Genomic DNA, 144,179 nt, shown 5'->3' with positions numbered 1-144,179 from the left:
ATCATAAAGTCCCTTGAATTACAGCATGAGAAAGTTAGTCCCTTAACCCTGGCTGACTGGGAGTTTTGGGGTGGGGGAGGGAGGGGGGAGGAAGGGCAGGGAGTGTATTGAACAGAGTAGAGCTTTAGGAAGATAGAAGTGGTTGTGATGTGTAAACTGGGGTAGAATGAGGGGAGACGAAGTCGGTGATGGAAGGTAGTGGTCTTCAAAGTTATTCACTGTGTACTTCCTAAAATAGTTTCAAAAACACTGTTTCATGCATTTTTGTTTATAGTTATTTTTTAAAACAAAACTTATAAATGTAACTGTTACAAAGTTTAAAAAAATCTACATAGCATTGCACTTTGATGACTTTTGTCATCCATTTTCAAGTATAAACTTTTAAGTTGGGAATGTTAGCCTGTTCTTTTTATCTTGATATCTTTCCATTTCCTACACAATTTTACTGAATAGGTATCTCAACAGAATGGATGGGGCTTTTTTAAAAGATTTTTTTTTTAAGTTTTTTTTGTTTTTGTTTTTGAGAGAGAGCACGAGCATGGGGAGGGACAGAGGGAGAGCTAGAGGGAGAAGCAGACTCTCTTGCTCAGTGGGGAGCCTGAAGCATGAGCCAAAGTCACTTAACCAACTGGGCCATCCAGGTCCCCTGCATAGGGCTTTTTAAAAAGTGATGTATGGGTTGCCTGGGTGGCTCAGATGTTAAGCGTCTGCCTTAGGCTCAGGTCATGATCTTAGGGTTCTGGGATGCAGTTCTGCATCAGGCTCCCTGCTTGGTGGGAAGCCTGCCTCTCCCTCTCCCACTCCCCCTCCTTGTGTTCCCTCTCTTGCTGTCTCTTTCCCTCTCTCTGTCAAATAAATAAAATCGTAAAAAATAAAAATAAGAAGTGATGTGTGTATTCATGATGAATATAGTTTGCCAGAATGAGACAATATTTAGCATCCATTTCTACCTTTTAAGACCTGTGTGCACTGAGAAATTTTGTTGATACAAGTAAGTTGATGGAAATGGTTTTGTTAGCAGCACTAATTTCCTTGAATTTCTTCGAGCTTATATGCTAAAATTTTTAAAAACATGTTTTTAATGAGCTATCAGCCTTTCCAATTTTTTGAAAGCAAAGAATTGAAACATATCTGACTTGTAAATGTCTTTGTTACAGTCTTTAGAGAGTTGATCTCTTAACAATTCCAGTAGTATCTCCGTGGGTCTGTTTGTTTGACAGTGGAGGTTTTTCCAGCCTTGGGGCAGTGTAACATGGTGGTCTTGGAGCTGAGAGAGATGTCTTTACTTGTCCTGTGGAGGCCGGAGATTGTAAAAGGGAAAGCCTTAGGATCCAAAGCCCTAGACACATTTTTGCAATGAGTACTGGAAGTTGGGGGTCTAAGATATCCCTTCAAGTCATCCATCTGATTTATTCCCAGGAAAATCTTTGTGTCCCTCGTGGGGTTCGGGTGCCCTGGTTTGCTCTCAGCAAAAGACATCAGAGCCTCTGAATGAGGGTGTTGGGAACTGAGAGGTGGGAATACAGAATATTTTTTTTTATTTTTTTTTTAAAGATTTTACTTATTTATTTGACAGACAGAGATCACAAGTAGGCAGAGAGGCAGGCGGGGAGGGGGGGGGAAGCAGGCTCCCTGCTGAGCAGAGAGCCCGATGCGGGGCTCGATCCCAGGACCCTGGGATCATGACCTGAGCCTAAGGCAGAGGCTTTAACCCAGTGAGCCACCCAGGCGCCCCTCAGAATATTTTATAATAAAAGTAGAATTTATAGTTCTTGGCAACTGATTAAATGATGGGGGCCAGAAAGGTATATTAAAAAGGAAACTGTATGGGCCCTTGGGTGGCTCAGTGGGTTAAAGCCTCTGCCTTCAGCTCAGGTCATGATCCCAGGGTCCTGGGATGGAGCCCCGCATCGGGCTCTCTGCTCAGCACGGAGCCTGCTTCCCCCTCTCTCTCTGCCTGCCTCTCTGTCTACTTGTGATCTCTGTCAAATAAATAAAATCTTAAAGTCTACAGTTACTTTTTCTTTTTTTTTTTAATGTTTGAGAACTCAAGATGACAAGAGAAAGCCCTTGAAGAAGAGCTGATTTTTATAAGATCGTTTGGACAGTTTAATTTTTAGAACAAATGTGACATTGAGGTGGAGATTGTATGATGTACCTGCAAATATGGATCTGGCATCAGGGCAGGAGAATTTTGGAGGTTATTTGCATTATAGGTGATAATAGAAGCCACACATTTTCAAGATGGGAGAGGAGGGTGTGTGTGTGTGTGTGTGTGTGTGTAAAATATGAGAACAAAAGTAGAAGGAAACTATCTACATAAAACGATGAGAAAAAAAATAAGACTAGTCCAGGAAGGTAGAAAAATACTCAGGATAGTGTACTTCCAGAGAACCCAAGAAAAGAGAATTTAAGAGGAGGGCATTGGGATAGTGAAAGTCAGCTTTGTCGAGTGCTGTAGAGAAGTAGCATAATTGATCTAAGAAGGGCTCTCTAGTTTTGGCAAATTACTGCTGATCCTTAAGATGAGAATCCCAAGAGTGAAGGAGAGATAGGCCAGATTGCTTGTCTTGAGGAGGAGGTGAAGGCTGCGCAGGGAACTACCTCTTCAAGAAATTTGATGAAAAATCATTTTAGAGAATAGCAAGCAAGTTCTGGATTGTGTGTGTCAGGAAAAAAACCCATGTACTCAGAATTGACCTTAATTACCTTTATATTGCTCATAGAGTATAGTGTAGAGGCCTTATCTTCCCTCCACCATTGTAATGTTACTGTTTCGTAATTGAGTCTTAGATGAGGTAGTTGGTGTTTAAAGGCAGTGTTGTTGGAAAAAAATATCTTTCAACAGCAGTAGCATGAGAAGCACTTGTGTATCTTCTCGTGCTTTTAAGTGTTATCTGTGGTCGAGAGTAGAACGGTGGCCAGGAGTGCTACTTGGACTGTTCTTCCTTGCTTTTGTTCTGGCTGCCGGCACTCTTTGCCCCTGACTTAGTGCTGCAGAGTTCATCAGATACCTTTATGACGGTAAAGTAGGAACGGGGTTGATTTTTTTGAGGGTAGTTCTGGGAACTGAGGGATTTGGCACACCTTCTGAGAATTTAAGGTTTAAGAATAGTAGATTCAAAAAAAAAATAGTAGATTCAAAATTCTTACTGAAAGAGCATGAAATTAGCATGAATTTTTAGTATGTCTGAGCATTGTTAACAAGGAATAGAAAAGAGACTTATGGTGATACAGGTAGAACCAGGATTGTCTCCACTGAATTAGAATGTTGTACTCTTAAAGGGGACTAGGGCTCCTATATATTTCTTTTCCTCCTCTTCTGCTGCAGTGTGTCAGATAATCAGGTGTCAGATAATCAGGAGAGGAGTAATGTGATACCTGGGGTTCTCTTAGAATGCTGTGTAAAGGCAAAAGGTCTTTGGCTTGGAAAAGAAGGCTTCTTGCTTAACTTCTAAAAAAAAATGTGGTTTTAATTAATAATTGAGAATTTTAATAAAGTGTTAGTGTAGCACAGTTGAATAAGTGTATATTCTGCCCAGAATTGTCACTCAAAAGAGGTAACAACTGTTGAATTTAACTGAGTTGTTGCTTAGCATCCCTGTGCCATTCCTAATTACAGGGTGGCAGTGTGACTTCTCTAGCCAGGTAAGAGGATATTACAAAACGTAATAATGTTACTTTTTAAAAATTAGAAGGCTAGGTTGATTTTGGTTGGCCACATTCTCCTACTCTTCCTGTCCCCCTTCTTTAGGAACCCTGTGTCCCACCTTGTGCTACAGTCCTTGGGCAGTTTGCCAGACATGGCATGGTTTGCCTTTACTCCCTCTCCATTCTTAGATCTCTCTGCTGGGAATGCCCTCTTCCTGCCCTCTGTCCTGCTTGGCAACTCCAGTGTATCTTCCAAGAACTGTCTGATTTTTTGAAGTCTTGCACTCACCAGGGCAAATTTAGACATACGACAACTAAAAGCATATAATAGTTAACAATATACTGTGTATATTCTTATACTGTCTATCTTTTCTTAGTATGTATGTGTACACATATCTGGACATACATACTTACACGCATGTACTTTCTGTCTAGTGTTTATATCTGTGTTCCTTATTGAGTGCTTGGCACTCCTGTATATGGGCTGCCCTACTTACTGGTTGAAACGGATGAAAACATTTAAAAATAAATGGAAACCACATTGAAATTCTCTGTATCTAGAAACAGACCTAAATGCACAGGGAAGGAAACATTTACTCATTTTCCTGACTCCATGTTAGAGACTTTATAGACATTATCCTAGAATGCGTGTCTTAAAAGCCTTTCCCTTTATTTTGTAGATAAGGAAGCAGGCCCAAATTAATTAGGTATTTGTGTTAAGTTCATACAGTTCATGAGTAGCAAAACATGAGATTTGAACCCAGATCTGTCTTACTTTGAAGAGCCTCTATCCTTTTCACACCACTGTTCGCTGTCACTATGTAGAGGTTAAATTAATCATCTTCAGACTTCCACATGGGTCCAACTTTAAACTTTTACATTTTCCTTAAATTTAAAATAGCTAAAAATTGGACCATTGCTTTCTGGTCCTTTGGATTTCCTTTGGTGCTGGTACAAGGAGCTGAGAGTAGCTAGAGGATACTTCCTGAACTGTAAGGATATTTTCTCTCTTCCACTATATGACCTCTTAGCTTTATACAAAGGGAAGTATTCTGTTTTTTAAGTTAACAAAGAGAAATGTCACTTTTCTGTTGTTAAACGTTCTCATCATTTTTTTCTTGATCTCTTAGTGTGTATTGTAACACATTTGGTTCTTATAATTTGGGACTAGAAGGATCTATTGAGTCTAATTTATGTTTTGGGTCTTTGTCATATGATGCCTTAAATATAAGGCTTCAGTTTGTCCTCTGGGCTTCTATTCTTATTAGGAATTCTCTTCTATTAGGGTTCTGTTAGAATTCACTAAAACCCACAAGTTTTCATTGAAAGATTGAAGAGTGCACTTACGATGATGAGCACTAAGTAATGTATAGAATTATTGAATCAATTATATTGTGCACCTGAAATTAATATAACACTGTATGTTAACTCTACTGGAATTAAAGTAAATACTTAAATAAGTAAAAAAAAATTTTTTAAAGATATCATATAGCTTTTTCATTGAAGCATTTATTTTATAATTAAATGTGGGGTTTTGAAAAAGTGAAGATTGCCTACTTAAGTGTTTATTGGAATCCTGTCTCTCATGCAGAGCTTGCATGTCCTCTTCCTTTTTCCACTCCATCCTGGTTGCCCTTCAGCTAAGACAGTAAGTTTCCTGGGGAAGAGGAAGTATAGGAATTTGGGGAGGTCAGGTAATTTGAAAAAGCATTTTAGAGTGATCATTGTCTTTAATATGCTTTTTGGTCAGTTTGAAATTTCAAATAACATGAAAAGATGACCTGATTTTTCTTACTTCATCAGTGGAGGAGCCTAGGTTTTTAAGGCTATGAAGCCCTAAGGGCCGTTGCTGCCATAGTGTCAAAGCCTCTGTAAACTTAAATTAGTTCACCAGAAAGAAGTTGCTCAGGTGGGGTATGGAGGCATGAAACATCTCTCTTCATCTGCAGTAATGGTCCTTGTCTTTGTCTTTTGCGTAATACTAATATCACCACTTTGGCTTTCTTAGGCTTACTGTTTCACGTTTTATCTTTGGTGTAAAAAAAAAAAAAATTCTTTTCAACCTGTTGGTTGAAATTTTGGCTTTAAAACTATGTCTCTGGTGGATAGGCTATAGTTGGGTTTTACTTTTTTATTAATTGGTGATCTCTGCTTTTTAAGTGTATAGTCCGCTTATATGTAATGTAATTACTGGTCTGGTTGGATTAGGTCTGTTTTTTTCTATTTTCTCTCTCTCTCTTTTTTTTTTTTTTTTAAAGATTTTATTCATTTATTTGACAGACAGATCACAAGTAGGCAGAGAGGCAGGCAGAGAGAGAGGAGGAAGCAGGCTCCCTGCTGAGCAGAGAGCCCGATGCGGGGCTCGATCCCAGGACCCTGGGATCATGACCTGAGCCGAAGGCAGAGGCTTTAACCCACTGAGCCACCCAGGCGCCCCTCTCTCTCTTTTTTTTATCCTCTGTTGATTTTTTTTCCTCACTTTCTTTTGGGTTAACAATATTTAGTATTGCATTTTAATTCCCCTATTGGCTTTCTAGCTATTCTTTTTTGTGTATGTTAGAGAGTACTCACAAGGATTGTAACCCTTTAATTTATCACCGTCTAGTTATTGTTCTACTTTGCATAAACTGTACGATCCTTGTTAACAGTTCAGCTACATTTACTACCTCTGTGTTGTCTGTTTTATCGGAGATTATTATTTACTGTACCATCACTCAGTATATGCTGTAGGGTTTTTCATTAGTGGTAATAGTCTTTTTTATTGATTATGTTTCTCTTCTTGTAACCTGTGGCAGACATTTGCAAGATAACTGAGTAAGACTTAAGTGTGTAGTCTGTCGTATGGGAACCAAATCCTCATGGCCTCCATGAAGATGAGATCCAGAGATCCAGATCCAGTCCAATCAAAAACTGATGAAGAAATCTTGAGTACAGAAAGGAGGGTTCAGGCCAGGATGAATCCACAGATACTGGCAGGAGGCAACAGTTCTGGGAGATGGAAGTGAAGCTTTGTCACCATTGCCTGTGCCAGAGTGGAACATCTTTTGTAGAGATCTCATTCATTATCAACCGTGGTGGTTAGAGTGGTGTCCAAATGTGAAGCAAAATACAGTTTTGTTGCCCTCTAACAGTATGTTTCTTAAATATGATTGTTCCGCAATCTGCGTTTGAATTAGTAGGGATATTTATTAAAAGTGAGTGCCCTGGAGCTTACCCCAAACCTTCATAATCAGTATTTGACTGTGCCACCTGCTGTCTGCATTTCACGTTAAGTGCTCCAAGCTTGCCTTATACACGGTGATGTTGGACAGTCGCTACTCTAGGAGGCCTGGCTTTCTAAGGACCAGTATCATGATTTTAATGGTTATCTTTAAGATTAACAAGTATGAGACTGATGAAACAGTTTGGTCATAGTCATAGAATTCTAGAGCCTGCATAAAGGTGCCTTTGAGGTCATGCTAGCTCAACAATCCTGTACTAGAAGGAGAAAAACAGAGGCCAAATAAGAGTATCTGAGTGGTTTTTACAACTTTCTGATTCAAAATAAATACTGTGCTATGAGTTGTAGATCAGCATAAACTGTATAAAAGTTGTCTGCTCTATGTAAGTAATTATTTTAATGTTAGGTGTTATTTTTAATCCAGTTTGAAAATCTCTGCCTTTTAATTGGGGGTATTGATACTATTTGTGCTCAGCAAGGTTATTGCCATGGTTGAGTTTAAATCTCACAGCTTTCTGTGTGTCCTGTTTCCTCTTTTATCCTCTTTTTCTGCCTTTTGGATGGAATTTTTTTTTTTTAATGATTCCATTTTATGGCCTTTATTGGCTTACTAGCTATATATCTTTGGTGGGTTTGGGGTTTTTTTTTGATGTTTAATGGCTACTGTAGAGTTTCTGATTAGTGTACATCTTTAAACAGTCTGCCTTCAAGTAACATGTTATCTCCTCACAGTGTAAGAACAGTGTATTTTGCCCTTTTCCTGCCTTTGTGCTGTTATAGTCACACGTTTTAACTTCTATGTATGTTAGAAACCCGAAGTACATTTTTTTAAAGTTTTTATTTAAATTCCAGTTAGCATACAGTGTAATTAGTTTCAGATGTACAATACAGTGATTCAGCACGTCCATACAACACCTGGTGCTCATCACAAGTGCCCCCCCTTAATCCCCATCACCTATTTCACCGACCTCCCCTCTGTTCATTCTAGTTAAGAGTAGATTTTTTTATCTTTTTTTTTTGGCAGTACATATTTTTACTCTAAACAATTATCTTTCAAAGAGATTTTTAAATAAGAAAAGTCTTTTGTACAATTGGTATAATTTTCTTTTTGCTTGAAGGACTTTAATAATTCTTGTAGTGTGGGTTTGCTAGTGATGATGTCTGTCAGCTTTTGTGTGTTTGAAATCTGTGTGTTTGAAAGATACGAATTTCAGAGATACTTTAAGGATGTTTATTTACTGGCTACAGAGTTGTAGGTTGACTTTTTTTGGGGGGGGGGTTTCTTTTCGTACTTCAAGGAATGCTCTACTCTCTCCTGGCTTTTATTGTTTCTGATGAGAAGTCTGCTATAATTCTTACATTTGTTCTTTTGCTTAAAATGTGAGTTATTCTGACTGCATTGCAGAATTTACTTTACCAGTGTTTGACATTTTATTTAGAAGTTGTTAGTGTTCTGATTGAACATGTAAGTTCGCAGTGATCACACTGTGCTCAGTTTTCATAGCCTCTGTCCCCTCTGTTTCTAGAGACAACTAGACATACCTGTAGAAAAAGGAGAGGGAGCATCCTTGAGTCTTTCATGGCTTGAATGTAAGAGTTGATGTAAGAATCTCTTGTGATCCTTTATATCACTCCAGAAACATTAAAGATAATCTTACTTATGCTGCTTCAGACAGGCAAGGGGTACTTTTTAGTTTCAGAGTATTATAAGGAGTATTTCTGATGTCTCTGATAGTTGGTGTGGATGACTACAGCTCAGAGTCTGATGTGATTATTATACCTTCAGCCCTGGACTTTGTCTCACAAGATGAAATGTTGACACCACTGGGGAGACTGGACAAGTATGCTGCAAGTGAGAACGTGTTTAACAGGTATGTGCATATTCTTTTCCTTGTGGAAGTGGAAGGATTAATTATTACATTGATTTCAATAGGGAAAATCCAGTTTTTCAGTTTAAAGTAGTATTAACATGTGTAGTCTCAGCCAGCATATTTTGTTAATAATCACAAGCAAGGCCTCTTTTATAATTGTTTATTCCTTGATCCTAGTAAGCATGTGACACTCTTTGTCAGCATTTTGGCAAAAAAAAAAAACAAACCCAAAACAAATAAAAACACCATTACCTTTTTGGTGTTCAGCATAATTTTAATATTTGTGTAAAGTGATTACTGAGGGGAGTGTATTATTCTTTCAACAGATGATATTGTAAACCTACTATGTGCCAGGTGATGTTCAAAGGGATTGGGACGCTTCCTAATGCATTGTGTCTCCAACTGTGGACCCCAGAATACCTGTATCAGTTTTCTGGGAAATCTGAAAGTCTTAAATTTTTTGAGTATAGATGTATAAAACTCAGTAAAAATGTGTGAAGGTAATATTTTACATAATGAGGAATGTGTGTATTTTCCTATAATTTGATAGTTGAAGATAACTGAAATTATATAGAATTTTCAGTGACCTTAGAAATTTGTCACTTCAGTTAAAGATGAAAAATATTTTGGTAAATATTCAGTCTCCTCTTGTTAACAATAAAATCCATGCTGGCATTTGTCACTTAGGAGATTAGTGACTTTATGTTATAAAATGTCTTAAGAAAAAAATTCTTTAAAATCATGTAGAGTCTACCTTTTGGAATAAAGTGCTAAGCACTTTATCATTTTCTTTTTCTTTTAGACAAATGGTGGCCCGGAGTTTGCTGGACACGTTGAGGGAAGTCTGCGATGATGAAAGAGATTGCATTGCTGTTTTGGAAAGAATTAGCAGATTAGCTGACGATTCAGGTATACATTTATGCAGAGAATGGTTTCTTTAGCCAAATTTGAGGTTTTATGAACTAATGAAAAACTTAGTGTATTATGATACTTCTTTAAAAGATTTCCTAAGTAAAGTACCAAATACATCAGTAAGAAGAAGAAAAACACTTTCTAAGACCCACATTTTGTGTGGTTGGTTTATTTTAATTTTGGAAATTTCTCATCAGAAAAATCTACAGGTTGTTTTTGCATCATGTATGTTAATATTTTAGGATTGCTGAAAACTTAAAAATAATTTTGAATAAATTTTAAAAGGGATGGAGTGAGCTATAACCTTTTTTAGGCAAATATAAAATGCTTCTGTAAGTCATGATAAAACCAGAGCATTTTGTCTCCAGAGAGAAGATAGGAGATGGTCTGCTTAGGAAAGAGGTAAACCTGGGGCGCCTGGGTGGCTCAGTGGGTTAAAGTCTCTGCCTCCCGCTCAGGTCATGATCCCAGAGTTCTGGGATCAGCCCTGCGTCTGGCTCTCTGCTCAGCAGGGAGCCTGCTTCCCTTCCTCTCTCTTTGCCTGCCTCTCTGCCTACTTGTGATCTCTGTCAAATAAATAAAATTTTTTAAAAAATGTTTAAAAAAAAAAGAGGTAAACCTGACTTCAATATGGTTATATTAAGTTTCTTAAAAATATTTTTTCTTGAGGCAAAATATGCATAACATAAACCTTACCATTTTAACTTAATCTTAAGTCATATGCATATCTTTATTTTTTATTTTAGAAACAATTCAAAAATAATATTTTTTTCTTAAACCCATTATCTCTTTATTAAAATGTGTTATTTTTTACTTTCTAACTTACTGGCATGTAAGCACTCTGATTTTTAATTTTTAGATAGGCTCATCTTTTGGTGAGCAGTTTGTTTTATGGGACTATATTTTACTATTTACATAAGCCTTAAGTGTTTTTTTATTTTCCTATAGAGTAGAAAAAAATTTATAAGCTTACAAATAATCTGTCTAATGGTGACGTCTAATGATATATGTACTTGCTCATGTATGTATGCTTGTTCCAGAATGGTTTAGGAGAATCTCATCAATTATAATTTTCACTTATTTATTTTTTGCATTGTGGGGTTATTCCTTTCTTAGTTATTAGAATAGATATTCTTTAGGGAGAAATTTGTGTTTATTTTCTTTTACCTGTTTGTCACCCATAGTACTTGTTTTTATAAATATATTTATCTATATATAGTTGACCCTTGAAAATGGGTTTGAACTGTGCAGGTCCATTGATAGATTTTTGTCAATGAGTACAGTACTATAAATATATTTTCCTTATGGTTTTCTTAATAACATATTCTTTTCCCTAGCTTACTTTATTGTAAGAATACAGTATACAATACATAAAACATAAAAAGTACGTGTTAATCGACTTGTTATTGGTAAGGCTTTCAGTCAACAGTAGGCTAATAGTAGTCAGGTTTTGGGGGTGTCAAAAGTTTTATGTGGATTTTCTACACAGAGAGGGGTCAGTGCCCCAGCCCCTTAGTTCAAGGGTCAACTGTATATATATATTTTTTAAATATACTCTCAAGTTGTTGAGTTCATGGTAAATATCTCTATTGACTTTCACATTTTTTTGTTCATTTGGTAAGTGTAATACAGTGCACAGTCCTAGGCCAGATTCTAGAATAAATGCTAGAGCAGTTACTAAGGTGAATAAGAATTCCTGCCATTGGGGCACCTGGGTGGCTCAGTGGGTTAAAGCTGCTGCCTTTGGCTCAGGTCATGATCCCAGCGTCCTGGGATCGAGCCCCGCATAGGGCTCTCTGCTCAGTGGGGAGCCTGCTTCCTCCCTTCTCTCTCTGCCTGCCTCTCTGCCTACTTGTGATCTGTCAAATAAATAAATAAAATCTTTAAAAAAAAAAATTCCTGCCATCAAATTAACAGTTTAATGAATGCAAATAACTTACAAGTAATACTTTATAACAGGGAGAGTTGGTGCTGGTTTCAGAAAGTTAGCGACATTTAGTTAAATTTAGTAGAATGATGAGATACAGAGAAGGGAACAGCATACTCAGGAGAAGGAAAGACTGGTTTAGAGGATTAAGGAGTTCAAGATAGTGGCCCATTTCGTCAACAGGTAGTTTACTGAGTCTACGGCTTAAAATAATGAGGCTGTTCAATAAGGCAGTCGAGGGCTAGATTGTAGGGGTCCATACCGTGCCATGCTAGAGTGTGTTTTTACGATATAGAACAGTAATGTACCAGTACAGACACTTGGTGACATAGATGGGCAACAGGAACACTTGTTGGGGAGCTCTGTTACTTTAATATTGAATAAAACTCACTACAAAAAGTACATGGGCTGGGGTGCCTGGGTGGTTCAGTGGGTTAAAGCCTCTGCCTTTGGCTCAGGTCATGATCTCAGGGTCCTGGGATCGAGCCCCGCATCTGGCTTTCTGCCCAGCAGGGAGCCTGCTTCCCTTCCTCTCTGTCTGCCTGCCTCTCTACCTACTTGTCATCTCTCTCTGTCAAATAAATAAATAAAATCTTTCAAAAAACAAAAGTACATGGACTATAAATTTTCAACTCCATGAAGTAAAGTAAAATGAAGGCCCATGTAATTACTACTCAGATCAAGAGATAAAACTAGCATCCCAGAAACCATTTCAGGGCACCTTCTCATTTCTGTCCTGTTCTTCTTTCCCAAGGTAAATCCATGTTTTGACCCCTAAGTGTGTAGATTAATTTTCCCCTCTGAACTTTTATATGGAATCATACTGAAAATGTTCTTTTGTGTCTGGCTTCTTTATACTTATGCTTATCATGTTGGTGTGTAACTGTATGTATAGATTTTTAAAAATTGAAACAGAAAAGAGTTGGATGAAAAAGAAACTTACTAAATAGTAAATTTAAACAAGCATTTGCTATATAAGAATCCTAAAACTATGAGTAATAACTTTAGGGAAATAAAATCAAGATAAAAGTTGATAAGGATAAGGCAGATGAAAGATTTAAAGGTTCTAAGCTCCTTGTTTGCTTAAGAGAATGGAATATATGCATTAATTTTACAACTTTTTATTTTTCAGTAGTCATGATCAGCCCAGCCTATCAAGTTAGAGACCTTGGACTCAACTCCCTTTTCTTCATTCTTTTCAGCCATCATAGTAGCTCTGAAATCCCTCCCCAGCACTTCAGTTCCTCCCATATGACTCACAGTGTGTTCATTTCTTGACTCTTTTGTTCCATTGGTCTGTTTGCCTAACCAGGTCTTTGAAGAAAGAAAAGTTACTGATCACATTTTTTTTTTTTAAGATTTTATTTATTTATTTAAAAGAGGGACTGAGCAGTGGGGAGGGGCCAAGAAAGAGGGAGAAGCAGACTCTTGGCTGAACAAGGAGCCTGATGTGGGTGAGAGCATGACTTGAGCCAAAGGCAGACGCCCAACCGACTGAGCCACCCAGGCACCCCTACTGATTTCATGCTTAATCAGAACTGTAACTTGTATCCTTCTTTTGCTTCAAAAATATGTATAAGTATTAGGTCCATGTAAGCAAATACAGGGTCAGTGAGGAAAAGGAGAGGCCTATGTCTTTTTTTTTTTTTTAACAAATTATTTTTCAAAACAGAAGCAGTATTTTGTTCAGTTACTGTCTAACTTCAAATGGCAGAACCATGTAATAGAAATTCCAAATATTGGTTTGTTGATAAGATTCTTACTTTGATGCTAGTACATTTTCTCCTGATACTTTCATTAATTTCTGTTTCTTGAAATCTAAAGTTCCTCTGGACCCATGCATGCATATGTACCTTAAAGTAACTGTAATGATACAATCATTAATACCAAAGTTCTAATTAGGTCTGATGTAATGAATTGTATTGATAATCTGTCATGTCTGTATGTGTCTTGGTCATTTGCATTTCTTCTGAGAACTGCCTGTCCTTATCCTTACTTTCTTCCTTGTGTTCATTTGAACAATGGGTTCTTTGTATATTTAGTTACTAATACTTTGTTATATGTGTATTTTCTCCCAGGCTGGCTTGCCTTTTAACTGAGTATGGTACCCGTTGTCTATAATGGAGGCTTTATGAAGTGAAATTAGTTGGTCTCAAAGTTGGTTTGGGGGTTTTATTTCCCTTGGAAGGGCTTCTCACCTCAAGATTAAACACTTTTTTAATGTTGTCTTTTAGTGCTTTTGATCTTTAAAAAAAAAAGTTTGGAACTTTAATTACAATTCATGTATGATATGCAGGGTAGGAATCATCCTTTTTTCCTCACATAACTAATTCTCCTACCATTACTCTTAGGCAGTTCCTCCTTTTGAAACCCAGAATTTGAAATGCTGTATTTGTCATTCTTAAATTTGCTGTACGTACTTGGGTCTTTCAGATTTTTTGTTTCTTTAAGTTGATTGGTCTACTTTATTTTAGTCTTAGTTAATTTTAGCTGTAAATTCTGCATTCATTGATTAAATTTAGGTTAGGAACCGGTCCTTATGACTTGTCCTAGGAGACTCTTAAATAGTTCATAGATATTACATATTTTGTTGATGTGAATATTGGATATTTAACCCCTAGCATATGTGACACAATGTAGGTGATGGATAAATTTGGTCATAATAGGAAATGATTGCATGCTTAGTGCACAGTAGGAAGATAGAAGCCTGGGAATGGGAGTAGGATCTTCCTTTTACTCGAGGGGTTGATCTGCATATGATTGTGAAAAAGGATCCTAGAGTTAGAGAACACTGTGTAAGTCCCTTTTATGCTGAGGATGGAAGTCCAGAGCTTTCCTGAATAGTCTTAAGCGCAGGCAAAGATTTTGTTAATTTGGGATAATGTGTTTGTTCACGTTTCTGTTATTTCAATAGAACCGACGGTGAGAGCAGAGCTGATGGAACAGGTGCCTCATATTGCATTGTTTTGTCAAGAAAACCGGCCTTCAATCCCATATGCTTTTTCCAAATACTTACTACCTATTGTGGTTAGATATCTTGCAGATCAGAATAATCAGGTAAGAGTGCCATTTACATGTTCTTACATTTACCATGTTGTATGTAGAATGGCCTCCCCTAGCAGGTCTCATTTGAGTGCTTTTTCCTCTTTAGCTTCATTATTCTGTTTTTCAAAATGATTTTGTGTCTTAAACAAGATATGTTGAGAGTCTGGCAAATCTAGAAAGTCGCCTTAATGCCATGATAAGACAGTGCCCAGTAGCTGCATTCTTACATGGTACCCTCGTGGGTGCCCCTCAGAAAGTTTGCTAATTAGAGAGTCACCGTTCACAAGGGTGGCTTTCCTTTGGCACGTGTGATAGCATGTGAGCCGGGAGGAGGGGGAGAGGGAGAGAAGCCGACCTCCTGCCGAGCAGGATACCCAATGCAGGGCTCAGTCCCAGGGTCTGGGATCAAGAGTCGGGCACCCAACCGGCTGAGCCACCCGGGCACCCCACAAGGATGGCTTTCCTGTTCCAGTTCATTTGTTGTATCACAGTCTGGAAGTTCTGTCTTGGCAATAGCTGGAGAAAATAGCAACAAGTTTTTTATTTGCAAAGTTTTACCAGTTATGAATCCCTTTAAGGTGAGATGAAAAGTCTTCATTTTCATGAAAATCAAGTAATAGGGTCTTGTTACATCATGTATGTACTTTGTTTATTCTGCTGATTTTTTCCTAGGTAAGAAAAACAAGTCAGGCAGCTTTGCTGGCTCTGCTGGAGCAGGAGTTAATTGAGCGATTTGATGTGGAGACCAAAGTGTGCCCCGTCCTCATAGAGCTAACTGCCCCAGATAGCAACGATGATGTGAAAACAGAAGCTGTGGCTGTAAGTAGAAGACACTTTTTCTTTAAAAGGCAAAAGTTCATCACTGTTTTGACAAATAGGAGGTGCTCAAATATTGTATTATGTGTTATGGAGTGTATTAGGTATCAAAGTAGCCCCAGAGCATTAGAAAGGGCTAGAGAGGGACATAGGCATATAAAAGAGGTCTGTGTTCTGTGGGCCCTATGTTGTGCTTTGCACCTGTAAATTAGATGGGGTCTATCGCAGGGCTCTGAGAAAGCAAGATATGTAGCAAGAGAATAATAAGTAACTATAAATTCATTATTACGAAAAAAGAAGGTGGGAGAAACAATCAGTGCAGTTAAAACAAAAAACACAAAAATCTAGTATTGGGTGAAGAAACGTTGGTGAAACTCTAGTTGCTATTGAACACTTTTCTAGGCACTATGTAAGCATAGGAGAAAAAAATAACTCCTGCCCTTGACAGTGTGGTCTTTGAGGGAAGGATAGTCAGGCAAGTAATTTTATAATGATACATAATATGTGATAGAAATTGTGATGATAAGAAAAACACATGAATTAAATCATGAACATAACAAAGTCCGGTTTAACAAGTCCATCTAAAATTTCAGATCTACTTGGATAGTGTTTAAACCTAAAGTAGGGACATCTGGCTGGCTCAGTTGGTGGTGTGTGTGATTCTTCGTCTTGGGGTTATGGGTTCGAACCCCATGTTGGGTGTAGAGATTACCTAAAAATAAAATGAAAAATAAAACCCTAAAATAATAGCATCTTTGTAGATATGAAAAGAATTACACAAAAATTGGGTAATGTTTCTGGATCATTAGGATGAATTAAGTTATCTCTGTAGTCCCCTTTCACTTGGAAATGTCTTGATTCCATTATTTTATTTTTTAGATACTCCATACCAGTTAATAGTAAATTTAGATACTTTTCAGTAATATCACTTTAATTGAATTGAAATTCACATAATGAAAAACGATTTTAAAGTGTACAATTAAGTTAGCATTTAGTACATTCACCATGTTGTACAATCAGCACCTCTGTCACACTCCAAAGTGTAGAATTTTTTTTTTTTATTTCACAAGTTCCTCAATGAAGAAAATCAGTTTTTGCATAACTGAGGAGAGTTTAACTTGCTCTATTATTTTTATGGGACTTAACAATAGTGAAGCATTATAACTAATGGACTATATCCAGCACTAGAATGAAACCCAGGATTCTTTTACAGTCGGTTTATTTATTTTATCATGTTCTGCACATCCTAGCTTTCTAGTTCTCTATCTTGGAGATAATTCATTCTGATGAATTTAATTACGTTAGATCAGTGGTACAGGATGTAACTTCAGATCTTTAGGGCTTGAAAATGCTTAGAAACAGTATAGATAGAGTCAAAGAACAAAACTGGCTTTGGAATTTGGGAAATACAGATGTTACCCCCAGTTGTGAGAATGCTGGGATTTTGATAGGGATTGTGTTGAATCTATAAATCAGTTTGGAGTTAATCACCCACCTAACAATCCATGAGTACGGTCGATTTCCCCATTTATTTAGGTGTTTTATGTTTCTCCTCAGTGTTTTGTAGTTTTCAGTAGACAGCACATCTGTATTGTTGAACCATGTTTCTTAACATTGCTGTGAATGATACTGTTTTTAAATGTTTTCATTTCCTTGCTAATTTATAGAAATACATTTTATTTTTGGTTCTAGTATATGTCCTGCAAACTTCCTAAGCCGACTTATTTGTTCTAGTGGCTTTTCTGTAGAGTCCTTGGGATTTTTCTATGTAGAGAATCATGTCCTATATGAATAGTGTTTTCTTTCTTTGCAGTGTCTATCCCTCTTACTTCTCATCATGTTTGTATGGGCTAGGAGTAGGTATAGTAATAACAGACTATCAGATTTCTTTCTGTACTAACTGGAGGGTGGAGTGGGGTATTTATTTAAATAACACTGGGCCAATTTTCAAACATAGTTCATCCTCATTTGCCTGGGACTGCGTTACCTGAAACTGCGTGTTGGAACTGGGTCCTTGTCTTCATTAGAACCGAGGGACGCAGTTCTCTTTTGCACGAGTTTCTGTTAACATGGTACTTTGCAAGGTAAGGACCGCCTCTAGAGAGTCTTCTCCTAGCAGCACAAGTATACTGAGCCCAAATTCTTCTTGTGGATCATCTTTCCTTTGAATAGTGACCATTTATTTCCTTACTGTTAAAGTTATCAGGCAAAATAATATGATTGAAACTATATTCAGAAATGAAATTTTTCAGATTATCTCTGGGTTTACTATGCATTTGGTAATTATTAATAGTAGTAAATATCTATTTTTCTCCCTTGAACCTGGATAAATAAGATGAATGTTGTTTGTGATGTATGTGGGAAAATGATGCCACAACCTATTTTATATTTTCTAAAGTATATACTTTTGATAAGTTAGCAGGCTTAACTGGAAAAGTCTTAGTTTGAAGATGTTTTCAGTGTGCTTTTGTTCTTATCCATTTTAGATAATGTGCAAAATGGCTCCCATGGTTGGGAAGGACATTACAGAGCGTCTTATCCTCCCTAGGTTTTGTGAGATGTGCTGTGATTGCAGAATGTTTCATGTTCGAAAGGTATTTTTTAGGCATTTTGTTTGTTTAAGAACACATGGTTATAGTGGTTACTGTATTGATACGTGAAACTTAAAAGATTATTTTAAAAGCCCTGTGTTTGGGTGATTTTGAAATGTCAGTGATGCTTCTGTTGTCAGGTCTGTGCTGCCAATTTTGGAGATATCTGCAGTGTAGTTGGCCAGCAAGCTACTGAGGAGATGTTGGTGAGTAGTGCAGAGATAAAGGGGCAACAGAGGGGTAAGCAGTTCATTACAGAATAATGCATAAAGTTTAAAATGCATACATTTACTCCAACATTTTATTAACACAGTCTCATGAATGTGAACCAGAAAGATACTATGACTCTGAGTTTGGGAGTTTACATTTCTATAATCTAGGCACTTGAATTGTGTTTTGTTTATAGTTTGTTAAAAATGCAGATAATGTAATATCTAAGGACCATTGATTTATTTTTACCTCTCCCATTTCTACTAAACAAATCAATTGTACTTGAAGAAATCTGTAATTTTATTGCAACTGTCAAGTATTCTAGTAACAAATCTACAGCTTGTTATTTTTAAATGGTTAGTGCCTGGGATATACATGCTTCGTGTACCAGTTAACCTAAGAGTTTCTGAAACCATCCATTAGGCAAAACAGTTTAGGTACAAGCTTTTGCATGAAATTGAAGCTATGTTTGTTGTTTCTGCTTTTCCAGTCAGCAGGGCTATGAATGAGGTATGACTTATTTCAAATTGCTGAGTTTTAATACGAAACAGATCTTCTAAATTGTTACAGGAAAATCTAGTATTTTGAAACACTGTGAAAGCAGAAAATGAAATAAAATGAATCACTGAAACCCACGTTGTCTGCCTAACACACCACTGTGCTTGCGTAGCTGCCCAGGTTTTTCCAGCTTTGTTCTGATAACGTGTGGGGAGTCCGGAAGGCTTGTGCCGAATGCTTCATGGCCGTTTCCTGTGCGACATGTCAAGAAATCCGACGGACTAAACTGTCAGCACTGTTTATTAATTTGATCAGTGATCCTTCACGTTGGGTAGGGTTTTGTCTAATTCTCATTTTTGTAGAATAATACATTTTACACAAAACATGATTTTGATTTCATGATTTAAGAAATAATTAAAGTATGTTATTGGTAATCGTTTTAGGAGTAGACAGGCAAACTACTATATTAACTTTTTTTTAACTGGACAAAACTTCTGTACAAATAGAAATCACATTCATTCTAAGAATATGATGTGGTGTATTGATTTTCAGGCATTAAACCTTTGATAAGTCTCACTTGGCCATAGTGTAATAATTTTTGATATCTTGCTGGACTGTTTGCTACCATTTTGTTAGGGGTTTTTATATCCATATTATAAGAGATAATGGCCTATAGTTTCTTATGGTGGCTTTTGGGGCGGGGAGGGGCGGGGGTGTTTTGTTAACAGGGTAATAATGGCCTCATAAAACAAGTTGGGAAGGGCTCCCTCCTCTTTGTTTTGGGAGAACTTGTGAAGAATCAGTGTTCTCATTTAAATGTTGAGTAGAATGCAGCCATGATACCAGCTGAGTTTGGACTTTTCCTTTGTATGTAGTTTTGTTTGTTTTGTGTTTCCTAATATATTTACTTGTTATAGGGTTATTCAGATAATCTTCACTTGTTAGAGAGTTACTCAGATTATTTTTTCTTGAGTCAGTTTTAGTAGTTTGTCTAGGAATTTGTCTGTTTTATGTAAGTTATCTAATTTCCTGGTATATGATCTGTAGTATTTTCTTCATAATCTTGATATTTCTGTAACGTCAATTAGTAATGTCCCTTCTTTCTGGTTCTAGTGTCTTTGTCTCTTGGCCAGACTGCTGAAGGTTTGTCTGTTCTGTTCATCTTTTTAAAGCTTTAGTTTCATCAGTGTTCTCTTTATTTCTGTTCTTTATTTCATTAGCTTCCACTCTAATCTATATTATACCGGGTATAACTCTCTTCTGCTGCTCTTTATTTTTCCAGTGTCTTGAGGCGGAAGATTAAGTTAGTAGTTTGAGATCATCCTTCCTTCTTTGAGTTACCATCCAGGGTAACTGGCTTTTAACCCGAAGAGCTTCCTTTCGTGTTTATTGTCCTGTAAATGTGGTAGCAACAAATTCTGTTTCTGCTTATCTGAGTATGTCTGTATTTTGCTTTCATTTTTGAAAGATAGCTTTGTTGGGTATAGGGCTCTTGGTTAACAGGGTGTTTTTTTGTTTTGTTTTGTTTTGTTTTCAGTTTCTTCGAACACTTTGACTGTGTCTCCCCCCCCCCCCCTGCCCTCTGATCTCTCTTGTTTTTGCAGGAAGTTAGGTTTATTTTATTGGGGTTCTCTTGTAAGTGGTATGTCACTTTCCTTTTGCCACTTTCAATATCTTCTTGCTTTTGTCTTTTGGCATTTTTCTCTATGATGTGTTTGTGGATCTCTTTTTTAATTTATCCTACATGTTGAGCTGCTTTCGTGTGTAAATTACTGATTTTTAACAAATTTGGGAACATTTTGAGCCATCATTTCTTCAAATACTGTGTCTCTTCTCTCCTGGTATTCCCATTACACATATAATGGTGCACTTAATGGAGTCCCACATTTTCTGAGATTCTGTTCATTTTTCCTCATTTTCTTTTTTCTCTCTGTTCTTTGCCTAAACTTTATTAATATACCTTGAGTTCCCTCATTCTTTTTTTTCTACCAGTTCAGAACTACTTAAGTTTATGTGGTGAGTTTTTATTTCAATTATTATACCTTTCAACTCCAGAATTTCCATCTGGTTCTCTTCATGTCCTTATACCTTCCTTTAGTTCTTTACTCATGCTTTCCTTTCATTCTGTGAACAATTTATAATGGTCACTTCGAAGTTTTTTTCTAACATCTTAGTGTTCTCACATGTAGTTTCTGTTCCTTAATTTTTCCTCCAGTCTATGGATTATACTTCTTTGTTCCTTTGCATGTTTTATAATTTTTTTTAAACTGGTCATTTTAGATAATATAGCAAATTTGGGTACTTCTGTTCCTCTCTGGGGCTTTTTACTGTTACTTGTTTGTTTAGTGACTGGCTGGAATGTGTTAGTGGATTCTTATTCCCCCCTCCAGGAGGCACAGCTTTGGGAATGTCTACATGCCTACCTCCCATCCTGGGATGACCTCATTTTAATGAGAATGGGAGGGACAGCAGCCCCAGGTTCTCTTGGCTCATCTGTCCTGGCCTTACAAGCTGGGGCAGGGACTATATTCTGAGTATTCTCAGAGCCCAGGGTTCTAGCCACGTCCAAGGTAGAGCTTCCATTCTACCAATGGGCGTTGTGCAGAAGAAGGTATGCCCAACAGGTAGTGGGGGACAGGATGATAAACCTCCAAAGCCCTCTGGCTGGAGGCTGGAAGAGGGGGAGGCTATTGCTGCTAGCCGCAGCAGTCTGCACGAGAGGTTCCACCTCCCTGATTCAAATACCACGGACTGGCTTTACTGAATATTTATGGATATTCCCTCTTTTGTTGTCTGCCCTTAGGGCTATTTCCAGAGGTTTTACTTGGTGGGGTTTTGGGTGGGTTGTTTTTGGTTGGTTTCCCCCCCATTATCAACGATTTCACTGCAGAGTGGGTGAGTGGCTCTCCTTACGCTGTTATGCCTGAAATAGTTCTCAGGACCTTACCATATTCATTTTCCAGACAGACTCCACAAAGAGGAAAGATTGTTAAGCCTTAGCTCGACTTTAATGTTTAAAATGTATAAGATTATTAGGAAAAATTATGTGGCTTATTTGAAATTTTCATTTTGACTTTATCATTGTCTTGGCTTAGTGATAAACAGTATTTCCTGCTAATTTGGGAATATGTTAAAACGAAGGACTCCTGGGGGTGTCTGGGTGGCTCAGTTGGTTAAGCCTCTGCCTTTGGCTCAGGTCATGATCCCAGGGTCCTAGGATCGAGCCCCAAACCCCGCATCCGGCTCTCTGCTTAGCAGGGGGCCTGCTTCCTCTTCCCCCTCTGCCTGCTTCTCTGCCTACTTGTGATCTCTCTCTCTCTCTGTCAGATAAATAAAACTCTTAAAAAAAAAAATGGACTCCTGAAATCTGTCATTTGAAGTGTATATAAATCCAGTAAGGGTTTGAGACCAGTTCAGAGTTTTAACAGTATCCAGAGTAGACTAAACTCTTGAATATAATTTTGAAAGTTACCTTTTTTTGTTTTGATAGAAGTAACATTTTATTGACTGTAAAGGAGAAAAGGTCCTGTAAGTTCACACATACGCTTCTCTTTGCTATCTTGTATATAATTCTAGCCTTTTTTTAAAAATCAATTAATTCAAATTAAATTAAAAAATTGAATCATTTTTTATCTGCTTCCCCCAGAAGGTAAATACTAATAATAGGCAAACTTCACATGTATTTGCCTTTGCAGAATTTACACGTCATGTAATCCTCTTTTTTTTTTTTTTTTTAAAGATTTTATTTATTTATTTGACAGAGATCACAAGTAGGCAGAGAAGGCAGGCAGAGAGAGGGGGAAGCAGGCTCCTTGCTGAGCAGAGTGCCCGATGTGGGGCTCGATCCCAGGACCCTGGGATCATGACCTGAGCCAAAGGCAGAGTCTTAACCCACTGAACCATCCAGGCGCCCCTGTGATCTTCATTTTAAACCATGGAAAAGGTATTGTTATGCCTATAGGGCAAGGTCTTAGAGAAATTGGTTTGCGGTTTCTCCCATCATAGTTGCCTCTTTCAGATTGTGTCCTCCTTCTGCTTCCTTTCATAAAACCTCTCTCCCCCAGTTTTTTTTTTTTTAATCAAGATTACAAAAATAATACAGGAATATAATATGAAATAAAACTCTATAACCCTTCTTTCTGCTCTCCTACTTGAGACATTCGTGGATAACAGTAGTATGTGCATCCAGATTTTTGTGAAATGTATTTTAAGTCAGTATTCTGTTTCTGATAAGTGCGTCCATAGTTCTGACACATCTGTCTTGTTTCCTTGTAGAAAGCAGATTATAGTCTTGCCTAGCAGAAAACATGAAATGGATTTATCACATTTTGTCAACTTTATTGCTCTATATTTTCTGTTTGGCAGTCTTCATTTTCTTCATTCTGTTTTCCTGGAAAATGCTACAGGATGTCCTTTAGTTCCATGCAGGTGCTCTGTGGGATCTCATATTTATATTTTCATGGTATAAATATTCAAGCCAGATTTTAAATAATTGAAAGTAAAAAAATAGTTTATGAAGAATTCTGAATCCTAGCAGAAGAATGATATATAGTTCTGAATGTGGGAAGGCTTTGTAGAAAACACCTTATTACTATTTTAACCACACTTCAGTATATGGAAAGTAGACTGTTAATAATCCCTTAATTTTAAGTTTTATTACTGTCCTCTTTTTCTTTGTAGGTTCGCCAAGCGGCTTTCCAGTCTCTGGGACCTTTCATATCTACTTTTGCTAATCCATCTAGCTCAGGCCAGTATTTTAAAGAAGAAAGCAAAAGCTCAGAAGATACATCAGTAGAAGACAAAAATAGGTATGATTTCTTTAAACTTCACTTTTCAGCTTTATTGCTTGTGAACATATTTTTTGTTTCTTCTATAATAAATGTTCTTTTTGGAGACTTTGCTATTTCTCTTGATTGTAAAAATGGGTACTTTTAAAGAGCTATATTTTAAATACATTTGTTAAATGTCTCTTTGGTTAGTTACATCTTAAGTGAGAAGGTGAAGACACGTATAGCACACTGAGCTTGGTCCCGGCCATAGAGAAAAGTATAAATGACAGATGTGATGATAATTTTTGAATGTTTATTTAATAAATTAGTTACCTAGTAAACCATTTATTGACATTTGGAATAGATGAAGTAATTGTTCTACAGTTTAAAGTGTTTAGTGTTTTAAGGGGTAAAACCTAATTTAGGAATATGTTTTAGTATGTAGTCCATTTCTTACTATTTTTCCTTTCAGTCAATTAATTTAATTGTGGATCTTGAACTCTGGCTGCAGAATGAGGATTATAATCTCTCAGTCGAGGGGGAAAGTATTATGATCAGCACCAAATTAATGTACTGATTAACTAGAATATCAACTTTAAGTGTAATAGGGCAACTAATTTTAAAATAAAAAGGACAACTCTGATTTTTATTTTTAAAATTTTTTACATCAAAAAATTTTGAGTTTCAGTTTTTAAAATTTATTATACTATATACTCAAGGGAAAAAAGAAATCAAGCCTAACTTAGCGCATGGGAAATACGCACTTTTACAGGTGTGCACTTGAAATAATTTAGAATCTGTTTTTGAAACAGTCCCTACTATAATGCTTGAGTTACCATAGTGTCTTGTCCCTCCCTTGTCATGATGCTAATGGACATTTTCTTCTGTAGGTCTTGATACTGTGATATTTGCTTTCTTGGTGTTTTGATTTGGCAGTTCTTCCTTTCTTCTCTGCTGCCTTGTTTTACCTTTTTGCCCGTTCTCCTACTGTCCTGCTGAATAGCCAAACAAACCTGAGGTACTGTTTTTTGTAAAGGAAGAAAATCACTCTAAACCTGTCTTCCTAGCAAGCAAATTCTGTCAGTTCTTTTGAAAAACAGCTGCTGCAAGGAGTTTGACAAAAATGATGATGGGGGAAATGTTATGTTTTTCATTTTTAAAGTCAGTGTACCTTGTTCACTACCTAATTGTGCAAAGACTATTACTTTTATTTATTTTTAAATCTGGAGAGAGTCTAGTAAGTGAAAATATAAATTTACAGAGAATTTTGTAGGTCAGGGGTCAGCAAACTTTCTGTAAAAGGCCGAATAATAAATATTTCCAGTTTCTGCCACGACTGCTGACCTTTGTAGGATGAAAGCAGCCATAGACCGCATGTAAATGGATGGGCTTGGCTGTGTTTCAGTAAAACTTTACTGACAAAAATAGTTGGAGTGGCTACCGTGGCCAGTGGTTGTACTGACTGCCTGTGTCGGACATTACTGGAAGAGATATTTAAAGGTAGTTATCTTTTACCTACAAACCTTAATTCCTCTTCCATTGTAATGAGGTATGCCTTAATGTCAAGTCAGTACTTTTTGTAGCATTATATTTTCACTATATTGTTAGACTTTATTGAATCATGTTAATGATAGAAGGGAGGGAAGAGAGAATTTCTGGCTAAGGAAGGAGTTGTATTAAATACCGTAAAAGCTTTTGTGTAGTTTTACTTCCTAACTCCCAAAAAAGGAAAACCAGTCCTATGTATTATTAGTCTCAAAACCGTTAGTTTGTTTACCCTCTTAAATACTGCACTGGCTTTTGTTCTAAGCTGTCTTAAAACTTATTTCATTATTTAAGATTGATTGGTTGGTTGATTATACGGAAATTGAGCACCTACTATGAACCAGCTCCTATAGATAGAAATCAAGAACTTGGTTCCTGTTCTCAAGGTCCTCTCTGTTTTCCTAAAATTCAGATCTCTCAAACAAATATCTTACAAAGTAAGCAAGGTTTTGACAGTCTGTTTCCACTACTATTTATTATATAGTTTTCATCTGATCCTAGAAACATTTAATATCACTTAATACTCTCTGAAGGCTTTATTGATTTTAGATCTCTGACTTTGTATACCAGATTTATCTTTCACCCTAGATCGGGCTACTAATGCTTCTTGGAAGTGTTAATAAAGGCTACTTCCAGAAGCAGAGTGAAAAATTTGTATTTGCATTTTTTAATTATATAAAATAAGCATTCCCTTGTATTCTTAGTTGAGCAACTGTTACATTGTTCTCTGAATACACTTACATTCTTTTGGTTCTTTGGTTTCTGTTTGAGAAGCCGTTCTGTTCCATCCGTACCCATTTAACAAAGTGAACCGTCAGCGTGTTTGCTGGCTGTAGACTCACTACTTCCACGAATCTTTTCCTGAGGTTTTTTGGAAATTCAGAGCTTTTGCATCTTGGCTGTCAGCACTGGAGTGAGAGCACTGATTTCTGATCCGAATCTTTTCAATTGTGTATTCGCGTGTATCCTCCAGGAGACTGCGGGTCCGTCTGCTGTGGCAGTCGAGTTCTGAGTTTTTGCGTATAGAGCACCTTCACTGGGCCTGGCACAGAGTTGGCATATAATAAACCTTGAATGGAATCTTTAATCTCAGAAGCCTTAAGTAGGTATACTACTTCTGTCACTTTTTATCAGTCTGGCATAATGCCAGCTGTGTGACGGTAAAATTAATGGTTGCTGGTACAAATTTGGAAGTATTTCAGTGATGTGAAAACTTCATTCGGCTAATTCACGGTACAGGAAAGAGGTATGTTCTTTGCTTTTGTGTCAGGACACACTGCTACTTGACCAGCTGTGCCACTGGTCATTTTCTCCTGGAAATACGTGCACTGATTTTTCTAGGCCCACAGTCTCTAGTCCAGAACTCGGAGGGTATTAATAAAAAACTTATGTAGACACTACAGAAAAATTAAGGTTCTGGTAGATAAATTTCTGACTTACCCTGATACTCTCGTTACCTGTATCTCTTAGGAGATGGGGTAATTCCCTCATTTGGCAGAATCAGAGTTCTTCTCAGCTTTCGAAATGACTTTTACTTGTATAATAGCGTTTGGAAATCTGACAACTAAGAGTATCAGAATTTTAGTATTTAGCAGCTGGATCTTGCATTGACTAACTCCTAGCTCTGGGAAAAATTAGTATTCAGATAACTTATATTTTTGCCAATTCATCCATGTAGTAGTTCTTCCCAGAATTTAACAGTAGGGAAATTTTTTTTTTATCTCCTTAAAACCATGCCAGGAGTTTTAAGTTTGGACAGACTAGTAATTGTAACATTAGACAAATAGAATGACTTCGCCTTTCTTTTTTTTTTTTTCCCTCCTAAGAATATTAAAGTTTAATCGTAATGGCATGGTGAGAATAGTAATCAAGAAATTTTAGGCCCAAGGAATAGTTTTGCATACTGAATGGCCTTTGTTGTTGTTGTTTGAGAGAGGAAGGGAGAGGGGCAAAGGGAGAGAGAGAATCTTAAGCAGGCTCCGCTCCCGGTGCAGAGCCCAAGATGGTGCTCCATCTCACAACCCTGAGATCATGACCTGCTTAACCCACTGAGCCACCCAGGTACCCTCTGAATGGCCTTTTTAATTAGGTTCTTTTGTGTATTTTAAATGCAGGGTTTTTAAAAAATTTATCAGATAATAGATGAAGACTTACAAGTTTTAACCCATTTGGTCTCCACTCCCACCAAACAATATCTTGTTACTCTAATTTTTTACATTTAGTTTTCATATCAGAAAAACTGCAAAAATAGCACAAAGAATCCATATGCCCTTCAGATTCTTGAAATGTTAACCTTCTACCATATTTGCTTTATTGATCTTTTTTCTGAATACTTTGAGGTTTTAGACATGATATTCTTTTTTGCCTTTCTTCAGTATTTCACTGTGTATTTCCTCAAAATGCAGGCATTTATACATAACCATGGTTCAATTACCAAAATTAAGAAATTAACATAGATATGTCATCTAATCTGGAGACTTTATTCAAATTTCAGCAATTATCCCACTAAATTTTTTAAAACAGAAGATGTCTTTTAATAAGGACCATGTGATTGGCAAATATGTAATTCATGTAGAAGACATTTGTTTGGCCTAACAGCATTAGCTTCAAGAACTGTTCTGGAGAGGGAAGGAATATTAAATGTTGCTTAAGCCTGTGTCTCATCCTTACGACTAAGGAGTAAATGTGGAATCATGGGGGCCTTGAAAGGCTCACAGGTTTAGGGCAATGCAGTGCTGGCACTGGGACAAGGACCTGGGAACTCAGGGCCCAGCTCGCACGCAGGTGTAACGACCTGTTGTACACGCACACTGTCTATTTTGTAGTCCTAAGAATAGAAGGGAAACACCAGAAGTAAAATGCTGTCATTGTGCGGTACATTTTCAGATGACTTCTTACATATTTTTTCTATAATTTTTTCAAGTTTCATTAAAATAATCATGTGTTTTTAAAAATACATATTTTTGAAAATAATGTGAACGTTACCCTGAGATAAAGTGCAATCAGAGGGCAGTTGATAATTTCATGGGAATGTGTATGGTGGCTACTAACTAGGAGAGGACATGGTGTTTGTGTCACCTTCCGTTTGCTTGGTCCTGGTGAGCCTCCTCTTTAGTACCTTTCGCTGTGTGTATGTAAAGGCACACACTGTTTCCGGGAGCACCTTTCATTTTTTTCCCCACACTCTCAAATTTACCTACACATCCATCCTTACTTCCCTCTCACGTTTCTTATCAAAGAGGTGTGTCTTGGCCCCTTGAATCTGTGCACCTCTGTTCTTGAGCTCACGTTCTTCTTTCTTCTTAGAAGGACAGTGCTCTTATCAGGGATAGCGTCTCCTGTGCCTGCAGTTTCTACAACTCTTCTGGCCTCTTTCTCTATGGCACCCCGAGAAGAATGCCTTCGCTCTGATACTTATTGCGTCTTTCATGTTTCCATTCCTCTTTCTTGCCTCACGCCCATCTAAGCCTTGCACACAGCCTTCTGAACTGATGACCTCCAACTCGGTCCCTGGTGTCTGACCGGTTTCCCATGGATGTCCCCCTCCCCCAGAATGCAACCCAGGTACCTCACTCAGCCTGTCCAAACCAGAACCCATTAGCCTTCTCGTTACACTGTTCTTGTGTTTTCTACTTTCAGTTGGTGTTACCGCGATCTGTTCTGTCGCACTAGCCAGAAATTTGGCGGTCTTGCCAGATTCTTCCCGTTGTTTCCCGTCTCCAGCCTGCGATAAATCAGTAAACAGATCCTGTTGGTCCGGTCATCATTTGAATGCGTTTACTTCTTCATAGTCCCAGATGTACTGCCTTCATTCACCAAGTGCTCACTGGCTCTCACTGCCCTTCTGGAGTTCCCACCTCCTTCTTACCTCCGCCCCATTTTCCACCCTGCTTCCAGGATGTTTTCTCAAAAATTAACGCATCTAAAAATGCAATTCTCCTAATTCCTGCCTTATTCCATGTAGCCCATAGGATCCATTCCAGAGGTGTTGGGTATCCAGTACGGTGGCTCTGGCAAAGTTCTTCACCCTGGTCACCACTGTTTCCTTCTCGGAGCCATAAGAAACATGGCTGTTTTCAGAGTGTGTTACATATTTTAGGTCATGCTTGCCTTTGTATATGCTTTTCCTCCCTTGAATACATGCTCTTCCCCTTAGCCTTGTAAATGTTTACTGGTTCTTCTAAGCACTGCTCCTGTCATTTCTTCTAGGCCTTTTCATCTCACCTGCATCCCGCTTCCTGTGCTCAGTGTGCTTCTGTATTTTCCACTCTGTCTGGTGGTGGTACTTGCTTACGTGTTCGGTTCTCTTGTTTGCCTCTAATTTAATCTCATTGACCAGACCTGCATCTTTTTCACATGTGAATCCTCAATACTGGCTTCGTTCCGTGGCTCTTAGTAGGTGCTCAATACATGTCTGTTAAATTTAACAGAGTCAAATAAAAGATAGGAGATAAACATTAAAACTTACTGTAGTGCTTTAGTTTAGATAACGGATGGTGGTAAACAGTGGACTTTAATTGAGGAGCTTGTAACCATCTGCCCTTATCAACTAAGTCATGACTATTTTGGGAAAACCTTTTGGGAGTAGAGCTGGAGAGTGTGGAAGAAATTTTTTTAAAAACTTCATTTACACTAAAATGGATTTTAATACTTTGTGAGATAGCAAATAAGGATCTTTTCTAATACTGCACAGAGGTTTTTTCCCTTTTCTTTTTTATAAAAGCAAATGGGTTTTAATTCTCAGCTTTTCAGTACATCATTGGAGCAGTGGCAATACCATGATCCTAAGAATCAGATCATTTTTTAAGTGCATTGTAGGAATTTATCTTCCTACAATTTTTCTTTAGTTTATTATTGAAATTAGCCTGGTATTTAAGAATCCTGGGATTCTACAATGTTAGTTTTTCCAACTCATGTAATGCTTTAATATCTAGATTTATGCTTAACAGATGTTCACATCTCTGAGTACAGAACAGCTGATGGAAAAAGAAGCATTACCAATATATACACTACTTGATTTGTATGGATAATCTGTAAATTTAATATTGAACTTGTCTAAATACTTTATGTAGTGTCTCTCATTGAGTTTTTTTCAGTAATTATTTTTACACTTTCATTTTTTTTTCCCCCAAATGAAACAATAAAAGGATCAGAGATCAAGAAGTCCCAGAGGATGTACAGATCAGGCCAGAGGATGTTTCTTCAGATCCCAGTATTAGTAATTCCAGTGTCAAACTGGAAAACATGGTGGAAGATCATGCTGAAACATCTAGGAAATCTCCAGGTGAAATAAGTGTCCCAATGGACAGCTCTTTACTTTGTACTTTGTCCTCAGAATCTCATCAGGAAGCAGCTAGTAATGAGAATGATAAAAAGCCTGCTAACTACAAATCTGCATTACGGCCAGAGGGTGGCGCCAGTTCACCAGATTCAGCTCTCTTAGATCAGGAATTGTACAACTCTTTCCATTTCTGGAGGACTCCTCTTCCTGAAATAGATCTAGACATAGAGCTTGAGCAGGGCTGTGGGAATACTCTCAGCCCAGAGAGACCAGAAGAAACCTCTGAAGTCACCGCACCAGGTTCTTCAAATATCACTATGGCCACCAGAAAGGAACTTGAAGAAATGATAGAAAACCTAGAGCCGCACATTGATGATCCAGACGTTAAAGGTATGGAAGAGTCTATCAAGTTCTTTACTCTAAAGCAGATATAAAATACTATTTGCCAACTCTTTTCCCAAAAAAATTGCCTTTTAAAAATTTATTTTTGCCATCATCATCGTCTTGATAAATATGATTAATCTGGTACTTAGGAATTTTCGTTTAGATGAGCTCATCACTGTGTTGCTAACTGGAGCACACACACAGATTTGTTGATTTACAGATCACTCTCCCTGACATCGTCACAGTTGTTCAAACAGTGCTTTCCAGTTTTAGTCTGGAACCCTGCCTTAACTGTTTCGTTCTGGGTCTCATTAACTTTTTTTATAAACTAGCAGATACAGTGTATTTTAAGGAAGGACTGTGGTCTATTAACAGTGGACAGAGCTGTCTGTTTATGGAATATGTTTTAAGAGCTATGAACATTTATAACGGTCATTTGGATTTCGGTTTCTCAGTTTCGACTTTTTTCCATGGGGTTACTCATCTGTCACCCACATTCTTTCATGGTGGACAATGGCCTTAAAGGTTGTTCTGTGTTAAAATAAAAAGGGCCCTCTTACGAAGGGGAAATGTGTTCTAAGTCAGTCGGTGGGAAATGAGTCAACCTGAGGTATTGTTCTGCCTGCTGGAGCTTGGGACCTGGCTTAAGGTCCGTGGGGCCGGGGCCAGATGCAGGTGTTGTCTTTTCCTTTGAAGAGTAAAGCTCTGCTTGTGACTCTCTATAACCATCCAGTGAAATCTGAATTTCACAAAGCCGATTTTGGAAAATCTCCTGTAACTACAAATCTTCAGATCGTCTATCACTTTGTGGACTGACTGACTTTCCCTCTTTCTCTCCCTCTTTCTCTTTCTTTTCCTTTTCCTTTCCTTTTTTACCTTGTTAGTTTCAGAAGCTAAAATTTCTAAACTGTCAGTTTGCTCAGTGTTGGGAAATGCCCATTTTTAAAGCAGATAACATGATAGATAGCTTCAGTATTCTTATAAAACATACAAAATCTGTTGTTTAAACTTTGAAAATTGCATCTGTGGTGGTTAAATTCTCAGTTATCTTTATTGGCTTTAAGTTGTCATTTTTAAAGATTTCCTGTTATAATTTTAAACTTGGAGAAAAATGACTTGTGAAGGGTGAGTTCATGTCCTTGATTGTTGAACATTAATTTTAATTTAACTGGCAAATTGTCAGTTTCATTTTTTTAGTCTTTTATTTTTGGGGATATACTTTATATCAGTAGAAACGAGCTTTCTGAATGGACACTTGTGTGAGATTATACACACAGCCAGTTGTAACCACCCCACTGTCAAGATACAGAACCATTCCATCGCCCCAGAACATTCCTTCACACACCTTTAGTCAGTCCTTCCTTCCCTTCCCAGCCACTAGCAACCACCAACCCGCCTTCTGTCCCTGTGATTTTGCCTCTTCCAGAATACAGGATAAATAGAATCAAGTAATAAAAGCCTTTCTTGAGTCTGATTTCTGTCCCTTGAAATTTATTCTGGTCATTCTGTGTATCACTGTGTATCACTAGTTCATTCCCTTTTGTTTAATTATTTTTATCATTCCTGTTTAATATATTCTGCAGCAAGGGCAAGAACAGAGGATGGAATATTTCCAATAGACTATTGTATTTTTTAAATCTCTCATAGTGGATTATTTTTTCTGAAAACCTTACAGCCTTGCTTTCTTTGCTCATTCTTCAGCGTGGCTCCTGTCACTGATGTTTACCCTGTGACCCAATAGTCTGCGTTCTAGGACGGCTTGACGAGGTTAGAGGGTACTGCGGTTTCTGTTTCCTAGCACCTTCATCAGAATCTTACCTGGGTTATTTGTCTCCTCTGCCCCAGGTGGGGCGCATGGAGACCCAGAAAATTACACCTGAAACCCAGACTGTTCACAGCGGAGGGTACTCAATGCTCGATAAACATTTGTCTTTACAGCTTTTAGCTTTAAAAAAAGCTTTTAGCTTTAACAGCCCTGCTATTTGTCAGTTTATTCAGTTTGTCAGACTTCAGTAACACATATTTTGAATCAATCTTATGCTCCATTTTTATGAGAAAGAGATTACTAGCTGGGCTTGTTAGGGCTATCGTGGGAGTGCTCACTGCATTCCAGTACCCGCCAGATCTCTGACCCATCAGAGCACTTAACAGATGGTAATTGAAATATTTGAATGAGCTATGTTAAAAAAATCTTTAACAAATAAGCTAAAAATGAGAGCATGCCTTTTCAAAAAGACCTGTGTGCACATGCGAGTTAGAGGATCCGACTTTATGTTTCAGAAGGTGGCTAATCCTGTTTCACTTAAGATAGGACTGTGAACGTGTTGGCCGCAGGTGAGCGATTTCAGTACAAGTACTGAATGGCGGTTTAATCCAGTCTTCCTGGTTCGGCTCCTACACCCGCTGTAATCGACATCTGCTGCCCTGTTCTTGCTGTGCGTAGTGACCATCCTCTCAGGACATAAGCCTTGACTCATCGGTGCGCTCAGCGTTACTGAGCACCTACTGCTGTGCGAGCTCCTTTCCTCAGCCCTAAATACACAGCAGCAACAAAGAGACCAAAATCCTGGCTTCGTGGAGCCCAGGAGGTGGACCCCTCACGCATAAACCGCCGTGCATCTCGTGTGCTGCAGTAAAATGTAGACGGGCAGTGTTGGGCATTTTCTCCTTGGGCTACAGAATTTCTGAATTTTTTATTTCATTGCAATCTGAGGGCGTGTTTAACTTGTGTTAAAATTTCAGTAACTATGCCTTAATTTCCCCTAGTGTCGGAAGGTGTTTTGAAGGGCTGTACCTTAATTTTGGACGTGTCCTCATTTCTAATTCTGCCATTGTGGGCAGCCACAAGCTGTCAGGAAATGTCCACCTTTTGAACTAGTTCTGTTGCATGTGTAAGTTTTTCTTGTCCACTGGCCTGTGGAGTGGTAAAGCCGCACTGCCCAGAGAAGGTGTTTTAAGGCATGTGCTCAAGTCGAGTTTCGGCACTCCCAAGCCTCTGTGTCACTTGTCCCCTTCCCCTCGTTGCTAGCGGGTAGTGGGCATTGTTGGGAAGCCGTGACAGGGCTGGGGCCGCTGCTTATAAGGCAACTTTTGCTTCCCAGTCTTGCTCATTTAACTCTTCCCTTTGTCAAAACATTCATGGGGTTTTTTTCTTGGTGGATTTTTGGTCAGAAAAACTTAAGTGTTTCTAGCAACTAGAGAGATGCTCTTGTCAGAGAAAGAGAGCCCCTTCTCAGTCCTAGAACAGAAACAGCCTGTATGGAAGGCCAAAGGGGGAAGTAGGAAAACACGAAGAAGGTGTAAGTGATCTTCTTTTCTGAAATACCTACCTAGGGAATTTGAGGTTTTTCTGGCTTTGTCTAGGGCCCTTTCAAAATCTCTAGCATTTGGGATCACCAGGCTAATTCAGGGTTGAACTCTGAGTAGCATTACTGATGCCAGCTTGGCTTACTCTAGCTTGACTCATAGACTACAAAAGGAAAAAATGTCCAAGCTCACCAAATACAGATTTTTACCCAGTATAGACCCCGTAGAAGAATTGGGCCATGGTCGGAAAAATCCTCTTATTCCGTGATTGAAATCGATAAATTGTTAGGAATTTGTGACCAACCACCAGTATGTTGTATAAAAGTGAGAGATTGTTATAAAGTTTTAGCTTACCTGTACTAGCTTCTTCAGGGAAGGAATAAAATTCCAAGTTTCTAGGTTGTTTCTACTTCTGAGCATGACTCACTGGGAACTCTGTTTCTTCACGAGTCCATGATGAAACCAGCCTTGGTTCCTGGGATTTCAGTCTATATATATATTTTTTTAAAAATATTTTATTTATTTGACAGAGATCACAAGTAGGCAGAGAGGCAGGCAGAGAGAGTGGGGGTGGGTGAAGCAGGCTCCCTGCTGAGCAGAGAGCCCGATGCGGGGCTCGATCCCAGGACGTTGGGATCATGACCTGAGCCAAAGGCAGAGGCTTTAACCACTGAGCCACCCAGGTGCCCCTTCAGTCTGTATTTTAAGTAAAATGCAGATTTTGCTGAAGACCCATGCATTTGGTTTTTTAAAACTTGTTGTGGTGTATCCTGCTGCAATTTCAGCACTTAGCCTGGCATTGGATTCTACTTCATTCTCTGGGTGGAGAGTTGAAGCATCAGATTTCCTCAGGAGCCAGTGCTAGGCTGTCTTGATCTTTATGTATCAGTTTGTTGAGGAAGGTAACTTCACAGTGTAACTCATTTAAACTTTTATGAATGTACAAATCTTAAAGTAGACAAAGAGAAATATGTAGGCCATTTTGAGAGAAATGACTCATATATGGCATTTTCTGTGAAGGGCTTTTGATTAGTTACATCCTGGGAAACAAAAGGCAGTAGGGCTCTCACACCCCGTGCACTTTATGTGGGACAAAACATTCTAACCTTTATGTATTGTGCTGTCTCCTTTGGGACTGTTTTGATTTTGTTTTGGAAACTTCAAAAGATTCCAGAAGGGAGCCTAAACTGATTGAAAGGATTAGTACAAATTGCAGCTAGAATTCTCAAAAGAATGTGCATACTTTTCATGAGTAACTTTTTATGATTAAACACCTTCAGTTTACTTACTTGAGCAGCCAATGACCTCAATAGAATAGAAGCTCATCCCACATGTCTCCTGTGTCTCTGTTGCCAGGGGCCCGATGTGTTTGACCTTGAGTTTCCTGAATGCTACAGCCCCATAACAGGCGCTCAGTGAGAGCCCTCAGATTGCCTTTTTTTTTTTTTTTAAATAATCTTTAAGTGAAGTGGGGACACACTTTCTAATCTTTCTACTAATTAATTTCAAAGTTAAAATTGATGAGTTTTTATATTTTGAGCATCCCAGTGGATTGTTACTCAAACAAGCATTTTGGGGGGGCGGGGGGCTACATGTCTCAATTGTTTGGGAGAAGGAAGAATGCCTTTAGTTTGGATCACGTTTATAAAGAAGGTGTAACTCCAAACGTAGGTAGTGGTATTTGCCAGATTTAAGAATCACTTGTGGTAATTTGTTGCTTTGGTTTGCCGCAAGCAAGACAGTGCTCACGTGGGGGGTGTCTAAGCCACTAATTTCATTTTCAAAAGGAATTAGAGGAAAATAAAATAAACGGGAATAAGATATGAGATATTGAAATGTAACTGCACCAAAAATCTTTGTAATTACCGTTGTTTTATGTTGGCAGGGTTGTGTGACTGCTCTTCTGCTAAATAGCTTAGTAAGTAAGCCTTGTCAGTTCGATTCTTGCACTACCAAAACATAGTTAACTTACACTGAACTTGACTCCTTTTAATAAACTGGAGGTACCTCCAAAACTAGATAGCATTTCTCTTTCATACTAACGCAGAATAATGTACAGTAGTGGATAAACATTTTTAATCTCATGAAAGCATATTAGTTTTCTCCTTTTTCTCTCGAAGGACTAATGATTTACCGCAGTAGTTTTTTTTTTCAGCTTTTTGATGGCAGGGTCAAAAAAGTATACATTTCATTGATAACCTGTAGTGCAAATGGAGAAGACACTTTCCCGCACGCTGCCGTTTCTGCCGCTCACGGCCCTTTCCCTGTTCCACCCACAGCGCAAGTGGACGTGCTGTCCGCCGCGCTGCGCGCTTCCAGCCTGGACGCTCGGGAGGAGGCCAACGACGCAGAAAGGAGAAGCGATGCGCAGGACGGGCTGGGTGTGAACGAGCCGCCAAACTGTAAAATAAATCACGACGCCTCCGTGCCTTTAATCCGCGATGCTGTTGAGGTAATGCACTCAGTCACGCGTTTCTCCAGTGAGCTCCATTCCAATCCGGAGTCTTTTGTTGGGGAATAGTTGTAGCTGATCACTTTCTAATGAGGGCATTCTGTTTGTTGCCGATTTTCTCAGCTCTCTCTTTGGCATAAAGGGGAGGTAACTGTCACCACATCCTGTCTTTGTGACACTAGTGTCATGTTTGGTGCTTGGAAGTGTAAATCCCAATCCTGTCTACATGACCATTGGAGTAGCCTCAATGTGTTAACGTAGCTCACTGCAGTGAAATAGTCTTACTGGAAACAAAGCCCTTTGTCAAGAATCATTAACTCTTCCCTTTTCTTTTTGGAGAGGTGCTTTGTTTCTGATGGGACCATTTCACTGCAGCAAGCAACACAGCATTCTGAGCGGAAGATCGGGACTTGAGGCCATGTTGCGGAGGGCCAGTGGCATTATCTGGACTCTGGAGTGTGAGGGTGGGTACTGTTACGAGCATCATCTTCACTGTGTACTTGGAGCTGTTCTGTGTGATCCTACCCCGATCTCCTGCTGCACCCCCGCCCCCAGCCAGCTTCACGTGGGATCGGTATTTCTAACCCTTGTTGAGAGAAACACAGGGAAGGAATAACACCACTGGTTGCCAGGATTGGTCGGTCCCAGATCAGAGCAGCCTGAGCGATGGACTCAGGAAAGAGCGCCGGCATACACACCAGGAATGGAGAGGGCTCTTAGAGTGGCAGTGGGTTTCTGTTTTGCTTCTTTTTCGTGACAGCTGGTAGAATTAGAAATCTTAAAGGATACTTGTGCTTCAGAATGAAGCTCTGGCCACCTGTCATCACTGGAGATTTGAATGCTATGGTATCTGCATTTTAGAAGGTGTTTTGTTTGTTTTGGAGTTTTTTGGAGCTGGTGAAAAGTATATTTGTGAAATTAGAAATAGCCAACAGTAGAAGAACAACTACATAGGACATCCCATGACCTATAAAGCATTGACCAGAAGCACCCTCTACAATATAATAATACTATCTTACAAGTAAGCTAATTTTAGATATTGGAGCCATTTCAGAATTACTTCTCAATTTACATATTTTCATGAGTTTATTCTGGAATTCATTTGCATACATTTAGCAAAGTATTATGCAAGTTAGACTCAAGTTGGGGGGGCAGTTCTTACGAGGTCTCAGGTATGGTTATAAGCTTTTAAAAGCTTGAAGAATTTGTATGTATTTATATCTTCAGGTAGTCATGAAAGGTAAGTAACTTAGTAAGATGGTATAAGTGAAGGACACTTACAGAAGGGACAGTTCTTCACGTAAATATTTTTTTCCTAACAGAATATGGAGTCTACGCTTTGCTATATTCATAATGATTCGGACTTGAGCACCAACAGTAGTTTTAGCCCTGATGAGGAGAGGAGATCCAAAGTGCAAGTAAGTGACAGCATGTCTCTCTGTGGTGAGTGCCTTGTTCATTCCTCTTCGAAACCCATATCCCACCAAATCTGGTCCTCCTTACAGTGAGTTTTTTATTGTGTTTTTATTATTAATTAAATTAATGATTAATAAATTATAAATAATTTATTAATACTAGTATATAATACGGTAAGAAAACTCAAATAGAGTAGAATATAAGCAGAAATCATCTTCTCACAGCTGTGATCACATTTTTTTTTTTTTTTAGATTTTATTTATTTATTTGACAGACAGATCACAAGTAGGCAGAGAGAGAAAGGGAGGAAGCAGGTTCCCTGCTGAGCAGAGAGCCTGATGCGGGGCTCGATCCCAGGACCCTGGGATCATGACCTGAGCCGAAGGCAGAGGCTTTAACCCACTGAGCCACCCAGGCGCCCCATGTGATCACATTCTTCAGAGTAACCACGGATCACACCTTCCTCCCTTCCTTCCTTCTTTCCTTCCTTCCTTCCTTTCTGAGGGGGAGGGACAGAGGGGGAGAGACTTTTAAGCAGATTCCTCACCCAAAGCAGAGCCTCACCACGGGGCTCGATCTAATGACCCTGAGATCACAACCTGAGCCGAAATCAAGAATCGCACGCTTATCCAACTGAGCCGCCTAGGCGCCCCTATTTCTTCATAAACATTTTATGGATACAGAAACATGAATACGGACCCCTTTTTGTCTGTCAAAGACAGAATCATGCCATCATACCTAGGTATTTCGTGGTGCTTAATTTGCCAGGCATTACAAGATATAGCTCAATTTCAGAGATGAAAATACGAAAAATGTCCCGAAGCTATATAAAGCGCCATCAATGGCGAGTTACATGCCAGTTTCAGAAATTTTAAATGTGGGGAAAATATGCTTATGGAATATTTGGAATATGCTAGTTTGTACCTTGCCTGTGTGTGTGTGTGTACACGTGCACGCGCACTCGCCGCGCCCCCCAACCAGTGTTCTTTATTTTGTATGTTCTCCCAGAGCTGTTATGTGTACATTAACAAGATTGCGTGGACATCTTCTTTTCCTCACGTTTATATGAACAGTTAGATATTTATTCACTCTTAAGTTTTTGTAGGTAATTGCTCAATTTCCATTGAAAGGTGGGTGGTGGTTTTATAAAATCCAGGTTGGTAATAGTGCCCCTGTTCTGTCCCATTCACGAGATGACGTCAGACTTGACCAGCCTTGCCAGTGTTGAGAGGTGCTGGTCTTACTGTTGATGCAGCTTTTCAATACAGTAATCAGTTCTAATCATCCCCTGTGCTGTATTCTGTTTTAAGTTCTTCCTGTTTTTCTTCTAGAGTGGCTGCTTTTATTTACATGTATATTTTCCTTAGCATGTTTTTCCTACCTCTTCTCAGTAGATCCCTGAAACTTTGAGACTGGGTTTTTCTCTGCTCGTTGAGATGCTCTGTTATTCTTCATCTATTTAAAAATAAGTTTACTCAATTTACACCTGGCCTGCTAAAGTAAGTCCGGGCTGTGTGTCTCTCTCCATCAGGATGTTGTGCCTCAGGCTCTGTTAGATCAGTATTTATCTATGACGGACCCGTCTCGTGCACAGACAGTCGACACTGAGATCGCGAAGCACTGTGCGTACAGCCTTCCTGGCGTGGCCTTGACCCTGGGCAGGCAGAACTGGCACTGCCTAAGAGAGACCTACGAGACACTGGCGTCAGACATGCAGGTGAGTGTGCATGGATGTGCCCGCAGAGCCCAGTAGGGCTTCTGTTCATATTCCAGCAAATACTTGGTATTACAGGAAGTCACGTGCAGAAGAGCTTAAAAGTAATACCAGAGAACTTGCTTTTTGTGCGGTCCAAGTTCCACCATTTGGAAATTATTGCAGTTGACCTGCCTAAGTTCCTAACTTACAAATGTGTTACTGTCTGAAGTTTTGTGTAGATTGTTTCTACACACAGTGTTATACATTCTTCTTTTATTTTCTTAAAACCTTGATAGAACTGTAGTAGTTTTAGCACTGCTGAGCTCTGGGCCCTGGGTCAGTGAGTATTGCAGTAAAGGCCGGGGAAGCTGTGTGTGTGTGTGTGTTTGTGTGTGTGTGTACGCAAGCACACATGAGCATGCTCTCCTCGAGACCTACACATTACCAACACCGTCCCCTCCGAAAGAAACGAAAATGTGAAATATTGACCCTAAATCATCTTGCCTGGATATCCGTGTGATTTTGTGGCTCTTTTCCTAGATCTCGTTGACTTAACTTCCCCTCCCATTAGGTCTGCTTTCTTTCTATATCATACACCAAAATTTTGCTCCTCTTCCAGAAAATTTGTTTGGTGAAATTAATCTCTTGGTTATTAAGAAAGTCTGGTTAGACTAATTTATACTGAGATATGAATAATTTTCCCTTAAATGTGTTAGTAATGCATTTTTCAAGGAATTTGTGCTGTTGACTCAGCAAGGTAGCAGTTGGAAGTAATCTTGAGAGAACATAGTTTAAGTTCCTTCTCTGACCTATGAGGTTAGCCAGGGTCCGGGTGAAGTGAATTTTTCCTGTGTTCACACGCTTTTTCACCATTGGGACTGGGCAGGGGACTGCAAAGGCCCACTCTGCAGAGTGCAGTACCCTCCACATTGGCGGTTTTCCGTCTTCGTTCCACAGGCCTTTCACCGTTCCTGTGGGGCGTGCACCTCAGGGCCCCTGGGGACTAGGAAGGCCCCGGATGGGCAGGTCTTCATGCCTCTATTCCTTCCTCTCCCCTCCCCTCCATCAGAATGTCTCTGCCTTCATCTGCTCAATATGTTGAATATGGGTATGAAATTTTATTTCAAGAGTGGGGTCTAGTGTTTGGGATTGCTTCAGCAACATGAAGAAAAAGATGTTTTTAATGTAAACTTTCCTACATTTTCCCATTCTTAAATTTCCTTTAATTGACAATTCCCTAAAAACAAATTTCTTTATTGTTTTTTTTTAACCATAAGATAGACTGTACAAGAATCAGAAGGGGAACAGTCAAGCAAGGACAATACTCACCAGCCTTTGATGGCTGTGGGACACCTGTAATTCAGGCGTCCAGTGTTCAGAGAAGTACAAAGACTGTGCTCTTAGTGATTTCAGACTTTTTTCCCTTTGTAAATGAAAGGAGATTAATACGTACCATGCGGGGCTTTGAAATTTCTCTGCCAGTTTTTGAGACAGCAGACATTTAAAGCTGAGCTTCTATTCTTAGCCATTACTTCTGTTCTGATTTAATTGTTTGAGATTGGGAACATCCAGATCTAAGTTAGCCTTCACACACCGGCTGAGAGGTAAAGCACTCAGTACCGTGTGCATCGCTTATGAATGCGGTCATCTTTATTTCTGCAGTGGAAGGTTCGAAGAACGTTAGCCTTCTCCATCCACGAGCTTGCAGTTATTCTCGGAGACCAGCTGACAGCTGCAGATCTCGTTCCAATCTTCAATGGATTTTTAAAAGACCTCGACGAAGTCAGGATAGGTGTTCTTAAACATTTGCATGATTTTCTGAAGGTAACGTTTAAATTTTTCTGCATAAAAACAGACTGAAGTTCCACTGTGGAATTTTTGGTTTTCTCTACCCACCAAGATGAAGTTTTCCTATGTAAGAAGACAGAGTCATGAGCTGATAGTGAGATGTGACTTAAAAAAAAAAAAAAGAAAAAAAAAAGAGGATCTGATCACTTTAGCTGGTGTCCTTTTAATTTTTTATTTTAAAATCATTACACTGAACTTCATTTTTAAATACTGTTAGATCATGATTACAAGCACTTTTCAAAATTACTGAATTAAATATATGTACAAAAATTCCCTGAACATTAAGTTCGGAGGCGCTATGTGATATTTTAGAAGTCCGTATTTTAGGAGTCCGTATGGATCTCTGGTCTTGGAGGTAAACACCTGTGATCTTACAACTTGTTAGTCCTGGAATACTATTGTTCCTTAGACTATAACCTTGAAGTTGGCTCTTGTAGTTTGAAGTTTGGAGGTACAGAAGTAATATAATCCTACTTTCAAAAAACATTGGTACTGTGTTTGACACTGTTATTCTGTTTTATACGATCATACTGAAATTTCTCAGCCTGTTCCATTAATGTGCCATTAGAGCTCCCCGCCACCACCCCCAATTCAGAATCCAATCAGGAATTGCATATTGAATTTAAATATCATCTCTTTAGCCCTCTTAACTCCAGAACAGTTTCCTGACTTGTGTCTTTAATGTCACCAGCATCTTTGAAGAGGCTGAGCTGCTTGTGTTGCAGATGGCCCTCAGTCTGCACGGGTTATGCATCAAGAATCTGTTCTGCGGCTTTGGCGGGCAGGCACGTGACCTGTCCGCTCGTCCCAGGGGTTAGGGCACGATCACTGCCTCACAGGCGACGCTGACTCTGGACACATGGCTGTGGTGGTGTGGGCCCACTCCCTCCATTGTAAAACCACCTGTCACCTCCCTGATTAGTCATCACTTGGAGTCGGGGGGGAGACCTTCAAACCCCAAACACTTTTTCCCCCAAGTCTGTCACCCAGAGCTTTGATCCGTGCATCTATACACGGGTCTCGCCTCAATCAGTCGTTACTGTGCTGGTTGTAAAATACCGATTTTCTATTTTTATAATTCCTTCTCCATTTATTAGTTGGCATTCTCATGTAAAATTCCTCTTTTCCTTCTCTTCCTCCCCCTCCTTGGAAGTTTTGTGTTTTTTTAGTGTTAGGTGTGAACTCTGGAATTTTTCCTATTCAGTGTAATCCATTTCTGTCCTTGGTTCTGAACATGAGTTTGGCTGACAGGAGCCCCCGAAAGCTGCCTCCCGTGCCCCTCTGATCTGTCCCTTCACGTTAAGCACATCCTTACTTCTGGGCCTACCTTTTCCCTTCTGTGCCCCAGCCCTGAGTCCGCTGTTTCTCCAAGGAGCCTGGGTTTTCCAGCGGAATGCGGGAGTTAGAACTGTGACCCAGGCCGATGTGCACGCTGCTCCCTCGGGGTCATTTCATCTCCGCCTTCTCGGGGAACAGGAGCCAGGAGTGGTTTTTTGGTTTGGGTTTTTTGGTTTTTTTAAATTACTGAGTTCATATTGATAACTCAGTTTCCAGTCCCACACCATTTCCTTTCCTTTTTCCACTTCGTGTTTTTCCTTTCTTTCACAGTAAAAATTCTGTTCTTAACATGAACATACTCAGTTGTTCAGTCCACAGCATGCATCAGGTAGTTTCAGAATTACTCCACCGATGTTAAGTCCAACATCAAGTCAACCAAAAAAACGTTCACAATTTCCTAAAGCACCTTGTTCTCAGAACACACCCCATGAACCTGTACACTCAGGGTGCTTTTTTTCTTCGTGATTCTTAACTGTTCAATACAAAGTTAAGTTTGTTTGCTTCTGTATATATCAAATTTTAGGGTTTTCCCCCTTGGCAACCAGAAACCTACTTTAAAATGGCTGTAGAGCAATTATTGGGATAAATTTTCTTTCACTCAGCGAATATTTATTGAGCACCTGCCATGTGCTATCACAGTGCTGGGCACTGGCCTCACTCATGTGAGTAAGAGCACATGACTGTCCTCAGAGTTCACAGTAACAAGGGCGCCCTAGGAATACAGCGGGTCAGTCCTACCATATGTCTGTGACCAAGGCACTATAGGGTTCAGAGGAGATCATGCATGGCTCAGGGAACAAATATTTCCAAAAAGGATAAGACTCTTGAAGGTAAATGGGATTATCAGAGAAAATGACCTTAATGTCAGTTTTTAAAACAATTAGATGTACCTACTACATATGTTCTCTAAAGAATTAACTATATTATAGTTGTTGTCAAGAAGTGTAGTAAAAGTAATAATGCCTATATCTTAGCAAATATTTTTATTTTGTCACTTCAGCTTCTTCATATTGACAAAAGAAGAGAATATCTTTATCAGCTTCAGGAGTTTTTGGTGACAGATAATAGTAGAAATTGGCGCTTTCGAGCTGAACTGGCTGAGTAAGTTCTCACAATTTACTGGACTATGTTTTGGAGGGGTATTTACTTAGTTCATCCTCACCTTTTTGGGATTTGTTCATCACTTTGTGTAGATACAAGTTTCTGTCTGGTGTGCTATAAAACATTTCTTGAAGTGCAGGTCTTGCTAGCAGTGAATTTACTCAGGGTTTTTTGTTTTGGTGGTTTTTTTTTTTTTTAACCTATTTCGCCTTTTTTTTCTTACTCTGGTAAAATACACATAACCAAATTTGCCATTGGTGGAAATTTAGTACACTCATAGTGTTGTGCAACCATTACCATTGTCTAGTTCTAGAACATTCCAACCTCCCAAAAGGAATACCATGCCCTTCCACAGTCATTCCTCATCCTTCTGTGCCCTCACCTTCTAGCAACAGTTAACCTACCCTCTGTATTTGCCTATTCTGAACATAAAAGTGGAATTTTATGACATGTGGCCTTTTGTGTCTGACTTCTTCACTTAGCATAATGTTTTCAAGATTCATTCATGCTGTAGCATGTGTCAGGACTTTATTTTTGTAACTGAATAATACTCTGTCATATACCACTTTTCAAGATTCATTCATCCATCAATGCATGTTTGGTTGTTTCTACATTTTTTATTGCTGTGACTGTTGCTGCTGTGAACATTCGTGTACAGATTTTTCTTTGAACACCTATCTTCAGTTATTTTATGGTGGATTTGCTAGGTTATTGGATAATTCTGTTTAATTTGTTGAGGAAGCACCAAAATATTTTCCACAACAGTTGTCCCATTTTGCATTCCCATAAGCAATGCACAAGGATCCCAGTTTCACCACATCCTCCCCAACACTTGGTGTTTTCCTCTTTTTACCAAATTATAGCCATCATTCTAGTGGTTGTGAAGCAGTGTTTTGTGGTGATCCTGATTTGCATTTCCTTAATGACTGGTGGTGGTTAACACCTTTTCATATGCTTGTTGACCATTTGTATATAATCCAGAGAAATGCCTGTGCAAGTCCGTTGCCCATTTTTTAAGTGGGCGTTTGTCTTAAATTGGGTTGAGTTGTGTTTTTCTATGTATTCTGGATTCCAGACCTCACTTGGCATTTTTAAAAGATGTCTTTGCTAGGTTTAGATTGGGACTGATTGATAGTCTTGGTGGTTTTTTTGTTGTTGTTTTCTTCGTTCACTGAGTCCTGGCTTGCTGGGTTTCTGACTGAATGTAGGCACCTCTCTTCTGCCGTGAGTGTGGAGGGTTGGGTCCGTCTAATCAGGAGCAAGCTGGGTTTGGGCTTTGTTGTTGCTGTGACTGCCCTCAGTGCCTGGTAAGATTTGCTGCTTTTCACCATGGTCTGCCAGTGGCCTTTGCTGAGGGTGGGAGCTGGGGGGCCAGGGGACCTTCTGATGTGTTAGTGTCCCACCCTCAGCTTGCAGCTGGCGCTTACCCTTGGGAACCGGGGGGTCTCTTCTCCTCCCCTAGCTGGAGACTGTTGGTAGGACATGGTAGGCTCATGCTGGGAAAGGGGAGAATCTCTGTTATTTCGGTTCAGCCTCAGTCTCTGGGAAGCCCTGGGTTCCTGGGCTTTCTCAGAGACTTACCCTCTCCCTGTAGCATCCAGTCTCTGCTTTGAATCTGCGGTCTGTGGTGGGCAGAGGTTCCTGCCCCCCGCCCCAGCAGGAGGAGACTTCTGTAGTTATCAGTGTAGGGTCTTCGCTTAAGAAGGTTGGCTGCCCCCCTCTGTGGGAGAGGGTTCTTCTCTGCCACCAGCCACAGCGTGTTCGCCTGCGCCCATGGGTGGATGGGCTTTGCTGCTGTAAGGCTCAGGCTCGGTAAAGACAAGGGCCCCAGAGTGCATGGGGCTTTACGCCCGTCCCCCAGCATATGTCCCTCATTTCCTGCCTGCTGAGCAGCCCCTCCCCAGTTTGCTTTCCTGACCCCAGATTTACTCCCCGGGGAGGCCAACAAGAAAGTTTGCAGTGTCAGAAAGTGGAGTCGATAAGTGTGCTTCTCATCTCTGAGTATGTGTGTGTGTGTGTGTGTGTGTGTGTGTGTGTGTGTGTGTGTACATATACAGACACATTGGTCATTGCTGTATTACGTATATTCATGCTTATAATTTACTTCCTGCTGATTACACATATAAATAGTCTTAAACGTAAAATCTGAAAAGCAAAAATCTCATTCTCATTCTATCGGAGGTATTTTTTCAAGGGCATTGTTGTGTCTACTCAGAGTAACCTGGTGGACACCGTCAGTCTTCAGGTCTCCCCGGTTGTAAGAGGAACAGTCTCCAGACAACCTCTTCACTTCTGTTATCCCTAGTAAACGTATCGTTCCTGTAGAAGCTGCTCAGAGCCTTGACAGATAGACATCAGGTTACGTGATACTGCTGGAATGTCTTGTCTGGAAACTGATTTGTAGGTGGAAGTTTCTTAGCATTCTGAACAGTTACTGCGGAAAAAATGTGTTTGTGTCCCAGTTGAATAGGGAATGCATTGCTCTGTCTCAGTTCCCGTAGACAGAGTTCTGCAACATTTGTTTTCCTTACATTTGAGTGGAAGAGAGACTTCTTGAACTTGCATAGTGTTTAAATGCGTTTCTAGATACATACAGACTAGAGACAGCTACGCATGAGAGACCTGTTAATTTCTTGTCTTTGCATGTGTTCATTTTACAAACAGTATCCAGAATTACAAATTACTCAGATGATTAACCTATTTTCATTTATTTTAAAATTTTAATTATATTTTATTTTTATAATTCATTTTTATAGACAGCTGATTTTACTTCTAGAGTTATATAGTCCCAGAGATGTTTATGACTATTTACGTCCCATTGCTCTGAATCTATGTGCAGATAAAGTTTCTTCTGTTCGTTGGATTTCCTACAAGTTGGTATGTGTTACAATTTTTACAGTTTTTGAGAAGCACACTGTTTAGTAAGCTCCTAGAACAGAAGCTATTCCTCACATCTCTGTGCTGCGTCTCCTAGGTCAGCGAGATGGTGAAGAAGCTGCACATGGCCACGCCCCCCACGTTCGGAGTGGACCTCATCAATGAGCTTGTGGAGAACTTTGGTAGATGTCCCAAGTGGTCTGGTCGGCAAGCCTTTGTCTTTGTCTGCCAGGTACATGAAGACTTACCCATTTGTGACCCATTTTTCTATCTGAAACTACTTTCAGATAGAAAGTATCTATCTTCATGCCTCTCGATACCCTCTTTCTCACCTTTAAGGACCAGAGTTTTGCATCTCTTAGGAGGCTCACCCGTTCCCTAGTGTCTCCCTAGAGTCGGCGTCTGCCATCATACAGCCGTCCACTAGGGGGTGCCCGCGGCCCACGGCACGGGCGGGTAAATGCGCGTGTCTGCGTACATTCCAGGGCTCAGTGGAACCGTTAAAAAACTATCTGTGGAGACTTAAAATTATGTCCTCTTAGCTTTGAGTTCCCAGGGGCCTGGAATATTGGTTTAAAAAGAAGTAAAATCTGGAGCACTTCAGTCGTCTCTCAGCACTAACGTTCGCCAGTATTCTAGTTAGGTGGGCTAACGGGCCGAGGTGAAGCCGCTGTTTGTCTTCCCCAGACCGTCATTGAGGACGACTGCCTTCCCATGGAGCAGTTCGCCGTGCATCTGATGCCGCATCTGCTGACCTTGGCGAATGACAGGGTTCCTAACGTTCGAGTGCTGCTCGCCAAGACACTAAGACAGACTCTGCTGGAGAAAGGTGGGTGGCTCGTTAGGAAAACCGAGTGTGGTGGAGAGGAGGCGTGGGGACTCCACGGAGGGAGAAGTATTGTATGTCCATGGACATAATCTGATAGATTTGTCCTCTCCCCTGAGAGAGGACACAGGTTGGAGGACAGGGACTTGTTCACCTTCCCACCCCAGAGCATTCCTTTTATGATTGCAGACTTAGTTTGAGAGATTGGATAGTTGCTCTAAGACAGGAGGAAAAACTCTTGCCTTCGGTCGGCCCCACGTGACAGGTGTTACTGCTGTTCGAGGCCGGGAGGCATGTTTGGGTTTCCTCCTCCTCTTCATTCCCTAGGCAGAAGACAGGCGCCCCTGAGGATTTGCTTTGCTGCACATCCTAATCTCCTCAAGATTTAGCTCGTTTCATTTATTGTCCTCCCCCCAAAATGCCTAACAAATACCGTTTAGTGCATGAACTCGTGAATGCAGCACAGAAAGGTTTGCAGCAGATGTCTAAGAATATGGGTAAATGAATACTGCTTTTTTCTCCCTTAGAATTCATTTATCGTTTTAATAGCAATTATAAGGAAATGGCTAGAGAAGACTGATTTTCAGTCGTTTGTCTGATTGGTATTTGGGGAATTTTTACTGAGTAAGTTAATAGCTATCCCAAGTAAAAGTTTTATTGTGTCAGCTTTGCTGCTGTTTGGTCTGTTCTAGAAATAATCAAGATAAATCTTCAAATTCTCTTATATTTGGGAATGTTTTTGTATCACACAAATCAATCTGGATTACGGTTTATAATTCAGCATAGCTTGTGTTTACACTTTGTGACTAAGAACTTAGTATACTTGTACCTGCTAAAACTATGAATTGTTAAACTAATTTTATATGTAATCTGCACTTTGTGTCTCCAGAATATTTCTTAACCTCTGCCAGCTGTCATCAGGAAGCCGTGGAACAGACCATCATGGCTCTTCAGATGGATCGGGACAGTGACGTCAAGTATTTTGCAAGCATCCACCCCGCCAGCACCAAAGTCTCGGACGATGCCATGAGCACAGCCTCCTCGACCTACTAGAGAGCTGGAACCTCGTTCTCCTTCTGCTTCCTCGGGAGCCAGGGGCTGACAAGTGCTCCACGAGAGTCATCTGGGACAGCCTTCGGGAGGAGGAGAGACCTTCCTCTCTCGCAGACTCCATTGCAGGTGCAAGTTGCCTACACTGATACCAGGGATTTTAAGAGTCAAGAGAAAGTACAGTAAACATTATTATCTTATCTTGACTATAAGGGAAAATAATTTCTCAGAGGATTATAATTGTCACCGAAGCCTTAAATCCTTCCGTCTTCCTGAATGAAACTTGAATTGGCAGAGCATTTTCCTTATGGAAGGGAGGAGATTCCCAGAGACCTGCATTGCTTTCTCCTGGTTTTCTTTAACGACAGATAGATGGAGTGGCAGCCAGAAGGCGGCTGTGAGCCAGGATGTAAAGAGACCTTCAGTATTAGCCCGCACTGTCCCCACACAGGCAAGGACCTGTTGGTTCTGTGGCCAGCTGCCCAGCCCCGCCCTAAGTGTGAATAGTTTTTGGCGTGTGTAAATGCAAAAGGAGATGGGGAGGGGGGTTCTCCTAAGGGCTTGATGCTAACACTACAGTAGAATCTGATTTTAATTCCTAAATGCAGCATATTGCTGTGCACATTTACAGAACGTTGGCTGAGTATCTATGTCCTGATTTTCTTCATGCTGGTCATGACCTGAAGGAGTTTATTGGCACGTGTGCTGTATGTGAGGTGTTTTTAACTTGATCATGATCGGCTCTGAGGTGCAGCTTTCCTTCCCACACTGTACATACCTGTGACCACTCTCGGGAGTGCTGCGGTCTTTAATCATGCTGTTTAAACTGTTGTGGCACAAGTTCTCTTGTCCGAATAAAATTTATTAATAAGATCTATAGAGAGAGATATATACCCTTCTGATTGTTTTCTAGATGTCTGCAAAAATGCAGTTTGTGACCTGTATTAATGATTTAGTATGAAGTGGGAAAACTAGATTAAAATATTTGTCTTTTAACTAGTTCAGTAATTTCTTTGCCATCTGCACATGCCACCCAGGGCCAGGTTTTGTTGTGGACATGCAGGGTGTGTGCCCACTAGAGTGGGTCTGGGGCGGCTGGCTGCTGTGGTATGGGAGCCCGTGGTCCAGCTGTGCCCTGAGGCACCTGCTCCGCGCTCGTCACCCGCGGCACCCCTGTGAGCTCTGGTTTCCGTGACTCATGACTCGGCTGGCAGAGCTGCAGGAGCAGGACCGGCCCCCTCCCCCGAGGCTCGGGGTGCAGACTGGGGAGACCGAGGCAGCTTTCTGTAGGGACTGTTGCCGGGAAGGGCTTGGTCCCTTCCTGTCTCCCGACAACCCTGCGAAGGGAAGCCCCCTGGCCCAGAGGAAGCCACAAGGACCCAGCAGTCTGCGTCTGCCCGGGGGGGGGAGGGGGGGGGCGGCAAGGGCCCTCCCTGCGGAGGCGCAGGCGCTCCGCCAACCACGTTCTGATGGCTCCTGCCGCCCCCCGGGGTTCCCGGGGCATCAGCTACAGGATGTGTACACTACACGCTGCATGTCCTTGGGGCTGCATGTCCTTGGGAGTGGGGGCCACAGCCCTCAACTTAAAGATAACTTGAATGTAGGGTCTGCTTAAAAAGGCTCCGCCGCTGCAACCGAGGGGCCCTCCGGGGCTCCCCGTGGCACTGTCCCCGGCTCCGCCCCGGGGAAAGTAGACCCAGATTGCGCTGTTGCTGGTGGATGTCACAGGCAGGGGCAGGCTGGGAGTGGCGCCGCTTGGATTCTAGGCTGGGTAGTCCGCGCAGAGGGCTGGCCAGGCTGGGGCTGGTCGGGCTTCCGGGGCCCCCAGGCTGGCAGGGGCCGGCGGGTCCCTGCATGTGACAGGATCGTCAAAGGGAGAAAAGGGAGGGAAACTGACGATTCAGCAGTTCTTAGACCAACTCCAGGAGCCAAAAACAGCAAACCAGTTAGGACTCAAGCTGATTTCATAATCGGAAAATGAGTAAAATGGTAATTCAGGTATTTAATATGGGGTAGCTAATCTTAGAAGATATTCTGTGATTTGGGGACTGCTGAGTGAGGTCGACAAAGGTAAAGAGGAAATGTGTCTTTTTCCAAAGCTAGAGCTCCTTCCCCAAGTGGTCACGGCCGGGCATTCGGCCTTCTGCCCTCACCTCTGCCCCAGCAGCCTGCCTGGCTTGGAGTTGCGCTGTTCTAAAGGATCTCGGCTGCCCCTCGCCTTGTCTGAGACAAATCTCTTTGCCAGCTTTTGTGAGTTTTCAGTGTCCCTTTACCCAGCCCCCAGGCCACCAGACCTCCTACTTGCTTAGTGGAATGGTTGGGGGGGTCCACCTTTCGGCTGTAACCTTTCCCCTTAAGTCTTGGAGGTAGTTCTGTGATGCCAGACCACTAGTTTTTCTGGAACTATCCAGCTGAATAGGCAAGTGCTGATCTCCCGACTACCACACAGATGCCCTCAGAGCCATCCAGGCTGTTGGCACCCCGATTGTTAGTTTGCGGGGCCGGCAGGTGGGTGCGCAGTGTGTTACTGATTCTTCTCACACCTGGTCAGTCCGGGCCCCACTTTGCATTGGGGGAGTCTGTTTCCTGGCAGGCTGGAAGCTGAATTCGCTGAAGGAGGTGTGTGGAGCATCCGCCCGCTGCAGCGTCAAGAGCGTGGATGCCTGACACACCAGGCGTGGCGTACTTGGGGAGCAGCGGGGAGCAGTGCTTCTTCACAGATGCATCTCCAGGAGGTGGGACTGCGAGCGGAGGCGGCAGGGTTTGAAACGGACCATCTATAGGAAAAAGCTCAGGCTCCGGGACACATGCGATGATTTCCTTGTACGGTCATGTTCTGTGCAAGACTCCAGGAGACAGAAGGGATGAGTGATGGGTGGAAAAGAGGGAAGCTCCCAGCAACCCGAAACCAAGCAAACGGTCTCTCCACAATGAATAATCCTGTGACTCAAACCAGAGGGAAGAAAGTTGAGTCTGGAAATAAGTGTGAGTAAGCAAGACTCTTCTGTATTCAGCCTTTCCAAACTCTCATGCTAGGTGGAGATGGTTACGAAGAGCAGGGCAGGTTCTTTTCCTAGGAAACTGGACAGCAAGTGTCACATGCTGTGATCAGATTGTACTCCATGCAGCATCTGACGCTGCTCTTAGAGTTAACTTCTGGATTTTTTTTAAGGTTTTAGTTATTTATTTGACACAGAGATATCACAAGTAGGCACAGAGGCAGGCAGAGAGGGGGAGGGAAGCAGGCTCCCCACTGAGCAGAGAGCCTGATGCGGGGCTTGATCCCAGGACCCCAAGACCATGACCTGAGCTGAAGGCAGAGGCTTAACCCACTGAGCCACCCAGGCGCCCCTGTTGTAGGTTAACTTCCACCAAGTCTGATTTAAGTCAAGGTTTGCCAAAAGAAATTTGGCAAGATTTGGTACTTGGGGTTTCTAGTCAGAGAGTTCATCCTAGAACTCTCACTCTGCCCGGCTGTCTTTAGTGTTAATGATACCCACAGTTGTTACTAACTGGAGCCGAGGCAGCACGGGGGGTCGTTTCTAGATGTGCCGGGAGGAAGCTGTGAGCAGTGGGTGTCCTGCCGCCTGGTCCTGTCCCCGTGAGCTGTCCTAGCCTAGAGCTCACTGGCAGCCCAGCACTCAGTATGGAAGTTTGGGAACAGAAATACTGGAGGAGATGAATTTGCCTGGGGAACATCGCCTAGGCAGTCACAGACGAGGGGCGAGTGGGGACGCGGACAGAGCCTCAGCTCCCCAGAGGCCACCCCACTGCCATCTAACTTCCGGTCTGCTACAGCGTGGGTGCACCCTCGTGGCGGGTCCCCCCAGTCCCCGAGAAAGTTCTCTGTGGCTCCCACAGAGGAAGAATAGTGCTGTGTGGTGGGTTATGTGCTGCCTGCTACCTGACTTGCTCTGGATGGCCATTTATTCTGAGTTTTTTCTCGGGGCTTTTGTAGTTGTTTTGGCTCTTAAATGTTGCTAGCAAAATGTGGCTCGTTCAGAATGCTGCCCCTCGAACGTTCATGGACATCTCAGTCACCTGGAATATTGTTAAAGGGCAGATTCTGATCCGGAACTTCTAATGCCAATCCAGGTGACGTTTTTAAATACTAAGATCCTAGAAGCTGTTCGTGTGGGATCTTACCTTTTCCAGATTAATACTCTCACCGCAATTTTGATATTTTAACTGTAATGGCACAGTAATAAAAAAGATGAAGTATTTAATGTCTGTATTTTGTTTTCTCAGTTGCCAGCCATTGCTTTAAGGCATGTGGTGGCAGCACCAGCCCTCCCACGGCAGACGGGAAGAGCGAGGGTCAGCCAGGCACAGGCTCATGGGATTTGGAGTGGGGGTGGCCTGCGTCCTCAAGCTGTCCAGAATGTTCCAGTTTGGCTCGACCATCATTTCACATCCAAGAGCTGCCTCCTTCTGTACACAAAGGCCGTGCCGCCCGCTGGGGTCCATACTGGCCTGTGCGCCCACTCGGCGAGTGTCCCCATGGTCTCCACATCAGAGGCAAAGTGCCAAACCTGGTCAATCCTCAGTCCGGCCTTTCCTCCCCAGCTCCTCCTACTTGACAGCTTTCGTGCCTTTTCTCCTGCGTTCAATTACCCTGTGGTCTCTTCTCTTTCCCTCAAGTAGTAGGAGCTCTGGACTGTGCAGCACTTAGCATCACTGGAACCTTCTGCAGAGGAAGGATCAGCCATGGTGCTAAGGTGGGGTGGCCAGACAGAAACTAAAAATTCAGGGGAGGAGAGCCAGGGCACCCTTACTCAAATATTTGTCACTGTTGATCTGAAGTGAAAGTGTAACCAGAAGTCTGTACATGGCAACCCCACGGTAAGGTCAGCCTAAGTCAAAGACAAGGCCAGAGAGTAGTACGGCGCCACCAGCCCTCTGGGGACTCTGCCTGCCCGGAGGTGCCGCCCTCCACTGCGCCCGAGCTGCAGGGGCCCGGACACCCCAGCTGCCAGGGCTGAGTTCATGTCTCCTTCCAGAGGACTTTCCCTTCCTTCCATACTGCTGCTCCCTGCTTGGGAACACGGACAGCAGAGGTCGTTAAGACCATCTTACTAGCAGTGAATGAGAGATTCTTTGATCCCTAGGTGAGAAACCCGAGAATTTTGGGTGCGACCTTGATCCGAAGACTACAGACATCTTCCCGAAGAGGTGGCTCTTGCTTTCTCTAAGTGCAGCTGGGATTTTCAGCGGTTTCTTGCCTTTTGTTGGGGCTGGGCTCTCCAGAGAATCTATTTTGAGCCTGGCCGAACTGGCCCAGGGTGCCCACAGAGGCCACTTCAGTCCCTCTCAGTCTCGGGGAGGCGTGGTGACAGGAGAGGCAACAGCCAGCTGCGTGCCATGCCATGCTTCGAGCCTCAGCCTCCTGTTGTTAAAAACAAGACAATAGGCCCCAAATGGAGTCACTTAACGCTAATCCCCGTCACCAAACCAAGACTCATATTAGTTTCAGCTCTCCCAGAAGTGGATTTGAAACCGATCCAGTCAGAAACTGCCTAACTGGCACTGGGGAGGTAAGCGACCCAGACCATCCCCTTGAGGAAAGCAACTCTGCAGTAACCAACCTGCTTTTCGCCAGTTCTAACTTCTCTGTCCCTGCTCCCTTCTGCCTACAATCCTTTCATTTTGTACCGCTCCTTTAACTCCTTTCTAACTGCAAGATGGGATATTGCCTGTTTCGAATCCGTCTTTGCTCAAACTTAAAATTTGTAACATGCTCTGACGGAGACACCCGGCTGTGCGCAGGACCAGTGAGCCACGAGGCACAGGCGCCCACCAAGACCCTAGAGCTTTGCTGTGCGGCTCTGGCCGCTGGAGGCGGTGGGTCAGTCCTTCTTGGAGCCAGGCTTGCAGCTTTTGTATTATGAGCCTTGATACTTGATTTGCGCACTCCCTGACTGAGCCTGACTGAAAAACCGGAATGGATCCAGGTTTAACTGGGTCCAACCTGAAAACTGGATTGGGCCCAAGGTAGAAACCAGACTGGGTCTGGGGTCAGACTAGATCCAAGCTAGCTGGACTGGGTCCAGTGTGAGGCCTCGGATTTCAAATTTTATTATAAGGCTGAACAAGCAGGTTTAACTTAGCAAGCATAATTTCGAGTACAGTGGCTACGGTGGACTTCTTTTTTTAAGATTTATCTGACAGAGAGCATGTGCACAAGCTGGCAGAGCGGAAGGCAGAGGGAGAAGCAGGCTCTCCGCTGAGCAGAGAGCCCAGCCGATGTGGGGCTCAATCTGAGGACCCTGAGATCATGAGCTGAAGGCAGACACTTAACCAACTGAGCCACCCAGGCATCCCTATGATAGACAACTTTGAACCTAATAAGCTTATCCATTTATGAGAAGCCTAGAGAAAAATGGGTCCTAGCCATCAGCTCCCTATTAAAAGTAAGAGGGAAAATTTTTTTTGTTTTTCCTCCTCTACGGTTTGTGGGGACCAGGAAGAGACCTGCTGGGACACCCCTCCCATTCTGGAACCTGCAGATGGGCTCCTGGTAAAACTGGCAGGAGCCCTCAAACCGTGAGAATTCTTACCAGGGTCAGCTCTTCCATATCTCTGTGGTGCTTGGTCAACAGAGGAAGCAACGGTGTGACTTTGTCCCCTCCTTTCCACATTCAGAATGGCAGGCAAAAAGCCTTTGTTACGAATTAGAGCTTTGAATTAGAACTTGTTTCCGGTTACCCCTGGGTGTCGGTCCTTTCTCTCCTGTGCAGTTATATTGCTTTATTGTTGATCTCATTTTGTGTCCACAGAACTTGGCTTGTCAGCTGCCAGGCTGGGAACCCCAGAATATGGCCAGATAGAAATGTGGGTTGCACTCTCAGACAACTGTCGCCGGCTCTCAGGGACTTGGCTCTTTCTTTTGAATATCTTGAGTGGCTCTGGATAATGATAGTATCTTTTGCACCTTCTTTGGGGACACCTCGTGTCCATGGGGTTGCTCAGTACTGACAAGAATATTTACCATTAGTCTCAGTTGAAACCCAACAAGCTAGATGAAAGTTTTTTTTTTTTTTTTTAATTAGCTCAACGGCCAGAATTTGGCCAAACTGGAAGCTGATATTCAGAGCCTGACAGTTTCATTTTAGTTTTGGGGAGAAGGCCTAAAAAAAATTCCTATGTCCCAAAGGAACAAGATTCTGAAGTCTTTGTGGAAGGATTTACTAAAACATTCCAAAGACACACAGCTCGAAATCTAGAATGTAGGAATGTTCTGATTTCCATCTTAGTTGAAGATCGTCTCCCTGATAGAAAAGAAGCAAACTGAAGATGATGTACTTGGATGGCTGGGTCAGCCTCTTGGCATCATTCAGGTTGCAACCCAGTTCTTTGAGGGGTAAAAACAACTATACTGGGGGTGCCCAGCTGGCTCAGTCAGAATGAGTGACTCTTGATCTCAGGGTCATGGCTAAAGCTCCACAATGGGTGTAGAGATTACCAAAAACAAACTTTTAACAGTAAATAAATAAAAACAACTCACTTGTCTTACAAAATGAGTCTCCACAAGAACAGAAACGTGGCTCTAAAACCATCTAAAGCTCTTCCCGCCATATTTACAAACCCCCAAACCCTACCCACCCCGTTCATCTCAGAAGGCTTTGAGAACAAAAGTCCTTCTTGGTGGAAGTTGCGTTCTTTCTCTGTGTCTTCTGAGATGGAAGAATTCTACCTGGTCTGCTCTGTGTAATTCTCATCGGGAAAAAAGATCTTTAAATTCTCTACAAATATTAGTGGAAAGTAGAAGCCATGTGAACAGGTGACCTTAATTTATTCTATTCTGCCTAAAACAAAATTTGTACCCGACTGTTCTTTCATAAACTAGTGAGTTCTGCACTATTATAACTATCTTAGAGCTGAAATCTTAAAGCTCTAAGACCTCTGTTTGTGTCTGCAGGTTTAGGCATGTCAGTGTATATACCTTATAAATGTGATTTTTTTTTTTAGCTCCAGATGATGTTGCCTAAATTAATTTGTACGGAGCCCTATTTGGCTTAAGGACAAGTGTTATATAAATCAGGTATATTCTCAGAACACAGAAACTAACCCAAATGTTTTTCAAGTTCATGTGATCTAGGATAATCTTCAGTAAATAAAATCCAGTTTAAGTTTGTTGGTTTAATTAAAACAGGCATGTCTTTAGAGTTATTAACATTAAATATAATGTGAACATAAAACTTTTATTCTACCTTAGTTTACTAAAAATCAAATAAGCTCATGTCTCTGTTACAGAATTTGTCAGCAAGAAAGGTAGGATGGTGGTTAGCATTTTAATATCGTGAAATTTTCATGACCAGCCTAAATTGTTAAGAAAAAATGAATTAAATAGATGCAAATTAAAGTTTATAAATGGTATGTCTACTTAAAAATAGTTTTCAAAATATTTTTGGTAACTTGAAACTTTAAAGTTATACTGAGATAAATAATGGATATTCATGGAATATCGAGATCAGTTTCCAAATAAGAATACTGAAACACTGGGGGACCTGGGTGGCTCAGTCGGTTGAGCATCTGACTTTTGGTTTTGGCTCAGGTCATGATTTCAGGGTCATGGGATCCAGCCCCAAGTGGGGCTCCACACTCAGCCGGGAGGCTGCTTGACATGTTCTCTCCTCCTTCCTCAACCCCAGCCCCTGTACGCGCTTGCTAGGTCTCAAATAAATACTTTTTTTTTTTTTAAGATTTTATTTATTTATTTGGCAGAGAGACAGCCAGGCAGAGAGGGAACACAAGCAGAGGGAGTAGGAGAGGGAGAAGCAGGCTTCCCGCTGAGCAGGGAGCCTGATGCGGGGCTTGATCCCAGGAACCTGGGATCATGACCTGAGCCACCCAGGTGCCCCTCAAATCTTAAAAAATACTGAAACATTAATTACTGAACAAAGGTTTACCACTTTTCGCTTCCTTTTATAGAGGAAATCAAGACATTTGGCTCTATCAGTAAACACATTTTGTGCTAGGTTGGAAAATTTACTGAGAGGAAGAATATGCTTTTAGGAACCATGAAAATGTATCTATAAATCTGGCAATCCATGGACTCCTAGCTTAGGAGTCTACAATTGTTTACTTCTCTGTTTTCACTAGGAATGAAGGATCCTGAAGGTGACAAATTTTAATCAATGCATAGTAACAAAAGCTTCTTAGAAATAATAAGGGTGGGGGCACCCAGGTGGCTCAGTCAGTTATTAAGCACCAGACTCCTGATTTCTGCTTAGGTCATGATCTAAGGGTTATGAGATCGAGCCCTGCCTTGTTGAGCCTGCTTAAGATTCTGCCCCACAACCTCTCTCCCTCTACCCTCCCATTCTCCCCTCCCCACCAACTCTCTCAAAGTGGGAGGGGGGGGGGTGAAAGGAAACACCTGTGTATGGAAAGTAGATAAGGAGAGTAAAATGACTGGCTAAATTTTCCACAATTAAGGAGAAAACCCAGGACAAAATCTGGACAGAAAAAAGTTGTAAAAAGCTTGTGGATAAGGAATCTTGGGAAAGTAATTTAAGTGTAGTGAAGCTGGCTGAGACTGGAATATAAAGACAAAATATAGATTAAAGAATAAAGATTAAATCTATATTGGAATATAAATGCATTAAAAATGTGTTTTAGGAAAAAACCATTTTAGTATCAAAAATACACAGATACAAAAATCAGAATTTGGTTTTCTCTCTGTTAAAAGGACAAAGTTTTCTTAGATGATTGTTCTGCTCCTAATAAGAAATTGCAAAGGTGGTTTTGTGGGGTTGTCTTGAGCAACGATATTCTTCCCCATATTACTTACTCACTTTACACTGTTTTTATCAGGTATCTGATTATTTAAGAAAACCCAGTCTTCACAATATTGAGAATTTCTGTTCACAACTATATATCCGCCTATATTTACCTCAGTATCTCTTCTATTGTGACTTGCACTAGATAATTATTTCATAATTACCTGTCACCCTATTTAATCAAATATTCAAAACTTTTGACATTTTCTTAAAATTCTCAATAGTTTGTTGTTGTTGTTGTTTTTACCTCAAACTAACTTCGAGATTTCCCAGAGGGCCCTGGAAAATCTCAAAGGCTGTCTTTCATTAATTTAACATGTTAAAATATGTGGGAAGCACTGTCAAATGCTTAGATTATATGTGTACGGTAAACCTTTGGCTATATGATGGGATGCCTGGGTGGCTCAGTCGGTTGGGCATCTGCCTTCAGCTCAGGTCATGACCCCAGGGTCCTGCGTCGAGCCCCCGCATGGGGCTCCCTGCTCAGGGGGGAGGCTGCTTCTCTCTCTCCCTCTCCCTCTGCCTGCTGCTCCCCCTACCGCTCACTTGCTTGCTCTGTCAAATAAGTAACCCTTAGGTTATATGTGTATGGATATATATTACTAACATAAGTAATCCAGAAATTGCAACTTCTAGATATTTGTCAAAATTCTCATTGTCCAATTACCTTAAATGATGAAATAACATTTCCTTCTACGAAGAACTCATCAGATTATTAACCATGGGCATTTTTAAAGTCTTATAATTTACAGACAGTTGCTTTACCCTGATGCTTTTGTAAAAGTGAGATTCGTGGAAAGGACCCTACCAAGTACTGTGACTACTGACACTGCTGCCGAGTTACAAGGTATTAAACCCTGGGTGGAGATTTCACACTGAAGATGGCTCCACCTGACATCTAGGCCTGTGCAAATGGACGGAGATCTTAAAAGAGAGACCAGGAAAAAAAGCAGCCAACATTGAGGTAGACGGCATCCTCCTACGGCGTGGGGCCAAGAATGTTTCTTTCTATTCCTTCCTTCTCTGACCATCCTTTCCCTAATTCTTACACCATGAATGTCTTTAGGATTCTTCTGTTCACATTTGCCTTGCCTCTGGCCCAGAAACTACCTTGTTCACATACCTCAAGCAGGTCATCAGCATCTAAACAACTGCTGGATTTGTTACAATGCTGGTGATCCCATAGTTGTGTCTATCACAAGCTTCTCTCTGATTCCCAATCCCTTGGTTTCTTTGGAACAAGTTCAGCCCTCTCTTAGTCCTGTCAGGCCCCCTAACCCTCAGGTCAATCCCTCTCTCTCCAGTTAACAACCCCAAACCTGGGGAACCTTGCATCCAGGCTCCAGACCAAGAAACATACAAGAAGCTACCCAGAATAAAACCACCCATGCAGACCATAGATTCTGAAATTGTACTGGCCTCCGTGGCTGTCAGCTGCCTGGGCCCTAGCCACAGATGCAAACATTTCCCAGGAAGCCTTCGTGATTCCAGATTCACTTCCTTCAACAGATTCCGCTCTTCACCTGGCTAAGCATGAGTGCAAATGCGGTGATCAGAACGTCTCCTCAGCCCCTGAAGGTCCTGAAGAATCTGCTGCTAGAGCAATAGCTGCCCCACAGCGGCAAGCAGACCCTCAGCTCTTCCACCAGAGAGAATCCTGATACCAGGAAGGCCCTTGGTTACCTGTCAGCTGAGCAAGGAGGTGTCTGTGCTGTGGCCAGTGCCACTTGCTGCACTTGGAGACACCTGTGCGCCACGTGGAGACTCAGCTAAGACCTGTGAACACACCAGTTGGCATAAGTGACTCCTTCAAACAGGGTCTTTGTTGACTGATGTGGATCTTGGGGACCATGGCTCTGGAGCACACGCCGGAGACTGGGATTTATCCTGCTTATAGCCCTAATAGCTCCCTGGTCTGAATCTCTCAGAAGCTTTAAATCCATGTATGCTGCCACTTACCAGAATGCAAATGATCTCCCTAAAAATACAGCATCAGAAAAGGAAAAGAGAATGACCAAATTAAAGAATGTGAACCCAACACTGGGCAAAAACTGCAAGAACACCAGAATGGGAGCAGAGAGGAGCACGAATGCCTTAAGTTTTGATCCCATCTCTCAAGACTGAGAGTCTCATCAAAAGGGGGGTTAGTGTTAGAAACAAGAGGCCCAACACAGGGTCACTTATGTTAAGCCCCATGTCAGCAAACACAACTTAGTTATAGCTTCGAGGCTCCACGCAATGGAATCTTCATCAAGACTCGCCCAATCCACGCTAGTTAGTCTGCTTGACAGACCTGTCAGCCCCTAAAGTAAGTGACTTTGTAATAAATAATAAACGGCCTTTTCTTTTGCCAAGTTGGGCTGACTGACCTATGCTTCGTTTCGAAGGGCACTTTGCACTGAAGCAGGCCATCACTCACAGAAGAAGCCACAGCCCCGATCCCAGGCAGCTGGGCCGCATGATCACATGCTCCCTCAGCAGCAAGCACCTACGTGGGGAAGGAGGAGGACAGCAAACCTCGCCACCAGCAACGGGCACAAAGTCCACCAAGGTGAGGAACAGACAGCGAGTTAAAACAAAAGGTTAGGGCACTCTTGGACCGTAAGTATCAAACCAACTCTGGGTCAGCCACAGGATGCTAACTACTTCAAAGAAAGAACGAATACAAAAAAAAAAAAAAAAAAAGACGCTGGGTTTGGTAGTTTGTTTTTTTTTCCTCAAATGGCTGTTGAATTTATTTGCTTGATCAATAATGGTCCTGGCAAAAATTAGTTAACCAACGCTGAGACAACTGTAATGAAATACTAATTTTAAAAATCCATGACACCTTGATAGAAATTAGAGTTTACACAAAAAAAGGAATCTTCAATATTGCCAGCAAATGAAATGAATGTAATATGACCGACGGGACAGCAAGAAGGCTTTTATATGTTTATATTTGACACCTGACCATATTTTCAGTCACCATAATATCTTCTCTCCAGATTTAAAAAAATAGTATGCTGATTTCTATAACAAAGCTTTTTTTCGTACAAAAATCAAACAATGGCCAACAAGTCACAACAGTGCAATAGGTAGAGAATAAAAAACCGCATCAAACAGGTGCTGAAAATAAATAGTAACTAGGAGAGGACAGAGCCCTCGTGGGGGGTTTGTTTCCATCACCTTGAGTGTGTGGGGTCTGTCTTCACAGCCGTGAAAGCTGACCTACCTCATGGGTGCCACTGATTCCGACAGAGTGTGACTGGACAAGGGTGCCTGAGGGCGGACCTCCCAGATGCCTCAGTCACCAGAGAAGTTGCAGAAGCAAGAAAACGGGGTCGGGGATCACAGCTATCATTTAAAGGAAAAGTGGTTTTTTTTTTTTTTCTATTGCTCAATCTTGTCAATTGGGAGTCCATCAGCAGGTTCACTGAGATGAAACGGGTCACTGAAAACTTTTGTCTAAGAGCATATATGGCTTATTCAGGCAAAGAGACTTTTACATTCTAGCCCAAGCAAGCAATCTCATTCTGTGTTTAACGGCAGATCAGTCACACAGATTATTTCTGGGTTCAGAAACAGATCCTCGGTGTGGATGCCTCAGGCCAGGCAGCTACCTGCGACCAACCCAGTGAAAACATGCGCTGATCACCAGCAGCGAGGAGCCCACAGGAGCGAGGCGGCTGCCCCGGGGCCAGTGGGCAGGCTCCGCCAGTAGCTCTGTCTGGAACTGGCTAGGCCATCATGTGACTCAGGCTCGTGGACTGGGGTTTAGGACTGTCAAAGGAGAGAGTGACAAGGGTGGGTAAAGGTTAACCTCAGTAAGAGCCGTTCTGGCCCATCAGGAGATATGAGGCAGCTCCCCATTATATAATCTGCACCGAAAAGGTGTAAAAGGCACGAGCAAGAGTGACTAGTAAGCAGAGATCCCAGAGGGTGAGACTGTGGGGCAATCCACAAGGCAGGAACAGTGTTCACCTTGTTTGGTTCCCCCCCCTTGAACGACAGAAAGAGATCCTGATTCTGCTGTAATAAAAAAGCAAAGAAAGACGATTTTTGGTTTAAAAAGAAGCCACTCAAGGGTTAAAATAGTTTTAAGTTAACAAAGAAAATTAATCTTCAAATAAGCTGACACTATCTGGAAAACTTATCTGTCCCCTACAAGCCCACACTGCGTGCACTGCTTTGTCCTCCTGTGTAACCTGAGCCTGACGCGGAGAAGTCATACGTGTGAAAAGAAGGAAGAGTCTGAGAAGAAAAGACATCTTTACAGAATGTACAGCAGAGAGTTGTCCACTCCGACTCTCAGGGTTACAGTAAGATGCACAGGTCTCGTCGGGTCTGGGGATTCTGTGACGCTCAGGCTGCTCAGATGGGCGTCTCCTTCCTGTCTCTGCTCGGGGACGGCTTGGCCTGCTCCTTGCCTGCCTTTGGCTGCTCCTTAGCTGCTTTCGTCTCTGGGGCGCTGTCTCTGGGCGGCTGCCCGGCGCCCCCACGCCTCTCGGGGTCGTCGTCGTCCTGCACCTGCGGTTCGGGCTTGGCTCGCTGCAGCTGGAGCAGGCGCAGCTGCACCCGCAGTTCGATGATGGCCTCCCGCTCTTCGTGAATCGCTTGATTCAAATGATTGTTCTTTATCTTGAGGAATGACAAAGGAACAGTTGTCACTTAAGAAGGGGAGAGGGACAATGAGGAACAAGGATATCCCACACAAGAATCTATTTCTGTTTAGTCAACTTGTGAAACAGGAGAGGAGAACACAAATATGCAAATGAGACACATAAACACCTTGACCTGGAATGCACAAAATCCTCCTTACAGAAGAGTAAACACATCTGGAAAAGATACATGCAACAACAGAAAACAATTTGCTTAATGATATTAAATATTTTAGTGTTTAAAACCATTTTTAAAATGGTTTGTTTTAAACTGGCTCCTGACCACCCCTTAGATAAGTGGAAGATAAAAGTGACTTTACCAGCCATCAGAAGTGACAAGTCAGAGACAGGAGGAAATCCTAGACTTGTCTCAAGAGCGGATGTCCTTGTCTGTTGTGAACGGCATCACTTCACACATGTCCCATGGTACTTGGGCAAACTAGAGCGCTATCAGTTCTACAGTGCTTCACTCCTTCAGCAAAGCCGAGGGAGCTAATCCCAAACTCCACTGAGCTCCCGAGGCAGCCGGCTAGCGCCTGTGGCTCAGCAGTGGCCTTCACCCGCAGCACATGTGTCCCAGCCTCCCCCGCAGCCAGCCTTAGCTGGGCGCCGCGCCTCTGACAGGGTCGGGCAGAAGCGCTGGCTTCTACTTGGGCTGCTTGCCCTTAACCACCAGGCATTCTTGGGTTCCTTCCCCGTTCCTGCTAAGAGTGGATAAGACCTAAGGGGCTACTCTGGACCCCACGTGTCTTCCACTCGTGTGGAGGGTGGGAGACCTAGATGTCTGCCAGGCGAGGCACAGAACTGTCTTGTTCCAATCACGAAAGAGTATTCTCTTCGTTACAGCAGCTAAGCCTGCACCCTACGTACTACAATTCTGGAATGTTTTCCTACTTAGGATTTTCATATGATCTGTAAACTAAGAAAGCAAAATAAAGTGCCAATGCGAGGCCCTTCTAAGGAAGGGAAGCTACCTGGAGGCCCAGGTCCCAACTGTGGCTCTGCTTTTTCCACAACACAGCCCTGGCTATGGCAAGTGTTCTGAGCCTTGAGCCTTGGTGGGCTGCCCCCTCTCAACTCTGTCCACAGGACTTACTGTTTTCTGTGGAATTCTAGTTTTCTATGCAGTGGGTGGCTCTGATCTGCCCCAGCTGCTGAATTCACTGGGATGAGAGAAAGTTACCCCACCATTCTTAGAATCTAAGACAAGAATCGCCTTCTCTCAACCCTGAGGTAAAACATCCGCAGACAATGATTAATCTGGGGTAAAAAGGGAAATTCTGATCAGGATCATGTAAATCTCTTGCTTTCATTTCACCATGCGCTTGCCTCCCAGATCCCCAGCGCCAAATTTATTCACACTGGCTGCTTCAAGGGTTGAGGGATGAGAGAAAACTTTGTCCCCATTTTACCCACAGGTGAGTCAGGTGACTTTTTCTTCTTCCACAAGCATTTCTCTTTCTGTTCATCTCTGGGAAGTTAGCCCAGATCTTCCACAACTGTTCAAGGACAGTCAGGCGAGGCTTCCCCATAAGTGGGAGTCACCACACCCAGGGATGCCTGGTGAGGTCACACCTGTGCTGTGTGCTCGGCCAGGACCAGCTCACACCCTGCACACTCTGGTGAGATGTCCGCTAAACTCCTCTCTACTCAGCCTCCCCGCTGTTTCCCAAGGAAAAGAAGACAACTTCTAAGGGAAAGAGGTGGCCTCTACAAGTTTTGGGAAGCTGGTGCTCACTTCTAGCTCTTCATTCTGCCTCTGTAAGTCCTCCAGGATGATCTGAAGCTCCTCTTCGTCCTCACTCTCACTCTCACTGTCCGAGGAGTACTCCTCGGTCTCACTGCGGCCATGCTGCTGACGGCTGTGGGCAGGAGATCAAGAGAAAAGGACAGTGAGCAGAGGAAGGAATGCTGCTTCCTTCCTACCCTTCTTTTAGATTCACCAGGTTTTCATGAATCAGCTTAATATTGTACCATTCTTAAGGCTTAATCAAGAAGAAACTTAGGGGGGGGCGCCTGGGTGGCTGAGCCTCTGCCTTCGGCTCAGGTCATGATTTCAGGGTCCTGGGATCAAGCCCCACATGGGGCTCCCTGCTCAGCAGGGAGCCTGCTTCTCCCCCGCCCCTGCCTACTTGTGATCTCTGTCAAATAAATAAATTAATTAAATCTTTAAAAAAAAAAAAAAAAAGAAGAAGAAGAAGGCGGCGCGTGGGTGGTCAGTCAGTGGAGCGCCAACTCTTGATTTCAGCTCAGGTCATGATCCTAGGGTCATGGACTCGACCCTGTTTGCGCTCCATGCTCTGCAGAGTCTACTTTAGAGTCTCTCTCCCTCTCCCCTCACCCCCAATTGTGTACACACTGTCTCTCTTAAATTTTAAAAACAAAGAGAAAGAAACTTAAAGATGACTGATTTGGATGCCTAGTTCTTTTGTATGAAAGTCTGAGAGCTAAAACAATTTTATGTTTATATTTAACTAAATATTCTTGTAAACTTAAAACCCTCTGCTTTCCTTTACCTCTGAATTTCAGCAATCTCGGCTCTGAGGCGTTCAATCTCTTCTTTTTCTGAGGCAATCTGTCGGCGCAGAAACTGCTCCATGGCTAGAAGCTCCTCCTGTTCAGTCAGGATCTCATTCTCCTGAAATAAAGACCACTGGTGAACACCTTTTAAAGTATGAGTCTAGAGGCGCCTGGGTGGCTCAGTGGGTTAAAGCCACTGCCTTCAGCTTAGGTCGTAGTCCCAGGGTCCTGGGATCGAGCCCCGCATCGGGTTCTCTGCTCAGCGGGGAGCCTGCTTCCCTCCCTCTCTCTCTGCCTGCCTCTCTGCCTACTTGTGATCTCTGTCTGTCAAGTGAATAAATAAAATCTTTAAAAAGAAAAAGAAAGTATGAGTCTAGGAAAAGTCACTTTTCTGGGACATTGTTCCCTTGAGTTCTTTAGCCCTATACGTACATAACACAAGTTATGGGAAAGCTTGGACTGCAAAGCTTGTATCCTGTTTCCTTAATGTTAAGGCTCTCTGAGAAAAGGCTCTCTGGGAGGAATGTCTAGATTTTTCTCAAGACATAAAATGCCACCTAGGAATCCCATGTCCTCATTTTGCAAAAGTTCCCTATGAGGCCATCACACTGGGGACAAAGCCAAAGGTCAAGTGACTATGTCTGTTTTTGATTCTCAGTCCCTTCTGAACGCCTTCCCACCTCTCAGTAAAAGGAGTGTCTGTTTCAGGGTCAAGATGGCCCTTGACCGTGCACTGGGATAAGGACCCAGGAAATACAGAGCTGATGTCAGTATCACCTTAAAGCAGATCTAGTAAAGGCAAGATGTTCCCAGAAGAAATCTTTTCTCCTCACCAAAAGCTACCATCCTCCTCAACGCATGTCCCCAGAGATGATAAACAGTAAATATTGTGCTTTCACAGAATACGCGTTTCTAAAACTGAACCACCAAAGTGAGGGGAAGGAAGATCTACCCAACCCTTCCAACCTAGAAAAAAGAACCAAACCAGAATGTCAGAGGCAGGAATGTATGGCTATGAGAACAAGGAGTTGTAGGCAAAGTTCTATAGCATTTCCTTCCCAACCCCTAGGTATCCAGAGGATAAGCACCTGTGATCAAACCTGAAAGACACTGCGGTCAAGTTCTAGAGGGAACCATTCAAAGCCTCTGGCAAGCATGAGTGAGCTTTTGGAGATGGAATATGCAGTGTTCCTTCCCCACGGGTTTCTAAACACAGATGCCTTCCCTTTACCACAGTGCACCTAGTAAAACTAATGTACTGAGAAATATCAGATTGGAAAAGTCTGAAATAAAGACATAATCTGGAACCTCATCTTGTCTTCAGGGGAAGAGCTGTGTGTCCCTGACAGGCAAAACATGGTCTTTCTCAAGTGACAGAAAAGGCCTAGAACTTGCCTGGCTTTAGGTATCCCACATTCATGGATTTCTGGGAGTACAGATCTGCTGTCAGAGCCTAGAATTTCATTCATTTCTGGTTAAACTCTAGAAGATTCCAGAACAGAGTAAGGTTGACTTAAGAAGTTCAGAGGGGGAAAAAAAAAAAAAAAAAAAAGTTCAGAGGGAAAGAAAGGAACTCATCTTCAGCTCTACACCTAGAACAATAGATACTAAAGAACTATTTGTCAAATCAATGAAAAATAAAACAAGTTATCTCCAACAACTTTCAACCACAAAGAATAAAATCAAAATATCTTAACATATTATCAGCAACAACAATCAGGTAAAATCAGTACTGTGATGGGGCACCTGGGTGGCTCAGTTGGTTAAGGCACTGCCTTCGGCTTGGGTCATGATCCCGGAGTCCTGGGATCGAGTCCCATGTCAGACTTCCCTTGCTCTGCAGGGAGCCTCCTCCTCCCTCTCCCTCTGCCTCTCCCCCTGCTTATGCTCTCTCCTTTTCTCTCTCTCTCTGTCAAATAAATAAAATCTTTAAAAAAAAACCAACTCTGTACTATTACATTTTAAGAATCCCAAACTTTATGGTCAGGAAGAACTATTAAAGTCAATCTCATTAATATGGAAGAAGTACAACTAATCTGTAAGTTAGGAAAAACACATATAACTCAGACCTGTGTGTGGATAAGGTAAGATTAAGCACCTAGGGGGCACATGGGTGGCTCAGTGGGTTAAAGCCTCTGCCTTCAGCTCAGGTCATGACCCCAGGATCCTGCGATGGAGCCCCACATCGGGCTCTCTGCTCAGCAGGGAGCCTACTTCCTCCTCTCTCTCTCTGCCTGCCTCTCTGCCTACTTGTGATCTCTGTCTGTCAAATAATAAAATCTTAAAAAAAAAAAAAAGATTAAGCACCTAGAACAGTGTCCAGTAAAAAGTAATCAGCAAAAGGTAGTTTCTTTCTCCAGCAGAACACTTAAGGAAATGCCACATAAAGGTAAGAACAAATACAACAGGCATGATCCCTCTCAGGCTACCAAATCATCTTACAACTTTTTTTAAAAGATTCACACCTCTGTAGTTGAGCTTCTTAAATTTAATATATGATGACCATTACGAGTCTTGCAACACACTCCTGAGCAAGCAACAGGTCAAAAACGAAATCTAATTATCTAGTAATGAATCAAGGTGGAAGCACAACATGTCCAAAGTACGGGATCCAGCAAAACCAACTTGAAGAGGGAAGTTTATGGCACAAATGCCCTCACTAAGAAAAAAGCCCTGAAACAACCTATCTCTACACCTCAAGGAACTAGAAATAGAACAAACTAACCCCAAAATTAGTGGAAGGGAGGAAATGATATAGATCAGAGGAGAAATAAATGAAATAAAGACTAGAAAATCAATATAAAAGATCAATAAAACTAAGAGTTGGTTTTTTTGGGAAAAAAATAAATAATAGCACACCTGTAGCTAGACTAAAAGAGAGAACTCAAAACCATAAATCAAAGAAGAAACATTACAATTAATACCACAGAAATACAGAACATTGTAAGAGACTACTATAAGCATTTATACACCAACAAACTGGATAACCTAGAAGAGAAGGAAATGTTCTTAGAAACATATTACCTACCAAGACTGAATCAAAAAGACTGAATATCTGAACAGAGCAGTACAAAAATTGACTCAATAATCAAAAATTGCCTAACCAAGCAAAAACCAGGACCAGATGGCTTCACAAGTGAATTCTACCAAATATTTAAAGAAATAATTCCAATCCTTTTCAAACTCTTCCAAGAAAACTTAAAAATGCTCCCAAACTTCTTTTTACAAGGCCAGCATTACCCTCGTCCCAGAGCCAAAGACACTACACGAAAGTAACAGGCTGGCACCCCTGATGAACATAGATGCAAAAATCCTCAACACATACCAGCAAACCAAATTCAACAACACATTAAAAAGATCACACAACAGGGGCGCCTGGGTGGCTCAGTGGGTTAAAGCCTCTGCCTTCGGCTCAGGTCATGATCCCAGGGTCCTGGGATCAAGCCCCGCATCGGGCTCTCTGCTCAGCGGGGAGCCTGCTTCCTCCTATCTCTCTGCCTGCTTCTCTACCTACTTGTGATCTCCATCTGTCAAATAAATAAATAAAAATCTTTAAAAAAAAAAAAAAAGATCACACAACATGATCAAGTGGGATTTATCTCTGGAGAGCAAGGATAGTTCAACACATGCAAATCAATAAATGTGATACACCACACTGACAGAATGAAAGATAAAAAATCCTATGATCATAATCTCAGTAGATGCCAAAAAGCATTGGACAAAATTAAAGTTTTTCCTCTCATTATAAAAAGTCTTAACAAAGTGGGTATAGAAGGAACACAGATCATCGTAATAAAGGCCACATTTGGCAAGCCCACAGGTAACATCATACTCAACAGTTAAAGGTTAAAAGCATTTCCTCTAAGATCAGGGACAACACAATTATGCCCACTCTCACTTCTATTTACTATTTACTACTGGAAGTCCTAGTCAGAGTAATTAGACAAGGAAAAGAAATAAAAGGTATCCAAATTGGAAAGAAGTAAAATTATCTCTGTTTGCAGACTATGTGATCTCATATATAGAAAACCCTAAAGATGCTACCAAAAACAACAAAAAACAAAAAACCTGTTACACCCATTCAGTAAAGTTGCAGGATATAAAATCAACATACAAAAATCCGTTGTATTTTTGTATACTAGCAAACTATCTGAAAAAGAAATTAAGAAAATCCCATTTACAATAGCATCAGAAAATAAAATATTTTGAATAAATTTAACCAAGGAAGTAAAAGATCTATTAAAACTAAAACATTGATGAAAAAACTGAAGACACAAATACATGGAAAAATATCCCATGTTCATAGATCAGAAGAAATAATATTGTTAAAATGTTTATACTACCCAAAGAGATCTAGAGATTCAAAATTCCAATGGTGTTTTTCATAGAAATAGGAAAAAACAATCCTAAAATTTATACAGAACCAAAACAGGCTGTTAGTATCAGAGCAATCCTGAACAAAAGGAACAAAGTTGGAGGCATCACACTACCTAATTTCAAAGTATACTGATTTCAAAACCTTTATTTAATAAAACAGTATGTTACTGGTGAAATAGAGACCAACAGAGTGGAACAGAGAGCCCAAAAATAAATCCACACATTTACGGCCAACTCATCTTTGCAAAGTGCCAAGAACACATACAGGGAAAGGACCATCCCTTCAATAAATGGTGTAAGGAAACTTGTCTTCCACATGCAAAAGAATAAAACTGGACACTTACCTCATTCCATATATATAAATCAATTCATAATGAATTAAAGATTTAAATATAAGACCTAAACTATGTAACTATTAGAAAAAAACACAGGTTTTTCAGAAAAAACACTGGTCTAGGCAATGAATTTTTAGATATGACCCCCTAAAGCAGGCAACTAAAGCAAAAAATAGACAAATGGGATGGCATCAAACTAAAAAGCAAAGGAAAAAGTCAAAAGAGTAAGGAGATAACCTATGGAATAGGTGAAAATATTTGCAAACCACACATCAGATAAGGGGTGAATATTCCAAAATTTCTAAGGAATGCAACCAATTCAACAGGTAGAACACAACCAACCCAATTCAAAAATGGCAAAGGACCTGAACAGACATTTCTAAACAGAAGACCTACAAATCACCAGTAGATATATCAGAAGATGCTCAACATAATTTATTATCAGGAAAATGAAAATCAAAACCACAATGAGATATTACCTCACAACTGTTAAGATGGCTATTATTAAAAAAAGAAAAAAAAAAGAAAACCACCATTGGCTTGGAACTCATACACTGCTGATGGGAATGTAAACTGAAGGCAGCCATTATGGCAAAGAGGATGGAGTTTCATCAAAAAAACAAAAAACAGAACTACCGTATGATCCAGCAATTCCACCTCTGGGTTTAAACCCTAAGAAAATGAAAAGAATACTGAAAAGATACCTGCACTGCCATTTCACTACAGCATTATTCACGATAGTCAAAAGATGAAAACAACTCAGTGGTCAATGCACAAATGGATAAAGATGTGGGTGTGTATAGACACATACACTGGAGAGAAGGAAACCCTGCCATTTTAGGATAACATGATAACCCTGGAGGACATGATGCTAAATGAAAAAAGCCAGAGACAGACAAACCGTACGATCTCACTTCTAGGTGGAATTTTAAAAAAAAAAAAAAGTAGAACTCACAATAGTAGAGAGCAAAACAGTGATTACCAGAGGCTGGGGGATAGAGAAGATGAGGAGATATTGGTCAAAAGATACAAAGTTGCAATTACAAAGGACGAGTAAGTCTAGAGATCTAGAGTACCTATTTTGAATACTGGAAATACACTAAAGGAATGGATTTCAGGTGCTCCCATCACAAAAGAAAAAGGTAGTTAGATGAGAAGACAATGTTAACAAGCTTTATTGTAGTAATCATTTCTACGTATAGGCCTATCAAATCATCATGCTGTACACTTTAAATATGTACAATTTTTATTTTTTAAAAAGAATTTTGAAAAACAGAAGAAAAAGGTTAGCTTACCTGAGCAAGGAGAATATTTATAACTTCCTCATTTTCATTCATTTCTTCTTTGGAAACATCCTCTTTTGAAAGACTGGCAATCTCTTGCGCAATCTTGGTTTCACACTCCTGTTCAAATAAGACAAATGAAGAACTGGTCAGCCCAAATGTAACACATATTCAACAATTTCACACCATCACCATTTAGAAGTTTCCTTCTCATTTCCTACAGCTGAAAAAGTAACAGTAACAGCCAGGTGAACTACCTGGATAGAGAAGGATTTGTTAACTGGGCTTGGAAAATAACATGCGGATCTCAGTTTGTGGCTACACCACGAAAATGTTCAATTCTGGTTAATGTGTTCACCATTTCTGGAACCCATCCATATAAAATTATATCCTGTGATACTTTTGGGGGAGGAGGGTGTCAATTTTAAGTATACAATTCAATTAATTTTGACAAATGAATATAGCCAAGTAACCACCACCACAATCATGATATAAACATTCTCATCACCACACAAAGTACCTTTCACCATCTGCTGGCACCTGACAACCACTGATCTATTTTCCATTGCTATAGTTTTCCCTTTTCTTGAGTTTCATATAAATTGAGTCGATCCATAAGAAATCTTTTATATGTACTTCCTTCACATAGAATAATGGTTTTTTTAAACTATTCATCTATTTTGCTGTTTGTATTAGTAGTCTGCTGAGTAATATGCCATGATAACACCAATCTGTTCATCCATTCACCAGCTGATGGACATTTGGGTCCTTCCTAATTTTGAGCTATTCTAACTAGAGCTGTTATGAACATTCCATACGTATATGTTTTGTGTGGGTATGTGCTTTCTTCTTTTTTTTTTTTTAAAGATTTTATTTATTTATTTCACAGACAGAGAGATCACAAGTAGATGAGAGGCAAGCAGAGAGAGAGGGAGAAGCAGGCTCCCTGCTGAGCAGAGAGCCCGATGTGGGGCTTGATCTCAGGACCCTGAGATCATGACCTGAGCTGAAGGCAGAGGCTTAACCCACTGAGCCACCCAAGTGTCCCTGCTTTCTTCTTTTAAATACCTAAAAGTGAGATTGCTTGGTCATATGGTAACCATATGTTCAACTTTGTAAGAAACTGCCAAACTGTTTTCCAAAATTACTATACCATTTTACATTACCAAGAGCAATAATGAGATGTCCAGTTGCCCCATGTTCTTGTCAACACCTGGTTTTTTTGTTTTTTTTTTTTTTTTTACTTGTTTTTCTAGAGAGGGAGAAAGAGGGGGAGAGAGCAGAGGGGAGGGGCAGCCGGAGAGGGAAAGAGAGAAAATCCCAAGCAGGCTAGAAGCCCGATACAGGGCTCAATCTCATGACCCTGAGATCATGACCTGAGCCAAAAATCAAGAGGAAGATGTTTAACTGATGGAGCCATCCAGGCACCCCAATACCTGGTATTTTCAATTTTAGTCATTCTCGTTGGTGTGTATAGTATCTCATTGTGACTTCAACTTTTATTTCTTTAATGACTAATGATATTGAGCATCTTTGCATGTGCTTGTTTGCCATTTGTACATGATCTTTGGTAAAGTGCCTTTTCAACTTTTTTGACTTTTTAAAAAATTTTTAAATTTTTTAGCCTTTTTAAAAGTGAATTATTAATTATAACAAATGTACCATACTCTGGTGGGAGAGCAGAATATATACAGGAAATCTCTGTACCTTCCTCTCAATTTTGCTGTGAACCTAAATCTGCTTCCAAAAAAATAAAGTCTACAAAAACCCTGAATTGTTTGTCTTAGGAGTTTTTTAATATATTCTAGTCCTTTATCAGGTATGTGTTTTTGCAGAATATTTTGTCACAGCCTCTGATTTGTATATTCATTTTCTTAATGGTGTCTTTTGAGAAGCATGTTTTAGCATGCTGATAAAGTGTAATCTAACAAATTTTTGAGAGAGGAGGGAAAGAAAGCGCGCATGAGCAAGAGTGTGGGGCGGTGGGGGGGAGGGGGCAGGTGGCACAAGAGAGAGGGAAAAGCAGACTCCCCGATGAGCAGAGAACCGGATGTGGGGCTCCATCCCAGGACCCTGGGATCATGACCTGAGCCGAAGGCAAACACTTAACCAACTGAGCCACCCAGGCGCCCTAACAAATTTTTCTTTTACAATTCATGGGTATTGTGTCCTATTTAAGAAATCACTGCCAAAGCCAAAGTCATTAAGATCTTCTATGTATAAAAAAAAAAAAAAAAAAACTATGTTTTCTTCTGGAAGTTTGCTTTTTTGTTTTTTTGTTGTTTTGTTTTGTTTTTGTTTTTTTAGATCTTAATGTATGACTCATTTTAAGTTAATTTCTGTATATGCAGTGTGCAAAGAGTCAAGGTTTTGTTTGGTTATTCTTTTTTGGTATATAGATATCCAATTGTTCCAATACCATTTATTGAAAAGAAAATCCTTCCCCACAGAACTTTTTTTTTTTTTTAAAGATTTTATTAATTTGACAGAGACAGAGAGAGAGGGAACAGAAACAGGGAGAGTGGGACAGGGAGAAGCAGGCCTCCTGCCAAGCAGGGAGCCTGATGCAGGGCTCAATCTCAAGACCCTGGGATCATGACCTGAGCCAAAGGCAGACGCTTAACGACTGAGCCACCAAAGTGCTCCTCCCCACAGAACTTTTATCCTCTTTGCTGAAAATTAATTGTCCATTTGAGTGTGGTCTATTTCTGGACTTCCTATTCTATGTCTACTTTTATCCAATATCCACTGTCTTGGTTACTATAGCTTAACAGTAAATCTTAAAATCAGGTAATGTGAATCCTCCAATGTTGTTCTTTTTCCACAGTCATTTAGAACATTTGTATTTCCATATAAATTTTAGAAAAGCCTGTTAATTTCCACAAAATAAACCCTGTTGAGATTTTGACTGGGACTGACTCCACAGATCAATTTGAGAATATCTAACGTCTTAAAAATATTAAGATGGATCACTCTATTTTTTTAGGTCTTTATTTTTCTTTTTAGGTCCAATATCCAACTGCTCATTTGCTAATATCAAAAAATATAATAGACTACTACTGTGCATCTAATCTTGTAACCCACAACCCTGCTAAATTCACTTATTAGGTTTTTTATAGATTCCTTAGGATTTTGTATGTAGACAGTCATGTAGTCTACATATAAAGACTTTCTTCTTTCAATTTGTATACCTTTTTCTCTTTATTGTACTAGCTAGAATGAACCTCCAGTAAAACGCTGAACAGAGTGGTGAAAGCAGAAATCCTTGCCTTATATACCCAATCTTAGGAGAAAGCATTCAGACTTTCACCATTACGTACAAAATTAACCACAGATTTTTTCAGACACCCTATATCAGACTGAGAATGACATTTGCTGAAAGCTTTTATCATGAATAAGTGCTGAATTCTGCTAAATGCTTTTCTGCATTTACTGATATGATCTTGTAGTTTTTCTTACTTCTTACCATAATGAATTATATTACTTCTATCTTAAAATTTATTTTTTGAAAAATAATTTTAAAAAATAAGTTTATTATTTTATTTTAAAAATAAATTTATTTTATCTTTAGAAGTAATTTATTCCTGGATGGGCATGGGGAGGGGAAAAAAAAAAAAGAAGTAATTTATTCCTCAAAGTTGAAATCAACTTGACAGAATCTCTTGAAAATTTATGAATGAATGAGCACGTATAAAAAGACAGCATGAAGAAAACTGACAAAGGTAATCTATCCCTTTCTATGCACTGTCACAACTCCTTTTTCCAAGAGAGAAGCAGAAGTAAGAGTCATGAAAACCAAACACACATTATCCCTGTCATAGGTCTGAGACCCTTCATTTAGAGTCTGGTGGGCAAAGCAACATGGTTCACAATTATAACCATGAGGTCAGTCAGTCAGTCATTGATTCCAGCCTGAAGCATGAAGGGGACAATAATGACAACAGGCACAGGAAACAAAAGATAGATAATCTGGTAAGCAGGAGGAAAGAAGGAAGAAAAATACACAAAGGCTTTTGCTAGTCTGCTAGTCCTGGAGTGCATGCATGTGTAAAATACCCCATGAATGCTTCCTTTCTGATGAAGCTAACTCCACATAAATGTACACTCTCCCAGTCTGATGAATGCTAATGTTCCCTAGAAGTAACACTGGGGCCTGGCACTGAATTTGCACATGGACTGTAAGACGGTCTAGAGATCTGAGATCTGAGCCTCGGTGTGGCTGAGCAACTTACAGGCTCAGAGCCAAGCACCACACACTGAGCCCAAGGAGATCAAAAGTCTGACTCGTGCACCCGAACCTTATCAGAAGTCACATGCTAGTCTTCCTATTATTAGGTGAATAAAACTCCTCCTAATCTTCAGTACCTCTTTGTGTTTCCAAAGAGCTGACTCAAAGGCCTCCAATTCCCCAGCAGTCTCTGAAATGTCTCACTATCCAACTGCTTCTGTTTACAAGTACAACCAAGCAGGAAATGACAAAACACCTTTCAGTAAAATCATCTGTTTAATTAAAAAAAAAAACAACTTTCTGGAGAGATTCCCTATTAGGATGAAATTTAGCAGCTATATGAAACTACTTTCAGTTACTAGCCGCCCAAAACTACCTTTGCCTATAGCAAAATGTAGGTGTTTATACAGACATTTTTCTTTGATGCCATTAAAGATTTATTTATTTTAGACAGAGTGCGAAGGAGGGTCAAGGGAGAGAGAGAGTTTAAGCAGACTGTGGCTGGACTTGGAGCCTGATGAGGGGCTAGATTTCACAACCCTGAAATCAGGACCTGAGGTGAAACCAAGAGTCAGATGCTTAACCGACTACACCACCCAGGCGCCCCTTCTTTGATGCCACTAACGATGTTACTACAGAGGCACCCGGCTGGCTTTCCATCCAGACTGTGCATTTAAACCCCACACTAGGAGTAAAGCTTTAAGAAAGTTATACAGGTTTTTTAAGCTTTATTCTTAAGAAAATGTTTGTCCCCCTTCATTGATAAAACCATGACTTGCACATTTATCTACTGAATACCATGGGTCAAACATTAACAAGGCCAGCACTGGGTCATCTCAGTGAACTGAGTCAGTGCCTGCAGTAACAGCCGACATTGTTGGCTAGTCAGTCTACAAGGTGCTTTTTTATTCTGTTACTTTTATATTTTTGTTATTTGGATGGTAACATCCAAGGGGCACCTGGCCAGCTCGGTTGGTAGAGCATGCCACTCTGGATCTCAATGTCGTGAGTTCAAGCCTCATGCTGGGCACAGAGTTTACTTAAATTACAAGAATAGAAGAGTGATTCCCTATTACGCTTCACAGATTCAAAAGTTGTTGATGCTTCGCCCCATTATTGTTTGTACATCTTCTCTTTAAGCATGCACTTGAACATTTTTGGGTTTTGTTTGTTTTTTGTGTTTTTAACAAAGAATGGGGGTGGGCAGAGAGAGGGGGAGGGAGGGAGAGAGAGAATCTTAAGCAGGCTCCATGCCCAGTGCAGAGCCTGACAGGGGACTTGATCTCACAACCCTGAGATGGTAACCTGAGCCAGAATCAAGAGTCAGACACAACCAACTGAGCCACTCAGGGGCACATGCACCTAAATATTTCAGGGTAGATTTTTTAAACAACAAACACACTCATATTAATATGGTATAATTATCAAAATCAGAACATTTTAAGATTGACCCAATTTTCTAGTCCAGCCTGTTTCAGCAGTTATCCCAAGTGTCTTTTATAACACTTCCTCAAACTGCCCAGGATCCAACACACGGTCCACTTATTGTACTTTGTTGTGTCTGTGTGGTCTGTGGAATAGCTCCTCATCCTTCATCTTTCACGACTTTCATATTCTGTGTGTGTGTGTTTTATTCTCCAGCTGTGTTCACTGAGGGCCTGAAACCCATGCTATGACAGTAGCCATGAGCACACCTGAGCACCCAGATCTTGATTTCTAAATACTGAAAGGAACCATGGCTCCTTGGACAAACAGCCAACTGCAGGGCTGGGCTAGAGAAAATACAAGATAAACCTTGAACATTCTGTTGTGCCAGAAAGAAAGGAAACCTCAAAAACTGATGAGTGCATGTCAGAACACTGGAGCCACTCGAGAGGTTCTTACTGGCCAAATATGTATCGATTAGATTATGAAAGTATTGGTTACAATATCACACGAAGTATCAATAAATAAATTAAAAAGGTAAAAAAAACCAACTTTCAAATTAAACATTTCCCTGGTATCAAACTATATATAATCATTAACTGGAACATTTAAGCAAATAAATTTCCCATCAGGAACTTCACTTCAGAAAACATGTATATATTGTGTTTTTAAAAGAAACTAACTGGGGCACCTGGGTGGCTCAGCTGTTAAGTGTCTGCCTTCAGCTCAAGTCATGATCCGGGGATCTTGGGATCAAGCCCCGAATCGGGCTCCCTGTTCATGGGAAGCCTGCTTCTCTCTCTCTCACTCCCTCTGCTTGTGTTCCCTCTCTTGCTGTGTCTCTCTCTGTCAAATAAATAAATCTTTAAAAGGAACTAACTTAAAATAGTATATAAAGAAAATTCCAGCACATTCAGTTTATATTCCATTATAAACATGATATACCAAAATGACAAATTTACTCACCTGTCTTTTAGCTTCTCTCAGTTTCCTTTTGAGGGCTGTCAAAATTCTTTGTACTTCCCATAATCTTTCTTCTTTAGATAAATCCTTTACCCCAGCCTGCAGATCTCGATGTAAACAATTCAAAAGAAACTCCTAGAAGACAACATGCCACACACTGAGTAGTGTCCCATGTCTTATCATCTTAAAACCACATCCACATGCAATTTCTCAAGATGCACAACCAACTATCTTTCATTTATCACTAAGGAAACGAAATAATGGCATGAATTATTTTTTCAAGCATATGACTGAAAAATCCTTTTTTGCCTGGACATTGAGTTCTCATCATTAATTTACACTGGTTGAATAACAGTTCGTTCATATCCCTTCCTATCAACAACTAATAATGGGAGCTCATAAAGGAAAGAAAATCAAATAGGAATTTGATAACGTGTATGCAAATAAAAGACATAATAATCATCAAATATAAGTAGATTTCTCAGTCTTGAATTTCTTAATCAGTTTTGCTAAACATACACACAACCAAATGAACTATGTCTTCTATCAAAGTAGCACAGTGGAAAAGCACAGGATTTGGGTCAAATTCCGGTTCTACAGTTCAGTAACCATGTGGCACAGGGTCAGATATTTAGTTTCCCCAAATTTCTTTGTATCTGTAAAATACGGCTGGTAACAGCAACCTTGTCCAGATAAGCTAACATTTTTGGACTCCTTACAATGTGCCTGGCAGCATTATCTCATTTATGGTAATAAGCTTCACATCAAACCACAAAATGACCCATTTTAAAATGGGATCACCAAGGCTTACAGAGTTTGAGCAATCTGCCTAAAAATCAGAAACCTAGGGAGAACTTAAGGCCAGGTCTTTTGATTTCAAAAACTGTGTTCTTTCTACAATATTCTCACTTCACTGGCATAAAAGTGCCAGACAGAAATTTCTGCCTTCCGTGTGCCATGAACAATGTGTCTAACATAGTTCCAGACACACACGAATGCTCAGTGAACAAGAACTGCTCCTACTAATCATCACTACCAATCATCGTAATCATCCAAAATGGACAGAGCAAAGGTAGGCTCTTTGGGGCTGAAGCGTGGGGCTGAGCACACACACCTGTCTTCTGATCTCCTCCTTGATGTTCTCCTGGGTCTCTGGCAGTGTGGGCATAGTGGCCATGTTAGACCATCGAAGAGGTTTTGTCACTTGCTTTAGTATCACATTTCCAAAGAGCTCTTGCACATGTGTGAAAAACACATATAGGACACGATTGCTAATCTAAGAAAAAATAAATAAAAAGATTTGCAAAAAAAAAAAAAAACCTATTCAAATTATCATTTTATTTCATTTAATTTGTGTCTGTTGCATAGTACATCCTTTAATCCTAGACATGGGGATGACAGCTTTCCTCAGAAGTAACCAGATATGCTTTGCTAATCAATGGCCAACTGAAAGAAAAGAATAGAAAAGCAGCAGGAGTTCAGTCAGGTATTCCAGCACCGAAAGGAACTGGGGGGAAAAAAAGGACAGGAGAAAGGATGCAGAAGTCACTGGCCATCAATTTGCTCTTTTTTAGCAATATAATATTAACTGATTTAAAAAATCTTATGTTCTTTATTCTCAAGTTATTTTGAGACCTTTTAACACACACAAGTAGATCCACTGAGGAACACGAAAGAAGTAAGAGCACTTGCAGGTGTCAAGCTGGGCTGAGTGCAAGAACCCTGACTCCAGAAACGATGCCTTGTGGGCAGATGTGCACAGCTAGCATTTAAATATGATGGTCATATGCTAGGAGATCAGGACATTGATTATTTTCTACCTAACACTTACAATACACTTGAACCTTCTATGAAATAATTGTCCCCAATATAGTAATATCAAGTAACAATGTAATATTTACCAAATTCTGAAAGCCTGACTAGTCTGAATGATCAAACTGAAATCTGAGAAACATTTTACCTCCTAAACACAATCAATGAACAATGAAAGTATAAGAAAATACCCTCTTACAACTGTGCATTATAACAGTGGCTGATAATAATCTAGTATATTGGCCAAAAAGAGAGCTTAAAATAAAAATACAACCATCACTCCATTTTTTTGTCTTTTGTGTCTGGCCTCAATAAAATATCAATAATTCTAATTAAAGGAAAATATATGCTCTATGCCAGCACCAAGTGAGGAGCAATAAACAAATGCCAAATATTTATGTTGTAAAGAGACACCAATTAACACACTACCCAGTTCCCTGAAATGTCTCCTCAGATTAAATTTCTGTAACATCCTTCCCTAGGATCTATCTTTATGAATGAAATCACCAGGTTAAGTCCCTGACCAAACAAATGATGTTAGGCCCCCTTGTGCCTGAGTCTGATATGTGGACACGATATAATGAGGCAATAGTGCTATTCGAAAAAATAAATCTTTGAAATTCTACAGATGAACTCTGTAATCGTGGGTACCATGGGCTTCCCCTCTACCCATGACGGATCACTGTCATCAGAATCTGGTTTAGAAACCCACACCAAAGACTGTACAATACTCAAATTACAAAGCTACACGCTGGTCATATGATGACATTGTCCATATCCTGAAAGAAAAAAGACTGATACTCGGGCTAATCTACCGTCTACATTTGCTGGTTAACTGTTCTGTATGTGACCCAGCAACAGAAAATGTCTCCGACACTCCCCAGGGTCAGCGTCAGAGGGCACGTGTGCAGAGAAGGCCATGTACCTGAACCGTTGGGCTGAGCACTATAGAAATGTTCTGTATATTCATTTTTGTTTCCAGTTCCTTTGCGATAACATGGTCCATGTGCACGATCAGCCAAGAAATCAGAAGATAGTTACATTCTGGCAGTTCTTTGAGCAAGCGCTGGAATTCCTGCACCTTCTCGCTCTCTGTGTTCCTCCCACATGCCTCCTCAAAGCGAGGCATCAGCTCTTTGGTAAGCAGATTCTCCGGAAGGTCTCGCAAATACTGCTTCAACAAACTGGCTACAGTGTTAGGTTCATATTCTTCCAAATTGGGAGACTCCTCTCTGTCATAGGCCGCTTTCAGCTCATCCACCTTTGATTTAATTCCTAAAAACATTCAAATTGCAAACAGAAAGAGAATCAAGAAAATATAAATAATCAAACACAGTTTTTAGCACGGCACCCACTCCTCGGGGGAGATCTGGGGAGAGCCAATCTGATAATAACAAACCCCTAGTTATAAAGTATTTATCCATTCAAGATGTGCACAATTCCTCTACGAAGAAAGTAATACGAAAGACCACACTGTGTGGGTGAATTCAACCAAAAGCTAAATAATGGAAACTCAATACTTAGGAAAAAAACATCAGAGCAATCACAGAATATCTTAAGTTTCAAAACATGCCAAGTGACTCGGGGGGCAATTTTTTTTTTTTTTTAGTTTAAATCTAGGTAGGTAAAAATTCAGGCAAACATTCAACTACAATCCAAGCATAAATCTTGCTCCACATGAGTGGCCAACTGCCTTTTCTAACAAGTCACAAGACTTGTTAGACAACATAAAACACAACTCAGTATTTATAAATGTGTCCAAAAAGTTGTGAATAACTACTTTTTTATAAGCAAACATATGACAAATGCAAAAGGTGGGTTTGCTGTTAAAACACACTCTTTGGGGGCGCCTGGGTGGCTCAGTGGGTTAAAGCCTCTGCCTTCGGCTCAGGTCATGATCCCAGGGTCCTGGGATCGAGCCCCGCATCGGGCTCTCCGCTCCGTGGAGAGCCTGCTTTCTCCTCTCTCTCTGCCTGCCTCTCTGCCTACTTGTGAGCTCTGTCAAATAAATAAATAAAATCTTAAAAAAAAAAAAAACCACACTCTTTGAAAAATCCTGTCCATTAAATAATCCCCATCTGATTTCTATTTTTAAGTTTCAATTGTTGTTTCCTTAATCTGAAACACAGCTGGAACCAAAAAAAGCGAAACTTGGGTTTCTAATTGTTTTTGCTTTTCTTACTGGACAGAAAGAAACGCTAACACACAAAATGACTGTTTTTCACACATTTTGTAAGTTTTTAAGTCCTCAGGCCAATCTGCATTTAAGTGATATGGATTCATGAAAGTACAAGGTAGCTTTCTGTTGTGTTTAATACTCAAAACTTCAGGCCAATTATTTGAAACAAGCCACAGAATAAGGCCAAGAGACTGTAATGGTTGATGCAAATACTCCAGTGTCATCTAATCTGAACAGCATTTTATAATCAATAGTGCTTAGGTCTGGGCTTTGGCATTCCTTATCTTATGTGAAAACCTTCCATTACAATAAGTCTGTAACTTATCCAGCACTGACAAAATTGATAACTCTTAAGTATGAAAGTAAGAAGACAAAGCTTATTTTTGTATAATGGTCATTTTGAAAAAGAAAATAATTCTCATTTTATTTATTTTTTTTTAAAAGATCTTATTTATTTATTTATTTATTGGAGGAGGGGAGGAGCAGAGGGAGAGGGATAAGGAGACTTGGTGAAGAGTGTGGAGCCTGACATGGGGGTCAATCCCATAACCCTGAGATCACAACCTGAACTGAAATCGAGAGTTGGATGCTTAACTGCCTAAGTCACCTCAGTGCCTCAATAATTCCCTTTTTCTTGAGTGACAACTTCAAGTAAAATTCTTAGCAAAGACCTCCTCTCTCTATTTATATGTATCTAATTTTTCTCCCCCCCATCTGCCTACCCAGAAAACTACACAAGTAAACAATTAAAATATGTGTCTGGTTTGCTATTACTCAGAAATTATCAAAATGTTTTCTTTTTAAGAATTGGACACTTCAAATAGAACATCCTAGGTAGAGAAATAGCATGTCCAAAAGGACATATATTTGTTCTAAAACTGGAACTTACATATGAATAAGAGCCAAAAATTTGTTTTCCAAAACAAAAATACTGTTTTCCAGCAGAAAACAGTATTGTTATGGGCATTCAAAGAAAGAAAAGTCACAGCCATAAACTCTAATCCAGAATGCAGCACACTGTCAGAGCTTAAAAAATAATAAAAAATTGATCAAAGCAGAAGCTCAGCCTCCAGGAGTCAATGATCAGGGGAACAGCGCCATCTGAACGCTCTGACACACAAAGAGAGGAGTTCTGCAACTCTGACTCTCCAAAAGAATGCAAACATCAAAAATAGGTCAAAAACAAAAGAATGCTTTGAACAAAGCTGTAGAAACTCTTCAGAGAAACTTGCACCTCCAACAAAATTCCTTCCTGCTTATCAAACTCATGTGAGAGAAGCAGCTATGTCAGTACTATTTAAATCTTTACAAATCAATTAATCATTAATTAGGGTTTTTTTCATCATTACTTAGCTTTAAAAGTCAAATTTTGGGGGGCGCCTGGGTGGCTCAGCCCATTAAGCAGCTGCCTTCAGTTCAGGTCATGATCCCAAAGTCCTGGGATCGAGCCCCACATCAGGCTCCCTGCTCAGTGGAGAGCCTGCTTCTCCCTCTCTCTCTGCTTACTGCTCTGCTACCTGTGCTCTCTCTCTCTCTCTCTCTGATAAATAAATAAAATCCTTAAAAAAAAATAAAATAAAATAAAAGCCAAATTTTCAAATTCATTTAAATATATTTATTTTCGTGTTACTAAAGAGTTATAAATTCAAATTCAATGCCTAACTTGTGGATTTTATTTTCTAGAAAATGGTTAACATATTAGCTAGAATACTCTTGAACAATGACATGCTATCTAGGGGACTAGGTAAAGGGTTCCCCAAATACCAAAGATGCCTGTCCCTTCCCAGAAAAAGAAAAAAAAAAAAAAATCAAACCTGCCCTCTAAAAATGTGTATGAGCCAAATAAATGGAAAAACTCAAGAGCAGTCTCTCTATATTCTAAATGTATATGATTTGATTCATAATGAAAACGTGTGACCAACAAGTTTTTATAAAAGAGATCTCCAGCATCAAGAAACTGAATCACAGGAAGGCGATGATTTGGAGCACAGATGTTGCCACAGGCAGGACAGACTTCCACCCTATATAGTTCAAAAGTCCTACTACTTTGTAAGAAACAGAATCTTTTTCCTTTAAATAGTACAATAGTATACACTGTGCTTGATTTTAGACACCTGAATGAATTCTATCCTTGCCAAACATGAAATTTTAATTTTCACAGGTAGGGAACATACATAGATGGAAAATCAATTTTACTCATATATGGAACAGCTGCACGCAGCTGACAAAAGCATTCACATTTGGGCCTAAACATTTAGCAAGTAACATTTGTATGTCCCTTAGCTGAACTCAGGGAAGAGGATTATATCAATAAAAGTGCCCGTGGCCAAGACACCTTGTTCACCGAGATACCCTTCCTCGTCCTGCTCATCTCCCTCACAACGCTGAGCCCTGCTCAGAGAGGAAGGAGGCAGGAAGAATAAAGCACAATCTGAGCGCACCAGAGGGAAGGGATGCTACTCAGATGCTTTGCACTGTACTGAAGCACAGAGTACTTCACACTGCTAAAACAAGCATGGCCTATAAGAGAGGAACTCCACTCGCAGGCATACACAACAGATTCTGCTCCCACCTGTGAAAACTAGTGTGGAAAGCCTCCTAAGGGAAGGGAATATCATAGAAAAGCAAACTGTGGACACACACACACACACACACACACAGAGGCCGGGGGGATTTCCGTTCAACTGGAAGGATGGAGGAAATGGACAAGGCTTAGTACCCATGCCACAATTTTCCTCACACACCGATCATTTTCCTTCCTGTGAAAAACGGAAGTGAATTTTCAGACCACCCAAGAGGAGCGCGTGTCCCCAGTACCTGACACTCTGTAGATGCCTTCGCACTTCATGCCGTACTTCTCCACATAATCCACGCACTCGCGGAACACCGCTGGCAGCCGGATGCCGTCGTACATCATGGTCCGCTCAGCTGCGTCGGTCAGGGGAACTCCGAAAATGGGCTTGAGATTGGGGACATCCATCTGAGGCACCTCTGGCTCCTGAATTGGCTTCTTCTTTTTCTTCTTTTCCTTCCACTGTTTAACAACATCAGCTGCTGTCAAGTCTTTCGACTTCTTCTCTTTATGTTTCTCTTCTTTGTGCTTTTCTTCTTTATGTTTTTCCTCTTTGGGTTTCTCTTTTATTTTAAAATCCTTCTCTTTCTTTTTAGAAAAGCTGGGCTTCTTAAAAACATGGATTCCCTTGGACCTTTTCATTTTGGAAGGACTTTCAGCTTCATCTCCAGAGCTATCTTCCTGAAAGGCAGCATAGCCTTCAGCTGCCAAAGAAGTACAGGAAATAGAAGTCATCTATCTGTTTAATGTCAACCCAGCCATAAACTTCCTAAAAACAGGACCCCAAAAAAAGTGCTACGGGGCACTGGCTAACTCTTTCACTCCTGGCCAGTGCCTCCTGGGTACTGCCAGTAATGAAACGGGTTTCTTCTCGGGTCAAAGGAGATGAGGCAGTGACATCTCCTGACCACAAGTGGGGGAAATGCAGAGGACCAGTTACCTTTACGACTGGTTTTAGGTGGAGTTTTGGCAAACCAAGTATTATGAATACACAACAAAGGATCTACAGAGAGGGCCAATGGAAAGAGTCCTTCTATAATAGAGCTTTTTCTCATCATCTGACAATGTGCTCTTACTTACTTTAGAGTTTTTTCACACATTTGGTCCCTGTAATTTGAAGCAGTCTGACACCATGACACAAATGGCACTGGTGTTTGGAGGCTCCGGTACTTCCCCTATCACACCCCGCCCTCCTGTCACTATCTGTTAAGTTCCTTCTGGAGACTGGAGCAGGGACTGAAGCCTCATGTGGATGGAGGACAGAACCAGGAGATTCCCTCGCCTCTGGATGGTGGCCAATGCATCAGCCCATTTCCCAGCATCACGAGCCCTGATTTCCACACTGACACTTGCTTTGTATCATATTAGAACTATCCTAGCTTGGTTTTGTTGCCTCCAAATATAATTCTCCTATTCTTTTCTTTAGCCAGCTACTTTAAAAGCTATTTCATAACAAAGATAAAAAACTATTTCACAAATTACCCTCTATTTAAAATACTACAACCAGAAGGGCGGGAACATGGAGGGCATGATACCATGATATAAAGCCAATGCAGTTCTCAGACAGTGCTAGTGTGAGTGTAAACTGGTACAACCACTTTGGAAAATTGTTTTGCAGGATCTACTACTGCTAAAATGAGCATGGCCTATAAGAGAGGAACTCCACTCGCAGGCATACACAACAGAAATGTATAAACACCTGCGACACTCACAGAAGCCTTATTTATGAGCCAAAGAAGGCAAACAACCCAAATGACCAATAACAGCAGAGTACATTCTAGTATATTAATGCAACGAAACAAAATCCGGCAATAAAAATGAACTAATTACTGTCACATTAAACAACATGGATGAATCTAACAAATATAACTTTGGGAGGAAGAAACTAGATGCAAAAGGAAATATGCTTAATTTTTATAAATTCAAAATCAGGCAGTATCAAGCTATATTGAAAGAAACTTTACCTCTGGGAAGGGTGGGGGATTCCCTTTGAAGGGATAATGGAAGGAAATTTCTAGGGTGCTGATAACACTATTTCCAGATGCTTCTAATTACAAGGACATATATCCATTTTACGGTATCTCATTGAAGTTATACACAATGTGTCCATTCTACTTCAGTGTTACTCTTCAAAAAACAAATTAACTTAAAAATACCATAAAATTCAAAATAAAGCAATACTTGAAATAACTCAACTGATCTGCATTTAACATACTAAAGAGCTATGCTTAAACAACTCACCTTTCCTACTGAATAGGAACTATAAATAGAATGCATTATGGTATTTGCTTAAGACAAACAAATAACTACTTTTTTCACAGTTCCAATAAAGTGGAGTACCCCAAATGGCTTACACAACCTAGCCAAGAAAGTAATATTCTACATAAGTAAAACTCCAATATCTACTTCTTACACATTATTTAAAATAACCAATATAAGAAACTTCTACCAAAAAGCTTAACCATTTCTGGAAACTTGGTATTTTTATTCACAAGAATAGGACCCTAAAATACAACTCTAGTATATAAAAACTGAGACCCAGAAAAGTAAAGAACAGAGAATGTCAAACAAGAGTCTTTGGACATATTCCAGGAGACAGCAGGTGAGGGATTAGAGTAAGAGTTTATCTAAAACATATCAAAAGCATAGAGAAAAATGGCACTTACTCCTTTTTTCTTTTTTCTTAAATTTTCCTTTTTTCTTCCCATGGTCTTTCTCATCATCAGACACTATGTCAGGAGGTTCATGGAGGCTGTCATGGGGAGGCGAGGGCTCGCCGGTGCGGTACAATCCAGGGAACTTAGTAGGGCTGATCTCCTCAGAGCTGGGGGTTCGGGTAAGACCACTGCCATGCTCCACCCTGCGGTGTTCACTGGGGCTGCTGGTGGGGGGCAGGAAGCACTCAGTCATTCTGCCTCCCTGATGAGACAGTGAAGAGGGTTTCTCTGTTACCTATCCATTACACCTGCACATAAGGGAAAAAGGTCATCAACACCAACCAAAACACAAAAGCACCAAAAACACACAAAACATGGTGAGTAATCTTGCATTTACAAATCAAAAATATTTCTCTTCACGACCCCTCTTTAAAAATACTCATACGTTTTATCATCTCAAGTTATATTCCATTCATCACACATTTCAATCCTCAAAGAGCTTTTGTAGAAAGCATTAGCTAGCATCTTAAGTACTAGAAAAATAAACCAAATGAAAACCAGAGTTCTCAAAGTAGTATACAGAGTTTCTTTTATAAAGAAGTCCCCCATTGTAAGGGGTTTCATTTTGATGGCTACATAAATATTTTCTTTAAGGTTATGAACAAACAACTATAAATAATAAATTATAAAAACAACTTATATAGCTATGAATGAATAGTTCAGAATCATAATTAAAATTTACAATAGCTGTAGTGATATATTTGATGATTCACACAATTATAGATGCTTAAATTCTATATCACATGATATTAAGTCATTTCTGTGTTGATAATAACTATTTTATTTTGTACTGCAATTTTGTTAAAAGAAACAAGGGAACCCTTATTTGCTCAATTCTAAAATACAAACAAAATAGATTCACTAGAATGGACACTGCGAAGGACAAACACAGTAAGAACTCAAGATTTGTTCACTTTTTCTTCCTTAGAGGTTACAGTCCACATACAGTGTTCAAAAGTTACTTGGATTAGGTCTTATTCCTCATTAATATACTTATGATATTTATTTGGAAAACTATTAGGAACACTTGTTTCTCTTTGCACTTACTTTTAAGGTTATTTTGCAATTTAAAAAATCCATAAGCCCTAAATGACAAGACCTTTCCTGACCATGAACACAGTCAAGATAAGCAAATATATAAAAAAAATTTTTTTAATTGCAATTTGCAACAGCTAAGTTCTTGAAACAGCAAAGAGTTCTTACAAATCAATAAAAATATGAACAAATCAAGACACCTACACAAAGGATATGATGTAATTCATAGAAAAATTACTAATATCCATATGAAAATAATGTTCAAGTACAATTCTAATTTTTTAAAAAGATTATTTATGTATTTACTTGACAGAGAGAGAGAGAGAGATCACAAGTAGGCAGAGGCAGGCAGCGGGGGGGGGGGGGGGGGAGGCAGCAGACTCCCTGATGAGCAGTGAGCCCGATGTGGAGCTCCATCCCAGGACCCTGAGACCATGACCTAAGCGGAAGGCAGAAGCTTAACCCACTGAGCCAGCCAGGCGCCCCCAAGTACAATTCTAATTTTTAAACCATAAATTAAAACAGTAAGTTACCAACTTTCTAACATCAGACTGTAAAGAACAAAAAAGTACATAATACCAAATGTTTGTAAAGATACAAGCAGAGAGGGACTCATGAGAATATCTATTAATAATAGAAGTATAAATTAGCACAGTCTTTCTTGAAATGCAATTTGGGAATATATATCAAAATACAAAATGTACTCTCTGGTCCATGCATTCCTTTTAGGAATCCTCCTGATATACTTTTACAAGAATTCAAAGACATGCACCTGAAAATATTCACTTCAACACTGTAAAAGCAAAAACGTAATGATCTTAATGGCTATCTACAAAAGATCAGTTAAATTATGACATCCACATAATGGAATACAAATTAATACATACAATTTATGAAAGCATTAAAGACAACAGTTAACTACTATTAACTCCTGAAATGGTAAAAATGGGAGGGAGAGAGATTTTTTTTTTAATTCCTTCTACATAGTCTAAAACTTACTGTGTTCTTTTATTATTTTTATTACTATTGTTGTTTTAAAAAATGCACAAGCCGTGTTTTTTTAATTTCATAAAAATCATGCAGCATTTAAAATCAGATTTTTAATACTATTTAATAATTGGGGGAAAACAACTTTACAGCACAATATCAATACTTAAGTATATAAACATGCATGTAAAAAAAAAAATCATAAAAACAGGGGTGCCTGGGTGGCTCTGTCGGTTAAGCGTCTGATGGGTCAGGTCATGATCTCAGTGTTGTGAGATCAAGCCCTGGGTCAGGCTCTGCACTGGATGCCTAACCTGTTTGGGATTCTCTCTCCCTCTCCCTGCTCACACACATGCACATTCTCTTTTTAAAAACAAACAAACAAAAAAACTCGTAAGAACAAGAGAATGTTAATAACAATTATCTCTGAATGATAAGATCATAGGTGACCTATGTTTTCTTCCTATCTTCCTGCATTTCACAATTTTTCTACCCACGATGCATTATTGCTCACATAATCAGGAAAACATAAAAAAGAACAGGAAGTTCCATTAAAGGATCTGTAAGCATTACTCTAATTCTTCTGTTTGGCTTTTTTTTTTTTTTTTTTAGAAGAACGGGTTCTTTTCTTTTCAACCAAAGGCATCGTAAGTTTGTTTGTTTTTTTAAGATTTTACTTATTTATTTGACAGCGAGGAGAGATCACAAGTAGGCAGAGAGGCAGGCAGAGAGAGAGGAAGGGAAGCAGGCTCCCCGCCAAGCAGAGCTGGATGCGGGACTCCATCCCAGGACCCTGAGATCATGACCTGAGCTGAAGGCGGAGGCCTAACCCACTGAGCCATCCAGGCACCCCAAAGGTATCACAAGTGCTGACGATCACAGGATTTGAGAGTTTAGGCGGAGCTAGAGCCCAGCAGCGTAACAGTTACACATTACAGGTGAGGAAACTAAGCTCCAAGGACCAGGGAAGCCAGAACACAACTGCCAGGAAGGAGCCACAGCTGTAAACTACAGAAATAAACCCGCTGATAGGCATTCCTTCCACACTGAGCCATTTTGTCCTCTGCTCCCCTGGCTTTGTGCACACTGTCTTCATTCCAGAGGAGCCAGCCCTCCTTCCCACACTTCTGCATGGCCAATGCACACTTATCCTTCACCACGATGCCTAAAAATGGGTATGAAGAATCTTTTTGAAGTGATGGAAACAGCCTAGATTTGGATGGTGGTAACGGTTACAACAAACTGGTTGATTTACTAAAAATCACTGAATTACACAAAGTGGGTAGATCTTATGATATGTAAATTATATCTAAATAAAGCTGTTCTTTAAAAAAAAGGGAACAATTACCAGCAACATTTTATCCAGGAATCCTCCCTCATCACTCCTTTTCCATGCTCCCAAAATCTCTGAAACACACCTCCGGCACTGCAAGCCCTGTGCTGTTTTAATTGCCTGGGCACCCATCTGTCCTGTCCAGCAAATTTGTAAGTTCCAGCATTTAACACAACACAGGCATTACAGGAGGTACTCAAACATTTACTTAATGAACTAATTAGTTTTTTCCATGTTCTTAACATACTGTGTACTGCCAATGAGACAAAGACTAGAAGAAACGAACCCTTTGCCTTATATTTTAATTAAGGAAACAAAGCAATGGAACCCAAATTTTATTTGAATTCCTGTGGCTTCAGCAACATTCACATACATTAACTAACCTTAGTACATCCTGTAAGAAAAGAAGTACTTTTCCATGTTCACAAACAGGAGTGGGTCACAGTGACTTACCCTAAGTCACACAGCAAGAAGGAAAACTGGGATCTACCCTGAAGCACCCATTCTTCCCATTACACTGCCCTTCGTGTCAACCATGCAGAGGAGAGGACATGCATGCCAGGAGGAATGGCGCAGTACAGACACAAGCAGGAACACAGGGCTTATTTGTGGGATGGCAGCAAGCCTGGTCTGATGGGAGCAGTTCCTGGGAAGAGCAGGAAAGGAATGGAAAGACGAGGTGGGTTCTAACTGAATGCCAACTGAGGGCCCAGCTGAAGACGTCAGCCTTGATGTGGGAGCCGAGTCATCATTAATTCCAAAGCCAGGAAGTGACAAAACTAGCAGTAAGAGGAGTAAGGGCAGGAATATGTACAACCAAATGCCACACAGATTTGGGTTGTTCTCTCCTGTCCTACAGAATTTTGTAACCTATGTCTATACACACACACACGTTCTCCCAGTTCATTTGTTATCATTACTCAGTTTCCATCCTAGACTGCTGGAGAAGACAGGTTTCCCCATAAAGCGTTCAACAGATTATCCTGCAAAAACTACTCCAGACAAATATTTGTTGACTTGCTTCCCCTAGAGTTGGGAATGAGTAGAAGGAAGGGCAGCAGTTAACAACGTACATGAAGGGTGAAGGCCTGAATGCACAATGATTTAAAAGCATTAATATGTTTCCATTAGGAGACACTGGAGCACTGGAGGAGTCACTTCACCAAATAAATGGGCAGAAGTGGCCTTAGAAGGTCCCTGGTAAATCTGAGTGTAAGTAGCCTAAGGTAAGAAAATAGAACAAGTATTAGAAATTCCTACTTCTAGGGCAACAGAAGAACTGATGTAAATTTGTAAAGATCTGAAGAAAGAACACTTATCCCTACTCCTCTTGGTAGGTACAACTAAAAATCCTGAATATTAATTTAAAAAAAAAAAAAGACAATAAGACCAATAGATAAGAAGGCTGGTGGTTAGGGACCTCAGGATTCTTTTTTTTTTTAAGATTTTACTTATTTATTTGACAGACAGAGATCATAAGTAGGCAGAGAGGCAGGCAGAGAGATGGGGGGAAGCAGGTTCCCTGCTGAGCAGAGAGCCCGATGCGGGACTCATCCCAGGACCCCGGGATCAGGACCTGAGCCGAAGGTAAAGGCTTTAACCCAATGAGCCACCCAGGTGCCTCAGGATTCTAAGAACAGAGATGGGAGTTCCCAGAGTTTTCTTTTTGCCTCTACATCCCAGAAAACTTAAGATGATAGAGGAGTTAGTAAATAGCTCCAGACAAACACCAGAAAAATCTGCAGCCCTGTAAGAGGGAGGTGAGAGTTGCACCCTCAAGGGGTGCCCCAGGTGGGGAGCTGGGCCTTCCACACCCGCCAGCTGTTAAGAGTACTCTGCTCTTGCAAGGGTGTCAATGGAGACCATGTGAAGGATCTGACTTCCATCCCAAACTTGAGTAACTAAGAGCCCCACTCCACTCCTGCTGGGTAGTCTCAGAGGAGGCCTAGAGAAGAGTCAGAATTTTCAGCATCACCCAGTGGTAATGAGGCCACCCCACCTCAGTGTCAATGGAGACCACATGGAAGCCAGAAGCAAAAGAGGAAAAGAAAACCTCCAAAGAAAAGATTAATTACACAGAAAACAAATTGCAATATAGAACTAAAACCAGTAATTACACTACAGGCAATGAACTAAGCATTCCAATAAAAAGGCAGAGATAATCAGACTGCACAAAAAAGCAAGATTCAGTGATACGCTGTTTATAAGAGATCTACTTTAAAGATAATCATTATACAGAGAGGTTAAAAAGCAAATGAATGGTAAAGATACACCATACAAACCCATAACACCAGAAAAGTGGAGTGACTGTAATACCAGACAATAAATTGCAAGACTAGAAGCACTACCAGAAATAAAGGACGTCCCCATAATCATAAATGACGCAATTCTACAGACGTACATGCCTCATAACAGAATTCCAAATACATGAAGCAAAACTGACAGAACTACAAAGAGAGAAATAGACAAATCCCCATTCATCGCAGAACTCTCTCAGTAAACGACAAAACAAGTAAATATAGGCAAAAATATCTCAGGTGGAACACAAAAAGCACAAAGCACAAACCATAAAAGAACAAATTGATAAATGAGATTTCATCAAAAGCTAAACCATCTACACACCGAAAGAAAATTAAATTAGGAAAATTAAACAACTACCCACGTACTGGATGAAAATATTTGTAATATACAAATCTGACAAAGAATTAATTTCTTTAGAAAAAAAAGAATGTGTATACATACAACCTAGAAGGTACATATTATCTTACAAATCAATAAGACAAACCAATTAAAAAACAATGAGCAAATAATAACAGCAAGCAAAAGATACAGATACTTCACCAAAGAAAATACACAATCAAAAAGCACATGAAACAATGCTCAATATCATTATACTCTTTAAGAAAATGCAAGGTAGGGGTGCCTGGTTGACTCAGGCATTAAGCATCCACCTACAGCAGCTCAGGTCATGATCCCAAGGTCCTGGGATAGAGCCCTGCATTGGGCTCCCTGCTCGGTGGGAAGCCTGCTTCTCCCTCTCCCACTTCCCCTGCTTGTGTTCCCTCTCTTGCTATCTCTCTCTATATATTTGTTAAATAAATGAATAAATCTTTTTAAAAAAGAACATTAAAACCACATTATCTCCTACAAACCTACTACAATCACTAACATTAAAAGGACTGGCAGTACCAAGGGTTGACATGAATGTGGAGCAACTGGTATTCTCATCTGTTACTGACAGTAAGGTAAAACTGCAGTCACTTTGGAAAAGTACTTAATAGTTTCCTATAAAATTAACATACACTTTAAAAAAAAATTTATTTATTTGTCACAGAGAGAGAGCACAAGCAGGGGAAGCAGCAGGCAGAGGGAGAAGCAGGCTCCCAACTGAGCAAGGAGCCCGATGCAGGGCTCAATCCCAGGACCCTGGGATCATGACCTGAGCTGAAGGCAGACACTTAAATGACTGAGCCACCCAGGTGTCCCAATATACACTTTTATCACCTAACAATTCCACTTTCAGGTATTTACTCAAGAGAAATGAAAATGTAAGCACACACAAAGACTTGTCAATGAAAGTTCATAGTACCTTTATTTATGACAGACAAAAACTGGAGATGACCCAAATATCTATCAACAAGCGAAAATTAACAAATTATGATATATCCTGATGAAATATTATTCAGCAATAAAAAGGAATGAATTACTGATAGACACAACATAGATGAGTATCAAAAACAATGAATCGGGGCGCCTGGGTGGCTCAGTGGGTTAAGCCTCTGCCTTCGGCTCAGGTCATGGTCTCAGGGTCCTGGGATCGAGCCCCACATCGGAGAGCCTGCTTCCCCCTCTCTGCCTGCCTCTCCACTTACTTGTGATCTCTGACAAATAAATAAAAAATATTAAAAAAAAACAAAAAACAATGAATCAAAGAACCAGACACAAAAGAACACACACTCCATTAGTCCATGTATATGGAATTCTAAAACAAGCAAAACTAATCCGTAGTGATGGAACGCCAATCAAAGGTGTTGCTGGGACAGACGTGGTCAGCCAGGAGAGTAAATGCAAAGAAGTACAAGAGAATTTGGGGATGATAAAGTGTTCTACATCATGATCGTGGTGATGGTTTCACAGGTATTCACAACTGCCAAACCACAAAGAACTGTACACTTCCAACTGGGTGCATCTTACAACATGTAAGTTATACATCAATAAGGGGGAAAAAAAAAACAACCAAGCTTTTCAAAAGAAATTGACAAGCTGATCCTAAAATTTTTAGAAATGCACAAAACAGAACAGCCACAACCATCTTGGAAAAGTGCAGTTATTAAAGCTAAAGTAATCAAGATGGCATGGTATTGGAGTACAGAAAGACAAATAGGTTGGTGGAACCAAACAAAATTCTGAATGAGACCCACATGTGTGTAGTCAATTGATTCTCAATAAAGGTTCCAAAGGTATTCATGTGGGAAAGGAAAGTCTTCAACAAATGATGTTGGATAACCATATGGAAAAAAAGAGAAGCTCAAGCCACTCTGTCACATTTCATACACAAAATGTAACTCATTATAAATCATATACATAAAATTTCAAAGTTAATAACTGTAAAACTTCTTAAGAAAAACAAATTTTTGAGATATCAGACTAAGAATTTCCCAGTCACAACCAGAAAACATTAACTATAATATTAAAGATGGAAAAATCGGACCTTATGAAAAGTAAAACCTTCTGTTCATTAAAAAACACTATTAGGAAAATGAAGTCAAGCCAATCTTGGAAAAGACATTTACAGAATATATACCTGACAAAAAATTTATATCCATAATATATAAAGAACTCCTTACAATTCAATAATAAAAAGATAAACAATCCAGGAAAAAAAAATGGGCAAAATAGTTGAGAAAACAATAAACAAATAAAAATATATGACTGATCAAGAAGCCCATGAAAAAAGCTCCAACTCACCTTATCAAAAAACACCATCTAGAAAGGCTAAAATTTAAATGGAATGAGATCATTCCTAATGCTGGTGAAGATGTGGGACACTAGGAAGTTTTAATACATTGCTGGTGGGAATGTAAAATTTGACCTCTTTGGAAGTGTTTGGCAGTATCTCTTGTTAAATCCTACTATATTCCACTACTGAGTATTTACCCAAAAGAAATGGAAATATATCCACAAAGGCTTATGATCAGAGTAACTTTATTCATAAAAACTAGAAACATCTATATTTTCATCAACAAGAGACTAAATCAACTACAATATACTCAGGTTAGCATTTTTTTAGACATTAGCATTTTTTAGAAGGAACAAACTACTCATACACACAACAAAACATGAATTTCAAGTCAGCACACCTAGACACAAAAGATCACATAATGTATGATTCTGTTCATATGAAGTTCTGAAACAAGGAAACTTACCTCTGTCAAAAGAATTTAAAACTGTGGTTGTGGGGTTATGGGACATCAACAGGCACTAAGGACAAAATAGCAGGAGGAAATCTTCTGGGTTGACAGCTATGTGCCATATCTTAACAGGCATATGGGCTATATGTATGTACACATTTGTTAAAATTTAATAAACTATATATTTCATTGAATATCAATTATATCTCAATAAAATCTCTCAGAAGGGAGCAAGCCATGGATGCTATACATAGAGATGACTATGATCTCGAGCCATTAAAAAATACAGATCTTCCTTTTCGAATGTTGCTCCTCCCACCTCTACCATAAACATCCCACCACCCCGATGCCCCAAATGACTACAATAGAAATGTCTCTTTCAATCTTTCCTAAATGAAAGCCCGTGGCTGGTTCCTGTATAAAAGAGTAATTTCTCTCCAGAGAGAACTGCAGGTAAAAAAATGGTTTTTTTTCATCACCATAGTTTTTAATGAAGAAATTTGTTTAAATCTGTGAAGGGAAAAATGGGCATGGGATGGCAAAATCTTAGTAGTAAAGTGGTTAAACAAATTGAAAATACACAATAATGCACAATAATGAATAACTGAAAATGCACAATAATGCACACAAACATTAAAATATTAAAGTATGTATGTGGCATATAAAATACAGTACAGATGCATGAATTGCACTACACTAAAGGTAAAAGATGTTACTTCAGCAGTATCTGACAAAAAGCACTAAGTTAAAAGTGTAAAAAGCACTTTCACAGTTATAATTGAGGTAAAGCAAAAAAAAAAAAGAAGTTTCATAAAACTAGACTCAAACCTAACTAAGTGGCATAAAAACATTCAGTTTTTCTCCAAAGAACTAAGATATACATTATTCTTAAAAAAGTCTTTTCTGCTCAGGTACCAGTATTAATCAGTACATGTAATAAGAATCACTCACCCATGCAAAAGGACAAAGAAATATAAATAGAGAAGAAAGAAAGATTGCCAAACTCTCCCGAAATGAGCTTTCAAAGTAACTCCAACAATGGTTTAATGGTTTATTAAACTTGGTAATATCAACACAGAAAAAGACCCAGTCCAAAAAACCAATAACCTGCTGAACTAGTTTATAAGTCAAACAAATTCAGCATTTTATAAATATTCCTTATTAATAAATACCAAGCTAAAATTCATCAGAAGCAGTTTTTCCTTGTTTTTACAGTTTTTAAAAATAAGCTGTAAACTAAGACTCTCCAACCTAAATCTGTAATAAAAGAATCCAAATACTGGCTCATTAATATATTACATACTGAACCTCTACCCAGTATTAACCTATTATTTGAAAATGCCAAATTTTGTGAACAGTATCTGCACCCACAATACATTTTGTTTTTCAAATGAAGAAATTTTCTCAGAATTAAAGGACAAGAGTGCTCAGACCACAAAAGACCACTAAGCACCCCACACAATAAATGAAGAGACCCACACCAAGGCACATTAGGAAGTTTCAGAGCACAATGGGACAGAAAGAGGATACTAAAATAGATTCCTCCAGGAAGAGCAGTTACAAAGGATCAGGGACAATTTGCTAACAGGAACACTGGGAATTTAAAGACAATAAAGAAAACAGCTTCTAAACTCTGAAAGAAAATTAGTTCCAACAACCATTCAAGCATATAGGTAGAATAAAGAACATTTTTAGACACACAGTCTCAAAGAAGGTACTTCCCATACACTTTCTCAAGAACCCCAATGACTTGAGTGCAACCTTGGAAAGCAGCAAAGGCAGCCCCAGGAAAAGCAGGCCTGTGACCAACTAGTGACACGGTTCACAGTGACACAGGAGGAAGAAGAACTCCCGAGGACAATGGGATTTACAGACCTCTGACCATGTGGAAAAGAACAGTAAGATCTGGTGAAGAGCTGCTGGAGCTTTCGGAATAAATCTGTCATAGAACAGAACAGAAAAGGAAACTGAAAATAAGAGATAACCATTAACTGTTAGGAAAAGAAAAAAGTAGATAAGAAAATGAAACTATAGAGTAATAGCCTATTGCCTGGCTTGGCATTATATAGTATTTGTCCAGTCATCATAATGAAAACAATGAACACCGATTCAATCAAACACTATGACAGGCCTGACTGTATCAGAGGGCTAAAGGGAAAGAATTCAGGAAAGGCTATGAGACCTAAATTATCATCTACCGTAACACCCAGTTAATATGCCACCCCGAAAACTGGTATCTAAAAAAAAAAAAATAGGAGTTTTAGTACATCATTTAGAAATAAGGAAATACCAAAAAAAATAGCTAAAAGGAAAAAATTAAGACCGCGGGGGGTGGGGGGTGTACTAGAATGGGACAGGGTTTTACACTGTAAGTCTTTCAGTACTGCATTGGGGGGCCTTCAAGATCACCCCACAACCCACATAACTCGGCACAGAGTCATACTTGTGGCTGAGATTTATTACATGAAAGGATACAAAGCAAAAACAGCAAAGGAAAAGGCAAGTGGAGAGAAGTCCATAGGACACCAGGCTTAAGCTTCCAAGAATCCTCCTGCAGTGCTGTCCCAGAAACCAGCTGAATGCTCCCTTCCAGCAACAGTTAACATGTGAAGTACTGTCTGCCAGCAGCTCCTTAGACTGAGCCCAAGGTCTCTGTGGAGCCTACCATGTATCAGAATTCCAGACTCCCAGAAAGAAAGCAGCTATTCAGCAGAAATCGCACCGCTTTTACCAACAGTTGAGACACAGTATATATGAGACACAGACACTATTCTCATTTAGGATAAGTTTTACACACTGTAGGAAACTTAACAGTCAAGTTCTCCAAAGCCAGCCAAGGGCAGACTTTGTAGGCAGGTCTTCTACAGCCAGAAGTCTCAGCCTCCTGTAGTAACTCTACACAGAGTACTATTTGGTATCTTAAACTACCTTATGAATTTTTCTGATATAATCTTAAAACAAAAAACTTGGGCAACTGGGTGGCTCAATCAGTTAAGCATCTGTCTTTGCCTCAGGTCATGATCCCAGGGCCCTGGGATGAGTCCTGCATCAGGGTCCCTGCTGAGCGAGGAGTCTACTTCTCCCTCTACCCTTCCCCCCTCATGCTCACGCTCTCTCTCTCAAATAAATAAATAAAATCTTTAAAAAAACAACAACAACAAAAAAAAAAACTTGAGGGGCGCCTGGGTGGCTCAGTGGGTTAAAGCTTCTGCCTTATGCTCAGGTCATGATCCCAGGGTCCTGGGATCAAGCCCCGCATCAGGCTCTCTGCTCGGCGGGGAGCCTGCTTCCTCCTCTCTCTCTGCCTGCCTCTCTGCCTATTTGTCACCTCCATCTGTTAAATAAATAAATAAATAAAATCTTAACAACAACAAAAAAAAAACCCTTGAAAAAATCATGTCTTACCAAAAAGGAATACTGCCAATCTTATTTTAAAATCAAATAAAAGGGGCACCTGGTTGGCTCAGTCAGTTAAGTGTCTGAGAATGATTTCAGCTCAGATGATGATCTCAGGGTCCTGAGACTGAGCCCCACATCGGGCTCCATGCTCAGCAGGCAGTCTGCTTGAGATTCTCTCCTTCTGCCTCTCCCCGAACTTGCATGCATGCATGCACGCACGCGCATACACATATACAAACACACACTCTCAAATAAACCTTTAAAAGATTAAAAATAAATAAATAAAAGAAAAAGGGACTTCTCTTAAAATATGAATATTGTTGTCCAAGAAAAAAATTTTTTAAGTTTATAAACAAAATGGGACAGATATAATCCTTCAGATGAAGCAGATAAAGTTTAGAGGAGCTCATATCATCAACAGTGAAATTCCTTGCATGATAGTATGTTTGAGGTTTATGACCTGTGGCCACGAAATGCTAACTAGTATTCACATTTACAGGCTTGACAATAATTTCTCATGCATATCCCCAAAGACCAACTGCCATGCAATTCAGTTGTTATATAATTAGTCCTTTCAAATCTACTAACATTTGTTTAGGGCTGTACTTTAATAGAGACTTTACTCTTTATGTGAGTTGTTGTTTCTTTTCTGTACCCATCTTATATATTATCAGGCTTAATCTTTAGTTTCTCCCCTAATCCCAGGAGCTTATCCAAACCAATAAACATTTAATTAGAGTTGCATGTGCCACTCACAGAAATTCACTGAATGACATAATGATTTCATGTCTTCCACTCAGATTCCCAACATTTTCAGTGTCACTGACTAACACAACATACATAAGACAAAAAATAAATAAATAAAAATATACCTAAGCCAAGACATACGTGTAAAAGAAAATTTAAAAACGTAAAATTCTGAAGTTCACTACAGTGAAAATGGAAGTATGAATGCCTTTTCAATGCTGACATCTAACACACAACTAATGACAAGAAAACAAAAAGAAACCAAACTTAATTCAGGAAATTGACATAATGCAATCTGTAAACTCAATCTCCACATAAGACCAAAATCTGAAAAACATAAGAAACAGATTCAAAAATACAGAGAACAAAACTAATGGCTGCCAGACGGGAGGGGGGTGGGCGGATGAGCAAAATGAGTAAAGAGGAGTAGGAGGTACAGGCTTGCAGTTATGGAGTGAATAAACCACGGGGATGAAAGGTACAGCACAGGGAACAGAGTGGATGGCACTGTAATAGCATTGTGTGGTGACAGATGGTAGCCACACTTGTGGTGAGCACAGTGTAACATACAGACTTGTGGAATCATTATACTGATGAAACTAATACAGTATTTGTGTCAACTAGACTTCAATATCAAAAATAATAATAAAATAAAGAGCATAGTTTGAAAGTGAAAGTGCAAGTTCAGACTCTGAGGATTAGAATGTCAGGTGCCCTTAAGGTGCCCAGGTGGCACAGTCAGTTAAGTGTCCAACTCTTAGTTTCAGCTCAGACCATGACCTCAGGGTCCTGAAACTGAGTCCAGCATCAGGCTCCCCTCCCAGTGGTTGAGTCTGCTCCCCCTTACCTTGCCCCTTACCCCACTCATGCACTCTCTAAAATAAATAAATCTTAAAAAAGAAAGAAAGAGAGAGAGGGAGGGAGGGAAAAAGAAAGAGAAAAGAGAGAAAAAGAGAAAGAAAGAAAAGAAAAGAATAGAATAGACTAAACTAGAATGTCAGGTGTTAGCAAATGAGCAGCCAAAATATACAGGAAATAATTCCACCCTCTGCCTCCAAGGTGAAAGACTGAGAAGGACACAATTCAGTCCTACATACAGCTGTCCAAATGAAAGAGTATGTATGTTTATTAAGTATCAGGGGAAGACCCACACTAGACTATCGTCTTTAAACAAAATCAAAAGTGCTATCACTACCTGTAACTCTAATACAGAAGACAAAAAAGTTTTTTCATTTAAAAAATCGTAATAAATATCATTTGGTACTTACAGAGAAACAATATATTTAAAAGAATTTTTAAAGGGGCGTGGGGAGACAGGCCTCTTTCCTGCCACATTTCATAATCACATAATCTACTCACAAATAAATCTTAAATGAGAACTCAACCGGAGAATGAAAGGACCAAGAAACTTTACTTAACAGTAACTTTAAAAAAACACACACTATGGGGGGCACCTGGTTGGCTCAGTCAGTCAAAAGAGCATGCAACTCTTGATCTGGAGGTTGTGAGTTCAAGCCCCATGTTGGGTGTAGAGATTACTAAACAAAACAAAACAAAAATAGAAATAAAAAACAATAAACTTAAAATGCACACCATTGGTTACAATAGAAACTGGGCAGAAGTAGCTAGCCTATCGTTCCCAAACCGTGCACTGAGGCACCCAGAGCATTATAAGCCAAGTCATACAGGAGCCATGGGGTATTTTCAATTCGAGACAAACAGTAGCACCCAACATCTGTCAGACACTGTACAAACTACTAGCTAAAAGAAGTTCAATTTCAACATTAGGTTGAGAGATATTCTTTCCAATGACATATCTTTGTGAAGTGGGATTTGGGGGAATAGCTGCCACAATTTTTTTTTAAAAGTACCATGTGAAAACCAACACAAGACAAGAAATGAGAGTGGTAATGTCCAATCTGATTATAAAGTATTAAAATGTACAGTATCCAGCAGGCACAAGCAAACCATTAATTTTAGTTATTTAAGAGTGAAATAAAGATATTATTTTCTATTTCAATTTATATGTATTTTTTCAAAATGTCTACTAAATTGTCATGACATAAATACACATTTTTTTAAGTTGTGTGAACCTAACATAATACATGGAACTACTAGGTATTCCCATTAGGCTGACACCACGTCTAAGAGCAGGATACATATACACGATGAGGCTGAAATATCATGTCATTAAAGAAAGTAAAAAGTTATGAAAGATGCTTGGAATCAAGTCAAAAGAAAGGACTCAGAAGCCAACTAGAAAATGCCCCCTCTGGCCAAAAATTAATAAAATAATTGCAATGAACTAAAATATATCAAGTATATTTAAATCTCTGAGTTCATAATGATACTCATAAATAAAACTCATTGGTCACTTTGAAGGATGGTAGAGAACCATCTCATTATTTAGAGTAGCTGGTAAATAAAGGGGAAAAATTTATTCTGAATTTCCTATACAAAGTGTTGGTGCAACCAATTTCTTTTGATCAAAACTTTCCACCTAATAAACAAAGAAATGAAGGACTATGACCACTTAATCAGCAATTTAAAAATGGATACTAGCAATGATTTTCAATGGCTGCTAAGATCTCACACAAAAAAAGAAAGAAACCACACCTTAATGTGCTCTCTGATGGACTCACACACCAGCCTTGCAAAAATAAGCAAATAAAACCTTAATCATTAAGATTCAAAATTTATAGGGCATAAAATTTAGTTTCTTTAGTTAATACTTTACAAGCAAAAGAGAGGGAAAGGAGGGAGAGTGGGAGAGTGAACATAAAAATTAAGAGACTTAATACCAAAAATGAAAACAGACATAAAGGACTTCAATATAATGAAGGGCTGTTATGTACAAAGAACTCTTGAAAGTCAACAATATGAAAACAAACCAATTTAAAAATGGACAAAAGACCAGAAGACACCAAAGATGATATATAAATGAAAAACATGAAAAATGCTCCATATCATGTCATTAGGGAACTGTAAATTGATGAACCTGATAAAACTAATTTAGACTTTTTAAAAATTATTTTTCTTTAGGAGTACCTGGGTGGCTCAGTCAGTTAAACGTCTGCCTTTGATTGAGGTCATGATCTCAGGGTCCTGGGATGGAGCTCCACATCGGGCTCCCTGCTTAGGGGGGAGTTTGCTTCTCCCTCTGCCCCCTCCCCATTCATAGCCTGTCTCTCTCTCCCTCTCTCTCTCTCATATAAATAAAATCTTTTAAAAAATTGTTTTTCTTTAAAAAAATGTTCTTGTAACTATGTATGGTGATGGATGTTAACTAGGCTTCTTATGATCATTTTGCAATGTATACAAATATGGAATCATTACACCTGATATAAATACAACGTTATATGTCACTTATACTTCAACTTAAAAAAAATGCCAAAAAAAAAACCAAAGAAAGAAAAGAACCATACCTATTAGAATGCCCAAAATCCAAAACACTGACAAAACCAAATGCTGCTAGGGGCACCTGGGTGGCTCAGTGGGTTAAGCCTCTGCCTTCGGCTCAGGTCATGGTCTCAGGGTCCTGGGATCAAGCCCTGCATCGGGCTTTCTGCTCAGCGGGGAGCCTGCTTCCCCCTCTCTCTCTGCCTGCTTCTCTGCCTACTTGTAATCTCTGTCTGTCAAATAAGTAAATAAAGTATTTTTTTAAAAATGCTGGTTAAGGATATGGAACAAAAGGAATTCTTATTCAGTGCTGGGAGTCTGCTTGGGATTCTCTCCCCTGCCCTGTCCCTCCCCCGTTCCCCTCCCCCTCTGCCCCCCCACCCCATTTGTGCGCGCACACACACACACACTCTAGCTTTCTTTCCCTTGCCTTCTCTCTCCCCCCTCCCCCCCCAAAAAAGATGTTTATGGCAGCTAGCTTAAGAGAATTACATTTATTCATAATTGCCAAAACTTAAAAGCAACCAAGATGTCCTTTGGTAAGTGAACAATAAACTGTGGTACATCCAGACAATAGAACTCGGGGCTAAAAATAAATGAGTGAAATCTTAAATGGACAAAGAATTTTAAGTGCCTATTCTTAAGTGAAAGAAGCCAACCTTAGAGGGCTACTTACCGTACTGATTTCCTATTACATGACATCCTGGAAAAGGTAAAGCTATGGAAACTGCTAAAAGATCAATAGCTGCTGTGGCTGGGGGACAGGAGGATGCAGGGAAGGAAGAACAGAAATGGAACAAAGGACTTTTAGGGCAGTGAAAACACTGTATGATACCATAATGACAGATACATGTACGTCATTATATGTTTGTCCAAACCCACAGAATGAACAATACTAAGAGTGAGATTTAATGTAAACTATGGAATGGGTGATTATGATGTGTCAATGTAGGGTCACCAAGCATAACATGCACCACTCTGGTGGGGGGAGGGGGGATGCTGATAATGGGGGAGGCTATCCATGTGTGGGGACAGTGGGTATATGGGAAATCTTTCTGTCTTCTGCTCAATTTTGCTCTGAACCTAAAACTGCTTTAAAAATAGTCTTTTAATTAAAAAAAAGTAACATAAGGAAAACCTGAGGAAGCTAAATTTAATATCATAATATATTCTTTAATATACACTTAAATGTATATTAATACTGAAATACCAAATAAGAGTATTATTTAAATTTGGCAAATACCAAATAAGAATATAAATATATATTAAATATACATTTGAGACTATAATATACTCATAATATACATTTTCTTTTTAAAATTTTTTTTATTTATTTATCCATTTGGCAGACAGAGATCACAAGTAGGCAGAGAGGCAGGCAGAGAGAAAGAGGAAGGGAAGCAGGCTCCCTGCTGAGCAGAGAGCCCGATGCGGGGCTTGATCTCAGGACCCTGGCATCATGACCTGAGCAGAAGACAGAGGCTTTAACCCACTGAGCCACCCAAACACCCCTCATAATACACATTTTATTAAAATGCTAAACTTAAGTTGAAAAACTTAGTTGGTATCTGCTGCTTTTCAGTTGTTTGTTACCATACTAGTAGAATAACAAAATGGACTTCGATGAGTCTTTTCTCCAGTTTTATAGTCACGCTTTTGTTTCCTATAATTTTCCTAAGAAGAAATTCAAAAGTTCTTGATTCACTATTTCAACTTCAGAAAAAAAACTACTTAAAATTACCAACATCTTAAAACTACAGTTATAATTTACGAATCTTCCTTACAAAGTCTTCTTCCCAGTACAGGGAAGGTGAGCTTTCTTTCCTCCTCTTTCCCAGTTCTCTTTTTTCTCTTTAGTAGCTCCTTATCCAACTATATTTATCTAAAGGCACCCATCACTGACAGGTTGGTGAAAGATTCCTATTTATGAAAAGGTTAGGAAGAAAGTCCTGGGGGTGGGGGGGGTTGGGAAGAAAGAAAGTCCTGGTCACAGAAAACCACTGTTTCTATAACTGACAAACACACCCCATTTTTAAATAATGGCAATAGTATGCAGCTTTATTCTCAACCTGTCACAATATCTGCCTCTCGATTTGTAGTGGTTTTGAATTAATTTAACATTCAATTCCTAATGAATTGCCACACTTCCTCACATCACAGTAGTAGCTCTGTAAGCAATTTCAAAATGAGTTTTAATAGTATTTTTGTTTTCAATAACCTTTTATGTAAAGCCTCATTTTTAAATATTTGTAAAACTTTTCAAGGCAACCAATTTTAAGGACTTCTCTCAAATATAAATAGATCCAGTACTCGGCACCCACCAAGTGCTCAAAAAATAAAGATTCCCTCACTCCAGGTATTACAGCTGTTTAGAACAGTAGGGTGCTTGCATGGCTCAGTTGGTTGGGCAGCCAGCTCTTGATTTTGGCTCAGGTCATGATCCCAGGGTCATGTGACTGGGCCCTGCATAGGGCTCCTCGATTAGCGGGGAGTCTGCTTGGGATTCTTTCTCTCCCTCTCCCTCTGCCCCTCACCATTGCACGTTCTCTCTCTAAAATTAAAAAAAAAAAAAAATCTAAAAAAAAAAACCAAGAAACTGTTTAGAATAGAATGTGTACATATTTAGGGACACCTGGGTAGCTCAGTCAGCTGCGTGACTGACCCATGATTTCAGCTCAGGTCGTGATCTCAGGTTCATGGAATCAAGCCCTGAGTCAGGCTCCACATTCAGTGCCGAGTCTTTTGATACTCTCTCCTCCTCTGCCCCTCCTCCTGTTCACGTGTGCACACTCTTTCTCTTTAAAATAAGTCTTTTTTAAAAGTATACATACTTCTACATACATCTTCCTTTGTATGTGTATAAAACATCTCTGCAAGAACATACCAGAAAAGTTATTTCTTTGGTAGTATCTTTAATGGCTGAGAAAAACACTACTGTATTATTTGTCTCACCCAGGCCCCCTTCTCTCTGTAAGGAAACTGGGAAATACCCCGATAGAGAGATAATTTGATAAATAGGAAGCATATGGGCTCTGGAGTCTGAGAGATGATCTGGATTCAAATCGTGTGGAACAGAGCTATGCGTCTTGATTGAATGCCATCACCTTTTAAGGACCAAATTTCCTTATCTGTACAAAAGAATGTTGACATCTTAAAAGCTGTTGCCAAGATTTTTAAAAAATGAAATTTCTCATATACAGTAGGTACTTAGGAAGCAGTAATATTAGCCAATATTTAGTTGTGCTAAATACTATAGTTAAATACTATAAAAAAGCAAGGGCATAAAGATGTCCAGACAAAACTTGAGATTTTCTAAACTGTATTTCTCCCCCTTTTAAGACTATGAAAAAGGAAGCTTTCCCTGCCTTTTCTCTTTGATTATCCATTTCAAAACCCTTCATAAAATCTTAAGTACATTTTTATAACAAATTCATTAATACTTTTACTACAATCATTAACATTTTTTAAGAGATGTTGAGAGAGACAGCGAGCATACATGCACAAGCAGGAGGCAGGGGAAGGGAAAGGGAGAGAGTATCTCAAGCAGACTCCCCACTAAACACCAAGTCCAATGCAGAACTTGAGCTCATGACCCTAAGATCATGACCTGAGCAGAAAGCAAGAGTCGGACACTTAACTGACTAAGCCATCCAGGTACCCCATCATAAACAAATTTAAAAAGCCAAGAAGAAACTTGGAAAAAAATGCTGGCACTAGACACAGCAAATATTTTTACTGATTTATTTACTTGAGAGACTGCACAAATGGCGAGGGTGGAGAATATCCAGCAGACTCCCTGCTGAGCACAGAGCCCAACACAGGGCTCCATTTCATGACCCAGAGATCACCTGAGCTGCAGTCAAGAGTCAGACACCAAATCAACTAAGCCACCCAGGGGCCCCTAGAACATGACAAATATTTTATAGAATTTCCTTAAAAAGAAAAACAAAAACATGATAGGAAGTATAAACACAAAAGACACAAAAAAGACGTTTTAAAAATGGAGGTGCCTGGGTGGCTCAGTCAATTAAGCATCCAACTCTTGACTTTTGGCTAAGGTCATGATCTCAGGGTTGTGAGATCAAGTTCATCTTCAGGCTCCATGCTCAGGGAGTCTGCCTGAGAGTCTCTCTCGCTTTCTCTCCCTCCATCCCTCCCCATTACACACACACACATACACTCTCTCTCTCTCTCTTTCTCTCTCCCTCTCTAAGATAAACAAATAAATCTTTTTTTAAAAGTTATTTTAAAAATGAAAAAATAGAAAATTAAAGAGATGCTCTTAATCATAAATTTTCTGAAGGTGAAGAAGTCTAATACCCAATAATGGAAAGGTGTGAAGAAACACACGCCCTCATACACTACTGGTCAAAGTGTCAACTGATACATTTAAAAGGGCAACTTAGCAAAACCTACCAAAAATTAATATTCTTACCTAGCAATTCCAATATCAAACCTTTACCCTCAAATACACAAAATAAGCAAAAATGTAATTAAAGGGTAGTTACTGTAGTGTTTGTAACAGCCAAAAAAACTTTATTTATACTGCATCTCTTTAAACACCTAAAATCCTTGAAAAATAAAGTACTCTGAGAATATACTGATCCACTGTATGCTACATGAAATACGAAATTCACTTGAACTATACTAATAAAGGTAGCCTAAAAACAAGTGCAGTATAATAAACAGAGTAATGTCGGCAAAATGCTGGCATAAGAAACAGCAAACACAACTAAAAACTGTCAAAACCAACTTTTCAGACAACAGAAACTAACCAAAATTTTAAAGGAATCCAGGGTACTTTTTTTCAAGAAAAACAGCTAAACCTTGGTAAGAACATAGAGCTTTGTGGCATTTAACCTGCTCTCGTCGCTCTCATCCAATCGCTCCCCAGATCAGTGGTGGATATGAAAACAACAGCCCACATTCCTGATACTGGTACAGCAAAACAAACCTCACTTACAAACAAACTGAAATCATTTGTTTTGACCAATCTATGGCTCCCTGGAAGACATGAAAAGTCTTGGCTTAGGTCACCTAATGCTGCTAACTCAGACTTCCCACAAGCTAAAGCTACTACGGGACACAAAGGATGTTTGTCAAAAACACATACAAGCAGACGTTCTCTGTGCTTGTCGCCTGACCCAATGAGTAACAGTTGGTGTAAACAAACTGACCAAAAACCTTGAAAAGAAAGGCTGGGCAATGAGGTATTTTGAGAAATAAGGACCTTAAACAGCTTCAACAGATTCCTGGGAATCTAGGACACAACATGTATGCCCAGGGCTGTGCACATGCTCAGGAATTCTACCAGCCCTTGGTTGACAGTTTTTTTCTTTCAGTACTTTGACTGTGTCATCCCACCACCTCCTGGCCTCTATGGTTTCTAATAAGAAGTTGGAACAGTCAGCTATTAAATGATACTGAGGATTCCTGGTATATGAAGAGTCACTTCACTCCTGTTTCTTTCAAGATTCTGTCTTTGTTTTTCAAATGTTTGATTAAGATTCTCGATATGGATCTCACTGAGTTTATCCCACCCCATTAAGTCCCTATACTCTTACTTCTGGATGACCCTGACCTCTACACAAACAGGAAATTAAGGCTAACCAGAGTTGTAAAGTGGCTGAGTGCTGAAGGAATAAAATATTCCAACAGAAGCATAACACCCTTCTGAAGATACTGGGAGACATTTTTGGTACCAGATGTTTAAGGAAATACCTGTCCAATCATTAGCTGACACAACACAGATACAAACTTCAAGGGCACACATGACAAAGAATAGATACTTTACAAAATTAGTTCAGAAAAGTTCTTAAACTAACAATAGCTACAACAAGGAGCAACATCTCTGGGGAAAGAAGAGCCTAATTTCCATGGCTGCCATATAATGCTCAAAATGTCCAATTTCAACAAAAAATTACATGCATGTAAAGAAACAAGAAGGAACAGCCCATACACAGAGGAAAAAAGCAATCACTAGAAACTCTCCCTAAGGAATCCCAGACATTAGACTTATTGGACAATGACTTTAAATCTATATTAACGTTCAAAAGCAAAAGGAAATTATGTCTAAAGAAGTAATGGAAAGCGTAAGAACTCTGTCTCACCAGATGAGGACTATTAATAAAGAGACAGAAATTATTTTTAAAACAATCAAATAGAAATCCTGGAGTTAGAAAGTATAACTAAAATGACAAATTCACTATATAGGCTCAGCAGCAGATTTGAGAAGACACGACAAAGAACCAGTGATCTTAAAGATAAGTCAACTGAAATATGTCAGCCAGGGGATCAGACAGAAAAACTAATAAAGAAAATGTAAGAGAGCCTAAGAGATTTGTGGGACACCATCTGGCACACCAAGCATAATGGCAGTCCCAAAAGGAGAAAAAAGAGCAAAAATATTTGAAGAAATAGTGGCTAAAAACTTCTCAAACTTAATGAAATATATTAATCTATATACCCAAAAAGTTCACCAAACTCCAAGCAGGAGAAATTCAATGAAATTCATACTGAGGCATATCTTCATCAAACAGTTCAAAGACAGAGAATCTTGAAAGAAGCAAGAAGGAAGTGACTCATCACATACAAGGAGTCCTCAATATCATTAACAGCTGACTTCTCATCAGAAACCATAAAGGCCAGAAGGCAGTGGGATGACATGGTCAAAGTACTGGAAGGAAAAAACACTGTCAACTAAGAATCTTTATCTTGTAAAATTATCCTTCACAACTGAACGAAAAAAACAATACATTCTCAGAGAAAGAAAATCTGAAAGAATTCATTGCTAATGGATCTACCCCATAAGAAATGCTAAAGTTGAGTCCTTCATGCTGAAATGAAAGGACACTAGACAGTACCTTGAATCCAAACATAAAAATAAAGAACACTGGTAAAAATAACTACACAGGAGGGGCGGCTGGGTGGCTCAGTCATTGGGTATCTGCTTTCAGCTCAGGTCACAATCCCAGGGTCCTGGGATCAAGCCCTGCATTGGGCTCCCTGCTCCTTAGGAGGCCTGCTTCTCCCTCTCCCACTCCACCTGCTTGTGTTACCTCTCTTGCTGTGTCTCTCTCTCTCTGTCAAATAAATAAATAAAATCGTAAAAAAAAAAAAAAAAAGGTAACTACCCAGGAAAATATAAAAGATGTATCAATTTCAAAACACAGTACAAATGTATTTTCCAGGGCACCTGGGTGGCTTAGCCAGTTAAGTGTCTGACTTCAGCTCAAGTCATTATCTCAAGGTCCTGGGATCAAGCTCTGAATCGGGCTCCATGCTCAGCAGGGAGTCTACTTGTCCCTCTTCCTCTGCCCCTGCCCCCACTTGTGCACACATCCACACGCTCGCTCTCTCTCTCTCTCTCTAATAAATAAAATCTTTAAAAAAATTTTTTAATCTATTTTTTATTTGTATCTCTTTTCTCCTTTTTGATTTGAATGACAATTGCATAAAGCAACAATTTTAAGTCAGATGGGCATACAATGTATAAAGATACGGCTTGTGACAAAAGCACCATAAGGGGGAGTAGAGCTACAAGAGTACAGTTTTTTGTTTGTTTGTTTGTTTTTAGGAGTACAGTTTTTATACACCACTGAAACTAAACTGGTATTGATCTGACCCAGACCATTACAAATGAAAATGTTAATTGAAATCCCAGAGCAACCACTAAGAAATAACTCAAAAATATATAGTAAATAAGATATAAAGATTTAAAATAATACAGTGCAAAGAAATACAGAAGGCACTAATGGAAGAATTGAAGAATAAAAAAGATAAATAATACACAGAAGACAAACACCAATAGGGCTGAAGTTGCTCCTAATCAGTAATTACTTTAAAGGTAAATGGGTTAAATTCCCAAAATTAAAAGGCGGATAGTGGCAAAACAGATTTTTTTTTTTTTTTTTTAAAGATCCAACTATATGTTTCCTACAAGAGACTCAAGTTCTAAAACACAGTTGAAAGTAAAAGGATGGGGGTGCCTGGGTGACTCAGTTGAGCGTCTGCCTTCAGCTCAGGTCATGATCCCAGGGTCCTGGGATTAAACCTTGCATCAGGCTCCCTGCCCAGCACAGAGTCTGCTTGTCTCTCTCCATGTGACCCTCCCCCCTGCTCATTCTCTCTTACACGTGCACATGCTCTCTCTCTCTCAAATGAATAAATAAAAAATATTTAAAATTTATTTTAATTTAATTTAATTTAAAGAGAAATGAAAAGGATGGAAAAAGATACTTCATGTGAACAGTAACCAAAAGAGAGCTGGGATGACAGACTATACTAATACCAAACAAAATAAATGTTAGGACAAATCTATTACAAGAGACAAGAATATTATAGAATAATAAAAGGGTAGGTCTGTCAACAAGATAACAACTATATATGTACACGAACCTATTAAAGAACTCTAAAAGACATGGAACAAATCAAAACAAAACCTAACTAAATTGAAAGGAAAAACAGTTCAATAATAGTTGAAGACTTCAATATCCCCTTTCAACAATGGATAAACCAACTAGACAAAAGACCAATAAGGAAAGAGAAGACTTGAACGATACTTTGAAGAAACTAGACCCGACACTCCACTCAACAGCAGCATAATACAAATTCATCTCAAGCATACTTGGAACATTCTTCAAAACAGATCATATGTTAGGCCACAAACAAACCTGAACAAAGTTTATGAGACTGAAAGCACACAAGTATGTTCTCTGACCACAACGAAATGACACTGAAAATCAATAAACAGAAAAAAAAAATTAACAAACATTTAAGATAACATCTGACAAACTAACGATAGAAGGCAACTGATAAAGGGAATCAGTAAAAAACCCACAGTTAACATTACCGTTAATGGTGAAACACTGGAAGCTTTCCTCCTAAGACCAGGAACAAGACAAAGAGGTTTGCCCTTGCCACTTCTGTTCAACACCGAACTGGAAGTACAAGCGATGGCAATTAATCAATAAATAAAATGCATGCAGGGGAGCCTGAATGGCTCAGTCAGTTAAGCATCTGCCTTCAGCTCAGGTCATGATCTCCACGTCCCAGAATCAAGTCCCACATCGGGCTCCCTACTCAACAGGGAGTCTGCTTCTCTCTTTCCCACCACCCCTCCCTATTCATATGCATACTCTCTTCTTCTTAAATTTTTCTTAAAAAATAAAATAAAATGCATTCACATCAGAAAGGAAGAAGTAAAGGGCGTCTGGGTGGCTCAGTGGGTTAAAGGCTCCACCTTCGGCTCAGGTCATGATCTCAGTCAGGGTCCCAGGATGGAGCCCCACGTCGGGCTCTCTGCTCAGCAGGGAGCCTGCTTCCCTTCCTCTCTCTCTGCCTGCCTCTCTGCCTATTTGTGATCTGTCTGTCAAAAAAAATAAAATCTTAAAAAAAAAAAAAGAAAGGAAGAAGTAAAACTGTCTCTATTCATTCACAGATGACATGATCTTCCACAGAAAACCCAACAGAATCTACTAGGAAATTATTGGAGCTAATAAATGAGTTTAACAAAATTACAGGATACAAGATGAAGACAGAAAATAAACTCCATATCCACACACTAGAACAATCTCTTTTGCAGAAATGGAAAAGCTGATCCTCAGTTTAATATGGAACTGCAAAAAGCTCTAAATAGCCATAAAAAATAATAAAAAAGAACAAAGTAGGAAAAAAGCACACTTCCTGATTTCAAAAGGTACTACAAAACTAGAGTAACCAAAACAATGTAGTACTGGCACTAGTATAAACATTGAGACCTATGGAATTGATTGGAGAGTCTAGAAATAAATCCAAACATCTACGGTCAACTGATATATCAACAAGGGTGTCAAGACTATTCAATGGGAAAAGAATGGTTTCTTCAACAGATGGGAATAAACTACTGAATGTCCACATGCAAGGAAATGGACCCAGATCTCAAACCATACACAAAAATTTTACTCAAAATGAATCAACACCTAAATATAAAAACTAAAACCAAAAATTTTCAGAAGAGAGTACAGTGTTAATCTTCACATCCTTGGATTAGACAATGGATTCTTAGATATGACGCCAAAATCACGAGTAACAAAAGAAAAAAGTGGATAAACTGTATTTCATCAAAATTTAAAAACTTTGTATATCAGAGGGTATCATCAAGAAAGTAAAAAGAGAATCTAAAGAATGGAAGAAAATATTTGCACATCATATTCTAATAAGGGTCTAGCATCTAGAATATATAAAGGAACTCTTAAAACTCAATAGCAAAAAGACAAAGCCAATTTTAAAATGGGCAAAGAATTTGAATAGATATTTCTCCAAAGAATATAAACAAATGACCAACAAGCACATGAAAAGATGGTCATCATCATCATATCAGACCCACAATGAGATACCAATTCACACCCACTAGAATAGCTAAAATTTTAAAAGCCATAAAATAACAAGTGTTGGTAAAGATGTGGAGATACCAGATTCCTTACACTGCATAATGAAATGGTGCAGTTGCTTTGGGAAACAGTTTGGCAGTTCTTCAAAATGTTAATCGTAAGAGTAGCCCTAAGATCCAGCAATTCTATTCCTTGGTATACACCTAGGAGCAACATACAGCCACAGAAAAACGTGTACATGAATATTCATATCAGCATTATTCACAAAAGCCACAAAGTAAAAACAGCTCAAATAGTCACCAACTGACCAATGGATAAACAAAACATGGTGTAACCAGGCAACAGAAGATTATTTGGCAATAAAAACAAATGAAGTCCTGATATATGCTATAATATGGATAAACCCTGAAAACAGTACACTGAGTAAAGGAAGACAGTCACAAATGATCATCTATGTGATTCCATTCAAATGAAATGCCCAGAATAGGCAAATACAGAGGCAGCAGCAGATCACTGGCTGCTAATGGGTGGGAGGAGAAAGAATGGTGACTGATAATGAGTAAAAGGTTTCTTTTTAGAGGTAATGAAAATGTTCTAGTTTACTGTGGAGATGGCTGCACAAGTCTGCGAATATACTAAAAACCACTGAATTGTACAGTTTAAGAGGATGAATTTTACATTATACGAATTACATTTCAATTAAACTGTCATAAGAAAAAAAGCAGGCTCAAGTCTTTGTCATGTTATAAATCACTCTTAACCCTTTTTATCATCTGCTAACAACTCTTTCCATTATTCCCTTCACAGCTAAAATTTGTTTATTCTTGAACTAATCCACATTTACTTTCTTCACTCTCTGATCACCCAACAACTCCTCAATTCAAAGAAACGAGCTCCTTCCCTACATGGTAGCATTAGGTAGAATGTTACAAAACTGCTCTTACTTAGTTATCAGATTGAACAGACTCCTAATAATCCTTGTTTTACTCAAGTTCTCAGAGCATTTGAAGTACAGCTTCCTTTTTCAAAAATTTTTATGTTTTTCTGGAGAGCTGGTTGTGTAGCATAGGTTCCTTTTGAAATGATTCTATTTTGGCTTCTATGACATTTTCTCATGATTTCTCTGCATCTCTAAAAACTCGGGAATTTCCCTTCCCAGGTCTTCTTTCTCAATTTCACTGTAAATGTTCTCCATTGTCTATTTCCAGAACTATTCTCCATGGGTAAACTCTTCCTACATGTTATTATGTAAATCAAAGGTTTCAGCTACCACTTATAATACAGCCTGCTGACTCTCACAGCAAGACCTCTCTCTTCGACTCCAGATCCACACACCCAACTCTGTAGCTGCTTTCCACTTAGAAGTTTCATAGACAACTCCCATTCGATACATCCAAAAGCTAACATACTGTCCCTCCCCAAGCTTGCTCCTCTTGCTCAAGTCCCTGTCTCAGCACAGAGTTGATGCTTGAACAACATAGGTTTGAGCTGTGTGGAGCTATTCAGATGTGGTCCTTTTTCAATACAGTACTGTACTGTAAACGTATTTTCTCTTCCTTATGATTTAATAACATTTTCTTTTCTCTAGCTTTATTATAAGAATACATATAAAACACATAATATGTAAAATATGTGTTAATTGACTTTATGTTATCTGTAGGGCTTCCAGTCAACAGCAGGCTATTAGTAGTCAAGTTTGGGGGAAGTCAAAAGTTATACATGGATTTTAGACTGCAAGGGGGGTCAGTACCCCTAACCCCCTCACTGTTAAAGGGCCAACTGTACTCTACCACTGTCTTATTCAATGACCCAAGTTAAAATCCAACCACACCTGAATCCTATGAATTCTACCTTCTGTCAAACTACCCCTTTGTATCTCCAACTCTACCTTAGTTTAGAGCTACCTTCTACCTTTCCGCACCTTGCCTGATCTTCCTTCCACCCCTTCTGAAATCTGCACTCTACAACACCAGAACAATCTAAGAGGAAAACTTTATCATGACTCTTTCCTGATTAAAATTCATAAACTCTACTACTTCTATAGGGGGAAAATTCTAGAAACCTCAGAATGTCAAGCAACACTCAAAGATCTATCTGTGCAGCCTCGTCTTGCGCTACTTACCACCATAAACCCAGTGCTGTAGTTGCAGAGAATGACTTCCAGCTCTTCGAAGTGTTCCATGCTCTTTCTAATCACGTCCAGCTTTCCTTCTGCCTTTGGTTCATTTCCCTCATTTTCTTTCCATTTTTTTTTAAATTTTAAGATTTTATTCATGTATTTGACAGAGAGCGAGCAAGAGAGCACAAGCAGGAGGAATGCACTCTTGCGGGGCGGGGGGGCGCGGGGGGGTGAGGGAAGGGGCAAAGGGAGAAGCAGGCTCCCTGCTCAGCAGGGAGGCCAATGGGGGGCTCGATCCCAGGATCCTAGGATCATGACTAAGCTGAAGGCAGACGCTTAACTGCTTAACCAACTGAGCCACCCAGGTGCCCAGTTCCCTCATTTTCTGCCTTTGTCATGCCTAAACCTTCAAGTTTAACACACAAAGCATAAAGTACCTAATGTCACACACAGCAGGGAGTTAAAATGGGCTCAGCTGGCTTAGGTTTCTGTTTTCTTTATCCTGTCTCAGTGACTTGTATTGGCTTACAAGATAAAAGTTGAAACTACTTTAACTGTGTTTAAGACTATTCATGAAAAAAAAAAAAAAAGACTATTCATAATTTGGCCCCTGCCTACTAGCTACACCTCCAGATCGTAAAATTCATCATGGAACCTCAGACTCCCGTGCTTCTGCTCACACTGTTCCTTCTACCTAAATGGCCATCCTTGCTGTAGTCTTCCCCTCCACATACTTTTTCCTTTCCACTGCCAACTTCCTCAATCTCTCCTTCTCTCCCCATAAGAAACTGATCGCTATCTCCTTTGTACACCCTCTCTGCCCCCACACCTTCTCCAAAGTAATCTTAAAAACATATTGTACTTGCGAACAGTTCAAGTAAAAGATAAAGCCTTATCACCAGAAAGCAGGGGCACTGCCTTATCCATCTGTAAGTCCTCTTCAGTGGGTATAGTACCTGCTACACAGTAACTCCTCTTTACTAAATGACCCATGTTCTTCCTTATTCCTTCCAAACATGCTAACTTAAGTTTCTATCAGGAATTTTCTTTCAGAAAAGAAAGAACATACTTTTGGGTTACATTCAAACCTAATGTCCCCTTTCCGAGCAAACAGCTGTGCAAATACAAGTGTACAAATTAAAGTTAATATTCATTCTCTGATAACACGTCTGGTTTTCTAAATTAGATCTACAATGAGAGATACTATTTGAAGAGAAAGCAAATTAAGTTATGTCCTACTGCTTCAAGATACTTTGTTCAAAGAATTATTTCCCAGTGGTTACTGTTAAACTAAGTCTATCCCACTTAAATCTATAGGTCACTCTGAAAAGTGAGAACCACTCTAACTTCCTTCCTACCTCTCCTACTGCCAGTACAGTTTACAGCAATTACTCATTTTCAGAAAGACACTCAGAAAGGAACTATCAAATCACCAAGACAACTAGGAAGGCGTCAAGTGAGGTTACTTTTCTTATTCACAGACCCATTTTTTTTTTTCACTTAGAAGTGCTGCTTCCATAACCACCAAACCAAAAGTGAGCTTGCTCCTTATCCCCACTTAAATACTTTATGAATAACTGCCAAGTATGATGGAATGCTACCGAAAGTGCTGCAGCATGTGAACATGCCCACTCCACTCTACAAAATACCCAGTGAAAGCTTTTCTAATGAGGCTAGATGGTTTGTGAACTCCACGTCCAAACGACTGTATTTCTCCTACAACGCACAAAGTATCTCGAGTTAACATTTTAATTATTTTCAAGAACTCTACTAGGCCTTAGAGGAAACAAGCTGCTTGGTCAAGAGGGAGACTCTGAAGTAATGAATCCCCAAACTGGAAACACCGTAATTATTTCAGGCTAAGACTGGGGTGTGGAATATTTTGTAAAACCTGTTCCATTCTCATAACGAGAAATTTTTAAAAGGGGGGGAGGTGACCTCAATAAGAGCATTTTATCACAAACATAGTTGAAAATGAGTTGTAAAAAGAATTCTCAACTCCGGATCTGTCCGTCCATTCGCACTGAAACCTGAACGGAAGACCGCAGCACCCAAAGGAGCCCCTACTGCTTCCGTGCCAGCGGTGGGAAACATCAAGAGCCTTTTCCTAGTCCGCTGGGCAAGTCCTGGAGACGGGTCAATCTTCCGGGTGCGATTAAAAAAATAGTGATTATATAAAAGACAGTCCTCTCTCCCCCGTTCCGGTGCCCAAGAGCTGCCCTAAGGCCTGGAGACTCAAGTGGGGAGGGGCCCGGTTCCCGACTCTCCTCCTCCGGACCCCGAGAGCACCAAATCACAAATGCGGATGCCACGAGGGAGGCCCGGCCGGCAAGTGGGAGGAACGGCCGGCAACAGGGCGAGAACTGGGGAGAAGCCTGCCCGGGATGAACCCTCACTCGGGGCAGCCACGCCCCCCACCCCCAACTCCAGCTCCGCGCGCGGCGAGCGCCCAGCCCCGCACGCTGCCTGACAGACGCCGCCTGCGAGATGGGTGCGGAGAGGGCTTCCCGGGCACGCGAGGGGCACCGCCACGACCCCCGCACGCCACCGCTGCCCGCCACTGACCTGTGCCCGCAGCCGCGCGACAGCCCGCCCCCGCCTCAGCCGCCGCCTCCTCGCGCTCACGGTGCCGCCGCAGCCACCGTAGGCGCCTCCTGCGCTGCGCCCCTAGCCGGCCTCGGGCGCCCCATTCCCAACCCGCCCCAGCCTCCGCCTGTTTACAATGATTGGGACAGAACGCGACGAGCCGGCCCAACGCGCACGCGCATTCCCTCCTCCCGCCGCTGCCGGCTTCCCGGGTCTTCCTCTCTGCGCTGACGGCTAAAGCCGTCAAGGGCAAACGCCCTGTGCCCTCGCGCGCAGCATGCTGGGAGGCGTAGTTCTCGGACACCCAGCGCCCCGCTTATGTGAGGACCCTTCGTCGAGGAAGGACACTACAACACCCAGGAAGGACCGCGATTCCTTCGGCCCAGAGGCTCGCTGAGGAGACTGAGGGAGCGCGCGAGAGAATGCACCGCGCGAGTGCTCAGCGGGCGCCTGCGCAGTTCCCGGTCTTGGGGGACTGGGTGGGATGTAACACCTACCCCGAGAGAGTATCAGTGAAGACGGCTTGAGGGCGTCGCCTGCGCTGGTCTTGAGAGAGGAAAGAGCTTTCCACTCCACGTTCTGGCCGGCTGCTCCTCAGCTCCCGAGGTGCAGAGCTTTTGTGCTAGCAGGCTTCGGTCTTCCTAACCAGTTAAACCAGCCTAGGAGGCCGGCCTAGCCGGCCGCTGGGTGGGGCATCTTCCCGGCCTTGGACTGGGTGGGGAATCTTGCTTGGGGTGGGGACTCTTGCTGTGGGCTTTCCTTAAAGGAAGCGCTTTGAGCCTCTGAGGGGACACTTGCATAAAACTCTGTGTCGGGACCCCGCTGAGAATTCCTAAAATGGGTATTGACAAGGGCCAGCCCCGGGTTCGAGCTGGCCTGCTGGGCTGTCTTCCACCGCCCTCTCTGGCTCAACAATTGCAAAGGAACACCTGAATTAAAACAGCCTAGCCACACGTTTAGGTTGCAAAGAGAAATAACTGAATCGTGGAAAAGGCTGAAAATAACTAAATTCCCCCAGGAATCCTAAGCAAAACTTGAAGAATTATTCTGCTAATGCATGACTGGAAATCGGGTCTTTTGAAGTGCTCTTGTTTTATAAAAGTTGGCTGATTATGAGGGGAAAGATATGATTTGAGATAAATGCCGTTCCCAATCATTTCCATTCCTACGTGCAGTACTCTCTTTAGAACTTCATTGTATAATGTCGATTAACCTACTAATCTGTCCTGCCGCTATACCTCGCAGAGAAGCTGACAGATCTGACAGTAGGTCTCTCCCTTGTACACCCCGATTTCTACTCAGCCCCCTCAGCCTGACTTTGAAGAGCCTCCTGCAATTAGATACCAGCATGGTCTGTACAAGCCATTGTTTTCTGACTGTTTGAAGAGCTTTCTTTTTGCCCCTGTGGCAAAAGAAGTGTCCTCTAACCACTGAGATGGGCATGTCACAATGCCAGTTAATAATACACTTTACTTCTAGCAACACTAGACGTGCCAAGGGATAGGCACTGACCTAAGTGGGGCATTATTGAGCCATTGGCTTAATTACTGGACTCAATTATTGAATCCAATCGCTGTATGGACACAGAAAAGGGAGGGGGAAAAAAGCTTTTTATTGAGGTAACTGCTGATGGCCATGTTCTTCACAACATAGTCTTTTCTGCAGTACCAATAAATGAGGCCAAAACCGGAGGGGAGGGTGGGGTGGGAAGGAAGAGAAAGCAAGAGCTGACAGCATGAAGACTGGTTTCAGTTTCAGACACCAAGGTTTGTATAGCTCTTGTATAGTGCTTTGAGCACTTAAATTACCAATTATTAGCATGTTCAATATTAGCTTTAAAAAGGAAGGAAATTCTAATACATGTAAAACAAAAATCATAAGAACTGAAAGGACAAATTAATGATTCACTTGTGGTTGGAGGTTTCAGATTCCTGTCTCAGCAATGAACAAGAGAAAGTCAAGATGGGTACAGAAGACCCATATTACAGTATCAACCAACTTGAAATATTTGACGTATGCAGAAAATTTCAATAGCAGAATACACATTCTTTTCAAACAAATGAAACATTGTCCAGAGCAGATCATATGGTAAGCCACAAAACAAATCTCTATACATTTTAAAGGACTGAAAACATACAGGATATGTTCTCTTTCTATAGTGGAATTAAATTGGCAAAAACAAAAATCTGGAAACCCCCAAATATCTGGAAAGGAACACATTTCTAAATAACCCATGGGCCAAAGAAGAAATCACCAGGGAAATTAGAAAACATCTAGGGGCACCTGGGTGGCTCAGTCATTAAGGATCTGCCTTCTGCACAAGTCATGATCCCAGGGTCCTGGGTTGGAGCCTTTTGTCAGGCTCCCTGCTCAGTGGGAACCCTGCTTCTCCCTCTCTCCTATGTCAAATAAATAAAATCTTTTAAAAAAGAAAACATCTGGAACTGAGTGGAAATAAAAATATATCAAATTTAAGGGAGGCAGCAAAAACTGTACGTAGAGGGCAATTAATAGCAGTAGGTACTTATATTAAAAGGAAGACAATAATTTAAGCTTCTATCTCAAGAAGGTAGCAAAAGAGGAATGAATCAAACATAAATTAAGTGGAAATAAAGAAATAGGATCTCTTTGAAAAGATCGAACTGATAAACCTTTAGCTGGACTAAGAAAAAAAGGATATAAATTACCAAAATGAGAAATGAAGAGGGACAACACTATAGACAAAAATGAAAAGTATTATAAGGGAATATTATGAACATCATAATTCTGATAATTTTCAAAATAGCTGAAAATGGAGGCATTCCTGGAAATAACAAATCACCAAAACTAACTAAAGCAAAAACTAAAAAATCTGAATAGCCACATCAGTAAATACAAATATTCCCACAAGGAAAAACCCAGGTCAAATGTCTTCACTGGTGGAAGTCTAGCAAATATTTTAAGGGGGAAAAAAAAATCTATTAATCCCCTTTTAGAAAATAGATGAGAAAGGAACACTCTTCAATTCATTTTATGAGGCCACTATCACCCTGGTAACAAAACCAACAACATCACAAGAAAATAGAAAATCCTTCATGAACTATACACTTTAAAAGGGTCAGTTTTGTGGTACATGAATTATATCTCAATAATGTTATTTTTTTTAAGATATGAGGATTGGATTAAATATTCTAAAAGCAACTCCATGCTTGAATGAAGAGAGTAGAAAATCCAGTATCTGTTGTCTATATCCTTGGGACTGGCACCTAAATGGTTCACTGGGTCATAGCACTGTATATAATTGAAATTTCTTATTTGTATATGATTAAATATATGTTATAGTTTTATATATCATATAAAGGATACACAATTTAGAGCTCATGACAAAAACAGGTGTCAGAACTATACGACTTCACATTGCTCTTTGCAACAATTCACCCTACAACTCAGTGGTTTTAAACTACTCTGCTGCTCTTGCAGTTATGGTCAGTTAGTGAGTTAGGTGGGCAGTTGGGATGGCTGAGGTTCTCTCTGCAGTGATCTCTCATCTTCCAAAGGCTAAGTTTGTATTCTCAGCACAAAACCATTTTTGTCATTTATTCATGTCTCATTGGCCAAAGCAAGTCACATGCCAAGCTCCAGATTCAAGGGATGGATAAACAGAATCCACCTACACAGAGACACAGGAAAGAATTTGTGACCATTTATTTGCAATCTATGACAAGAATTCTTGACTCGCCTTGGCTCCTCCAAGAATGCTTTTATAACCTCCAAGGTCTGTAAATTAGTGTGAATTAACACCTTTTGATTGAAACAGTCATGAATCAAATATAAGTATAAACTGCATTCTAGTGTCTTCCCTCCATTCCTCTATAATCTTAAAGATTTTCTAGGAGTAAATAAACTATAAAGCTGATTTGGACAAAAAATTTACCTTTCAAGCCTCCATCTGATATAGCAGAATTTTTTCCATTTCCATTATATGCTGCAAAGCCAGTGCTTTATATACTCATTTCTGGGGGGAGAAATGGTAAAACTGATGTCATCATTTAAAGTATAACATTTGCTTTTTAAAGTTTTTAAAGTGATAACATTGAGGTTATTTAGAATAATAATAATTTGGATCATGTTTATGGCTTATATTTTTGGTCTAGGTAAGTCTAAACATCTTAAAGAATTCCTCGGTTTCCTTGTGACCTGGGATGGAGAACTGCCCTTCCCCTCTTCCCCCTTACCCCCCCATTCATTGCACTCCTTGCCCCCTCCCCCATCCCCTGCTTCTGGGAGCTGTAAGTACTACATCTTGTGGTTTTACTTTCTTTGTATGTGTTAAAACTGCACTTTCAGGGACACCTGGGTGGCTCAACAGGTCGACCACCGGACTCTTGGTTTTGACCCAGGTCATGATCTCAGGGTAGTGAGATTCAGCCCCATGAGGAGATGGGCTCCATGCTCAGCAGGGAGTCTGCTGAAGAATCTTGCTCTCCTTCTCCCTTTGCCCCTCCCCCACCACCAGGAGCACCCGTGTAAGTGTGTGCTCTCTCTCTCTCTCTAAAAATTTTTAAAAAACAAACAACAACAATAAAACAATAAACTGTGCCTTCAGTCAAAAGGACCTTTTTCCTAAAGTGGGAACTCAAATGCTGAGGGAGTTACCTGCCAGCCCTGTGTGGGTGGCTTCTGCCTCTTCACTTTGGCGGGTCATTATCTGCGTATTCTTAATTTAGTAGACCAGCTATGGGCCACCCAACACACCCCACATAATTTAAAGTATCTTTTTTCTATTCTGACAAGTAACTGACTTGGTTTGGCCAAATACAGATTACAAATCACTCTACCCCAGAGTGTTGAAGACTTTGCTACAATCCTCCTAGCTTCTAGTGTCGCTGTGGAAAAATCCAATGCTATTCCGATTGATCCTTTGTAAACAAACCATCAAAAACCTTAAATTTTCTTCTTTAAGAAAAACATACTTTCAAAATCTCTATTTTGCCCATGGTTTTATGAAATTTCAGAATGGTATATCTTGAGCTGGGATTAGTTTTATTCTTTTGTGGGTGGGTTGAGGCATTTGTATTTCACTTGCGGGATCTTTTCATGAATTGCCTCATTGATGACTTTTCCCCCCATCCACTTCTCTCTTCTGTATTTCTGTAATTCCTGTAATTTGTTCTTGAATCCTTGTAATGGTCCTCTACTTTTATTGTCTTTTATTTCCTATTTTTTGACTCTTTACCTTTTTACTTCCATTTCTGGGAAAATTTCTACAACTATATTTTCAACCTATGTATTAGGTTTTCCATTTGGTTTCATACTTTTAATTTCTCTTAATTTTTTTCTCTTAATTTTCTTTATATAGCATCCTGTTCTATTCTTGGACAAAATAACCTGTCTTTTCTTCCTGAGCCTAGCAGTGAAACATATGTTAAGGTTTTCTCCTCCTTGCATAATCTGATTCTTCTCAGGTTGTGATTTGATGGTTTTGTGACCACTGTTTGTTTGGCCTCTGATTTTCACATTAGAGATTTTCCTCAAGTGTGCAGTGACTCTTGGCTACCTAACTACATTTGAAAGCGTGCAGCTAAAAAATGGAGGTGGGGCTTGGGGCTTGTAACCTCATTCTCTCTTGGGTGGTCTGGCTGGGCTACTTTGTTGAGTGTGTCAACCTACTGGTTTCTCCTAAAAGATGTTTCCCCCAGAGGACTTAACTAACCTTATTGTGGTAATCATTCTGTCATGGATACATGTATGAAATCATCATGTCATATACCTTAAACTTACATATAGGTCAATAATATCTCAGTAAAACTGGAAATAAGTAAATTCTTTTTTTTTTAATTTATTCATTTGTTAGAGAGAGAGAGAGCGAGCGAGCACAGGCAGACAGAGTGGTAGGCAGAGGCAGAGGGAGAAGCAGGCTCCCCACCAAGCAAGGAGCCCAATGTGGGACTCGATCCCAGGACGCTGGGATCATGACCCGAGCCGAAGGCAGTCGCTTAACCAACTGAGCCACCCAGGCGTCCCTGGAAATAAGTAAATTCTTATTAAAAAAAGAAAAAAGAAAGGATCCACATTATCCTTTGGCATGTGAGGTATGGCCGTTGAGCCATGTACTCTTGGATCTCTGAGTGTAGGGAGTCTAGTTGCCTAAATGTCCCAGATGTTGTATTCCAGGTGCATCACATTAATCTTCCCAAGGCCACACTTCCCACATTGGCTGCTCCCCAGTCAGTGACTAAGAGCGCCAGGCAAGCCCATTCCTGCAAGATGCAGGATTCCTCTCCTGGGTGTATTTGACTTGAAGACACCCATAGTCTTGCCAAAACTGTCTTAGAACTGCATGTAGTTATGGACATTTCTTCATCCTTCCTTTCTTCCCTCCCTCCTTCCTTCCCCCATTCCTTCCTTGACAGGGTCATACCTGTATCATGACTGATAGCTCTTCCCGTCTCCTCATTTTCTCTCATGGTTGTTTCCCCTAATAAATCTCTTGCATGTCTTGTCCCCTCCTGGCATTCACTTCTCAGAGCACTCAGACTGCTGCAAATTGCACAGAAATTGGAGTCTGAGAAAACAGATGAAAAGATGAGATTTGGGATTTATTGACTTATCACTTGGCAGGTGTTGGAAATGCTCTCCTGAGTGGTAGGTGGGCGCAGATACTCCTGGCACAAGACTGTGACCCGGTTGCTCGGGACTTTCCCTGTGGTGAGCTGGAAAAATTTCCAGGGAGAGAAGAACAGTCTTGCAGATAAAATGATTTGGAAATTTGAGAAATATGAGGAGAACCATGTCTTCCATGAGAGTTGAATTAGATGGCTGCTGATAAATTGTATTAATACCCTGCAGAGGGATAATTAGAGACTGAGCACCATTAATAAGCAGTTAATGGCCAAGAGTCATAGGCCTGTTGGGTAGCATACAAAGAGGCCCTTATCTCTTGTAGTAGAAGAGCGGACACAGATGAGCTCCAGGGAGGTTTGAATTCTCAGCCAAAGGCAAGTCTGCTGTGCTAAGGTTAAAGTCCTGGTTAGGAAAACCTGGAACTCTGAAATACAGAATAAAGATAAATGGATGTAGGCCATAAGATGTTAACTCTATAGACACCTTTTAACCCTATGACTTCCCAATGTTTCCCTCTTCCCTACTAAAAGCTGATACTTCCACCATTCTAGAAATCACTACAGAGCACACAGCAGGTGTACTTCTCAGGGGCTGCCCCCAACACCCGTCCCAGGAGCCAGGCCAGTCACCGGGATGGGGACATGCTAGGCCCGATAATGGAGGAAAGAGATTTCACCAGAAGAGCTGCTTCAATTGACTGGCCCGAGGAATAGGGTAAACCTCATGCTCAGGCAGCAATTAATTAGAAGCCTGCAAAAAGCCATGACCAACATTCAGTGAAGCAGAAATGTCTGCGTTTCCCTGGCGCATGGGAGAGGGAAGAATAAACGGGTTGAGGGAAGTGGGCATGTTGGAATGGATATATTGTGGGTCACCAGAAGACCCACCAGAGGATAAGGGTCCCCAGGAGGGTCCCAGGACGCACCAGTCACCACAGCCATTAGAGACATGCTTGTTAGAGGGACACTGGTATCCCTTAGGGGTTCAGCTAGAGTCTCTGTGGGTCAGGGATGACGGTAGGAAAGCGCAGAGCCAAGTTATCCATGCTCATGAGCAAGACGGGCCCCAGAGCAAGAGGCCGGGTGGCTGCACTTAATTTCCAGCAGCCGGGAGGAGATAGTTCTTACAGTAACCAGTAAGGTCAGAGGAGCTCAGCGGGGGTGACTGTGGGATGACCTTTCCCCAGGGACACCGAATTAACATGTAATTTGTGCTAGCAGCCAGACCACAGCACTCTGACATGTCCACAAGGAGAAGAGAAATACCGTCAAAAACGTTGCAAAAATGTGTACACATGGCAAGCAAGTTAATTAGAGTAGGTAATTGGACACAGATTATTTGGACTCTGACAGGACTGAGTTTGAATGTTAACTCTCATTCCTACTGTATGTCAGGGTCAGCAATTTTTTTCTTCAAAGAGCCAGATAGTAAGTTGGTTAGACTTCCTTAGGCTGTATGGTCTTTGTTAGAACTACTCAGTTTTGCTATTGTAACTCAAAAGCAGCTTAGCAATACGTACATAAGTGAATGTGGCTATGTTCCAAAAATTCTTTATTTAGAAAAACAAGCAAAGGACTGCATTTGGCCCTTGGGCTGTACTCAGCTGACCTCGGTTCTATGAACATATTTTCTTCACTCAATTAGGTCATTTGCAAAAACAGTCCTAATGCTAACTACTTTGTAAAGTTGCTCTGACCCTTATATGAAATAATATGATAGCTCTTAAAAGTTCTCATCACAAGGAAAAAAACCTGTAACTATATCTGGTGACGGGTGGTAACTAGACTTATTATACTGATCATTCTGCAATGTATTCAAATAGCAAATCATGTTGTATACCCAAAACTAATGGAACACTGTATGTCAACTACATAAAAATAAAATGGAATTCCTATTTTAAGCTGGAAGGAAAAAAATGAACCAATGCAGGGAAATGCTCCCCAAAGTCAGAAAGATTTGGGGCTAAGTCCGGGATTTGTCACTAACTACTTACAGATGACCCTGGGGAAGTTTCTGAATTTAAGCTCTATGGTCTGGTTGGATCAGACAAAGCCTGAGAAGTTTAATTTGCACAGGGCTGTTTAACGGAGCATTAGAATTTCTGGTTCACTGATATTAACATGGTTCCAGTTCTGGATGCAGCCGCGCAAATATGCCATTTGTGACTCAACCGAAAACATTCACTTTAGTTCCCAGTCTTTCCAAAGCACTTAATAGTTTTGTTTTGTCCTTGTGTCCAACAGACCTTAGCTTGCGGCCCCTCCCATTCCTCTGGTGGAACGCACAGAGCTTTCCAGACAGAACGGAAAGGTCAGACCCTGTAGAATGACGGCAGCATCTCAATCTTGTGGGATTCCTCTGTGCTTGTGGAGACATGCTTTTAATGACTGAAAATCTAGTTTTCAAGTAAAGGAATCAGGTATTCCATCTTTTTATTGAAGCTGAAACAAAGAGAAAAGAGCCTTAACCAAAACAAGGCTTTGAAGTTTGCCATCAAAAGGATTTTCTTAGAGTGGCTGTTGAAAGCTTTTAAAACTAGACAGGCTTTTTAAAAATAAAGTGGGTTACCATCTCCTGGGAAGTTTAGGTGGGGTCTAATTACAACAAAGGAGGATCAATTGAAATAACCTTTATAGAGTCTTTGATTGAAATGGCTGGAAGTCTTTCCGGCAAATAAAGGATGAGAAATGTCCCGCTAGTGAATATTTAAGAGTTCCTTTGTTAAATATTTTACTTTGCAAGACAGGAGCTGCAGGTTTCTAGAAGCTGAAGGAGTTGCTTAAAAACTTATACTGTTGGGGGAACTGTAAATTGGCACAGACTTCCAAGAGAGAAATTCGGGATATCTAGCAAAATTTAAAGTATATATAAACAGTGATCCAAAAACTTATTCCAATGGTATACTAGGACAAGTGTGGGATGGACAAGAATATTTATAATATTGTTATTTTCAGCAATGAAAGCATGGAAACCTAAAGGTCTATCAACCAGGAACTGATTGGATCAATTATGATATATTCACTGCAGTAGAATACAGTGTATCTTTTAAAAATACGATGTATTTTTATTTTTTTGGCGTGAAAGATGTCCATGATATCCAGCAAACAGCAAACTTAGTTATCTGGACAGAATATGTATGAGAATGTGTTCGCTGTCCCCATATTGTTTGAACTATTTATGAAAATGATGCATTATGAAGGAGGAAAAGAATGATGCTTTCTGTTTGGGGGAAAAAAAGACAGCTGTAATTTGTATTTTCACTGCTCAGAAGACAGAGCAAAGAGCAGACCCTCAGGCTGAACAGATCTGTGGTCATCCGATCCGGTTTCCTTACATGGGATATAGATAGTAAGACACTTTTTAAAACTCATCCAACATAATTCTTTACTTAAAAATACAAGTAGAACCCAAAAAAAGTAGTGCATTTTTTTCCCCAAAATGTGTTGCTGAGAACTATGATACAAAGTAAATGACATATTTTTCAAGGGAAATACATAATACAAGAATTTATTTCAGTATTAAAAGCACTATAGTGATGATCAAAGTCATGTCATAAGCTTATTTTTTTTTAAGATTTTATTTATTTATTTGATAGAGAGAGAGAGAGAGATCGCAAGTATGCAGAGAGGCAGGCAGAGAGAGAGGGGGAAGCAGGCTCCCTGCTGAGCAGAGAGCCCGATGCGGGGCTCGATCCCAGGACCCTGAGATCATGACCTGAGCCGAAGGCAGAGGATTAAACCTGAGCCATGCGGGCGCCCCATGTCATAAGTTTAAAAAGACATACATACAACATATAAAATGTAGCAGTGTCATAAATCTGAACGATCTAAACTGAAACAATTAATATACAATAAATGTTAATTATTTAATAAAATTTTGATTGGCTTATTAGAATTTTGATGGACTTGGGGATGACTTCTATGGATCATGTTGCTAATAAACTTGTCCATGATCATTTTAAAATATACTTTCTTTTTTATTAGTAAAATTATGTAGCTGATGGACACACTTTAAAAATTCTATTGAGGGGCAGGCGCCTGGCTGGCTCAGCCATTAGGCCTCTGCCTTCGGCTCAGATCATGATCCCAGGGTCCTGGAATCAAGCCCCGCGTTGGGCTCCCTGATCAGTGGGAAGCCTGCTTCTCCCTCTCACAGTCCCCCTGCTTGTGTTCTCTCTCTCGCTTTCCTTCTCTGTCAATAAATAAATAAAATCTTAAAAATCTTAAAATCTTTAAAAAAATCTATTGATGTTGAACTGGAAACCTTGACTTCATCTTTCATTTTTCTCTTTTCCTCTGTTTCTCTCTTGTCTGAGAGACATCTCTGGGTTTATGCTGGATCTATTTGCAAGAACTGAAAAGAATTGGAATTGAGTATCTGGAATTGAGTAATATTTCCCCAACATTGATAGACTCTTTTCATGATAAAATGTATCTTGAGCCCCATTCGAATTTTTATGGATACTTCCCAATTTTTTTATTTTTATTTATTTTTCCCCAATATTTTAAATGAAAAATGCTGTATACATAGAAAAGTTGGCAGGCAGAATTGTACAGTCATGTATACCCACTATTGGACTCAACAAATATTAATATCTTGCTGTATTTGTTTGATCATAGATCTTTCTTTTCTCCATCTATGTATCTATCCACCGACCAATCCATCTTTTTTTATGTATTTCTTTTTTTCTTTTAAGATTTTATTTATTTTTTTAGTATCTCTATACCCACCAGGGGGCTCGAACTTAGGATCCTGAGATCAATAGTTTCATGCTCCACCGACAGACCCAGCCAGGCGCCCCATTTCTTTTTTTGTATTTCAAAGTAAACAGCAGACACGAGTATACTTTATACCAAAACATTTCAGCTCACATGTACTTAACTAGATCTTAATATTTGCTTATAACATTTGCTTATGAAATAGACAAACATGAAGCGTACCACCATTCTATGAGTTTTTTAAAAAATGCAATACTCAGTCCAACCCTTATCTAAATCTGTCCTCATTTTGTACACCATCGATTAGTTGTGCCTATTCTAGAACCGCCTATATGTGCAATCATTCAGTTAGTACTACTTGGTGTGAGGTTTCTTCCACTCGGGGTGTTTCTAAGAGTCGTTCATGCTGTGTTTCAGTCGTTCATTCCTAGTTATCACTGAGTGCTATTCCACGTAAGCGTATCACAAGCCTTCTAAGCCAGACACAAAGGGTTTTCTTGCTCACAGCAATGGTGGTAGCCAGAGGATCAATCAGTACCTGTACCACTTCCCTAAGCCCATCTCCATGGAGTGACAAAGAGGGCCAAGGGACGCTTGCATATAGGAGTTATGACACAGGGAACAAACCCTGAGCTTAGAGAACCTGAATCTGTTATGATTGTCCGGCGGGAGACTTTACCTTTATTTTCCAAGGCTGTTCTCTACACAAACATAGCTCAGAACAAAAAGCAGCCCGTACTTCTGCTCACAAGCCAGGCGTAACACCAGAGACCCGTGGAGAATGGTCTCCTAAGAAAATGTTCTTGCACAAGTCCTTTTGTGAACACATCTTTAAATTTCCTTTGGATAAAATCCTAAGAGCTGAATCGCTGTGTCGTAAGATGTTTGTCTAACTATCAGAACTTTTCCTAAAGTGACTGCGCCATTTCACACGCCCACCAACAACATACAAGAGTTCCTGTTCTTTCCACTCTCTCTGTGTTGGTGTTGTCAGTGTTTTAAATATGAGCCATTCCGGTGAGTTGTAATAGTAACTTAACTATTGTTTAATTTGCATTTTCCTGACAACTAATGATGTTGAACCCTTTTTGGGGTGCTTATTGCCCACTAGTACATTTTCTTTCAGAAGGTGTCTGCTCAAACTATTTGCCTTTCCAAAAAATAGGTTTTTCTGTCTATTATTCAGTTGTGGGAGTTCTTTATATATTATGGAGGCATATCCTTTACTAAATGTATATTTTGCCAGTATTTTCCCTTTGCTTGTTGTTAATCTTAACTGTGCCTTTCAGGAAATAGGATTTTAAAATTTTGCTGAAGTCCGATTTACCAATCTTTTTTTTTTTTTAAGTAGGCTCTACACCCAGCGTGGGGCTTGAATTCACAACCCTTGAGATCAAGACTTACATGCTCTACTGACTGAGTCAGCCAGGCACCCCTAGTTTACTAAGTTTTAATTTTATAGTTACTACCTTCTGGGTCTTGTCCAAGAAATCTTTGCCTACCTCATGATCATGAAGATTTTTTTCTTTAATGTTTTCTTCTGGAAGGTTTATTTATAGTTTTAACTCTTTTTTTTTTTTAAAGTATTTTATTTATTTATTTGACAGACAGAGATCACAAGCAGGCAGAGAGGCAGGCAGAGAGAGAGGAGGAAGCAGGCTCCCTGCTGAGCAGAGAGCCCGATGTGGGGCTCGATCCCAGGACCCTGAGATCATGACCTGAGCCGAAAGCAGAGGCTTTAACCCACTGAGCCACCCAGGCGCCCTATAGTTTTAACTCTTAAGTCTAGGTCTATAATACATTTTGGATAATTTTTGAGGTAAGGATGAGGTACAGGTGGTTCATTTTTCCCCTAATGAATATCCAGTCGTCTCTGTGCCATTTTATGAAAACTTTTCCTTTCCTCGTTGAACTGCTTTAGTAAAACTCAAAAAACTGTGTAAATGTGGGTCAGTTCTAGGCTCTCTATTCAGTTCTGTTGATTTGTCTGTCATTACACCAGTACCACACTGATTACTATACCTTACTAGGAATCATAAACTCAGTGTAAATTATTTTTTTTTCAAGATTTTATTTATTTGATAGGGAAATCGCAAGTAGGCAGAGAGGCAGGCAGAGGGAAAGGGGGAAGCAGGCTCCCTGCTGAGCAGAGAGCCCAATGCAGGGCTTGATCCCAGGACCCTGAGATCATGACCTGAGCCAAAGGCAGAGGCTTAACCCACTGAGCCACCCAGACACCCCTCAGATAGTGTAAATTCTTAAATTTTGCTTTTCTTTTTTAAGATTACTTTGGATAATCCAGGTCATGTGCCTTTTCATAGAAATTCTAGAATTTTCTTGGAAGAAAGATAGATATTTAGTTTTTGTGTGGTATATAATAGAAGAGTTATTTTAAGTACAATGATAGGAAAAACATTTAAATAACTGCATTATAAAAAATAAATAACTGCACTATGATTTTCTTAATTATTTTATATTTCTAGTTCCATATACATAAGGCAACTTGTATTTTATATTTACTTGACAAGTTACAGATTGCCATGTAATTTGATTAATATTAATTAGGTAAGAAAGCCCTGACAATGTAATGTGTTTGTTTTGACTCTTCTGGGGGCACCTGGGTGGTTGACAGAATAAATAAAATCTTAAAAAAAAATAAGATATTCTGATTAGTCTTATTAACCTGATGCAATTCACCCAATTAGAATAGTCAGGTTTTAGAGTGAGCATGAAACAAAGTAAGAACAAATAAGGTAGTCATTATGTTGTTGATGGTCACCTAATTATAACACATATTTGAATCTCCTCCCTAATGTAACATTTCTAACAAAATAATTTGTTCTAACTGAAGAATTACCAAACAAAATAGAAAAGTAAAATTATGGAAAACCTCTGAAGAATTATTAAAAGCTCAATATGTACTCTTAAAAGTTTACCAGTAAAAATATCCATCTTGAGAGACACAATAGGGTAATATTAAAAATCTATAGTAAATATCAACATACAAACAAGTAAGTTGGCTAATCACTATTTCATATTTATTACTTTCCTAAAGTTGCCTAATGCATATTTTCTCCCTGGTCACCTTAAAATTTCCATTATGAAAACAATAATTCATTTGCCAAATGTTTTGAAATAGCAGACTTCTCAGTTATTGTACTTATCTTATTATTGAATAACATTTATATCCTCATGAAATGCTTTTTGTTGTCTAAAAATTTTCTGGGGTCTTGGATACATCAACAAGTTTGTTGCTTTTGCTACTTACGGAATGTTGTAAAATGCAGAGGTAAGAAATTGTGGCCTCTTGACTACAAAGTTTCCAGTACATTAGGTTTAGGATGATCTTTTGTGTCAGAGAAACTTATTAATGGAAAATTGGCTTGGCTACCAAGAGGTCTCTTCTGCCATCTGGTAGTAAATGGCAACCCTTCGTAAAAAGTAGTTTCATGAATTATAGTTGCCCAGAGAGTGAGTACAAAAAATTAAGGATCCCCATATATATGAAAACATAAGCAGCAAACAGGAAAATACCAAAATAAACAGGCATACTTATTTTGGAACAAGTGGTAAGTCAAGGTATCCTGCCATTAATTTCAAATGATTTTCAATTTAAAATGCTATATACAGGGGCACCTGGGTGGCTCAGTGGGTTAAAGCCTCTGCTTTCGGCTCAGGTCATGGTCCCAGGGTCCTGGGATCGAGCCCCACATCAGGCTCTCTGCTCAGCAGGGAGCCTGCTTCCCTCTCTCTATGCCTGCCTCTCTGCCTACTTGTGATCTCTGTCTGTCAAATAAATAAAATCTAAAAAAAAAAATAATAAATAAAAAAAATGCTATATACAATCAACCTGTCAATTGAATCAAAAAGTAAATTAGGATATTTGCACACATACAAGAATTTTTCAAATGTTACCTCCCACATACTCCTTTTCAGAAAGTTCTTGAGATGAGTGGAAAGCCAAGAAAAAGGGAGACATGGGGTACAGGAAAGAGTAAAACTGACCCAGGAGCCTATTGAGAAGAAGGCACCTTTCTTTTTTTGACAAGATAAAAGAAAGGCACTTAGAAACTCCAGAAAAGGGGCGCCTGGGTGGCTCAGTGGGTTAGGTCTCTGCCTTCAGCTCAGGTCATGATCCCAGGGTCCTGGGATCGAGCCCCGCATCGGGCTCTCTGCTCAGCGGGGAGCCTGCTTCCTCCTCTGTCTCTGCCTGCCTCTCTGCCTACTTGTGATCTCTGTCCAATAAATAAATAAAATCTTTAAAAAAAAAAGAAAAAAAAAAGAAACTCCAGAAAAAACAACAACAACAAGAGAAAGTTGTACAAAATAGTCATGGTTCAAACAGGAAGCAACCTGGAATGTGGCATAAGTTTGAGCAATTGGTAGAGTATTAGAAAAGAGAACAGGTTTTGCTTACAATTCTAAGAACATTCTTTTAGGTGACTCTGGAGTGCTGACATTGTCCATATACAGAAGGAAATAGGATCCTAGCATTATTTTTTTAAGATTTATTCATGTATTCTAGACAGAGAGAGGGTGAGAGTATGAGCCGGGGGAGGGACGAGGGAGAGAAATCCATCTGACATCATGCTGAGCATGAAACCCAATGTGGGGCTAGATCCCACCACCCCAAGATCATGACCCAAGCTGAAACAGAGAGTTGGGTGTTTAACCATCTGAGCCACCCAGGTGCCCCTGGGATCGTAGCATTTAAAAAAATCTCTACAGTTAATAATACCTATATAGTTATAATAATGTGTAAGCCATTTAATGGTTTTCAACTTTGAAAAAGAACCTTTAGACAATCCACAGAGGACTTAGTAGGGAGCCCAAGTCGAGAGGTAAAATCTGGAGAAGAATTCTAATTTTATGTCCTGGAGAGACAGGAAATATTGTATAAAATTAATGGAACAAGAAATAGAGATCTATGTGCATTATTTCAAGTTACAAAGATTATAAAAAAAGAACTAAAAATAACTATCAAAAATTGAAAAGAGAAGGTCAATTGTGTAGGTTAAATCTTTACATTTTGGAGCAGGGAACTGTTGGATAATATCTATCTAATTTAGAAGTAGTGATATGGGCACAATATTTAGAATTATGAAGGTAACTACCAGAAGTATGGAAAATTTAAAAAAAAAATGATTGCCCAGGAGAATAGCCCTGGAGTGGGAAGAGACGTGATGCTTCCCATCTGAAATCTTGTGATGTTTTTCAAGAAGTAATTTACATCCACTACGTTGATAAAATTTTGTTTAAATGAGAATAAAATTTAGATTAAAATGTATCAGCATTGTAGCATCAAAAATAGACCAAAGCAGCTGTCTCGAATGCTTGCAGTTCTTGGTTGAAAGATGCCAGTTGGTTTATTTTTGTAAATTTTCTGTGAAGTTTCAAACTGCTATTTGTTATTATTTGTTCAAAAATCATTCATCGCGAATAGAAAATTTTTTTCCTCTATCAGTGAAAAGCCAAATTGGGCTTTTAAAACTGTATTTTCTCTTTTAATACTGATCTGTGAAGAACAAGAGAGAGTCTGATGTGCACTGTTAAGAACTGTGATTAGATAAATATGCATTATCGATCGTGGCAAATATTTGTATATATTCTTCAGAGAAATGACTACTCAGGATGATTGACTATCTTTAATCAGGTTGTTTATTTTATTATTGAGTTCCTGGAGTTCTTTATATGTTCTGGATCTTGATTGCTTATTAGATACATGACTTGCAAATATTTTCTCCCATTTGGTGGGTTTCCTCTTCACTCTGCTTCCCCACTCTACACTGTAGTTTTACACAGACTAAATTAAACAATGCAGAACTAAGGATGATGGTGCACCCCACCCCACACAATGAGCCCGCTGTGTCCACTGAGTGGTAAACTCCTCCCCTCTCCCCAGCAGCGGCTGTTAAGTGAGCTCGTTCCTCTGATCTGCTCATGGGATAAGCATTGGATGACTCAAACTTTGTTTTAAGGATGAAAAAAATTTTTTAAAGATTTTATTTATTTATTTGGAGAGAGAGAGCACAAGCCAGAGCAGCAAGCAGAAGGAGAGGGAGAAGCAGGCTCCCTGATAAGCAGGGACCCTGACATGGGGCTGGACCCCAGGACCTTGGGATCATGACCTGAACCCAAGGCAGATGCTTAACCGGCTGAGCCACCCACACACTCCAAGGATGAAAATTTTTAAAAGTCCCTAGTGGATTATTATTATTTTTTTTGAAAGAGAAGTATTTTAGATCTACTTTTTTTTTTTTAAGATTTATTTATTTATTTGACAGACAGAGATCACAAGTAGGCAGAGAGACAGGCAGAGAGAGGAGGAGGAGGAAGCAGACTCCCCACTGAGTGGAGAGCCTGATGCCGGGCTCAATCCCAGGACCCTGAGATCATGACCTGAGCCAAAGGCAGAGGCTTAACCCACTGAGCCACCCAGGCATCCCAGCCTACTGGATTATTTTTAAAAATTGAAAAAGAATAGTGATCATTCTATCTTCTAACAAAGTGAATCCCTTTATCCTTCAGTTGGGAAATGCTGTCCTGCTGCAATAAATCTGATTTGTGAAGTCACTGCTTTGAAATCATCCCAGACTCATCAGAGGCCTCCCTCTCCAGGTGTGGAAAATTCTGTTCTAGAATTTTCTCCCCCTTCCCCAAACAGTTCCTCCCTCTCAGACTCTAGGGGAGGAGCCATTCCTGTGGGTCCTCCATTACCCCACACTGGTGAGGAGAATTTGGAAATACAGTTTTACGATTGAAAAATGGCACTGGCATTTTGCCAAGAGAATGACATTTTTGTGAAATCCTCTCTGCACTGACTTGAAGATTCAAAATTGCTTCTCCATCTCTGGCTCCTAGGTGTCCCCTGATGTCTTGGCAGTTGTTCAAACAAGTGAATTCTAAGGCAAAAAATAAAAAAACAAAAAACAAAAAACAAACAAACAAAAAAAACCCGAGAAATGTCCTGGAGAAGCTCCAGACTAGAGTGGGGGACCAACACATCTGCTTGGAGTCCTGTCCCCCAGTTCCTGGTGTTGGTCCCCTTGATTAAGTTCCTCAGGCTAACTATTAAGAAGAGTCAGTGCCATTCTTACAGAAAACGAATGACCAGTTAACATTACCTCTGAGGCTGCTTGAAAGTTCCATGAAATGAACGCCCAACTATGATCTTGGGACAATTAATTTTATGAAACAGGATTTTCAAAGGCTGTGATTCTATTTCAATAACATTTGACATTTGAAATAAGCTTTCTCTTTTCCTTTTACAGAGATCATTTTGACATGTTTGCTTCTGGGAGTTTCTTTTTCAGCAACACATATAAAAGTATTGAACTGGAATGAAGTTGACATTCTAAACATTTGAAAGTTTGTTTTTGATTCTTTAAAAAAAAAAAAAAAAAGGAAGGGAAAGGCGTTTAACATCATTAAAACATCTCGGAAGTTTTGCTAGGCTTGTGCCATGGAAACCTAAAATGACATGGAGACATTTTTCGAAAGGAAGGAATTTGGGGATTTTCCTTAACTTTTTCTGCAGAGATGTAGAGGCTGAGGACAAGTGACATTAGTGTCCCTGGCCTTTGACATCTCTTGCTCCATAGCAAGGCTCCCTCCCACAAGTCCCCATACAGTCAGGCATGTGGCCTGACCAGCCTCTCTCTCCGGTCCTCTCCTGGTCATTCCCACGGCCAGCCTCCTAACCCTAAATCAACAACAACAAGTGCACGAACAAACAACCATCTTTTAATTTTAAAAGATGGGCAGCATGTGTTTAAAAGGAGAGGTGACTCTCCATATATGGACATGAAATACAGTAGTGTATTAAGTGAAAAAAACCCAGTCACAGAAAAATAGATTCGAGGATTCCATTCATGTTTAAAAAATGTGTGTGTGCACAAGCATGGTTTAAAAAAAAAGGAATCAGGGCGGCGTGGGTGGCTCAGTCATTAAGCAGCTGCCTTCCCCTCAGGTTGAGATCCTGGGGTCCTGGGATCCAGCCCCGCATCATGCTCCCTGCTGGGTGGGAAGCCCACCCCGCTTCTCCCTTTCCCATTCCCCCTGCTTTGTGCTCCCTCTCTCCCTGTGTCTCTCTCTGTCAGATAAATAAATAAAATCTTAAAAAAAGAAAAGAAAAAGGAATTATCACACACACACACACACACACACACACACACACAGACATAGGTCCAAAAAAAAAAAAAAAAAAAAGTTAAAACAAATCAGCAGGCCCCAAAGGGAGTCCTTTTACTGAACCTGAAAAGGTTCATTCTAATGAGGGGGGCCGATCCTTGGAAAGGTGTGGTCCGTGCCCTTTGTCTAAGCAGACTGCTCAGATTCTCCTCACCTGCTCAAATGCTACCCTCTTCTGGCACCTCCCTTAGACCCCACCCCCAACCCCACCCTCTCCCTTTTTCAAACTGCCCCCTGGAGTGCATGGCCATGTTTGGAATTTCCCCCTTTATGCTAAAAGCTACATCCCCAAACTGTGACTTAAGGACGGTTTTGGCTCTCCCAGAAATGGAATCTTAAACCCGTCAATCAGGAATCGCCTGATCGGCACTAGTGAGGTCATCGGCCTGATAGACCCCACCATCATCCCCTAAAGGAAGGTGACCTTGCAATAACCAATCTGATTTTTGTGACCTGCCTGTTGACTTCCTTGTTCCCAGTGCCCTCTGCCTAGGAGGCTTCCACTGTGTATAGCTACTCACTGCTCCTTTCTATCTGCCGGATGGGCTGCTGCCTGATTCATGAATCATTGACTAAAGCCAGTAAGATCATTAAAATTTCACTCAGTTGAATTTTGTTCTTTAACAAAGCCCAAAAAGCGAGCAGCTTCCTCCCACCTTTAAGGAAAGCCAAGGTCCACACCCTGTCCTCTGAGCCTGCCCTGCTGGGAATATTCTCAGCTGTGCCCCCTCGGGTTTGCCATAGGCCACCTCCTTGAGCCTCAGCGACAGAGGGTCACTTTGGGTCTCCAACAGCCTCGCACCCAAGGTGGCATAGGATGGATACGATTATAGGAAGGAAATGAAGGCATAGGAGAATTCTTGCTCCCTTGCACCTTCTCCTGGACCTGAAAAGGTTGCTTCTAATGAGGGGGTCTGTTCCTTGGGAAGGTGTGGTCCGTGCCCTTTGTCTAAGCAGACTCCGTTCAGACTCTGCTCAGGTTCTCCTCGCCTGCTCAAACACTTCCCTCTTCTGGCCCCTCCCTTAGACCCCAACCCCAGCCCCTCTGGCTTCCTTCTTCAACTGTGCCCCCCTCCCCGAGTGCATGGCCCTGTTTGGGATTTCCCCCTTTATTTGGTGAAATTGCACCTCCTTTCCCACTTGAACAAGTGCTCCAGACTAAAATTCTTTTTGGTTCTGTAATCTTGGTGAGTGAGAAGGAGAAGGAGAGATCGGTTTTTCTCGGGGCTGGAGTGGGAGGTTATCTATCGAATTTATGAATCCTCTAAGAAAAGTCTGGAAGGATCCGTGGGAGGGGTAAGATGGGAGGAGAGTATGTGAAGAAGTTCTCACTCCATATATTTCTGTGCTGTTGCATTTTTTTGCAATGATCATGAGTTCGTTTTTTACTTGTGTAATTACAAAAATAAAAATAGAGGCCCGGTTGGTTAAATGAGTTGTGGGTTTATGCATATATTTTTAATTTGCCTTCTTGTCATGGACCAGAAATACTCTCTAAAGTGAAGACATCGTGTAAAATAATGGGAAGACATCATGTAAAATAATGGGAAACTATGTGAGACAGCTGTCACAGGCACAGGGTTTTCTCAAACTCGCTGGTGTTTTGTGCCCCAGATAATTAAGTTTAGAGGAAGCCTGTGTTCAGGACCACTTTGACTATATAAATATATAAGGAAAGCACCCAGATCAATTTTGTCTCACCGGCTGTGAAATCCTACAAAGCTCAGCAGTCATCAGAAGAATCTGCTCAGAATAGAGATCTGGCCAAAGAGGGTCAAGGTTATCACTGATGTGAAACCGACGAATATCGCATGTGAAGACATCTTTGTAGTCCCTGTTCATTTTTAGGATGTGGGATTTTATCATAATTTTTCCAAAAAAGCAAACACAAACGCCTTCCCCATAAGATCAAAATGTTGACTAATGGGTGATGTGGATTAGGGATGAGAAACTTTACACAGCAGCCAAAAAATGAGAAACTCTTTATGTAAAAATGGAACCACTATTCTCGCTGCTGAAACCATTAGCTCGGTAAAAGTAGTCTGCACAGCATGTTATTCTAACTACTCTTTGTTAATGACTTAGCAACATTTGAATAGGAAAATGAAAAATATTACCTAAGGAGTAGGAACCTAGAAAGTAAATATAGATGCTTGCACCTGATGAGTTAGTGAAATCAAACACAGATGAAACAACTGACCTCCCCGTGGAGAAAATTAATTTAGTCAAACAAAACAAAACAAAAAAAGCCTGAAGCTGTGATCTGCAAATGTGGCCACTATTAACCTTGGCATAAATTGTATCCGATGTGACAAAAAAAAAAAAAAAAGTTTATATGCCATTTACATGGAGCGTTAAGACAAATGAGATGGACACAATAAGCCATTCTAAATATACACAGGAGGGGCACCTGGGTGGCTCAGTCAGTTGAGCGCCTGCCTTGGGCTCAGGATCCTGGAGTCCCCGGATGGAGCCCCACAGTGGGCTCCCTTTTTAGCAGGCAGGGAGTCTCCTCCTCCCCCTGTTCTGACCCCTCCCAACTCCCTCTAGCCCCTCCCCCGGTCAGGCTCCTCCCCCGGTCAGACTCCTCCCCCTTCTTGTGTTCTCTCTTGCTCAGGCACACTCTCTCTCTCAAGTAAATAAAATCTTTTTTTTTTTTAAGATTTTTATTCATTTATTTGACAGAGAGGGATCACAAGTAGGCAGAGAGGCAGGCAGAGAGAGAGAGAGAGGAGGAAGCAGGCTCCCTGCTGAGCAGAGAGCCCGATGCGGGACTCGATCCCAGGACCCTGAGATCGTGACCTGAGCCAAAGGCAGAGGCTTAACCCACTGAGCCACCCAGGTGCCCCAAGTAAATAAAATCTTAAAAAAAAAAAAATTAAGATATACTGGATGACACAACTTTACAGACTGGCATAAGAGACGTTGGATTCATTCATTCATTCATTCATTGTGAGAGAGAGAGAGTGCATATGCACGTGGGGGCCCGGGCAGAGGGATGCGGAGGTAGAGAATTTTAAACAGACTCTATCCCGAGTGGAGGCAGAGGCGGGGCTCCATCCCAGGACCCTGAGATCACCACCTGAGCAGAAACCAAGAGTGGGAGGCTTTAACTGACAGCGCCACCCAGACGCTCCGGGACGTTGGTCTCTGCCAGACTACCTGGGCTAAGATAATGCAAAAGGTACACCAGGTGGATAGAGGTGGAACCGTCTGAAAATGGAAGACTTGCTTTCTTGGAGAGACGTTCACCATCTTGCCTCTGGGCCCCCTTGCTTTAACCATCCACCCTGCTCTGCCTTCCCCCCGGGGTTTTCAGCAAGTTCCAGGGTCTGGCCTTTGTTTAGAGCCGTGTTCCAATGTTCGTCATGCAAATGTGGTTTTGCTTCAAATAAGATTTCAGTGTATTTGCTGCTTCACAGATGCTTTGAAGCATCTGTGCATCGTGCAAACCTCGTTTTGGGAACCTCATGAATTCTGAAATGGGTCATGCTGTTACACAAGGGAGCTTGTCAAAACCTCTTTTGTACTCCTACTTCCAACTTTTTTTTTTTTTTTTTTTTTTTGCCATTTGCCAATATCTAAGTTTTAAGTAAATTTCCAGCTACTGAATGGCGTTTCTTTTCCTTGACCCACAAATAGGCAACTGGAAAGGATGCTTGAGCAAGGACTTCTCAAGCATAAGATACACCCACCACCACCACCACCATCCTACCACACTTTGATACTCTGGCTACCTAGCATAACCAGAGTTACTGTTCTGTGCGTGCCTTTCATTTGGCACACAGAAAATCACAGGTCATGCCAGGAGACACATAGAATTCTTTTTGAGGAAGAAAAATATTCCCCAAATGGTAACTGTCAGAGATGACTGAATTCAAACAAAGCAGCGGCATTGCAGACCATGCAACGATGTGTGGGCTGCAGGGTGACCCCTGACCACCCACCTGGGTGGGAACCGCTCCTCTCTGCTGCATGCAGGCCACCAGGACACACCGTTCGCCGGCCTTCCTAACCCACCTGTACTGGGCAGGTTGGATTCCAGAACTTTCCAACTACAAACACATGCAGGTGATCAGGCACCACGGGGAGTGGTTCACCCAGGCTGAGGCTTGTATCCATTTGTGATTTCTACCATCCCAACATGGTCTGCAGTTTTACATATTTATCTTCTGAAGGAATGTGACAGATCTCATCCCAAGAAGCAGCTCATCCCCCTAGTTGAGGATCACTGCTTTAGGTAGCAGCAAAGAAAATCTAGGGTATTGGAGAGGAGAGGGGAGGGGAGGGAGAGGAGGAGGAGGACTAGAATATGGATGACTTTCTCAAATGAGTCAAATCCTGAAGGACATGGTCTTCCAAAGGAAAACTGGTATTAGAGTCAAACCTCAGTGTTTTAAAATAAGCATTACCATTTTTTTTTTTTTCCATATGAATGCTTGTAAACATTGTAAACATTCGCCGGGTCAGAATCCTCATCACCTGAGTCAGATTGGGCTGTTGTAACAGAACACCGGAGAATGGGTGGCTTCAACAACAAGCATGCATTTCTCACCGTTTTGAAGGCTGGAAGTTGAAGACCAAGGTGCTTGCAGAGTCCTTGTGTGTGTGTTTTGGGGCGGGGGGGCCCTCTCTCTGATTTGGAGACGCTCCCATCCTGCTGCGTTGTGCCCTGGCCCCGGAGAGCTGAGGGTTGGCCCTTTTTTCCCTTCCTCCTCTTATAACGATGCTGACTGATCCCATCACAGGAGCCCCAGCCTCAAGACCTCACCTAAACCTAAATCCCCTCCCAATGCCCCACCCGCTATTAGCATTCCACTGGGGGTTAGAGCTCTAACAAGCGAAATTTGGGAGACTTCTTAAAGGGAAACAATCAGGTATTTCGCGGGTGGGCAAATTGTGACCTCCATTCCTATTTATTTCCCTTTGAGAAAATCTGCCTATCTGAGCCCCCCCTGCCCCACCAGAGAGGTCTGAGGCACGTGGTGCGTGAGATGAGCCCTCCAGATCGCACAGGGACGCAGCTCCTTCTGCCAAGGAGACACATCGGGCTCTTTCCAACTCGGTTTCACCCACTCCTGTGTCTGTCTCCTGCCCATGAACTGGGTTCTCTGGGGCAAACACACAGCAAACTCCCAGCGGTCTGGGGGCCCTGCGGCCCAGCCATTGCTCAGCTCCCACGTGCTTTTAAAAAGTGGTTAGCCCTTGGACCCACACTCCCTTACGTGTAGAGGACTTGGTTCCAGCAGTGGTAGAGGAGAGCCAACCAACCCAAGGGTCTTGGGATGAAACACAAAGAATTATACCACGAGAGGGTACATTTCTTTTCGAAGACTCACATTTTTATTTTTGAAACACAGGATTTTCCATCCTATTCTATAACATATCTGTGTTTATTTAAATACTAAAGTCAGGCACCTGGGTAGCTCGGTGGTGAAGTGTCTGCCTTCCGCTCAGGTTGTGATCCCAGGGTCCTGGGATGGAGCCCGGCATCAGGCTCCCTGCTTGGGGGGTGGGGTGGGGGGTGAGGTGGGGGCTGCTTCTTCCTCTCCCAGAGCGCGCCTTTGTGTTCCCTCTCTCACTGTCTCTCTCTGTCAAATAAATGAATAAAATCTTTTTAAAAAGGTAAAATATAAATAAATAAATACTAAAGTCAAGTCTTAAATCACTTTTCATGAGATAAGTTCATGTTCCACATTCTGCCTCTGGCTCAGAGAACTGCCTGGCCTGGCCCAGCAGCCCTGGGTGCATGTAACCTTGAGAAGCGTGACTCAGGTCGGACTGCCAGCCAGGTGCTTCCCAAGATGCTCCTGGGTGGTTGG

The 144,179-nt window shown here is 40.5% G+C and overlaps 2 protein-coding genes across 4 annotated transcripts; one reads left to right on the top strand and one right to left on the bottom strand.

The window, feature by feature from the left end:
* The first annotated feature begins 7,861 nt into the window (after positions 1-7,861).
* On the top strand, positions 7,862-49,627 carry PPP4R1 (protein phosphatase 4 regulatory subunit 1). The gene is made up of 18 exons (XM_080821260.1): positions 7,862-8,742; positions 9,545-9,651; positions 14,496-14,638; positions 15,299-15,445; positions 17,929-18,036; positions 18,174-18,239; positions 18,914-19,072; positions 23,422-23,549; positions 30,203-30,726; positions 36,306-36,478; positions 37,801-37,896; positions 39,426-39,611; positions 41,253-41,414; positions 43,777-43,877; positions 46,634-46,754; positions 46,852-46,986; positions 47,442-47,583; positions 48,470-49,627. The coding sequence occupies exons 1-18, from the start codon at positions 8,594-8,596 to the stop codon at positions 48,631-48,633; spliced, it is 2,811 nt and encodes a 936-aa protein (XP_080677386.1). The 5' UTR covers positions 7,862-8,593; the 3' UTR covers positions 48,634-49,627.
* An 11,479-nt stretch (positions 49,628-61,106) lies between these two features.
* Positions 61,107-119,559, bottom strand: RALBP1 (ralA binding protein 1). 3 transcript variants are annotated; one of them, XM_080821377.1, is made up of 10 exons: positions 119,344-119,559; positions 87,410-87,708; positions 84,989-85,447; positions 80,918-81,267; positions 79,295-79,456; positions 78,184-78,315; positions 71,577-71,684; positions 65,566-65,687; positions 64,788-64,911; positions 61,107-63,029 (listed from the first exon to the last, which is right to left on the bottom strand). In XM_080821377.1, exons 2-10 carry the CDS (start codon positions 87,651-87,653, stop codon positions 62,763-62,765), a joined length of 1,968 nt encoding a protein of 655 aa, XP_080677503.1. In that variant the 5' UTR covers positions 87,654-87,708; positions 119,344-119,559; the 3' UTR covers positions 61,107-62,762. The 3 variants fall into 3 exon arrangements, with proteins under 3 accessions (XP_080677503.1, XP_080677502.1, XP_080677504.1); XM_080821376.1 differs by lacking the exon at positions 119,344-119,559 and adding an exon at positions 118,826-119,048; XM_080821378.1 differs by lacking the exon at positions 119,344-119,559 and adding an exon at positions 112,623-112,710.
* Between the last annotated feature and the right edge of the window lie 24,620 nt (positions 119,560-144,179).

The sequence above is a fragment of the Martes martes genome (assembly GCF_963455335.1).
Source record: "Martes martes genome assembly, chromosome: 13".
Classification (NCBI taxonomy): domain Eukaryota; kingdom Metazoa; phylum Chordata; class Mammalia; order Carnivora; family Mustelidae; genus Martes; species Martes martes.
This window is presented reverse-complemented; position numbering and strand designations above follow the sequence as displayed.

What these genes read in the sequence shown, in the direction of transcription:
- PPP4R1 (XM_080821260.1), top strand. Translation starts at nt 8,594, where the DNA reads ATGTCTCTGATAGTTGGTGTGGATGACTACAGCTCAGAGTCTGATGTG. An exon ending in TAATCCGCGATGCTGTTGAG is followed by an intron (nt 36,479 to 37,800) that starts GTAATGCACTCA and finishes TTTTCCTAACAG; the next exon opens with AATATGGAGTCTACGCTTTG. An exon ending in ACAGACTCTGCTGGAGAAAG is followed by an intron (nt 47,584 to 48,469) that starts GTGGGTGGCTCG and finishes TTGTGTCTCCAG; the next exon opens with AATATTTCTTAACCTCTGCC.
- RALBP1 (XM_080821377.1), bottom strand. Translation starts at nt 87,653, where the DNA reads ATGACTGAGTGCTTCCTGCCCCCCACCAGCAGCCCCAGTGAACACCGC. An exon ending in AGGAGGAGATCAGAAGACAG is followed by an intron (nt 78,316 to 79,294) that starts GTGTGTGTGCTC and finishes GTTGTCTTCTAG; the next exon opens with GAGTTTCTTTTGAATTGTTT. An exon ending in GGCAGAATGAAGAGCTAGAA is followed by an intron (nt 63,030 to 64,787) that starts GTGAGCACCAGC and finishes TCATTCCTCAAG; the next exon opens with ATAAAGAACAATCATTTGAA.